This window comes from Gymnoscopelus braueri (assembly GCF_963280865.1).
Source record: "Gymnoscopelus braueri genome assembly, chromosome: 19".
Lineage (NCBI taxonomy): Eukaryota > Metazoa > Chordata > Actinopteri > Myctophiformes > Myctophidae > Gymnoscopelus > Gymnoscopelus braueri.
Window position 1 is genome coordinate 11,559,616 of NC_137621.1, and position 144,179 is coordinate 11,703,794.

The 144,179-nt window shown below is 40.2% G+C and overlaps 2 protein-coding genes and 1 long non-coding RNA gene across 4 annotated transcripts; 1 reads left to right on the forward strand and 2 right to left on the reverse strand.

Annotated features, from left to right (window-relative positions):
* Nucleotides 1-47,811: 47,811 nt before the first annotated feature.
* pax1a (paired box 1a) lies at nt 47,812-55,205 on the reverse strand. The gene is made up of 5 exons (XM_080413208.1): nt 54,844-55,205; nt 53,764-54,399; nt 51,897-52,036; nt 51,009-51,225; nt 47,812-49,201 (listed from the first exon to the last, which is right to left on the reverse strand). Exons 1-5 carry the CDS (start codon nt 54,845-54,847, stop codon nt 49,101-49,103), a joined length of 1,098 nt encoding a protein of 365 aa, XP_080269334.1. The 5' UTR covers nt 54,848-55,205; the 3' UTR covers nt 47,812-49,100.
* On the reverse strand, nt 47,812-115,937 carry LOC308073932. Its single transcript, XR_013932059.1, has 2 exons — nt 115,895-115,937; nt 47,812-48,434 (listed from the first exon to the last, which is right to left on the reverse strand). It is a non-coding gene; the product is annotated as an uncharacterized lncRNA (long non-coding RNA).
* A 14,685-nt stretch (nt 115,938-130,622) lies between these two features.
* On the forward strand, nt 130,623-132,428 carry nkx2.2a (NK2 homeobox 2a; the record flags this gene model as incomplete). Of its 2 annotated transcripts, none has more annotated exons than XM_080413661.1 (2): nt 130,623-130,899; nt 131,839-132,428. In XM_080413661.1, the coding sequence occupies 2 exons, from the start codon at nt 130,623-130,625 to the stop codon at nt 132,426-132,428; spliced, it is 867 nt and encodes a 288-aa protein (XP_080269787.1). The 2 variants fall into 2 exon arrangements, with proteins under 2 accessions (XP_080269787.1, XP_080269788.1); XM_080413662.1 differs by having other exon boundaries at nt 131,857-132,428.
* Nucleotides 132,429-144,179: the final 11,751 nt, after the last annotated feature.

Below are 144,179 nucleotides of genomic sequence, written 5' to 3' on the forward strand. Positions count from 1 at the left end.
GAACCGAGGCGATGTTCTCCAAACAAACAGCATTAAAAACCTGCTACAGGAGTCCAGTGAAGTGAAGTGAAGTCCATGGGCCCCGGCCGGCCGGCCGGTCGGGGCCTAAAAGACCTGCCTGCATGGGCCAGACAGAAGGATTGCCTCCGACAGCTGTTTCCTGTTATGTAACTACACACAGCTGCTATTTCCAAAGAGAGGGCATCGTGGTGTTGTAGACATCTCCGAGGGTCAAGGACTAAGGAAAATAATGCATCTTTAATAGTGACCAACAATGGACCACCAACGTTTCCGCCTGTTAGCATGCGATCTGTGGACGCATGCTGGTGATGTGAGCAGCGGGGTCTGAAGTTCACCTTGTCACTCATTTAGGCCTGTCACTAATTAGTACATAATCGCTTAATAATTTTGCATTATAGTCATAATCGTTACCATGCTGAAAAATGTTCATATATTTAAAAAATAAAAAAAATAAAAATAGCAGATCTACAAGCTCACAATGCATCGTGCGTTGTGAGCTTGTAGATCTGCTATTTCCACTACTAATGTTTTTTTGAAAGTATGAAGTTACTAAATATTTCAGTCATTTATTTGTGTATTTAGGTTATTTGTCAAATCTGCCCTGTGCAACTTCAAAGCCTATTCATGTGTTCCAGTGTTCCACGAAAAGATACACAATTAAATCGTTAATCACAATTATTTGTCATGTAAAATGTCATAATCGTGACAGCCCCTAATTTTCCTCATTCAATCAATTCAGCTCACACTGTTACTTTGACTTATGTACAGAGATACCTACATGTACTTGATGTGTTTTGATTGATTGATTGAATACTTTAACATGATTATTAACAGTTCAGGTAGTACAGTCCAAAGGTTAAGCTTAAAGGATAACACAAAAAAGCCCTGGGGGCTTGTTTACATTGTGGTCCATTGTACTCAATTCATCAGTAATACTGAGACACAATAGTAATCGACTGTATACCTTACCTTAGCACATTGCAGTTTTTTTTAGGTTTGGTTAGATTGTGAATCTTACATGTTACACGTTGTGAGCTTGTAGATCTGTTATTTTCAAAAGATTTTAATACATTTTATACACATGATACCTTGTGAAACGGGACATTCTGCATAATAACTACTCTTACTTTTGGTACTTTAAGTATATTTTGATGCCAATACTTTTGTACTTTTACTCAAGCACATTTTATACACTTCTACTTGTAACAGAGTATTTTTACATTGCAGTATCGATACTTTCACTAAGTACAAAATGTGGGTACTTTTTCCACCACTGTCTGTATGAGTGAGTGACGAATCAAACTTCTTGATTCAGTACAGTAAAGCTAATGGCAACGTTTAGCACTCATCGTGGATTAGTGCTCAATTCAATCAAATGACAAATACAGGGTTTTTATGATATTAGTGAATGATGATTTGCATGTTCTTCCCGTGTCTCCTAGGGTAGGTACCCTCACAAAAACATGCAGTAGTCCTGGTCACTATACTGCCTCCCCCTGGCCAGCCGGGGCGCCTGATGGAGGGGAAAGGAACTGGTTGGAATAACGTGTTCCTTCCACGCGCTACGTCCAACCAGGGAAACTTTCCCCTGTCAGAAGGTCAGTTGGCTTTCATGCATTGAAGGAGGCATGAGCTCGGCCCTGGCCTCCCTAGGTTGGCAGAGGGAAGGTAGTGCCCAGGATTAAATAGACAATTGGCACTGGGTGTAAAAAATAGGGTTACAAAATCGTGGGATAAAAATTTAGAAAAAGAAAAAAAAAAGATATTAGTGAATGAGTTCGATTACTATTTTGTCGCTGTTGGGGCGATACAAACCTTGTATGTTAACTTACTATTTTTGTTTTCCAAAGGATCCAATGTAGTCACAAGCTAATTGTTAATACTTTTCATTGGTTAAATATTTATAAAAAACCCGCAGACAGACTTAACCACTTTCATCCTGCTGTCCCTATATTTTGGGCATTTAATTACAGGCCATGTGTTTCAAACTGGTTAAAAAAATTCTAAAATAGTCGACCTGCAAGTTTGTTGTGTTGCATCGCGACAAGTGAGCTTGTAGAGCTGCTATTTTCGCTACTTTCAGGCATTTTAATGATTGGAATAGTTAAACGGTCATTCGTCAATATCATTATCAATGTCATGTTTAGCCTTCAGATCGAAGCATTTTGCTTTCCTTCTCGTCTCCTGTTTTGCTCAAAGACAATACAAGATAAATGAGCTGAACTGTAAAGGCTGGGAACAGAGCAGAATATGTTGGCTGCAGTTTCTTTGTAAATATTGGTTCAGTTTGTTTGAAGTTCCTTCCGCAAAATAAACATTTTACATATTGAGTAGATTAAAATACTTCCACTGCTCTGGATACTATCTTGTAGCATGTGAACATGTCTTTAGACCCTTCTCACATGACTGATCGAAGGAGACCACCCTTTACTAAGTCACTGAAGTCACAATGCTGTCACTTATAAAGGTCCTACTGTCATTCTACTGTGGTCATCTGCCAGTTCTTTTTTCCTTCTTTTTATTTTTTAAAACATTTTATCCCACGATTTTGTAACCCATTTTTTCACCATGTGCCAATTGTCTAAGTGATCCTGGGCGCTACACTCCCTCTGCCAGCCTAGGGAGAGCCTAGAGCCGAGCTCATGCCTCCTTCAGTGCATGAGAGCTAGCAAGCCACTTCTTATCACCTGACAGGGGGGAGTTTCCCTGGTTAGACGTAGCGCGTGGAAGGAACACGTTATTCCAACCAGTTCCTTTCCCCTCCATCAGGTGCCCCGGCTGGCCAGGGGGAGGCAGTATAGAGACCAGGATTACTGCATGTTTTTTGTGAGGGTACCAGTTCTGTAGCTGCAGTTATTGTTATTCAGATAAAATAGAGTAAAATATGTGATTTTTTTTGTCAAACCGATTCAAGATTTACCACTGTAACCCTAGTGGCCCTATTCTATTCGCATTGTGAGCTTGTAGATCGGCTATTTTCAAATGGCCGAAATATATATAGGGCTGAATTGGGTGGGTGGGTATTGTATGTTTTGTAATAATAATCAAAATCTACAAAGTAACTAGTAACTAAAGAAAAGGTTTCAAATAATTGTAGTGTAGTAAAAGTACAATATTTGCCTCTGAGATGTAGTGGAGTAGAAGTAAAAGTACTGACAATTGGAAATACTCCAGTAAAGCAAAATTGGACTTAAGTATAGTACTTGAGTAAATGTACTTAGTTACTTTACACCACTGACTGCAGGTATTTGCCTTTGGCTTTGCTGTACTGAATCAAGAGGTGTTATTCGTCTCTCACTCATACAGGCACAAGCAGTGAAATTGTGGCGTGACATGTTCCACAAGAACAACAGTACAAATATGCACAAGACTTTCCACCACTGATACACAGATATTGATGTAAAGAATGACCATACTAATATCACACGAACAATCATCATCACACAACTTTTTGTGTGTAAATGGATCATGGCTCCATTGACAGTGGCATTGTGGCGATCACTAAGTCAACAGAGTGATCCAGGATATGAATACTTGTGTCAATCAGGTGCCGCCTTGCCTGATTGATTGATTTACTTTATTTAGTAAGACATGAGAACAACAGTACGTGGAAGTACAAATTCACAATACAAGGTCTACTAAACTGGAAGGCTCATAAAGCACTAAGCTTGTTTAAAATGAGATACCCACGCACACAAATCATGATGACAAAGAGACAGACATAAATACACACTACTATACAGAACGTCATACAATCAGCTTTAGGGCAGTTTTGAAAGTGAGTAGAGTTTTACACTCCTTTACTCTTTTGGTAGGGCATTCCACATTTTTGTTGAATAGCATGAGAACGAGTTCATTCCCTTTGTTGAGCCAAATCTGTGTTGAACATGATCCGTATTTTGACAAATACAAGGGGATCCCTGTATTTGTCAAATCTTGTTGTGTCGAATCTTGTAGACCAGGCCCATAGCAAGTTGCTGTACTCTGATAATATTATACTATAATGATAATATTATATAGGCAAAAAAATGTTAGCCTAGGCCAGTGGTTCTCAACCTGTGGGTCGGGACCCACATGATTGTTTTTTTTGGGAGGGGGTCCCCAGATGACAGTGAAGTGCCAATTTAAGGACTTTTAAGACCATTCTAATACCAAAATAAAAGAGGCAAAAAGCAGATCGTCTATTTTCACAATATTTATCTGTGGAACCGAGTCAAAGTGATCAAAACAACCAAACAACACGCTATTTGTGGAGGATTGATCGTCTAGTCAGTAAGAATACTCTGAAGATTCTTGCAGGGGCCCTCATTCAAGGTCATTATGATTATGCATGCACTTCATGGTATCACAACACCTCCAAGGCCTTAAAAACAAGGCTCCAAACATCCCAAAACAAACTTGTAAGACTACTTCTTGGCCTCAATCACAAAACCCATCTAACCCCTGCTCATTTTGCTAGGATTGGATGGCTTAGGGTTGAGGACAGAGTACAGCAACTTGCTATGGGCCTGGTCTTCAAGATACACCACAACATTGGGATCCCCCTGTATTTGTCAAAATACTTCCAAAATGTTAATGCAGTCCATGATCATAACACCAGAGGCAGCTCCACAAATCATGTTCAACCCAGATTTGGCTCAACTAAGGGAATGAACTCGTTCTCATGCTATTCATCAAAAATGTGGAATGCCCTACCAAAAGGAGTAAAGGAGAGTAAAACCCTACTCACTTTCAAAACTGCCCTAAAGATACACCTTCAGGAGGCTGCAATTCGAAAATGGCCCCTGTCTAAGTCTTAACCTACCCCCCCCACCCCCCCCCCCCCCCTCCTTCTTTTTCCTCTTTTGTATATATATATATATATTTTTCTCTCTTCATACCAGTAACCTGAAAGCTGATTGTATGACATTCTGTATAGTAGTGTGTATATCTGTCTGCCTCTTATATGACATCATGATTTGTGTGCATGGGGTTCTCATCTTAAACAAGCTTAGTGCTTAATGAGAGTTCCAGTTTAGTAGACCTTGTATTGTGAATTTGCACTTCCATGTACTGTTATGTACTGTCATGTACTATTCTCATGTCTTTCTAAATGAACTACATCAATCAATCAATCAATCAAACTAAATGTAATGCCTCAACTCCTACTTTCCAAGTGCTTATAAGGGATTGGGGGTCCCCAGTTCAAATATGATTCTATCGGGGGGCCCCCAGTTCAAATATGAATATTTTTGGGGGTCCTCAGTTCAAATATAATTATATTGGGGGGTCCCCAGTTCAAATATAATTATATTGGGGGGTCCCCAGTTCAAATATGATTATATTGGGGGTCCCCAGTTCAAATATGATTATATTGGGGGGTCCCCAGTTCAAATATGATTATTTTGGGGGGTCCCCAGTTCAAATATGATTATATTGGGGGGTCCCCAGTTCAAATATGAATATTTTTGGGGGTCGCGGGCTGAAAAGGTTGAGAACCACTGGCCTAATAGGCTGACATGGAGAAATGCCACAGGCATCAGTCCCAGCTTTTCAAAGCTTAAAATGGAAAAACCAAAGAGATGGCGGTCGTAAATCACAAGTAGGACGATGTAACGATCTCTCCTTACAGATGTCTGTGGAAAGATCATAATGGCAAGTTGATAGGTCATAACTTAGTAGCAAAAACCTTGTAACAGAAGGCAGACTGTAACAGCTCATTCCCACGGGAGCCCACTGTGTGTGTGCGTGCGTGCGCGTGTGTGTGTGTGTGTGTGTGTGTGTGTGTGTGTGTGTGTGTGTGTGTGCGTGCGTGCGTGTGGAAGCCGAGCTGTTACCGTGTCCAATTAGAACTTTAACGTACGACTGTTTCTCCAAAACGCCGTCGTCGCCCCGACGACATTACACGAAAAAGAAGCTTTACACGTCTGTATTGTAAACCTCACAGTTTGGTCAGGTGTTGACCAGCCTGAAATCCTGCAAAGCCAAGTCCCTGAACACTACACCACACACACACACACACACACACACACACACACACACCCACACCCACACCCACACACACACACACACACACACACACACACACCGCCCTAAGATCGCACGCTGGAAATGCCTCTATGGGTCAGAGGTATTTATTGATGACATCTGTTGTAGGTTAAAGTCCACAGAAGGTACAAGTACATATGGAAGTCTCTTTTCACAGTAGAGGGGGCTCTTCCTCCATGACTGCGGATGTCCAGGGCCGGCGATGTCTCACGTCGTGCCCCCCCCCCCCCCCCTCCCCCTATACCTTTAACCACATGCCCGCCCGATGCCTGCCATTCACTCCCCGAGTCGCCACGCCACGCCATGTCCAGGGTGACAGCCGTCCATCGAGATTTATCCGGGGGCGAGATTTATGTTCTTAGCAGTCGGGTCCCTGGTCCTTAGTAGCCGCCGCTCTCTGCAGGCAGTGTTTTTCTTCCTGCACATTCTTATTAGTTTAGTTTATTACAGCAGCACGGCTGGTGAGGTCATTTATCCCATTAAGACCGGGAACGCATCAGTGTCATTTTAAGATTTCTTCAAAAATAGCAGATCTACAAGCTCATAGGAGCTTGTAGATCTGCTATTTTTTTTTAAATCTTGAATATTATTATTTTTATTAAAGGGAACATTTGTAACTAAAATCTTTGCTTCATGGGCGGTCCCTGGCCAAATACATATCATTTTGGGGGTCCTCGACATGTAAACGTTTGAGCACCACTGATATTATAGCAACGTAAGTTTGTCAGAAAACTGTTTTACTGATTTACTGATTTAGAAGACATTTGTAGAATCCCCCAGAAGCAAAGATTTGAGTAAAAAATGTTTGCTTTAAAAATATACATATCAAAGATTTGGACACATTTTCACGATTTTTTAAAAATAGCAGATCTACAAGCTCGTAGCTTGTATATCTGCTATTTTTTTAATTGGCAAAGAAATCTAAAAATGACAGATTCTTTCCCGGTCTAAATGGGTTATGGCCGACCGTGGTGGTATGACAAACTCATTTATAACAGTGAGACTTCAGCACGTCGAGGATGAGGTCACTTGTGCCTTCCTCCCCTCGACCGCCCTGCCCGAGAAACACCCAGCCTCCATAGGTAATGAAATCATCTGTTTGTCTGTGTATTTGCGCGTAGGAATACGATGGACCGCCGGGGACCCACTATTGTCGGTGTCGGATAGCCGGCCAGGGGGCCGTTTCACGTGCCGCTGAGTTCCCTCTCCGTGCAGTCGATAAACACCGTTGAGATAATATGGGAGAGACTGAGGAACGACAGGTCGAGAACACATGTTGTCCACGAGAGATCAACAAGATGCCGGTCAGCATCTGAAGACAGACGGCAGAAATGAAAAAAATATGTGTTCTTTAAACCTTCGCGTCAAAAAGGAGAATTTAGTTTGATTCAGTTTGTCCAGGGCTGGTGTCAAATTCCACTCCAAGTTCATCTATGCATCTCTCTCTATATTTCTTTCTCATTTGTCAATACACACAAAAAAAACAACGTCCACATCATTGACAGTGGCCTAATAGAAGCTGCAGAGACGTTGACAGGTAATTAGCAGCACTAAACGGCCGTGTGTTTCGCCGTGGCAGGGGCAGGTTCCCCGCTGGTGTTGAACTTGTGACCCCGCTCCCAGAGGGAGATGTTCAGACTAAGATAGAGGGCAGCAGAGAGATTTAGACGTGCTTGTGGAAACCTGTGTGGTCTCCCAGAAATGCACTGTGGAGTCCAACACACACATTGAGGGCCTTTGGCTGAGACTTAGCCCTGATTCATACCGAGAAAAAAAAAGCAGGTCCATCTGGTAGAATACCCAGCAGTGTTGTACCCTGGGTCTCTGTAGAGAGAATCCACAGTGAAGGAGGGGGCTCCACAGTAATGGCCGCCGAGACCTCAAGGAGGTCGAGGGAGTGAATAAGCTGTCCAAAATGTCCAACTCCCCCGCATGACGAAGATGCTGCATAATTTGCTTACTTTGAAACGGGAAGTGTTCGCTTTGATAGATGTGTATATTTAACACTTTCAAGATGAAAAATGATAGCGCAACCAGGCAAAGCCCGGACGACTGGCCCTTCTCCAAGCGAAACATAAAGAACTACATCTCTCTACCACAAAGGTTTTCACATTAATATTGGAAATGAAAATCTGAATTTACGCTCTCAACCTCAACACTTATGTCCATTCAACTGTAATGTATATATATATACTACAGTAGTACTATTCAATATGTTTCACTGTACTATATATCCTCACTGTCAGACAGAAACCTTGTATCTCCATATTACATTTTATTTGTATTAACAAATGTATAATTCATCGTATGACAGTGTCTCGCAAGAGTAGCAAACATATAGCCCATCTACAAGCTCACATCGAGCGTTGTGAGCTTGTAGATCTTTTTTTTTTAATCTTTGAAAGTTTTTGAGAAAGTGCCACCTACTGTATGACAAAATAGGGACCCCAGGTTGAAAGTGGATAAGTCTATCTCTGGTTTTTACAAATATTTAACCAATCAAAAGTATTAACAATAGCTTGTTACATTGGAGACATTAGGCAGTGGTGGAAAGTAACTAAGTACATTTACTCAAGTACACTTTTGAGGTATTTTTACTTTATTTTGAGTATTTCCGATTTTCAATACTTTTACTTCTACTCCACTACATCTCAGAGGCACAATTATTTGAAAACTCTAGTTACTTTGCAGATATACATTTTATTATATTATAAAACATACATTAACCACTTTAGCCCCATTTTATACATCGGCTATTTGAAAATAGCCGATCTACAGAGCTCACAATGCGACGCGTTGTGAGCTTGTAGATCTGCTATTTCCAAACATTTTAGCACTTTTACTTTTGGTACTTTTAAGTATATTTTGATGCCAATACTTTTGTACTTTTACTCAAGTAACATTTTGAACACAGGCCTTTTACTTGTAGCAGAGTATTTTTTATATTGTGGTGTTGCTACTTTTACTTAAGTAAAACATTTGAGTACTTTTTCCACCACTGTACATTAGGATACTTTTTCTTTTTTCTTCAATTTCCTGAAAAGTACCAGTTCTGGACATACAAGGTTTCCGCCACGACGACGACAATGTTGTCATATTCTTCTAGCTACTTGTGAAGAAATAATTCAAATATTTGTTCTAGTGAAGAGAGACCTTGTGTTGCACTGCATGGTTTGTGTTCCTGAAGGGCGCTTTGGAAAACGTGTTCGTGTGAAAGTGAGACGCCACAGTTAAGCTTTCCTCCTCCAGGACTTAAATATATACGTTTGCTATTTTCCCCCGATGCGAGAAACGTAATGAGAGTTGTATCTGTGGGCAACAACTTCTCACAGCAGGGTCATGGAGCGAGAGCACAATAAGGAAATGTTACTCATCATTTCATAAACATGGATCATACCCAAACTCTTAACCCTTTAAGACCGGGTGGAACGCAGCATTGTCATTTTTAGATTTCTTTGGCTATTAAAGAAATAGCAGATATACAAGCTCATGAGATTGTATATCTGCTATCTCCGAACAATTTTGAACATTTTTGGAAATCTTTGAATATATATATATATTTTTAAAGAATATTGTAACTCAAATCTTTGCTTCTGGGGGTCCCTGGAACAACATATTTGAGATGGGGTCCGCGGACAAATACATATAATTTTGGGGGTCCTTGACATGAAAAAAGTTTGAGAACCACTGATATATCGCAACATACAGTACGTGAAACATTTTTTTTTTACAAATTACTTAGAAGACATTTGTAGAGAATCCCCACATTTGAGTTTAAAAATGTCGCTTTAAAAAATATATACACTAATTTTCACAATAAAAAAGCAGATCTACAAGCTCATAGCACGGCACTCGGTGCCACGCTATGATCTTGTATCTGTTATTTTTGAATAGCCCAAAGAAATAAAATAAAAATGACACGGATGCGTTCCCGGGCCTAATGGGTTAACAGATATTTATGTTTTATGAAAACCAGTCTCCCCGACAGAGTCGGTGCTATGGGTTTCTTTTTACCAGCTCTGAATGAAGGCAGCTGAACTGGATTAGACTAAATGTCCTTGGGAAGAAAAAAAAAAGAGAGAGAGCCCACCGCAAGAGTAAAGGGAAAAATTTACAGCACAATACTGACCGCTTGGGGTTCCAACAGATATGAGCTGAGAGCTCCGTTTGCATGCAACGTTACTGTCCAAGTAACATCTCACAGGCTCTTTTTAGTTGGAATTTGCTATCTTATTAAATAAGTGCTGACACAATTATATGAGCCGGGGTATAGTACATGATTATGAGATCTAATGTTTGGAGATTAATTCAATAGTTGGTGCATTGCAAAACTCCCATGAACCAACATTTGGGTCAATAATCTTTTTCCATTTTGCCCCCACAGTATTTTCCGAATTCTTGACAACAGCAGAGATATTTTTATTATTATTATTTTAAACTGGGATTTCCTGGTTGAGTAAAGCAGTGGTTCTCAAAGTAGAGTCCAGGGATTGGGGGGGGGGGGGGGGGTGCGGGGGTTTCCAGGAGTTCCCCAGCAATATTACCACCTTAACCACTTTAACCCCATATACATTGGCTATTAGAAAATAGTCAATCTACAAGCTCACGTTGCGTCGCGATGAGGAGTGTTGTGACCTTGTACTATTTTCTAAATATCTTGGGACATTCTTTCTAAAAAATTTGAATATTTTCTGAAACATTGTAACAATGTTTTATATATAGGGGGGGTCCTTGACACAAAATATTTCCATAATTTGGGGGTCCTCCTTGACATGGGGGTCCTCCTTGACATGAAAACGTTGGAGAATCACTGAGGTATAAAGTCCTCAGCTGAAGTAGAGAAGCAGGGGTCATCAATATGTCCCTACAGGGACAAGACCCGTTTTTGCATAACATATAATGTTCTTTTGATCATAAGACCCAATTACTGAATGTCAGTCTCCAGGTTTTCTTCAGAACATTTATGACACTGATTGACTAAGACACTATGGTACATTAGGAGTCCACTAGGACAGTGGTTCTAAAACGTTTTGTTTTCAAGGACCCCCATAACTCTGAGTGTATAGTGTATACATGTTACAGACCAATAATGGTCCATTTGGACCACCCTCAAGGAACCCAGATGGTCCCTCAACCCAATTGAGGACCACAGCACTAGTACTTTAGGGCTATAGCTCTGTTTCTGGTAATATTTGTATGTCCATGGCAAAAATAGAATTTTGACAAAAATGTCCACCACAAGCCGACATGGCAATGAACCCTGTAGAGAAGATGATGTCAGGTAAAGAGATAAGTATGAACTAGCCTCCTCCGTGTGTGTGTATACCTCTGGAGGACAGACAGCTGCTGGAAGTTGCAGCAGCAGCAGCATAGCGGGGGTCAGTGCCTGGGAATAAAGACGTCCATTGTGCTGCTTCTCTGCAGACACACATGTCAAGGTCAACACCAACCTGGAGCTGCATTGTCAGTATAGGGTTAAGGGGATCCTTTAACGATTCTGGTTCCTTAACGATTCCATCTTAACGGTCCGATTCCTGGCTTAACAGGTCCCTTTAACGATTCCTCTATATCGTTGTTGTCGGGCAACCATATTCTACGTTTTTGTGTTTTTTCGTAAGTTATAATACCCTACTTGATCATACTGCAGCGTCACACAAAAAGCATCAAAAGTAGCAGATCCACAAACTCGAAATGCGCTTTTGAGCGTGTGGATCTGCTATTTTTGATATTTTGGAATTTGAACATGTTTTGGACAAAAATATATATATATATATATATAATTTTGGCCTTCATTATAATTTTTTATAAACACATTCAATCATACATACAGTATTGCATGTATTATTGTAGTAGTGTACTCAAGTACTGTACTTAAGTGCAATTTTGAGTACTTTTACTTCTACTCCACTACATCTCAGGGGCAAATATTGTACTTTTACTCCACAACAATTATTTGAAAACTTGAATTACTAGTTACTTTGTAGATTTTGATTATTTTTACAAAACATACATTGACCACTTCAGCCCTGTATATATTTCAGCCATTTGAAAATAGCCGATCTACAAGTTCACAATGCGTCGCATTGTAGATCTGCTATTTTCAAAAGATTTGTATACATTTGAAAACTTGAAATGGGACATTTTGCATAATGAGTACTTTTACTTTTGGTACTTTAAGTACATTTTGATGCCAATACTTTTGTACATTTTGAATTCTGGACTTTTACTTGTAACAGAGTATTTCTACATTGCAGTATTGATACTTTTACTTAAGTAAAATATTTGAGTACCTTTTCCACCACTGAAGATGTGAAGTCCACGTATACCAGCTCTAACAGTGGGATTAAAAACGGTTCCGGAAAACTAAATTTTTATTACCTGGCGTCCGTACAGTAGCTATTTTGTGCATGTGACTGATTACAGGCACAACTCAACAACATTTTCAAAACATTTTCAAAACAATATTTTTTATTATTTTTGCTAAAATATAGCAGATGTGTATGAGCGTGTAGTTCAGCTATTTTCGCTATTTATTGTACAACAAATTACACAGGGCTTAAGTGGTCAAGTACTTTTCCTCAGAGGATCTGTGCTTTGCTTGAGTATGTTTATTTGTGTCTTCTTTGTCTGCAGCCAGATCGTAGACCACGATATCCATAAGTGGTAAATACTTTTAAAGTAAAACTACCTTTTACTTAATTACTTTCACCAGAGAGATATATCTCTACTTTTGTGTGGCTTTCCAGGTACTTTTTCCCTCCACTGACAATATCACAATAACACTACAGTTGTGTTTTTATGGTGGTGAGATCTGCAAGATGCACTTTGCACCTAAGAATGTTGATTGCAAGATATGAATAGATGCTTAAAATTAAAGGGATATTTTTATGCCAAAGACAAATAAGATTGAGTTCGGGGGAAAAAAACACACATTTCTCTTCATCTTATAAAAATAGCTTTTTTCCCCAGTGAGCTCATTTGCCTTTAACCCATTAAGAGCGGGGACGCATCTGTGTCACTTTTAAGATTTCTTTGGGCTATTCAAAAATATATAAATAATAGCGCGGCAATGAGCTTGTATATCTGCTATCTTTGAAAAACAATCATGAAAATGTGTCAAATCTTTGAATATATATATATTTTTTAAAGCGAACATTTTTAACTCAAATCTTTTTCATCTGTGGGGTCCCTGGAACAAAACATTTTGAGATGGGGGTCCACGGCCAAATACATATAACTTTCCGGGTCCTTGAGAACCACTGATATAGAAACGTATACGTTTTTCAAAAAACTGTTAGGTTTTTAGAAGAGAATCAATCCCCAGAAGCAAAGATTTGAGTTACAAATGTTTTCTTAAAAAATATTTATATTCAAAGATTTGCACAACATTTTGTCAATATTTTTCAAAAATAGCAGATCTACAAGCTTGTAGTGCGGCACACTGAGCTTGTAGATCTGCTATTTTTCAATAACCAAAGAAATCTAAAAAATGACACACAGACGCGTTCCCGGTCTTAGTGGGTTAAAGACATTTTGACTGAAATGAGTGTGGCACCGCCTCACTCAGTCAGTGCCTCAGGATTCCATTTCCACTTGGCCTGTACTGTAGCTTAACATTGTTAACGTTGCCACCCATGTGGATGTGTCTCCACAGCGAGATGCAGATAGCTCCCTCCACTGCACACAGTCAATGTGCCCTCATTTGGGAGAACCGCTTCAGCCAAGAACCATTCAGATGAGCCCAGATCTGCTCCAAGATCTCTGCGAGATCTCTGTAAGCACGTTTTCCCCGTTGATTTATAAAAGATTGTGTGCTCACATAAAAATCCCCCTAAGCTAAGCTCTGGGAGTATATAAATGTAACCAAATGGACCCGTAAGGCAAGGGTCCATTTGGTTACATTTGTAGACTCTCAGTTACAAATGGATAAATTACAGTGGTGTAAAGTAACTGAGTACATGTACTCAAGTACTGTACTTAAGGACAATGTTGAGGTATTTGTACTTTACTTGAGTATTTCCAATTTTCAGTACTTTTACTTCTATTCCACTACATCTCAGAGGCAAATATTGTACTTTTACTCCACTACAATTATTTGAGAACTTTAGTTACTAGTTACTTTGTAGATTTTGATTATTATTACAAAACATACATTAACCACTTCAGCCCTATATACATTTCGGCCATTTGAAAACAGCCGATCTACAAGCTCACAATGTGTCTCGATGCGACACATTGTGTGCTTGTAGATCTGCTATTTTCAAAAGATTTGTTTACATTTGAAAACTTGTGAAATGGGACATTTTGCATAATGAGTACTTTCTACTTTTTGTACTTTAAGTGCATTTTGAATTAGAGTATTTCTATATTGCAGTATTGATACTTTTACTTAAGTAAAAACTATGAGTACTTTTTCCACCACTGATAAATTACAACTGAGGATTTAACTGTACTGTGCATATGGAGAACTGTAAACAAAGAATGTCGCTGAATCATGCTCAGCATTTTTCCTGCCATTGCTTGGCATTGCCGTGCAAAACGCTACCGTTTGTTTATAGAGGAACACCTTTAGAAAAAAAATGTAAGAAATACGTGCAGAATTGGTGCAGAATTTCACCGGCGTATAACTTTTACACTCAGTCGCTCACACAGCTGTTCCAAAAACACAACACGAAGCACCACAGCGGGGCTCATGTTATAATACGCTGTGGTGGGTGGGAGTGTGGGGGAGGGGAAGAGGAAGGGGAGAAGGGGGAAGGCAAGGAGGACTTTTGCTAAAATCATCAGCAATCACCATAGCCACATCCATCCAAAAACCCAGTGGAAAATGACTGATATGAGCATGTGCTGACATGTTAAACTGTAGTCTAATTCTCGTCTTGGCTGTTCTCAGCCACAGAAGGAGGATATGTCTCTCTCCCCATCTGGCTCCGTGCAGCATGCGTGGCGACACAGGGCCAACTTAGTTGGGTCATTACACAACTAAATCCAAGTCACAACAGTAATCGCTGTAACGTTTGGGTATAAAAAAGCACTTAAATTGGATTCAGGAGGCTGGCTCAGTTACGGATTGAGATTTAATTGGCGTGTTGATTGTCGAATGATTACGTATTCATAAAGGATGACTTTTGCGAGACACATTTTGCATTATTTTATATATTTTTTTATGATTATAGGCCTATTTGCCATTAATCACAAGATAAAAGGATTTGATTTGTTGCTGTTAGAATTATTACTTATGATTATTATTACTATATAACTTTCTTTCTTTCTTTTACAAAATCCGAGGTGGCCAAAAAAAAACAAATGAAATAATATGAATCTTGTAATTAGATCACATTTGTCGTCACTGGCCGACAAATGGTGGATTATTTTTAGCTCATCTTTATTTAACCACATGAACCCTAGTGTCCATATTCTGGGGGCAAACATTACAAGCTCACACAACACCACACGTTGTGAATGTGATCTTGTAGATCGGCAATTTCCGAATATATTTATTGTAGAGCGACAGGAACAGGAGAGGGCCTTGTACTCTGTATAGAGCCCTGTGGGACTAAATAGGGATTACGCGTTCTTAATTTATCATCTTTAAAGTATCTCATTTATGCTGGATGATGTTGCGTTTAAGAAATTTGGAATGTCTGCTTGAATTCATATATTATTTTTGACTGCTCTTGGTCTGCCTAACCCATTAAAATCTGGAAAAAATCTGTTTCATTTTAGATTTTTCAAAATAGCAGATGTACAAGCACACGGCGAGCTTGTACATCTGTACAATCATGTATTTTTTTTTTACCTTTTTTGAAACATTTTGAAAGCGTGAGAACTACTGATTTAGAGGCCATTTTTTTTATCGGCCTCAGGTGGCAAAAAAGTTGTGGTGGAAAGTGACTTAAGTAGATTTACTTAAGTACTGTACTTAAGTACAATTCTGAGGTATCTGTACTCTACTTGAGTATTTCCAACTTCCAATACTTTTACTTCTTCTCCACTATAATTATTTGAACACTTTAGTTACTCGTTACTTTGTAGATTTAGATTATTATTACAAAACATACATTAACCACTTCTATATACATTTCGGCCATTTGAAAATAGGCGATCTGCTATTTTGAAAACTTGAAATGGGACATTCTGCATAATGAGTACTTTATACTTTTGGTGCTTTAAGTACATTTTGATGCCAATACTTTTGTACTTGTACTCAAGTACATTTTTGATTTCCGGACTTTTACTTGTAACAGAGTATTTCTATATTGCAGTATTGACACTTTTACTTAAGTAAAGAATGTGAGTACTTTTTTCACCACTGTAAAAAAAGAAGGTTTGCTCAAAACTCTGTGGAAAGAAAAAAAAAACCTATAGCATTTCAAGCCCGTATATCCACCTGAGAAGTCCCACCACTTGTCTCCAGTGTTGATCTCCTAATCCCAAGAATCTGAGGGTAAACATCCAGGCTCGGGCGTATAAAGGGGGACACTCACAATATTTAGTTAAGGGATTCTGACTTGGAGAGGAATGCCTCACCTGAGGATTGGCGAAGGGCTTTTGTTTGGCCGGACGGGTCAACAACAGATCCGTTTTCACTGGAGGAGGAGGAGGAGGAGGAGGAGGAGGAGGAGGAGGGTAATGGGAAGTAAAGTGTCTTTGCAATGTGATCGGTATAGCCACGCTGTTGACACACAGGGCTGTCTAGGACTTATAGGGAGAAAAACCCAAGTGTTTCATCTGGCCTGGATCATCTATCATTATAGTCAACATCCTCCATCACCTTCCCCTCTCAAATAATGTACCCAGAATCTCACTCTTGAGAAAAGGCAAGCTATATTGAAAGGAGACTATATTTTGTTTTCATGATATTTGGTGTAGTCCAACAACGTGGTTCATGATGAGACGAGTCCAGGTGTGCCAGGTGTGTGACAACCACTTATCAGGCAATATAGGCTACACAACAATACAAAATGTTATGATTTTTTATTTACTATATCAATATGTTGATGTGAACTCATTTACCAATACAGAAGCAAATTCTATACATGAGAAATATATTAATATTATTTAAGCTCACAGCACAACGCGATCAAACGCGATTTGAGCTTGTAGATTGGCTATTTTCGCTATGAATACAGATGTGTCTTTGAGATTCTGACTTATCCATTGGTGTGTCTTAGTGCAAAAATCTTGATAACCACTGGTGTAGTCAGTGAAGTTCATATTGTCTTAGTCAGGTGGAAAACTCAAATGTTCAAAACTGTTACTTTTATTTAAAAATAAATCGAAAGTAGCAGATCTACAAGCTTGAAACGCGTCGCTTTGTGCCACGTTTCGAACCACGTTTCGAGCTTGCAGATCTGCTATACTTTTGATGCTTTTGTGCGACGCTGTATTATACGAAACAAACACAAAAAGTAAAGACATGGAGATAGGAGGTTTCCCGGCAGGTTGACAGCAACGATATAATATCTGTGTTGAACTCAGTGACTGGAGAGTCCGTCCTCTCCTCACCTGCTAAACGTACCCTTATGAGTTCTGAAAGCCTGTCTGCTGCTCAGGGCAGGTTAGCACCTGTTAAACCCCATGTGTCCAGCGTTGCCATCTCTGCTTATTATAAGCGACTTAGGGCTTGTTTTTCTGTAGAGTCGCTTGTAAATATTGATACAGTAGGCCTAGTTGCGGGTCTTGGGTTTTTGGGCTAAAGTGTAGTTGCTTATTTGGGCTTGTTTCCTAATGTTGTTTAAACCAGTTGTTATCAAATATTTTCATGTCAAATTTTTGTTGTTAATTTTTTTCCACCACTTTTTTCAAGGTTTTCTTTTGAAAATATATGATCTACAAGCTCACAACGAGCATTGTGAACTTGTAGAATGTATGTTTAAAGCGCTCATGATGTCGACTATAGTCACTTCTTATGGGGCTTGTTTTCATAGACCTGGTTGCTTATTTCTCTCGCAAACTCTGGCAACAGTGGATTTGTCCCATCACCTGCCTTATCTTCTGCTCAGATAGACCCAGACTATCAGATATCCAGGAAACTCAATATTGACCTATTGGTCGTTGGAGAGATCTGACTTTTGAATACCATACTAAACACATTCTGTACACCTGTAAAAGCCCTATTGTGGTTTATGTATTGGACAAATGTTTAATTAAAATGTTCTATGCATCAAATGAGACTGAGATATTGCCTGTCATAATATTGTGATATGGAAAAACTGTTGTCTTTTCCTGGTTTTAATCACTGTCTTAAGCCTTATTTTATACTTATTTATTATTTATATATTTACTTTATATATATATATTTACTTATTTTATTTTATTTTATAGCAGAAATTGCTATTTTTGCTATTTATGACAACCTGTCAAATTAAAAAGAAAATGTAATATTATTATCAGAATACAATATTATTGATATTGTCACAATATCGATAGCGAGGTATTTGATCAAGACATATATATAGTTATTTATTTTGTTCATACCACCCAGCCCTACTACGCAATGAAAATGACAAACTATCACTTTTTATATATAGTCTAATCCAGATTTGTTTTACATGCCAGATATCTTGTTTGCGGTTCAAATGAGAATGATTCAGGTCTTGCTGACAAGACTGATCGTAGTTTTGGCCGTGACAACCATGATTAGTGTAATTATGTAATAAGTCAATTTGTCTCGACACATTATGCTCCCTTTTGACATACAAATTATTAGCCAACACAGTAACTCGGTTGTGTGTTACCAAACATTTATTTCCGAGTACATAAATCAAAAAGATTGGCAGCTTGTCAAAGTGAGACATTGGTATAATTATACAGTACTGCTCTGCCCCGAGGGCATAAGGAGACAGAAATACTGGCGTTTCCTTTTGTTCAACATGGCTAATTACTTTTGACGAGACACGATGATGAGCTGTCCCACAAACGGCAGCTCCAGTAGGTATGAAACGCCTACGTTTCAGCCTCTGATTGATAGCTTTTTACCTCGCAGCATTCTTTTTTTATTTGTTCAACATCTCTAGCTACTGTTTATCAGAGAGCACACAAACACACACATTATGAAGCTTAACAGGGCCTCCACAGCCATTAAACTTCATTTGCAGTATCAAGCATCAGCGTTTTGCAAATTATACACAAAGTTTCTGGACCCTGCTGCCAGTCAGACGATAAGGCCGGGTCCCTGGGGTTCGGCCGGGAAATGGCCTCAATTTAGGCCTTTCAGACGCACTCACAGGGAGCTGGGGCCTTTTGCCTTCAGTCACCGCGGCGTCACCATCCCGCCTTTTATATAAGGCAATCCCCCCCCCCCCCCCCCCCGGTTCCTATCTCCACCTGAGATCAGAAACGAGGCAACAAAGAGAGACGCTGAGAAGACTTTCACAGTCAGCACACACACCATCATCCAGAGACTTGGAGCTTTTTAGCTGTATTTTTTTTTTCCTCGTCTCTTTAGTTGGGCAAAGAATGCATCATCGGTGCCAAGTTTTATTTTGGTGTAAGGTCCATTGCAAAGAGAGCAATCACAGAGCTGTGTGGCATTATGGACCACGTCCAACATGGTTAAGATGGAATTCCCTGATTTGTTTCTGAGAGACCTGAACCCCACCGTTTTCTTGACATGATCTGTATCAGTCAGCGCTGCTTAAGGCACACAACTATTCATTAAAGATGATTATCAGCCCAGGGACTGTGAGGCGGCGAGAGCCGGTGGGGTTTTTCAGGAGCAGCCAGCGAGACTAGATCAATGGGGCAAAGCGTCTAGGCCGCCGCGCCGCTCTGCCCTGTTGTGTGGCTCCACACATTGTTTCTGAACAATTAGGAGAACAAACGCTTTTAGATACTGTGATGTCACTGAATGAAATAAGGTACAAGTTATCAGGCACGCCACACAGACAAAAATATCCAACGTTCCATAACAAGCACACAGCAAATACCTCACAGATGCAACAAAGCATCAAAGCTGGAATCATACCTCGTGGTACGACGGTGTCTCGCGCCCGAAAATAGCCGATCTATAAGCTCACAACGCGTCGCGTCCGGGCCGCGTTGTGAGTTTATAAACTGGCTATTTTTCAGCGTGCAAGACCATCGTACGGACGGAGCATAAGCCAGGCATTTACTAGATATACTTGAGTGCCTTTGGACTCAGCGTTGCATGAAGCTGCTATTATCTCTTGTGAATATGTCATATCGTGCACACTGTTCTTTCCATTACTGAGTCGTCTGCCCATCTTTTGCATCTGGAAATCTTGCAAAGATTTGTTCATAAAACAGTTCATGATTATCCAGGTGGCTTTGGCTGAGTCTGTTTTTCACGGCAAGTTGATTGCATGTTTAGTTGTTTGGGTTTAGTTTTTTCTTAACAGAAATTATTTTATTTTAAATGTTTAATTGGCTGAATCAGTCCTTAATTATATACATGCTTGTATTTTGACAAATAAAATCAAAATGTCTCCCATCTTTTCTGCTGTCTGTCCTGATGAAGCAGGAAGGACAGACTTCCTGATTCATTATTACTGCAGGCAGTGAGCTGAGTGGAGAGGGAGGACGTGTGGACCCGCCAGTAGAGGGCGCCCATTTCTCTCTGAGCTCCAGCTTCTTATTTTACTGCAAACTATACTTTAGTTTCAGTGAAGTGAAAAGACACCTCAGTCTCAGTGGGAGAAAGACACATTCATCATTCAAGCCCTTAATATTAAACCCCTTAAACATAAAGTCAAACTTCCATTAAACGATTCATATTTAGTTTAATTTGGTAGTTTTGAGCGGAAAGTACAATAATAATAATAATAGTAGATGCTATTTTCAAAACAACCACATGTTTTATGTATGCATGATGTGCACAGATGTATTATTGAACATGTGTGTGTGTAGGCCTATGTATACTTCATTCATTTACAGCTGTTTGAAGTCCTTTTCTTTAAATGGCTTTAAAAAGCGTTCATAGTGTTTACATTTCTATTGAGCTCTTTGCTTTGCTGACATATCTCAATACTGTAGATCACTGTTTCCCAAACACAGGGTCGGGACCCATTTGTGGGTCACGGACCGATGTTTATGGGTCGTGACGTGAGTAAACATCAAACGTTTTGAAAAAATGCACAAATAGATTCCATGAATTAGAAAGTGTTTTGAGAAGTAGTGAAAATATCAGATGCAAGCTTGTAGATCTGATATTTTCACAAGTTTGGGTCTCCGGGGAGACATCGAATTTCTATTTGGAGTCTCAAGCTAAAAGGTTTGGGAACCACTGCTGTAGATAGATAGAAATTAACCCATTAAAATCTGTGTCATTTTAAGATTTCTGTGGCTATTAAAAAATAGCAGATATACAAGCTCATAGCGCGGCACAGAGTTCCGCACTATGAGCTTGTATATCTGCCATTTTTTTCTTTTAAATCGTGAACATTTGTGCAAATCTTTGAATATATTTATTTTTTAAAGCGAACATTTTTAACTCAAAATTCACTTCTGGGGGTCCCTGGAACAAAATATTTTGAGATGGGGGTCCGTGGCCAAATACATATTTTGGGGGTCCTTGACATGAAAACATTTGAGAACCACTGATACCTGGCAACATACGTTTTTCAGAAAACTGTTAGGATTTAGAAGACATTTGTAGAATCCCCCAGAAGCAAAGATTTTTGTTACAAATGTTAGCTTTAAAAAACACATACTGTATATTCAAAGATTTGCATATATTCACGATTAAAAAATAAAAAAGCAGATATACGGCACTCTGTGCCGCACGGCTGAGCTTGTAGATCTGCTATTTTTGAATAGCCCAAAGAAATCTAAAAAAAATGACACAGATGCGTTCCCGGTCTTAAAGGGTTAAAGTAACGCACTATAGGCCTACTATGTTTTCATTCCATATTTCAGTCCGTTCACAAGCTGTTTTGCTTGAACAAGGTGTTCTCCAGACAAGGACTTCCCCTGCCATTAATCTCCTCCTAGCCAAGTGGGTGTCAGAGGCAGAGAGCATCAAGCAGTCACCTGAGCCCTTAGCTACTGATATGTGCCTTCAAAGAAGATTAAAGAATAGGAACCAATTGATCTGGGGGGCATCATTCAGAACCTCCAGGAGCCCCTTTTATCTGGACAAACTAATATTTACTTCCAGGAAGAGCAAACAGCACTCCTCATTTAAGCCCAGCCGCCTTCAGTCAATGCTGTGGCACTATATTGATCGATCGTTGGAACCTATACCTATACGCCGTCTGTATCTGATTCTGATCTCTGATCTGTTGACAGTTTCACTTCTGGGGTTCATCAATCACGGGTGGTGGGAAAAAGTGCTCAATTTTTTTTACTTAAGTAAAAGTATCAATACTGCAATATAGAAATACTCTGTTGCAAGTAAATATCCGGAATTCAAGATGTACTTGAGTACAAGTACAAAAGTATTGGAATCAAGATGTACTTTAAGTACCAAAAGTAGAATGTCCCAGAATGTCCCATTTCAAGTTTTCATATGTATAGAAATCTTTTGAAAATAGCAGATCTACAAGCTCACAATCGCGACGCATTGTGAGCTTGTAGATTGGCTATTTTCAAATGGCCGAAATGTACATAGGGCTGAAGTGGTTGATGTATGTTTTGTAATAATGATCAAAATCTACAAAGTAACGAGTAACTAAAGTGTTGTCAAATAATTGTAGTGGAGTAAAAGTATAATATTTGGATCCGAGATGCAGTGGAGTAGAAGTAAAAGTATTGGAAGTTGGAAATACTCAAGTAAAGTAAAAACACCTCAGAATTGTACAGTACTTAGGTAAATCTACTTAGTTATTTTCCACCACTGTCAATCACTGACATGGGACACGTTTATATGCAGGTGAAATATAACCAATACTAAATCAATACAAGTAGATGAGGAATTAAAATGAGTTTTAATTGTCAAACAGTCGTGTAGTTGTTTGTTAATCAGGGTTGGATTTGCCTCTGCATTTGGTATCCTACAGCCATTCATTGTTAAGACCGGTGAGGATATGTTTTTATCCCTACGAAGCTTTCAACGTGTTGTGAGCTTGTAGATCTACTATATTCACTTATTGTGTGACATGCTGCCCAGAGTATAGGGACTCCAAAGGTTTCGTGTGGTTAATAGACCATAATGCATCACAGATTTAAGATAATGTTTGGAACCAGTAATGATTTTTTGGAAGCATTAGTCAGGTAAGGTAATTCCCTTGATGGTGCTTCATGGTAAATGCATCGAAAGACCATTAACAACCGTCCACCACCGACCGGCACGTTGTCTCTCTGCTGCTCTGCACATGGAAAACAAAAGGTGTGCGTGTGTGTGTGTGTGTGCGTGCGTGTGTGCGCGTGAGACAGGATGATATAGGAAATACCTGTCATTGCTTCCTGCTCTCAAGAACGAGGGGGATGTCTCTGTGTACACGGGGGGCTATCCATTACTAGCTAACAATGTCTGCTGCGCTATATACTCTATAAGCCAGATCCAAAGTTGTCCGTCAGAGTGCACGAAAAAACAAATAAATACACGCTGGGATACGTTTTTGGAGGTTCAACTCAAAGGCCTAGTACGACGTGCCAAAAAGAGCTCTCCCGTCTTTGTCCATTAAAAACCCCAACACAACACTGACTGACTGACTGTACAGGACGGGACGGGTCCATTTATGACATCTTGGTTCCACCTGCGAAAAAAAACAGAAAAGAAAGAAAAGGAAAACAACCCCCGTCTGGATTCAGGGAGCAGGAACGTCTTACGTTACCGACTGTCCCATGCTGCCAGACTTAGACTGGACGCTGAACGATGAAAACACACACGCCGGCCAAAGCAGGTGAAGAAGCACTCTCTATTATAGTTACACCATAAATTCATGGAGCACATGGGCACGTTGAGAACTGAAACAGCAGATGTACACCACTTGTTTAAGAGTTTGGATGTTGTGGTGGACCGGAGGATCTGAACGACTGAACTTCCCAGTGACAATGACTTGTCAACATTTGCGGGGCCATGGAATACACTTGAATTATGACGTGTCCTCGTGTGAATACTGCAAGGCATACCACCATGTGAAGTAGAAAACATAGTGGTTTGAAAGTAAATGACTTTAAATTTGCGAGTATAAACTTGATATACTGTCACATGATCCGCGTGGTTTCATGTTGTTGTAGCTCTTTAGGGTCAACCAGTCAAGTTTTGTGTCGGTTGAGGTTCTACTTTAAGCGTAAACAGACATGGGGTGGGTATACAAGTGGTGTAAAATCAAACAAAATCAAAATCTCCTAAAACACGAGTGGCATTTTGTCCACTTTCTTTTTTTTTTGGTACTCAAGGCTGGACGAGTTTCCCCTGTCTGGTCTCAAGCAGCAGTACACACCATGGTTGTCTCCTCTTTCATCGCGTTGGAAATAATAGAGAGGTCAGAAGCATATAGTCTGTCTAGCGGCTGTTGAAAGCTGGATAAAGGAAGATTGATACAGCCAGCCTCATCATCACAGGTGTTAGCTTTTATGAGCAAGCGTCCTCCGCAAGCAGTTTCTCATTACACACTGCTTGCTCTGAGCATATAGGAGGACCTTCTAGTCTCCTGCATTCCGACAATGCTCTGAAGAGTGTGTAATTTCGGAGACTAAATTTAGGGGGGAGGCAAATCAGTTTTTATTCGAAGCAGACCTGAGTCAAACGGAGATTCACCACAGTGTGGTCAGACTTCAAACCAAACTCGTTACTTGCCTTTTTTCATGTTCAGACTGCTGCAAATCTACAATCCTTCAGAACACAGCTGAAAAAAAAAGAGAGAGAGAGAGAAAGAAAAAAAAAAACCAAGACAGACTGTTGTTGATTTGGTTTCCAGCGTGGTGGGAGAGGAGACTGTCTCCTTAACCAGCTCCACATTGATGCTCGACAAGCAATCCGATCAATAATTTGTTAAAGCGAAGATCTTGTCAATGCCTCAACAACTGGTCTGAAAAAGGTTTGGACATCAGCAGGTAAATCCAGGAGGAACGCTACTACTTAATCACAACTATTAACCACTTAAACCCTATATGGTTGACCGGAATCCCTCAGGGCTCTGTACTAGTGTCTTTCCTGTTGTCTGTTATTGTGGTTGCGACGCGTTGTGAGCTTGTCGATCTGCTATTTTCAGCTAGAAGCTGTCCCCACAATATGGATGCTGGGGTTTAAGTAAGGGTTTAAGGTTTAAAGCCCTATGTACTTCTTCAGGCGACAAATAGCGGAAATACCTGGTCACCAATGAGCTGTAAATGCAACGGTTTGTGACACATTGTGAGTTACTATTTTTAATAAAAATGTTTAAAAGTTTTGCCCAAAATAGGGAAGCCAGGGTTAATGAGCTTAACATACATTTTAAATGAAATTGTTAAATTGTTTTTTTTATCAATCATAAATATCAAAACGTATCAGATGGTCTACATTTCCCAAAAATGAATGCATGAATTTAATCAGATGTATAGGGATAAAGCACATCCTCACAGCGGTCTTAAAAATGAATGGCCAGAGGATATCAAATGCAGAGGCAACTCCAACCCTGATTAACTGTAACAACTACACGACTTTTTGACAATTCAAACTCATTTTAATTCCTGATCTACTTGTATTGATTGAATCTGCTAATATTCACTACTTGATGACGTACAACAAAGTATATACTGTATGGTTTAAGTCAGCTAAGTAATGAGATCAGCTACAGTGATATACCCGCTCCGATTAATTGCTATAGATGTATAGGACAAGGCCATGTTACAAAAAATGCATGCAGATCTGTGTCAACCTTCAGTGTTTTAAAAAGTAATTAAAAAGGCTACTTCATTTTTTCCGTTAGAAGATGACAAAAAGAATCACCCTACTAGTAGTGAATACTAATATGAGAGGAGGACCCCTTTCCATTTTCATTTAGTGTTTATTATTATAGGCAGTGGGACAGCACACTATTAAAAGTAATTGCACCAGAGTATAGCTAGCTGATAATTGGCATCTGTTGTCCATGAGCAGGTAGACAAAGAAAACAGCCACATGAGATCAAATACATGAAAACAAAACAATACGGTACATCAGTGTGAGATAAAAGAATCAATATGACAAAAAAACAAAAACAAGGCAATCATTGACTTTAGCCAAAACTTGACGCTGGTTTTAAACCTTTATATACTAGTTGACTGGAGTCCCCCATGGCTCTATACTAGGCCCCCCTCCTGCTTTCGCTCTACGGTACATATTTTGCTGAAAATAGCCTATCTACAAGCTCACAACGCGCCACGTCGTGGCATGTGTGAACTTGTACAATAGCCTACATGTGCTATTTTTCGCTGAATGTTCAGCCCCAGAATAGGGGCGCTATGTGGGTTCATGTGGTTAAAACACTGCAAAGCTTCCTGGGTTTCCACGGATTCCACTTCCCCACTACTTTAATCCATTAAGACCGGGAACGTATCTGTGTCATTTTAAGATTTCTTTGGCTATTCAAAAAATAGCAGATCTACAAGCTCATAGCGCTGCACCGAGTTTTTTGAATCGTGAAAATGTGTGCAAATCTTTGAATATATATATATTTTTTAAAGCGAACATTTGTAATTCAAACCTTTGCTTCTGAGGGTCCCTGTAAAAAGATATTTTTGAGATGGGGGTCCAAATGTCATTTTGGGGGTCCTTGACATGAAAAAGTTTGAGAACCACTGTAGCAAAAGACCTTTTTGTAGAATCGGAACCTCAGGCCTTAATGGGTTAACCAAGGAGAAAGCAGACTGACCAAAGACTCTCTTTCCCCCTACCAGATGACCCATACAGTGCTATAGTATAGCAGTACTTTTTCATGTCAAGGACCCCCAAATTGATAATTGATTTGAAGTTGAACAAATTCAAAATTGTTCAACCTTTTTCAAACACTCATTCAAAATAGTAGATATACAAGCTTGCAGCGCCACCAGCGCGGCACGAAGTGAGACGCTGTGAGCTTGCATATCTGCTATTTTTTGAATAGCCAACGTATATAAAATGCACATATAAGTGGTTGAAGTGATTGCGGTGCTGTCTTGACACATTTAGCTGGGGACCCCCCTAGAACCTGGCAACACAAGGACCCCACTTTGAGTTTGATTGATTGAATATTTTATTAGACAGAAATATTAAAAACAGCACGAGTACAGTCAAACACTTTATCTAAAAGAATAACACCAAAAAGGTCCTTGCGGTCTTGTTTGCATTGGGGTCCTAGGTATTCAATTCATCAACATATAAAAAATGGCACCACACATTCAATTTCAACACAAATAAAACTCTATATGTACACAGTAGGGGGGAAAGGGGGGGGGGGGGGGGGGTAAAGAAAAAAGGGGTGGTTTTCACCTGTCTAAGGGAGAAGTGATAACTACCTCCCCAAGGTGCATTTTCAGGGCTGTGAACCACATGTAAGCTTCTTTTAAAATTACAGTGTGCAGACTTTATTATTTCTTATGTATTCCCACTGTTGGTCCTGCACCTGCCGTCCAGTGGATGATGTGCCAGTTTTATTGTTTCTACTGTGAACCACATGTACCACAAGTACATGTTATAATACAAGATATAGGTGAGAGAGTGCATGACGTGCGTGGTCCTCTCTTCAGTGTCCAGGTGTTGAACAAACGTCAGATTAACAATAAAGATGATAAAGTCTGAGCACTGAGTCTCAGCATCACTTGTTTATTTGCAGTGGTAGAAGAAGACCTCAGATATTTTACTTAAAGGTATAGGGTAAGTGATATTTTTTTGTATATATATTTTTTTGTTAAAAAGGTTAAAGTACTATATTTTGATAGTAATCATTGCTACAGAGTGTTTGTTCGGTCACAGGGGTCTCTACAGCTCTTTAGTAAACAGAATATAGTACATTTTCAGGTAGGTGCCAACATTTGAGCCAATCAGGAGAGAGCACTCAAAATGCATTTTCTGTTTAATAAAGGGCTGGAGAGACATGGGAGACTCCTTATATGGACGGGACACTCTATAGTAACGAGTACTATCAGAACATAGACCCATTTTGCAATTATTTGAATAATGGCAAATCACTTACCTTTTAAGTAAAAGTAGCAATACCACAACATAGGAAAAGGCCTGTGTTCAAAATGTTGAGTAAAAGTACAAAAGTATTGGCATCAAAATATACTTAAAGTACCAAAAGCAAAAGTACAAAATGTTTGAAAATAGCTGATCTACAAGCTCACAACGCGTCGCATCGCGACGCGTTGTGAGCTTGTAGATCGGCTATTTTCAAATAGCCTAGGTATAAAATGGGGCTAAAGTGGTTCATTCATGTTTTATAGTATACTCATGTATATCTGCAAAGTAACTAGTAACTAAAGTTTTCAAATAATTGTAGTGGAGTAAAAGTACAATATTTGCCTCTGAGATGTAATGGAGTAGAAGTAAAAGTGCTGAAAATTGGAAATACTCCAGTAAAGTTAAAATACCTCAAAATTGTACTTAAGTACTTATAGTTACTTTACACCACTGGTCCTCTCTTCAGTGTCCAGGTGTTGGACGAACGTCAGATTAACAATATAAGATAATAAAGTCTGAGCACTGAGTCTCAGCATCGCTTGTTTATTTGCTGTTCGACGTTTTGATCACGCCACTGATCTACTTCAGGAATAGTGTGATCAAAACACTGAACAGCAAATATACAGTAAACAAGTTGAGTTGAGAACCAGTGTGTGGACTTTATAATACCAGATAGGCCCGCATGGTCGCTGTCGGGTGGAAACCTTGTATGTCCAAAACCGTTTAAGACCTGGAACGCTTTGGCTATTCTATTTTTTGAAAAATCAAGAAAATGTGTGCAAATCTTTGAATGTACTTTTTTTTAAGCGAACATTTGTAACTCAAATCTTTGCTTCTGGCGGGGGGGGGGGGGGTCCCTGGAACAACATATTTTGAGATGGGGGTCCGTGGCCATACATACAATACATTTTGCTGTCCTTGACGTGAAAAAAGTTTGAGAACCACTGACATAGAAACATACGTTCTTTCAAAAAACTGTTAGGATCGGAACCTCAGGCCTTAATGGGTTAAATCATTTTAAAAAGCGTAGTGACAAATAGGCGATCTAACGGGTCACAACTCGTCTCATCGTGATGTTGTGAGGTTGTAGATCTGCTATATTTTCACTACTTTTCTGTCAAACTCTTGTATGATGAAGTAGGGCATTAATTTACAAAACAAAAACATGAAGTTGAAATATGGAGATACAAGGTTCCTGCCCGACAGCGACAATATATATATATATTTAGCGTTCTGTGGTTTTTCACCACGGAAAAGACACATTAAGATTTTCATCTCCTTTTCAAGTGGGTGTTGCATATAAAAACATTAAAACATACATGTATGTGTACACTTGAACATGATGATGACCCCACCAGTGTACAGTACATATTATAGAACGACACAGCTGTTAGTAGATGTTAAATATCGTCTCTGCCGGGTGGAAACCTCATTATGTCCAAAAATCTTACTTTTCAGGAATTAAAATTCAATAATAGAAAAAGTAGCAGATCTGCAAGCTCAAAAGTTTCAAGCTTGTGGATCTGCTACTTTTGATACTTTTGCGTGACGCTGTAGGATGATAAATTACGCCGAAATATTATTTTCGAAAAGAATACAAAAAGTTGTGATGAAGAAGATGGAGATAAGAGGTTTCTGCCCACGACAGCAACGATATTTCTTTTCGCTTCACAACCACATATGAACACAGTGGACATTAACATTCATACAGCGTGACAGAGGCATGGCGTCAGGTGTGACAGACAGACAGACAGATGGCTCACCAAGGCACGGCCGAGGCATGTTTATTTGTGTAGCAGCACATTTCAACAACAGGGACATTACACAAAACATTAAGCATTAAGGCAGACAATTGAAGGCAGTTTAAGTATTTCTGCAGAGGTTCAGCCTTTTGTGCTATTGTAACTCAGGGAATATGACTGGGTGGTTGAGTCAGTCGGTCTTATCACTGTGAGTGGTGACTGACATCCTCACATCACAACAAGGAGAGAACTCTCCACCCCAACTAGCTTAGAATCTTATCCTTACTGCTTTATGAGGAAAATGTGTACACGGCAAAACACTTGACTGTGTACACAAATAGTTAAGGAGGGGAGAGATTGTCTCTCTTTTTGTGTGTCTGTGTGTTTGTTATAATTGTATAATTCATTACGCTTTACGAGGAAAATACGTTAACAGCAAAACACTTGACTGTGTACACAAATAGTTGAGATTTTCTTTCTTTTCGTGTGTGTGTTTGTGTACTTGTGATAATTGTAATTCAGTACGTCTCAACTGGTATGTGCTAAGGTATTAAATCATATGTGTGCACTTGTGAATTAATCCTATTAGTAAAAGACTAAATGAAGATATTTACCCCATGCTTGTACCTAAGAAAACACAGGGAATATTTTAAGTAAACTTTCAAAGTCATTTTAATTCTCTTGTTTGAAAACGTTGGCAGACAGAACGCTACTTGTCGTTTTAAGGGTTCCTTGCGGAGGAAGATGGGTTTGGTCAAAGGCAAGCGTCACTAATAAAACGTGAGAGCTTGGGTTCTAGTCTGAGGATATTTATTTCATTTCATAATAAAGTAATTTAGTATGGTTAAAAAGTAATGTGTTCATTGAATCATTTCATAATGGAATAGATGCAAATATATCACAGGGAATATTTAAAGTAAACTTTCAAAGTCATTTAATTCTCTGTCTGAAAACGTTGGCCGACAGAACGCTACTTGTCGTTTTAAGGGTTCCTGCGGAGGAAGATGGGTTTGGTCAAAGGCAAGCGTCACTAATAAACCGCGAGAGCGTGGGTTCTACTAGTCTGAGGATATTTAGTTCATTTCATAATAAAACAAGTCATTTAGTATGGTTAAAAAGTGATGTGTTCATTGAATCATTTCATAATGGAATAGATGCAAATATATCAGAATTTATATACAGAAACAAAACATTTGCCTGTTACAAACATTTTAATGGTAATGCATGTATTGACATTCTATCTGATTTTAGTATCTTAATTACACTGAACAACGCCCTACACAGCACATATAGCGCTCTATGGATGTCATGTTTTAATAACTATTTTGCCGTTATTTCTGTATACAAATGAGTGGTTGTGGACAAACTCTCTTTCTGTCAAAACCTAAACACAAAGACCACATTAGCCGGTCTGGGCAGCCATAGTTTATTTCTGCATTCCGTAAATGAAAATAGCTCATCTGCAAAGCTATACAAAGACGGGCTGTATTCTCCCTGACTGTGTGAGCACAAAATGTAGTTGTCATGGACATAATGCTTTTATATACTGATTGTTCTTTGTTACGTGTGATACTGGATAAACATAACGTTGTTTATCCAGTAGCTGACCAGATTGAGCGTAGACCACATAATTGCAAGGTCCCGGGTTCGAGTCCGGCTCGGAGGATTGTTGCACATCGTTCTTCTTCCCCTCCACCCTAGCTTCCTCCTTCTCTACATGACTACAGTAAAAAATGATTATTTTGAGACACAAGGATTTCTTTTTTAATACATTTTTATCCCATGATTTTGCAACCAATTTTTCACCCAGTGCCAATTGCCTAAGCTTTAATCCTAGGCGCTACTCTCCCCCTGCCAACCTGGGGAGAGCCCCGAACTGAGCTCATGCTTCCTTCCACGCATGAGGAGTGAGCAGGCCGCTTCTTATCACCTGACAGGGGGGAGTTTCCCTGGTAGGACGTAGCATGGAAGGAACACGTTATTCCAACCAGTTCCTTTCCCCTCCATCAGGCGCCCCGGCTGACCAGGGGGAGGCAGTATAGAGACCAGGATTACTGCATGTTTTTGTGAGGGTACCTACCCTAGGGGACACAGGGAGAATATGCAAACTCCACACAGAAAGGCCCTTTCGCCAAAACCCCACCTAGGGTATGGGCACTGATGACACGGAGTAGAGAACACGGTCCCAGCGCCCACAGCGTCCCCGGCAGTAATCGAACCCAGGACCTTCTAGCTGTGAGGCGCCTGAAGCATTTTAATATCATCATTGATGTGTCCTATCCCAAGGGTTTTCAAACATCTGTCACTCACTTTCAGGACCCTCCCATGCAACAGCTACAACCAGTTGCTCTATCGCAAGCACCATGTCGCTTCCTGAGTCTTGGGACGGTACACCTTCGACTCACCCGATTGGACAGAGGGGGAAAAGCAGCGTAGAGCGCGTAAACGCAAGGTGTGTGCGACACGCGGAAAGATGCGCAATAGCGTGAATCCACACGATTCTCATTGAAAAAGCATTGGCAGATTCCGCCCCATATAGGTAAAACAAAATTGCGGTGTGACCGCGCCCTTATAAGTGAAAGTCCGGAATTCAAAATTGACCTGAGTAAAAGTACAAACGTGTTGGTATCAAAATGTACTTAAAGTACCAAAAGTAGAAAGTACTAATTATTCAGAATGTCCCATTTCACAATTTTTCAAATGTATACAAATCTTTTGACAATAGCAGATATACAAGCTCACAATGTGTCGCATCGTGACGCATTATGAGCTTGTAGATCGACTATTTTCAAATGGCCGAAATGTATATAGGGCTGAAGTGGTTAATGTATGTTTTGTAATAATAATCAAAATCTACAAAGTAGTAACTAAAGTTTTCAAATAACTGTAGTGGAGTATTGGCTCTGAGGTGTAGTGGAGTAGAAGTAAAAGTACTGAAAATTGGAAGTACTCCAGTAAAGTAAAAAATACCTCAAAAGTACAGTACTTGAGTAAATGTACTCAGTTACTTTACACCACTGCACACAGGTTGTTCTCCGATGCACCCTCTTCCTCCCTGTGTGTTGGTGTTGACTGTACAACACAGCACCTCACACACCAACTGTCAGCCAGGACAGACAACTTAAGTTGAACCTTAGCGCTTTGGGAACAGACAGTGCGTGCACTGCACAGTGCACGTGTATAAACAACACTGGCTGTTTCAGTAACACTGTCAATAGGGGAAAGTGCCCACAGTTTATTTTCCCCGTGTTTCCTCTCCACAACATAGCAGACAGGCAGTCCGTGGTGGAAAGTAACTAAGTACATTTACTTAAGTACTCTACTTAAGTGCAATCAATGTTGAGGTACTTTTTACTTTACTAAAGTACGTCAAATTTTCAATACTTTATGCTTCTACTCCACTACATCCCGAGGCAAATATTGTACTTTTACTCCACTGCAATTATTTGAAAACTTTAGTTACTAGTTACTTTGTAGATTTGTGATCATTATTACGAACATCGCAACACGTTGTGAGCTTGTAGATCTTCTATTTTCAAAGGATAAAAAAAAAGCATTTTATATATTTGAAAACTTGTGAAATGGGACATTCTGCATAATTGCATAATTTACTTTTGGTACTTTAAGTATATTTTGATGCCAATACTTTTGTACTTTTACTGAAGTACATTTTGAAATACAGGACTTGTACTTGCAACAGAACATTTCTATATCGCGTGAGAGTATTTCTATATTGCGTCATTGATACTTTTACTTAAAGTAAAAAACTTGAGTATACTTCTTCCACCACTGCAGACAGTAAGACGTATAGACAGTTATAGCAATAAGACGAGTTATGTGTGTTTTTATTTAGACCCAGACGGTGACAATGTCAATAGGTCATGTATGTACAGTATGCAATGTGTCTGTTGCTATGGCTACAAACGATTGTGTCTTGATAATCAGCCAAAAAACTAAACAATAGGGGACGGACGGTACGGCTGCTCCGACTGGTCCCAGGGAGACACATGACATATGGGTGTGGCCCCGCCGGTGTGAGAGTGTGCAGGGGCCACTGTCAAAGACGCTGATTAATGACGATCACCCTTTTGTTTATCTTTCATCTCGTCTTGTCGTTATCTCTGTTAAATCGACTGTATGGCGGTGACAGCCTTCATTGTAACTGAGACCCGAACGCCGTGCGATGGCGTCCACATTCCTCCTCAGCCCGGATATCAGCGCTCTTCCTCGTTTTTGTTTTTGTGCTGACGTGCATGTAGTATACGTGTCCTCAGAATGACAGTAGTTACCTACTCACTCACTTCACACGCTGAGTTTACCTGACGTTTTCCCAGATATTTTACTTAAGTAAAAGTATCAATACCACAATGTAAAAATACTCTGTTACAAGTAAAAGGCCTGTGTTCAAAATGTTACTTGAGTAAGAGTACAAAAGTACTGGCATCAAAATATACTTAAACTACCAAAAGTAAAAGTGCTAAAATGATTGAAAATAGCAGATCTACAAGCTCACAACGCGTTGCGATGCAACAAGTTGTGAGCTTGTAGATCGACTATTTTCAAATAGCCATAAAATAGGGCTGAAGTGGTTAATGTATGTTTTATAATATCATAATTTATAACTGCAAAGTAACTAGTAACTGAAGTTTTCAAATAATTGTAGTGGAGTAAAAAGATTTGACTCTGATGTAGTGTACCTAAAAGATGTAGTGGAGAAGAAGTAAAAGTACAGAAAATTGGAAATACTCCGAATTGTACTTAAGTACAGTACTTGAGTACATCTACTTAGTTACTTTACACCATTGTCGTTTTCTTTTATTATTCACTCTATCCTCTAGTTTTTGTACAACCTTGGAATGGTGTGCTATTTTGGCTAGGTCTCCCTCGAAAACAATTAGCCCCATAGTGTTCCTATTCTATAGGGCGAACAGTCGCAGAAAACAGAAAGCTTCGTCAAAGTTATTTGGTGTTGTGTAGGGGGAAAGGGGGGGGCTAGTGTAGACATAGTGGGGGACTCCGGTCTTCAAAGTATATCGTGTTTTAAGTGGTTAATATTGAGAGAATAATTGCACTATTCTAAACCTGGATCTCTAGTGTCATGGTGTTCGTGTCTCTTTGACATGTCAAAAAGTCAAACATACGCGGTACGAACTTTGAAAAATGGAAGTGCCAGTTTTGCATGATGATTTGCTTACTTCACAGTAATTTATTTCCATCCACATGCAAATGCATTCTGAAAGCCCCTGGAACTTTGGTGTAGATTTGTGTTCAACAGAACAATGGAGAAACCGTGAAACACTAAATTGCTCTCTTTTCACTCCATGCCTAAATTGTTAGATTGTAATCTAATTGTCGTTCAGATTGGACAGAAACTCTAAACTCATTGCACTGAATCATATATATTCTATAATAGGGAAAATACACATTGCTCTGGTGAGGGGATATATCATGTTATAATATAACATTATATCAACTCACCATGCGTAGGGGTCTTCAACAGGGGGTCCTCAGAGTTACTACAGGGGGGCCGACAAATCTCTGTATGATATGATTCTTTTTTTTTTTACATTAACCACTTGAACCATAGCAATCCCTTTTCTGAGGAGAACTTTAGTCAAAAAATAGCAGATCTACAAGCTCACAACGCCTCGCAGCGCGAGGCGTTGTGAGCTTGTAGATCGGCTATTTTTTGGGGGAAAAAGAGCAGACCAAGTAAAAGTTTAATCTGAAACACAATTTTATACAACATAGAGGGGGTCCCTGCTTCATCTCTCTCTCAGCTAGGGGGTCCTTGGCCTGAAAAACATTGAAGACCCCTGATTTATAGGATATTGTGTGAGCAGTTATTTATTTACTATAGACAACACAAAAGCACACGGTATGGAAGTAAACGAGATAAATAAAAGTACAGTAGGACCAGTCTTCTCTGCAGCTCCAGTCCAGGAGGAGTATTTTCCTTCACAAACACCAAAATGCACGACTGTGGTCAAACCACACTTACATTTTTGTAAGCAAGAGTCATCGTCCTATTATCACCTCATAAGAATTTGAGCCAGAAATTAAGTAGACAGTACGACCAACCCTTAAATCTAATGCCCACACAAGCCTGATGGTAACATTTTGGCATGTATGTGGCAACATTAAGCACAGTATATATTTCAGCACAATTTAAATAAGTCACAGATGGGCAGTCGGGCAAGAACATTAATTCTATAGTCTCCACAAATTAGAGAGGATCTCCTCCTTCTAGCCTGGACTGAGCTCACTCACTCTGCCCAGATCTTCCCCTGGAATAGACTTGAAAACAAACACACACACAAAAACAAAATGCTGACAAATTATCATAATGAAGGTCTGCAGTAAAGGATGCCATCCCACTCCATTGCATCATCGTGCTTAAGTCAGTCAGTTGATGTTTCCGTTAGAGCAAGACCGATCATTTCGGGTCGGGCCGATATATCTGCCATTACTACATTTTTATCCCACGATTTTGTAACCCATTTGTTTAGTGCCAATTGCCTATGTGATCCTGGGCGCTACTCTCCCTCTACCAGCCTAGGGAGAGCCCAGAACTGAGCTCATGCCTCCTTCAATGCATGAGGAGCTTAGCCTGATTATCAGACTGAAGCTGCATGGAGCTTCAGTCTGACATGAACGCTCTCAGGAATACATCCCATTATTAGTCCCCAAGGCCAACACCGAGCTAGGCAAATCAGCTTTCAGGTTTAGCGCTCCCTTCACTTGGAACGAATTACAACGCACTTTAAAAATGGATTCCATGGTCTCACTGGGTCAATTTAAAAACTTGGTAGCTAATCTTGTTGTTTTAGATTGTCACTGTTTTAATTAAGCCTTTATTACTGTTTTATTCTGTTGTTTTGTTGTTTTGTTGTTTTCACATTTATAACTTGTTTATCCTGTTGTTTTTATTCATCATTATTATTTACACTGTTGTACTATGCTTTTGTAATCTCGGCATCATTGAAAATGAGGGCTCTGCCCTCAATGTATCCCCGAGAAAATAAATAAAGGTTGAATGAATGGCTCCAGTGTAGGCGATTACAAGGGGGAGGGGATTAGAATTTCCCTAAACCAATTAGAATTGGTTTTCACAAGGGATCCCCACCCACTCTCATTGGACAATATAGTTTTGTACCGAATAAATCCTAGGTTCACATTACAACACCAGACCAAGAGAGGCAGTCCATTCAGAGAGTGGGCGCGGTCTATGGTCTGGAACCAGGCTATGAGGAGCTAGCAAGCCGCTTCTTATCACCTGACAGGGGGGAGTTTCCCCGGTTGGACGTAGCAGCGCGCGGGAGGAACACGTTATTCCCACCAGTTCCTTTCCCCTCCATCAGGCGCCCCGGCTGACCAGGGGGAGGCAGTATAGAGACCAGGATTTACTTTATGTTTTTTTGTGAGGGTACCTACCCTAGGGGACACGGGGAGAACATGCAAACTCCACACAGAAAGGCCCTTTCTCCAACCCCACCTAGGGCTGATGACGCGGAGGAGAGAGTTATTTGACCTTTTTGATGACGTCGGTATCTGCAATTATGCAGCTGAGGTGTGGCGATTGTTTTTTGCAATCTCAACCTGGCATCTCTATTTTGGGCATGTGATTTATAGGCGAAACGTTTCAATGGCTTTTTTGAAAGTTTCACAATGTGATCTGTTGTTGTGAGCTTCATGATGATCAGCTATTTTTGAACAGTTTCAAATTAGATCCTTTTTTCAAATATAATATCAGTCAAAATGTCGGGAATCGGTTGGCTTGGACTCTCCAAAATCGGGATCGGCAATCGGACCCAAAACCGTTAATTAAAGATGCACAACAGCATTATTTCAGCTGAGAAAACATTCTTTGCTTTCATGGCATTCGTTTTTGTTTTAAAGAGCACAATTTTAATTGTGTATGCAACATAATTTCATGCTTCTTTTACTCATCTGTATGTAATAATCAAGCCTTGGGGCTCAGTCTTGTGGTTATTGTCTTTATTGCCTGTACGGCCGGAGCAAAAAAACTGCCGCCGGAATCCTCCTGAGAGCAAAACATTTGAAATGATACGTTTTCATTTGGAAAAGCCGAATGTCATCATCGTGTCTCTGTCCCTTTGCTTTCGCAGCGGACGGTTGATGTGGTGAGCTGGCAGAACAAGTAAGAACATGGGAGGGAGACATTTATCATCCTCTAGACTAGAAGAGCTGTAACTCTGTCTGCCTGGAAATCCTGTGGACAGGCCTCTCTAAAGGAGAAAAAAAAAGTCATTGGTGATTGTGTTACAGCACTGACTCAGACTCGATGGGTCTTAAGTTGTGGAACGGTTAAATAGAAGAATGTTTCACCTACATTGGAACAAATCTCTCACGGTACCTCCGTTAATGCGATTACTCTGTTTAACTATAACCTCATTATGCATGCCTTCTGACCAGACATGTTTTCCAAAACATTTCATCATTTGCATTGGTACGGTTACCATATACAAAATGCCTTCTCACATCACGTGACCAAACCACGTGACACAATGTGAACAGCATTGCGTGACCACACGACTATACCACTCGCACGTTAATTTAAGAGCCGACAGCAAACAATGCCACATCCTGCTTCTCCAACAACAACGCATTGCACCCTCATGCACAGTTTGTGTGTGCGTGCATCCATGGCGAGAGGCCGTTCATTATGAAACTGAAGACATAGGAGTCACTGACGCTGCATGTGCTTCTTTCTCTTCAGAGAGTTCTGAACGGTTGCCAACTTGCCACTCTGTTTTGAAAAAGGTTTCTCTGGTATCGTTCTTTGCTTTTTTTCCTCGCAAGACCTGTCGCCTTGTCCTGAGTTGCTCTCCTGTTGTTCTTGAGTCACTCTCGGAGGGCATGAGTGACTTTTCTGGCGAGGCTGTGCGGGTAGTTTCCCCGGTTCTTGAGGCAATTGGAGATAATGTAAAATGTCTTAAATCATATCCAGCAAAGTGTCAAAAGCATAAACTGAACTTTGGTCTGTGAAGAACGCTCAATCCCTCCGCCTTCCCCCCGTACACATTGTAAGACATTGATGAATCGTTGAGCTGTTGAAGGTGGAAGCGCCTGTTCTTGCTTTTTATGGAATCTCTGTCACCGGGCTCTCTGGTGCATGGATTATTAATAGTGCTTGATTTCAGATCCATTAGAGGCCAAGGAGTCGTCTTCTCGTCTGTCCGAGTGTCTGTTATAGCTTGTGGCACTTGAGAACCCTTTCAAGTTTAACCCATTAAGACCGGGAACGCATCTGTGTCATTTTTAAATTCTTTGGCTATTCAAAACGAATATATATACTTAAAGCGAACATTTTTAACTCAAATCTTTGCTTCTTGGGGTCCCTGGGAAAAAAATAAAAATAATTTGAGATGGGGGTCCGCGGCCAAATACATTATACAATACAATACAATTATGGGTGCCCTTGACATGAAAAAAGTTTGAGAACCACTGATACCATAGTGACATAGAAAACTATAAGAGTTTTTACATTTGTAGAACCCCCAGAGGCAAAGATTTGAGTTACAAATGTTCGCTTTAAAAAATATATATATATTCAAAGATTTGCACACATTTTCACGATTTTTCAAAAAATAGCAGATCATAGTGCGGCTCCTTGCCGTGCTATGAACTTGTATATCTACTATGTTTTAATAGCCAAAGTATAAAATAATGGTTGAATTGGTTACACAGAATGCGTTCCTCGGTCTAAATGGGTTAAGATGCAAGGGTTACAACACTTCTGGGTTTTGGGAAGATCAAAGCGTTGTCCGGTGCACAAAATTGGGCTCCTGTACAAGATTCTATACTGTGAAGTCACTGGCTTTGCTGTTACAACTATAGGTCTGTACAATATGCCACGGTCCTGGAGGAATAAACTGCAGTAGAAATACTAACACTTCACTAGACTCACCGAGATTCTAACACTCATTTAAACAGCTATGAATTGTTGTTTTGACAGACGTGTTTAGGCAGATATTCAAGGATTACATTATAGTTCATGTTCAATTTGACATTTGTGGCTTCAGTAAGTTACGAAAGGTTACTTTAAGGTTCTATGGGGATTACATTATCTCATTAAAGGTCACAAAACATCCTCTTAGGACCCGGCCGTGCAGGCATGGGGTCAAACATGTACCAGTTCAAAACAATATTGGTGTTTCCAGGAAAACAAAAAAAACTATAGTGAGGATATTTTGTTGCCACGTGATTGCAGTGGTGGAAAGTAACTAAGTACATGTACTCAAGTACTGTACTTAAGTACAATTTTGAGGTATTTGTACTTTACTTGAGTATTTCCCATTTCCAATACTTTTACTTCTACTCCACTACATCTCAGAGGCAAATATTGTACTTTTAACTCCACCTCAACTGTTTTAAAACTTTAATTACTAGTTACTTTGCAGATCTATTAATTATTATATTATAAAACATACTTTAACCACTTTATTAGGCCTATTGTATACATAGGCTATTTGAAATATAGCAGATCTACAAGCGCACAACGTGTCGCATCGCGACGCGTTGTGAGCTTGTAGATCTGCTATTTTCAAACATTTTAGTACTTTTACTTTTGGTACTTTAAGTATATTTTGATGCCAATACTTTTGTACTTTTACTGCAGGTAACATTTTGAACACAGGCCTTTTACTTGTAACAGAGTATTTTTATATATATTTTAGTATTGTTACTTTTACTTAAGTAAAATATCTGAGTACTTTTTTCCACCACTGCGTGATTGTCTTGTCGTACTTTTTGTGATATATGCAAGGTTTTTCTTTCTTTCTTTTTTCTCCAATGTAAGCTGTTACAGGTGTGCAGTGCACCTCATATTGATATAGGAAATATCCCTCTGTTAGAAGAGAGGGAAGCCCCACCTGTTCCCCTCGCTACACAGAGGGTCCCACTAAGGGACGAGGTGGGGGGTAACACTTACTGCCCTGATTGATGACCGCGGGTCCCGCAGGAAGTAACCCCACCACCATGAAGGAGTGTTTTTTGAACCCCAAGTGGGTATCCGGGAAAACAAGACATGAGTCCCCAGTCAGGGGGGAGAGCAATTCTTAATGTTTGGAAGTGTTGTTTTGCTGGGATAGAGAAAAAGGCCCTTTTTGAGGTACTTTTACTTTACTGGAGTGTTTCCGATTTTCAGTACTTTTACTTCTACTCCGTTACATTTCAGAGGCAAATATTGTACTTTTACTCCACTACAATTATTTGAAAACTTTGGTTAGTTACTTTGCAGGTATAAATGATTATATTTTAAAACGTACATTAACCACTTCAGCCCTATTTTATACATAGGCTATTTGAAAATAGCCGATCTACAACCTCACAACGAGCTTGTAGATTTGCTATTTTCAAAGGATTCATTTTTTTTACATTTTATACAGCTTGAGCTTGCAGATCTGCTATTTTCAAACATATTAGTACTTTTACTTTTGGCGCTTTAACTACAATTTGATATCAATACTTTTGTACTTTTACTCAAGTAAATTTTGAATTCCGGACTTTTACTTGTAACAGAGTATTTCTACAATGCAGTATTGATACTTTTACTTTTACTTAAGTAAGAAATGTGAGTACTTTTTCCACCTCTGCCTGTAAAACAGAACGTACTGTATAGCTATCACACAGAAACCTGCTGCTGTATGCATGCAGACAGACAGACAGACAGACAGACAGACAGACAGACAGGAAACTGAAAGTCGGAGGTTTTGCATTAATGCTTTGTAGAGACAGACTGATATATCAGTTTGCCTGCTATATCGGCCATTATTTGACTTTTTTGATGACAGATGTATCACTGTTTTTAACCACTTTTAACCTGGTATCTCTATTTTGGGCATGTCATCATCATATTTGAACAATTTCAATTTTTCAAAAATAGCAGATTCAAGCTCACAGGGCATTATGTTGCGAGCATCAGACCCACAAATCTGGCTTATTTTTTTTCCTCCAAGATCCATTTTTATGTCTGTAGGCTGTGTGTATTCCATATTATTTATCAGTCAATATAAACCCCAACAGAAGAACGTGCTGTAGATTCCAGACCCTCCAAAACCGTAATCAGTAAGGAAAATATGTATTATTAAAAAAAGCCTTTATCGTCAAGTAGCTACGTGATTAAAAAGATCATGGAGCCAGCATGCACTCCACAATAAAGGTTTTATAATAATATATCTTTCCCTTCCTGATTACCGTTTCCATGTGCCTGAAAACTACTCTCCTCTGTTCAGACCTTCGTTCTCATTGTTTCAAGAACATTAGACATTATTATATTTTGTACAAACACTTTTAACTCACTTGAGCACCTGTGTGTGTGTGTGTGTGTGTGTGTGTGTGTGTGTGTGTGTGTGTGTGTGTGTGTGTGTGTGTGTGTGTGTGTGTGTGTGTGTGTGTGTGTGTGTGTGTGTGTGTGTGTGTGTGTGTGTGTGTGTGTGTGTGTGTGTGTGTGAATATGAATTCATACAATTGCATCAGTGAAAAGATGACAATACGAGACCTTAAGTGGGATGAACCTGATATGCGGGGTAAATTTAAATAAAGATGCTTACATCCAAGACAGTTCAGTCTCTAGAGTTTGTCTCAGTAAATCCTGCTAATGTGTGATATAACAGATGCAAAATAATAATACATTTAATTAATGACAATGCCATGTAAATGATGGACTGTGTGACACTGTATGGAGACATAACAGTGGTTCTCAACATGGGGCCCAGGGGATCCTCAGGGGTCCTTGAGGCGTTAAAGGGTCTGTAACTCTGAGACTCTACAAATTTAACCAAATTGTATACAGTCTCAGAGGATTGAGGATTTTACAGTGATTTGGTTCTCAAAGATATACAACATCTCATCAAACTGGGGGTCCTTGGAACAAAAACTGAGTCTGAGTATCGCTGTACTAGAGCAGTGGTTCTCAAACTGCTCACAGCTTGTCACAAAGTACATGGAAATGGTCCTGACAGACGGTGACAGTTGGTTCTGGTTTCCTGTTTGTGTTCAGAAGAGTAATTCCCTTTGAAAATTAACTCTATAGTGAAGTTAATGGTGCTCATGAAAACGTTCCACCCTACACACCCTTACAAACCACAGTCTCACTCTGACACGTACAGTAGGACACAACAGCAATATACTCAATATACTGTGTGTGTGTGTGTGTGTGTGTGTGTGTGTGTGTGTGTGTGTGTGTGTGTGTGTGTGTGTGTGTGTGTGTGTGTGTGTGTGTGTGTGTGTGTGTGTGTGTGTGTGTGTGTGTGTGTGTGTGTGTATACATACATACACACCCACCCAGTGTATATCACCCATTCTTGAGAATTGGGACAAAACCTTAAATATATATATTTTTAAATATTCTTCAATTATTCCGGGAAAATATATTTTAAAAGATCAAAGTGTTGACTATTAAACCATGTAATTCTATTTTTTTTATGTCAACTCTATAAGATGGCATATCTGACGGAGTTGATATCTGACGGAGTGTGACGGAGTTGACATCTGACGGAGTTGACAAAATGTTAGTTTTTTTTCCATTCCACAGCACAGTCGTAGTGAGTAGACAATTTATTTTTCAAAGTTGCTTTGAGTTCTGTTAATATTAATAGAATTACACATTTTAAAAACATTAGTTTGGATTTAGAAGGACTGACGGAGTTGACATGTTATGGTTGGGACACACCAGATAGTAATATTTAGTGCATTTATCAAAATATAGAAAGCTTAGCAGATCTTCTGCAGCTTTCCCGCCTTTTTTAAAACGAGGAAAGGAGACAGGGGACCTTGGTATATGTAGCTAAACCTGTGTATGCCTGATTAAATTATGTTTTTGTAGAAATCTGATGGAGTTGACGACGATCTTGGACACAACTTTAAAGGGTAAAAACTATAAATAATATTATCAATACACATGGTTAGTTTGTGAATCCTTTTCTGAGACAAGCGTGTTTTCTGGCAGTGTGCAAGTTTAAAGTTTATAAGGAAACCAGACCAAAACATTGCATAAATTGTATGTAATTAATATATATATAAATCCTTTAAGAATATATATTCACCCAACTTTTTTAAAATGTGTGTTAATAAAAAATAATTTGAAATGTTTTGGTAGGACATGATTTGTCCCAATTCTCAAGACACATATTCTCTCTCTGACACATCTATCAGCCCAACATGTCTACCAGAATATAATTAAATCCGATCAGACAGTAGGTAGCCTATTTTGAAGGGCCTTAAGCAGGTCAAACCTGACCACTTGTTCCACCAACAACAGTGCTATATACTTATAACAGCCTCCCTTTTTGGTCACTATAGTCAAAAGACCGCTTATTGTCATATAAGTTGGATACGTTAATTTTAAAAAGAAATAAATAGAGCACTGCATGGCTCTTTTCTTGTCAGTAGATCCTGATAATTTGAATTACCTGCTAGATAGATCTGTATGCCAATAGGACTGACAGTGGTGTAAAGTAACTAAGTACGTGTACTTATACTGTACAATTTTGAGGTATGTTTTACTTTACGTATTTCCAATTTTCAGTACTTTTACATCTACTTCATCTCAGAGGCAAATATTGTACTTTTACTCCACTACCATTATTTAAAAACTTTAGTGACAAGTTACTTTTCAATAACCTGACACCGTCAAATGGAAGAAGCTTGCGACACACATTTGTTTCACAGCCTACTTCCTTCCTGAAATCAAATGCAAATGAGATTTCCGGAGGGAGGGGGTTTACCAGGCTAACTTTTCAATGATCAATTATAATATATTTTCAAACATTTTACTACTTTTACTTTTGGTACTTTTACTCAAGTAAATTTTGAATTCCGGACTTTCACTTGTTGTAATGGAGTATTTCTACATTGCAGTATTACTAAAGAGTGCTTTTTCCACCACTGAGGACTGATATAGACCTGCTGGTTAAACTGGATCAGTGTCTGTCTGTCTGTCTGTCACATATTGTCTGTAGATCTGAGCCACTGTGTAAAGTGTATAGTAAAGTGATGCCACTATTTCAAGCTTGATTCATTTTATTGTATGGAATTTAGGGAGGAAATCACAACTCAAGCCAATAAATGAACCAGCTGGAGTTCTGGACGTGGATATATAGTTACTATATACTGGCCTCGTAATTGGACACATCCTGACAGATTAACAGCTTTTATTGGCATTAAAAGAAAAGTTTAAAAAATAGCAAAAATAGCCCAATTGTCCTCTCTTTGTATCATGGTATAAAGACTAATTTCCTTACACAAATAAATAGCAAAGAAATGTGCTTTGTCATCGACACATAGTCAAAATATATATATATTTTTGGATACATGGTAGCATATTTGACACTGATTAAAGAAAACAATCGAGTTGAGCCATTGGTCTATAGATGTTTTTTTTTACATGATAAATAAAATGGGCCTTTCATACTGTCTAGGCCTACTGTATCTCATTGGCAATGAGATACGGACCCCACTTTGAGAACCAACGATATAGCCTATGGCAATGAGTCATTGCCATAGGCTATATCGTTGGTTCTCAAAGTGGGGTCCGGGGACCCCCAGGGGTCCTTGGAGGGGTACCAGGGGGTCCCCAGCAAAATGTGTTAATATAGTGTCACAATCATTTTAACCACTTTAACCATATTTTATAGTTTGGCTTTTCAAAAATTGCAGATATACAAGCTCATATCGCGGCACCGGCACTGTGAGCTTGTAGATCTGCTATTTTTTTTTTATCTTGAAAATGTGTGCAAATCTTAGGCCTATTTACTTTTTTTTTCAAATATTTTCTTCTAGGGGTCCCTGGCACGAAATATTTTTGAGAAGGGGGTCTGCAGCCAAATAGCCTACATATCATTTTGGGGGTCCTTGACATGAAAAAGTTTGCTAAATGCTAAATAATTTCGGAGGGAGAGACACTAGCCTACTCATAATGGAGTCAATATAAAATGTGCTCATATCGCCCATAATGAACGATATCGCTTATATTGTCCGACTTTCTCTAAATGGCATGCATAATGTTGCTTTTATATGCTTTTTTATGAGTAGGCTACAAATGCCTTTGCGTTCACAATGTCAAAAGAATTCGGGCTAAATATTGAGGCTATGCTTTTGGGATTGTATTTTCACTCGCCGGAGGCTGCAGTGCGTGTGTCACAACATGCACGAAACACAACGAATTCCATGTGCCAGTCGCACAGAGAGTGTCCCTGCATCCCCAACAATCGTCCGTTCCGTTTATGAAATTATAATTATAGGCTAAATCAGTGGTGTCATTTCGTTAAAAACTAGAGGGTGGCAAAAAGTCACCACTTACGCCCTATTTAAAAAAAATGCAGATCTACAAGCTTGGGTGCATTGTGAGCTTGTAGATCTGCTATTTTTTTTTATAAATTATTTTTTGCCTGTAATGACATGCCCAAAATAGGTTTTACAGGGATTAATGGTTGCAGAAAGAAAACAAGTGTCTATTAGGTGCTGAAATCAGATACATCTGCCAAAAAGGAGGAAATAGGAATAAAATACCTTTTTTTTTTTTGGTTAAATATGAAAGCTAGGGGGTGGCAATTGCCATCCCCTGGAACTGCCCTGGGCTAAATATCTGCTAGTTTATTAGAACACGACATCGTCATCGTCAAATGAACTGATACAATTCTCATGCAGATCATCGGGTCTTTTTCGACATTTTGGCATTGCGTGATGAAGTAGACTAAATGAAGTGGCTAATTGGACGGGGGCAGCAGCAGTGTGCGCACGCACCATTGGCTATGCGTGCATGTTAACCACTGAGCACATCCAAAATGAATGTGCTTGATTAGTCATCAGATAGATTTCCCTCCTCATAGCAGGTAAAGCATGGTGATAGCATCGCTACAGGCGCCAGTCTGTGTCAAGGTTCACTGCGAGTTTAACTGGAAGTGTGGCATCATTAAACCCATGGTTGCACATCACATTAATCCCTCTAATTTCCCCGTCGATGAATGCCATCCCAACTGATCGCTTGATTTTAGCCTATATAGAGATCTAATAATAGGCTAATCCCACACTTAGCAAATACGCCTGTAGACCAGTGGTTCTCAACCTGTGGGTCGGGGGCCCCAGAGAGAGGGGGGGGGGGTTCCCCGGCCAGATGACAGTGAAGTGACAATTTAATGACTTTAAAAAGAAAGAAAGAAAGAAAGAAGATAGAATAACAATTACTGCATCAAAACTCAAAAGTATAGGCTAATCAACAAGCTATAGGCCTACTATGAAAACTGGTCAAACATTGGCCAAATTGTCAAATAATATTGAAAGGGACAACATTTGTGAAAATAGCCGATCAAGCTCGTATTTGTGTATTATATTTATATGTATCTGTGCGAACTGAGTCAAACTAAATGCCTCAACTACAAAAATTCCAAATGCTTGTCAGGATGGGGGGTCCCCGGTTCAAATATGATTATTTTGGGGGGTCCCCGGTTCAAAAATGATTATTTTGGGGGGTCCCCGGTTCAATTATTGGGGGGTCGTGTCGTGGCCTGAAAAGGTTGTGAACCACTGGCTTACGAGGTGCAGTATACCATTGATTAATGCTCCCGCAATGCCCGATCTATTAAACCATCTATAAGGAGACCACACGGGAGGTCAATGCTATTTCTCATAGAAAAGAGGTGTCATTCACTGCCGACGATTTCCATGTTTCTCCTTTGCACATAGTGTTTTTGTATGTGTTGATTACATGACATGTAGGCCTATTATTGTGTTATTTGTTATGCTATGTTGATGAATTGAATATAGGACCACAATGGAAATGACAAGTCTCCATAGGACTTTGTTGTGCTATCCTTTTAGCCTTATAATGTCTGACTACTATAGTGTTAATTACATTTCTGACTAACAAAGTATTCAATCAACCAAACAAATTGCGTTGGATCAATTTATATACAGGCCTATATATATATATATTAAAAAAATTATATTCATATCCATGCAGGCAGGGAAATGTTCGGATGTAAGAAAGCCTTTATTTTTGAATATTTACAATGAATTTATAAAAATATATAATTAAAGCTTTTGCAGATATTTTACATTTTACAATTTATCTCTTTGTTCACATCGTATAGTCGCTGTGGAATGGAATCAGATAATTGCATGACGTGGTCAGTCTATCTAAGAGGAAAGTCCCCATTAAATATGGAGGCGTTTTAGAATGAAACATCAGTGACAAACAGAAACAAAAGTGTACTTTGATCCTGTTACCAGAAATATAATAATAGGCTAAGAAAACATGAAGTATTTCTCTGGGAGAAAAAGGGATTAAAAACTACCAACCACCGCTGTCAAAAAGCACCAAAAATACAATCCATAAAAGCTTACATTCATATGGCCCAAAGGCCGATCATAGTTAAAGACCATTAAAAAAAAGCATCTGCATGGGTCTCTCTGACCAATCACAGCCCCAACTGTAACACCTGATTTATGGTCCGTCGTACAACGGTGTGGTGTGGACGAAAGTAGCAGTGGTGGAAAGTAACTAAGTACTTGCACTCATGAAATGAAGTACTGTACAATTTTGAGGTACTTTCACTTTACTGGAGTATTTCCAATTTGCAATACTTTTACTTCTACTCCGCAACATCTCAGAGGCAAATATTGTACTTTTACTCTACTATTATTTTAAAACTTTAGTTTGTTACTTTGTAGATTTCGATTATTATTACAAAACATACATTAACCACTTCAGCCCTATATACATTTAGGCCATTCGAAAATAGCCGATCTACAAAGCTCACAATGCATGGTGATTGTGAGTTTGTAGATCTGCTATTTTCAAAAGATTTTTTAACATTTTATACATTTGAAAACTTGTGAAGTGCGACATTCTGCATAATTAGTACATTCAACTGCAGGTACTTTAAGTACATTTTGAATTCCGGACTGTTACTTGTCTTGTAACACATTGCAGTATTGATACTTTTACTTAAATACATTTTGTACTTTTTCCACCACTGAAAAAAATAGCCATATCACGCCCCGTCGCGTCGTGATCTGGCTATTTTTCGTCTTACAACGAAGCACAAACCGGGACTTAAAGTCACAAACACCTTGGCAAAAAAAAAACAAAACATGAATAGTGCTCGCACTTACTGTTGGGGGAGAGTTCTTGAAATGCGTTCAAATAATATGGATTCTGCGCGTCTTTTTTTTTTGCGTAAGTGTATAAGTCCAGTTTTTGGGTTGTGGTCAGTGGAACCTTTGTCCAGTCCAGGTTGTTGTGTAACGTTGTGTTACTGTTATGAGGATGAGGTAGGAAGGTTGAGTCCATGGACGATGCTTAACGCTTCGTGTTGCTGCTGTTTGGTCAGACTCAGTGGACTGGGGGGTTTTCTGTCTCCTGCGTCAACAACAACACACACACACACACACACACACACACACACACACACACACACACACACACACACACACACACACACACATATATTTCTTGATGAATTGAATACACCGGACCACAATGGAAAAACAAGGCTTCAGGGATTTTTGTGTTATCCTTTTCGCATCATTGTATAATCGTACCACTGTTGCAAACTGTTAATAGGCAATAAATCAATCAATACACACACACGCACACGCACACGCGCACACACACACACACGTTTATTATATGGACTGGAGCTTGTCTCGAACAACCCGACATATTGTTTCTTCAACGAAACTCTTCAGAGTGCAGGGGGAAACGCATCGAGTCCAAACGTTGCATTATTTACCAGGATTATAGGCCTATATAAACTGGCAAGCATTAGGGTTATGATAAAATAATTTAAGCCAAGATTATACAAAATTTGTGTTCGCAATGTCATTTCTTTAGAAAAATAAATAATAATGATTAATGACTTTTTAATTTTCCGTGAGCCATGCATAACAATAATTTCTGGGACGACCGTTGTTCTGAGTTTGAAATGTCAATATGTGATAAGCCGACCTGTAATGAATCACTTCTGTTTTCACAAGAATGACAGAACGCAAAATGTATTTCCAAAAAGTAAGTGTGTGTGTGTGTGTGTGTGTGTGTGTGTGTGTGTGTGTGTGTGTGTGTGTGTGTGTGTGTGTGTGTGTGTGTGTGTGTGTGTGTGTGTGTGTGTGTGTGTGTGTGTGTGTGTGTGTGTGTGTGTGTGTGTGTGTGTGTGTGTGTGTGTGTGTGCGACGTGCGTGCGTGCGTGCGCACGTGCATGGGTATGTATGAGTGTGAGAAAGAATTCCATGAGCGACAGGATTGACATGCAATGTTTAAAAGGAAATTTAAAAAATAATATGATAAATGAATAAATGAAGAGAAAATAATGTTGTAGCAAACTGCATATGCTACACATTCTGCGCGAATGAACAAATAATCAATATATTAATAATACGTAAATAACATGAATTCTTATTATTCTTATTATTAATATAATTCCTGTGTGTGCAATTAACCTACATTTGGACAGAGGACGAAACACGTTGCGCCAGTATAGCAGCTGTCTCCAATTTTCAAATTACGCAAAAATATTAGGCCGCGTTATCGCTGCCCATATCAAGAATGGCAGTGATGGAAAAAGTACTCACATACGCTGCAATGCAGAAATACTCTGTTACAAGTAAAAGTCCAGAATTCAAAATGTACTTGAGTAAAAGTACAAAAGTATTGGTATCAAAATGTACTTAAAGTACCAAAAGTAAAAGTATTCATTGTGCAGAATGTCCCATTTCACAAAATGTTTTTTTTATTTATGTTTGAATATAGCAGATCTACAAGCTCATGTGTCACATCGCGACGCATTGTAGATCGGCTATTTTCAAATGGCCAAAATATATAGCTGGTTAAGTATACATAGCCTACACTTATATACTAAATAGGTTAGTGTATGTTTTGTAATAATAATCCAAATCTACAAAGTAACTAGTAACTAACGTTTTCAAATAATTGTAGTGGAGTAAAAGTACAATATTTGCCTCTGAGATGTAGTGGAGTAGAAGTAAAAGTACATAAAATTGGGAAATACTCCAGTACAGTAAAAGTTCCTCAAAATGGTACTTATATGTACAGTACTTGAGTAAATGTACTTAGTTACTTTACACCACTGAAGAATGGAACGATGTACAACCCTGCAAAGTCCAACCCAAACCCCCCAAAACAAGCCAGTATGTAGGCTAATATGCTGCACCTTCTCTCGCTGGGTGTTTGAAGCCCATGGCGGAGTGCAGCTCCCCGGCATGCATGGCCATGCCCCCGCCTCCCCCTGCATGGGACAGCGCGGTGCTCTGGCTCTGCGTCCAGTGGTGTCCGGGGGTCACGTAGCCCCCCGTCGGCCCGCTGTACACGCCGTATTGGTTGGACGGCGTGTACGCGCACGGCACGTAGCTGGACAGCGTGGACGACGGCTGCAAATAATATATAAAACAAACACAAATATAAAACCATATAAAACACACGTAGACATAATAAATAAACACGCATATTGTCTGGCCTTCCCTAAAATTATGTACTTTGTTTAGACCTATGCATTTGGAATGTATTGAATAAAAAGTGTGTGTGTGTGTGTGTGTGTGTGTGTGTGTGTGTGTGTGTGTGTGTGTGTGTGTGTGTGTGTGTGTGTGTGTGTGTGTGTGTGTGTGTGTGTGTGTGTGTGTGTGTGTGTGTGTGTGTGTGATTTCAGAGCGTAGGCTACAGGCTAATATCAATTATTTCTGTATCGGAAATGTAAACACTAGGCCTAGCCAGCCTCCTTCAAGGCCGTGTGTGTGTGTGTGTGTGTGTGTGTGTGTGTGTGTGTGTGTGTGTGTGTGTGTGTGTGTGTGTGTGTGTGTGTGTGTGTGTGTGTGTGTGTGTGTGTGTGTGTGTGTGTGTGTGTGTGTGTGTGTGTCACACACACGCGTGCGTGCGCACGAACCGTGTTTGTGGTTGTGCACTAGAGGAGAAAAGTAAATGGTGTAATTACACCGTCACACAAGTCTGCATAACTAGCATGGTGTGTCGTTTAGGGTGAAAAGCTGCGCTCCACAGAACCGCAGCGGGACGTCCCGTCCACGTCCAGTTTCTTTGCTTTTTTTACCTGCGCGTATTTTATATCCCCGTCAATGGATGATTTGTCCATGCCGTTGACAGCGTGATGAGCCGCGGGGAAGGACGCTCTGTTCACCGAACTCCAGTCCTCCATCTTACCGTAACCGGCGGCCTCAGCTTGGGCCATGGCTATTGGAGAGAGACACAAATAACGATTATCACTATATGAATTGAACGATTATCACTACATGAATTGAGTACAAAGGACCCCAATGGAAACAAGCCAATGGGTTTTTTATTCTTTAGCTGACCTTGTGTTGAACTGTACTTGCATGTGATTTTTGTCTGCAAACTTCTAATAAAGTATTCAATCAATCAATCAATAACATCATGTTCAATTGTTTGGAACAACAAAAAAAAGCGCACCACAAATTAGTTTATTGTTATTTTGTTTTGGTCAGATTGGTGTCAATTCAAATTAGCTTTATAAGCATGATAAAACATACGTTTACATTGCCAAAGCAAGTGTCAACATATAATTAAAACAGTTTAAGAAAATGTAAAATATAAAAGTGTACAGTTGGAGGGGTAGCATTGTGTTAAACAGAGCTATGTCATATTGCGTCGTTATATACATGTCTATATACAGGGTAAAGCTGTATAACAATAGAATTTAACTTTGGGAATATCTGTTATCAGTTTGTGTAGAATTATTCATTCCTTCACAATCTGTAAATTCAAGAATATGCTTTTTTTATATGGTTCATATTTTCATAATCATAACATTTTGGGAACAGGCCTCGCTCTCCAAAACAAAATGTCTGGTGCTAAGATTTAATTATAAGTAAAACAACTAAAACGTTGGAAAGTAATTCGAAATAAATAAATTGAAACTATGTAAATAAACATCATAAACTGTATTTAAGATGGTACAAAACGTGTGCATATTATTTAATTAAATCAACTCTTCAGCTAGTTTATTTTCCAGTCAATATATTTAGGGCCATTTTGTATAGCCTACTCATTGCAGAAAATCCACAAGATGCAGGACCGCTGATATTATTGGTGTTATTTCTGAGCATATACATATATATCATCCATCAGAGAGGACAGAACATGTCCCTCTAACTAAAGACGTTGAAAAGGATTAGAGAGGATCTATTACGTCAGCAAGATGTTTACAAAAGCATCATTCCGTGAAAAGGCCTATATTGACTTTTCCTTATTGCTTTCTTGTTGAATGAACGATGAACTCGAGAGGCCTAACTTAACGTGTCTAATAGCTGTGTTGTCCTTGCCTGATATAGACTGAGTATGACATAATAACACACATTATATTATAGGCTTATGGACTTGCACGACACGAGACTATTGAAATGTTGTCAGAAAAGCATGAATAACTGGATCCATGCAGGGCACGACCCCGAGGCCAGTAGTTCTCAAACTTTTTCATGTCAAAGACACCCAAATTAACATGTATTTAGCCGCGGACCCCCATCTAAAAAATAGTTTGCGAGGGGCCTCCAGAAGCAAAGATTTTAGTTAAAAATGTTCGCTTCAAAAATATATATTCAAAGATTTGCACACATTTCCACTATTAAAAAAAAAAAAAAAGCAGATCTACAAGCTCATAGCATGGCACTCGGTGCCGCGCTATGAACTTTTATATCTGCTATTTTTTAATAGCCAAAGTATAAAAGGTTAAAGTGGTTAAAAACACATTTTGCTGGGGAAACCCTCCTATGGACCCCTGGGGGTCCCCGGACCCCACTTTGAGAACCAATGCTATTGATTGCTGTGATATTAGCAGACAGATGTGCGTCTCCCACGGCTGCGTGAGCAAGATATCAAGATATCAAGATATCAAGATATCACATATACTATGGTACTCGTGCCCGCCAGGAAGAGTGACCCACCTGCCGGGTCCATGAAAGCCCTGATGCCGAGGATGTTCGTGACGGTGTGCGCCGAGGGCCAGGCCCTGGATATGCTGACATGGCTGGGCAGACCCCCGGTGGGGCTGCCCATCTTGCCGCCGGTGGGCGACATGCCGCCGGGGTACGAGTAAGGGTAGATGTGGTTGTAGGACAGGCCGCCCTGCCCACCGCCGCCCCCCTGCTTCATGCCGCCCCCCTCGTACTGGCCCGGCTGGGAAAGGTTCCCGATCTTGTTGCGTAAAATCCGGCTGATCGAGCTGACCGAGGGCACGTTGTACTTGTCGCACACGCCGTCCGCCAGCAGCCTGTCGCGGATCTCCCAGGCGAATATCCCCGGGTCGCCCTGTTTGTATTCCCTTATGTTCTTCACCACGTTCGGCGTGGTGACCCGCGGCTTGCTGCCGCCGATGGCGCCCGGCAGGATGGAGCCCGTCTCGTTGTACCGCGCGAGGATCTTGCTCACGCAGCCGTGGGAGACGCGCAGCTGTCTGCTAATATCACAGGGTCTGATGCCCAGCTGGGCCAGCTCCACTATCCTCAGCCGTATGGCGTTGGGCAGGGGTCGCCCGTTGACGAACACACCGCCGAGCTGGTTGACCTCTCCATAGGTTTGCTCTGCAGGGGGAATACAAAACACATACAGAAGTTACCCATTTATTAATAAACGTGTGAGGGCATGCACATAACAACAGAATGCGAGTGGAAAAATATCCAGCTTGGCTGTGCGGGGAATTAATTTCCCAGAATTCTTGACAAGGAATGCTTTCGATTATTTAATTGTGCCATTACGCAACGACCAAAAAAATAATAATACAATACAAAACAGACAATAATATATTTCTGGTCGCCCATTGTCTTGCTATTAGCCTCCGTTTCAAATTTGGTTCGGCATCACAACTAGAATTTGCACCACGTTATCTGGTTTAAGATTCCAGATAATAAAACCATACGGTTATTTTGTCGCGTTGCTGTGGCGGCAGCCAGGCGTGGTGGTGGTGGTGGGGAGGCTTGGTTCCTCCATGCCAATTGAAGCATGCAGATGGTTAACAGCAATCTTACCCATTTGCCTATGTTGCGAGATGCTGTGGAATAGTTGCCCCTCAATGGCTGAACGGTACGGTTCTCCCTTCTAGCAGCGAAGGAAGAGGCAATGGATCCAAAAACCCGGGGTGGAAGGAAAAACAAAACAGCACCTCTTCTTCACTTTCAACACAGCCCACCCTCTCCTCTCCTTTTGGATTTATTACGTTCCCCCCTTTTCTTTTTGTGGAAGAAGAGAGAGCTGTTGGGAGAACTGAGAGGAACCGCTCTTCGTCGTTCACAATGGCACCAAAGTGATCTTCATCCGATAAAGACAGAATTGAGTTATCCTCCCGGAGAGGGCTGCAGTTTGCTGGGATTCATTCTGACGCGTCCCTAGCGCGTCAACCCGGTGACGCTATGGACGTTGTTCTATCTTTGATTTCATTGGTCGTCCCGCCTCTGGATGTGCCGTAACGTAATACGCACGGTTCTCAACGTCGGGTCCGGTGATCACCAGAGGGTCCACATGGACCCCGTACTCTGAGGGTGTACAAATGGAACCAAATGGACCCTTACGGGTCCATTTGGTTCCATTTGTACACCCTCAGAGTTAAATTAACACTGAGAATTCAAAGCGTCGATTGAACTCAACTTTTTTACACTCTCAGAGTTACGGATCTGTAAAGGGTCCATCTTGGACCCCCCTGGTGGGCCCCGGACCAGACGTTGATAAACTATGGGGACGTAATGCATACGCCATCCGGTTTGAGAAACACAACCTCCCCCGAATATTTTAGCATATAGGAGGAAAGAGAGGGAAGTGACAGAGAGGTTTCATCCAGCATGCAGCCCTCTGGTAAGGAATGGTTTAGCACTGGATAGGATTTGGAAATAATAGTTGGAATTCAGTTTTTGTACATAAATACCTGAGATATTATAGAACCTCTGTTATGGACAACATAACAGCATATTAACACGTTGTTATACAGTAACCATTCACATGACGATGCATGCATGCGTTAGATTAAGTTATACGAAAGCCTATATAGCTATACTTTTTGTTTTCTTCCAGTGAATTAGTCTATAGAATATCTGTGGATCAGGTTTCGTCTTACAAAAAAATTATAAATAAATGTAAATAAATGTTTTCTAGCCTATTATGTCTGGAAGGCTGACAACTCACAAATCCCTATTCTTTTTTATTTAGGTTTTCACTACTTGGACAGTGTGGACAGACAGACAGACAGACAGACAGGTCCAGAGGGACAGACAGACAGACAGACAGCAGTCCAACAGGACTCACTTATAGGCTATACTGCATCGCATATGGAGATGTCGCTTGCCGAAGAAATATCATTATGTTCTTTCCCGGCAAGCGACACCGCCCTATACAACGGGAGTATAGCTATAAATTAGGATTTAGTCAATACACAGACTCATATAGCCGGTATTGCAAGCCATTTTCCGGTGTAAAAAAAAACCCAAAACCCATGCATGTAATCGATACCTCTGTAGATTGCAACGCTCCCAGACTATTGGATATCTATGGATTCCAGAGGCGTACATTATCACAGCATGTTCTCGGAGTTTCCTGTGGAAGTTTAGAGAACGAGCATCAGTTTATTGGTCGCTCGCAAAATGTCACTTGTTAAAAGTTTAACGGTCGACCCGATGGTAACAAGGTGCCGGTGTGTCCCTGCATGCATGCAGCTCCTCTCTGTCTCTCTCTCTCTCTCTCTCTCTCTCTCTCTCTCTCTCTCTCTCTCTCTCTCTCTCTCTCTCTCTCTCTCTCTCTCTCTCTCTCTCTCTCTCACACCAGTTCACCATGCAGAGCCTCGAACACATAGGAGGACAAGTCAACACATGGAACACATCAGGTTAGCCTCTGCTTGGAGAGTATAGAGTATAGCGCTGCAGAGTGTCGAGCAGAAACCTCATATCTCCATCTTTCAACGTTTTTTTGGTGCGTGTGTGTAAATGAACCACTTAAATCCCATATAGTCCCTCAGGGCTCTATGCTAGTGTATTTCTGTTTTCTGTTATTGTGGGGAAATCTTTCTGCAAGGCATTGTGTGAGCTTGTCGATCTGCTAATTTCTGCGAAAGCTTTCCCCACAATACGATGCTGCGGTTGAAGAAAAGTGGTTATTGATGCCCTATATATACTTTATCATAAGGGTGTCGCACAAAAGTAGTGAAAATAGCCAGATGTAATCATGTACAAGCTTGTAGAATAGATCGGCTATTTAAAAATAAATTAAAACAAAATATATTAAAAAATGAACTGTTTTGAACATTTTTAACCGACAGAATGAGGACTTCTATGCTCTATTGACGACATACATACGAAAGCAGGAACTAAGATTGAGTTTAAAGTAAGATAGATGCTGAACACATCTTTTTTGTTTGTTATAGCGCATATAGTGATATAAGCTATATGGATGAAATGATAACCTATACGTCTTCTGCTGTGTAACTGTAATATACTGGTCGATGACACTGAAATTATTTGTTAAATTAAAAGTCTCTCTCTCTCTCTCTCTCTCTCTCTCTCTCTCTCTCTCTCTCTCTCTCTCTCTCTCTCTCTCTCTCTCTCTCTCTCTCTCTCTCGCGGGGTCTCTAAACTCCCCTCATCTGGACAATATAGGAATTACATGGTCGTTCTGGCATATTATTTGTCTTCACTGTACAATTAATTATTCTTCTTTTTATGGGCCTGTTTGTTATGTTTGTCCCATGTCGTTTGAGGTCTATGTGTACCTACTCTGACAATAAATGTTCTATACATGTATATTAAAATGTTACGGGATATATTAATTATTATTTAGGCCTATACGGCTCCATAATAATTTAATTAATTAATTATCTCCTCCTTGATCATGCCTTAATTAATTGGCTATTAAACGACTCAAGCCCTTAATAAAATGTCACTTATCTTGCTTTTAAGGCCCATCCAAATTTTAAATAGGCTATTTACTTGGCACATCCTATTTAAACTAATTTTTGTATTGTTGTGACATAACGCAAACGAATAACCTGCTATTAGAACGATAGAATGAATATATGCTATAAGCTATTACGCATATTTATAATCTAAACGTTTTATTGTTGAATTACGTGTAAAATAATTTCTGGCCTATATATGAATAGTTTAAAGATAAGCGTCGATAGGAACGTATTGCTGTTTAATTTCGGATGGTCTTTCATGACACTTTAAAGACAACGTGACGTGATAAAAATACATCAGCACTAATTCGGAGGGAACTTTGCTTTTCTTTTTTTTTTCCGAAATGAGGAATATATAGCCTGTATTTTATTCTTTATTGTTTCCCCCCTTTTCTCCAACATGGTCCTGTATATTTATGTTTATTCCATGCATCGATTGCTTTTACCCGTATTTAATCATCCTAACCTTATAGGTCTCTTCGTATACAAACAATCTAATGTAACTACACTAACATTGTAGTAAATAAATATGTCTATATATATTGATATCTTGTGCGACCATGGAGTTGAGAGAAAATGGAAAACTGCATAAAGTCAAATAAATAAATAAAAAGGCAAAGAAAATATAAATCTCACCCACATATCGTTGGTGCAGACAGCATCCAGAACGCAGCACGGCTGCTAAAATGTCCCCAATCACTGAGACACCAAGACGTCTATTCACTCACATCCAGATCCATGATAATGATGATAACCCAATAAAGATGTGAGTGTGTCTCACAACAAGCAAGCCAAAGCCCTTACCACTACAGGCCAACGTACGCGATTGAAGCCGTAAGCTACTATGTCGCTTGCCGACAAGAACAGATAAAGCTAAAAAATAATAATAATAATTTAAGCTTTCTTATGGACACCTCCGTGCGATGGAGAAGGCCTAAAAATCAACCACTTAAAAACCCGCTGTAGGCCTACTTACTTGTAAACTGGGCCTGAGTTTTCTCTGTATTTGGAGCTTGGAGATCGGCTATTTTTGGCGAATATTTCCCCCAAAATATGGATGGATGCTGGGGTTCAATGGTTTTTAAGGTTTATTTATTTCTATATTGACTTGAAGTAATGCCACAGTGTGTCGGTGTGTGAAGCCCATGTGTGTGCATGGTGGGCGCGTGTGTGCGTGTTTGTGTGCGTGTGTGTGTGTGTGCGTGTGCGTGTGTGTGTGTGTGTGTGTGTGTGTGTGTGTGTGTGTGTGTGTGTGTGTGTGTGTGTGTGTGTGTGTGTGTGTGCGCGTGCGTGTGTTGACAGGTCACCTTTGCAGTTCCACATCATTACTTGTGAGGCTGAGCTTGTTGCGGCCTGATGCTCCAGTCCCTCACATTCAATAGAGACACTTGTCCTCCTCACAGACAGACAGACAGACAGACAGACAGACAGACAGACAGACAGACAGACAGACAGACAGACAGTTGGCCTCAACGCATCATTAACACGGGCCAATATTAGTTAGTTAGTGTAATTAGCAACAAGCCGCAGCATCATCATTATATAGCATCCTATAGCTGTCTGTCGGGTTGAAACCTTGTATGTCCAAAACCGTCCCTTATTAAAATAAAATGGTGAAAACAGCATTGCATATATAAGCTCACAACGCATTGCATGGCGGCGCATGAGCTTGTAGCTCTGCTATTTTCGCTACTCTGGTGCGACAACTGTTATGATGAAGCAGGGCATTAATTAACTAAAATAAATCATAATATTCGTCTCTGTCGGGGGAAACCTCACATGTCCAAAACTGTCACTTTTAAGGATTCATTTTTTTTTAAAGCAAAAATAACAGATCTACAAGCTCAAAACTGAACTTGTAGATCTGCTACTTTTAATGCCTTTCTTTTGTGTGACGCTGTATTATGATCAAGTAGGGCGTTAATTTACGAAAAAACACAAAAAGTTAGAAAAATAACTTAACATTGTTTTATTTGATCTCGGTAGTATTTTCGCATTATTCTAAAATGAATAAAGAAATCGGTCTATAGGCCTATATAGGCTTATATTTCTTTTAATTTAGGGCCTGTAGCTACATGGACTTGCAAAAGCGCACCGACACATACTCAGATTACACAGTCAAATCATAATTGATCCATATTGACACTGAGGGTTTTACTGTGTATGTGTATTCATTGTTGTCCTGATCTGTTTGAGCCTCCTGTGGACTCAATGGTCTCAGATGTAGTTGTGGTCTAACTAAACCCACCCGTTCTCCACGTCACGTGACCACCATGCTGCAAGGTGCAGCGACCCCAGTCGGTAAATATTGATCGTGGAGTTAAGTGTCATCAAAGGACTTTATCCGCTTAAAAGTGCATTGTTTCAGATTTTTTTTGCCTGGAGATCCTTTTAAACACAGTGGTTCTTCAAACTTTTTTCATGTCATGTTTTTTTTTGTTGGCTGCAGACCCCCTGTCTCAAAAAATATTTTTGTGCCAGGATTTTTCAAAAATAGCAGAAATACAAGTTCATATATATCTGTTATTTTTGAACAGCCCAAGTATAACATATGGTTAAAGGGGTTAAAATTATAGTGATGCCATTTTAACTCCCCCTGGTGTGAAGTGACGTGCTGTGAGCTTATTTTATATCTGCTATTTTTTGAATAGCCAATGTATAAAATGTGGATAAAGTGGTTAAAATGATGTGATGCTGTATTAACACATTTTGCTGCGGACCCCCCCTGGGGAGGGGGGGGGGGGTGGTCCCACTTTGAGAACCATGAACTGGACTACATGCACTGTAAAAATCCTGAGAGTTCATTTAACTCAGGGTGTGCAAATGTACCCACTGGACCATTTGGTTACATTTGTACACTCTCAAAGTTATAAATGGATACATTACTTGTGAAGGCTGTGTCAGATATCTTGAAACCCCCCAGATATACTTGGGACCCCCATTTCAAATTATCCTGCCATTTGAAATCAAATGTAATTAAATTGTCTAAATCAATGGTTCTCAAAGTGGGGTCCGGGGACCCCCTGGGGTCCTTGGAGGGGTGGTTCCAGGGGGTCCCCAGCAAAAGTAGTTAATATAGCATCACAATAATTTTAACCACTTTAACCTTTTATACTTTAGCTATTCACAAATAGCAGATCTACAAGCTCTAGCGGCACCGAGTGCCGCACTATGAGCTTGTAGATCTGCTATTTTTCAAAACTCTTGAACCATAGTGGACATTTTTAACACAAATCTTTGCTTCTGGGGGTCCCTGGCATGTTTTCAGATGGGGGTCCGCAGCCAAATATTTATCATTTTGGGGGTCCTTGACGTGGAAAAAGTTTGAGACTCACTGGTCTAAATGTCATAACACGTGATAATTAGATGCCTAATATACTTGTAATATTTCAATCAAAGCAAATTGGAATTATAATTTAATTAATAATTTGGGCTCATAATTGGCTGGGGGGGTTTGATTGGTTGATTGATTGATGAATACTTTATTAACACTTTGCAAAGAGTACAAAGGTACAGTTATGCAATAATCCTAAAGGATAACACAAAAAGCCCTGAGGGCTTGTTTCCATTGTGGTCCTGTGTATTCAATTCATCAATAATCTGTCTCTGGAAACCCCCTGAACGACCGTTGGCGTGCCCCAAGACCCCACTTGGAAAACCACTGTCATGATAGGCCACTGAAAATTGTGTGTGTGTGTGTGTGTGTGTGTGTGTGTGTGTGTGTGTGTGTGTGTGTGTGTGTGTGTGTGTGTGTGTGTGTGCGTGTGCGTGCGTGCGTGTGTGTGCGTAATGTAACTAAGTACATTTACTCAAGTACAGTGCTCAAGTACAGTTTTGAGGTACTTCTACTTTACTATTTCCAATGTTCAGTACTTTTTCTTCTACTCCACTACATCTCAGAGGCAAATATTACACATTTCCTCCACTACAATTATTTGAAAACTTTAGTAAGATATTTTGTAGATTTAGATTATTATTACAAAAATGCATTAACCACTTCAGCCCTATATCAATTTCGGCCATTTGAAAATGGCTCATGACAATGCGTCGTGAGCTTGTAGAGATCTGCTATTTTCAATAGAGTTTTATACATTTTGAAAACTTGAAATGGGACACTCTGCATAATGAGTACTTTCTACTTTTGGTGCTTTAAGTACATTTTGATACCAATACTTTTGTACTTGTACTTTCTAATTCCGGACTTTTACTCGTAACAGAGTACTTATACATTGCAGTATTGATACTTTTACTCAAGTAAAACGTTTGAGTACTTTTTCCACCACTGTCCATTACCCATAAGCATTCTATGTGTGTCCACGTTTATTTCCAGGCTGCAGTGTTGGTGAATATCAGTAGCTGACAGGAAGCAAACATGGACCCAAGTTGTTTTTCAAATAGCGCCACAATTCCATTGACAACGTCTGTAGTTACTGACTTCTTGGTGGTGAATAATCTTCTTAAACACCTAAATGTAACATCATTAATGTTCAGCTGACGGATGAAACAACGTTCCAACAGACAGTCCCATCCCGGGCTCATGTGAGCTATTATCTCTGATTGGGTTTTTTGCAAGGATCAATGTGGAATATCTTTCACATATGTCTCTCAACAGAAAGCAGCATCCTATATATACTAGGCTACTTTTTGATATGGTTTCAATTTGCTTTCCTCCTCCTCCCAAACTGGGATGGATGGACCATGGTGATTTATTGAAGGCTTGCTGTGTGCCCTACGGGTTTTGATTTAGTGTTTGTGAGTCTTGTGATCTCATTTCTTTGCATGGAAATTATTAGGCAGGGTCCAGATTGTGTGTATTTAGCACACATATAGGATCTAAACGTGGGGGCTAGGAGGAGTATGAAACGGAGCAATGCTTATGAAGGGTTGTTCCTGCTGTATTTCTGCAAGGACTTCAATAATCCTGGTGTAGCGTATTATAGGCTAAAATCACTGTTATGTGTTGTTGTTGTTGTTGACACCGACTGCATGGTGCCTTCTGGTCTCTGTTTCTTTTGGCAGGACCTGTATACCAGTGTTTCCCAAACACTGGGTCGGGACACATATGGGTCGCCGGTAAATATAAAAAAAAAAAAAAAAATCATACAATAAAAGGAATTCCATGAAAAAATACTATAAAATTAGGAAGTAGTGAAAATAGCCGATCTACGAGCTCACAACGTGTCGCGAAGCGACTCGTTGTGAGCTTGTAGATCTGCTTTTTTCACTAGTTTGGGTCCATGGGCAAATGTCAAATTTCTCTTTTGGGTCTCGAGCTAAAACAGTTTGGGGACTACTGCTGTAACAGTAAATGCAGCTAAACCAATATTTATAGCACCTATATATTAGTCTTCACTAATAATCCCACATGATATAAAAATCAATATGATAACCATCACATGGAAGTCAGTGTCTCAATGGAATTGTGTTTCTTTTTGCTAATTCCAACCTTCATTGTAATTCTTATTTTTTTCTTCATTTTGAAATCCAACAGCTTTGTGAGTAAAACTCCTTGTGGGTTCATCCGGTCAGGCAGGTTCCCTTCTCCTCTGCTAATATACAAAATAAAATGTTAGTCCAGTTCTATATCTGATCCACACACAGTGATGTGTACTTTCTTTGTACAGTCCCATTAAGAAGGAGAGATTTGGAAGGTGGCGAGCTCACTGCATGCTTTTATAGCCCAGAGAACCCACTCCGGGTTGCAGAACTACGCCTAATGAGAGCGTTTGCAGTGGTGCCATGCGAGACATGCCAGCTTTTACCAGGCTGGAGTAATTGCTTGTGACCTTTGCGAACACGTCTTGTGTGCACGAGGCGACTTCTAATTGTTACACTTAGTGGATGACTTGTCTAGCCAGAGTGTTTTGCTGCTGTATTTTTTTTTCCCCCTTAGCCTTATAGCCCCTTTTTTTTTAGCAGTGGTGGAAAAAGTACTCCGTTTTTTTAAAGTATCAATACTCTGTTACAAGTAAAAATCCAGAATAAAAAATGTACTTGAGTAAAAGTATTGGCATCAAAATATACTTAAAGTACCAAAAGTAAAAGTACTCGTTACGCGCGCATGCAGAATGTCCCGTTTCACAAGTTTTCAAATGTATACAATTTATTAAAAAAATATTTTGAAAATAGCCGATCTACAAGCTATTTTCAAATGGCCGAAATGTATATATGGGCTAAAGGAGTTAATGTATGTTTGTAATAATAATCTAAATCTACAAAGTAACTAGTAACTAAAGTTTTCAAATAATTGTTGTGGAGTAAAAGTATAGTACTTGCCTCTGAGATGTAGTGGAGTAAAAGTACTGAAAATTGGAAATGCTCCAGTAAAGTAAAAATAACCTCAAAACTGTACTTAAGTACAGTACTTGAGTAAATGTACTTAGTTACTTTACACCACTGCTTTTTACACACAGAGAGAGAGAGAGAGAGAGAGAGAAATAGGAAGTGAGAGAAAGAGAGGGAGTTTCAGAGAGAGTAAGAGAAACGTTTTCAGAAAGTATCGTTGATTACAAGCTGCAAGGGAGTCAACTCAACCACTTAAACCCCATTATGGTTGAGCGGAGTCTCTCAAGGCTCTATACTAGTGTCCTTTCTGTTTTCTGTTATTGTGGGGGGAAAGCATTCGCTGAAAATAGCAGATCGACAAGCTCACAACGCACGTTGTCTTGTGAGCTTGTCTGTCTGCTATTTTCTGAGAACGCTTTCCCCCACAATATGGATATGCTGGGGTTTAAGTGGTTAAACGCCCCAGGGGCAGTCCCTCAGAGGTCTATACTAGGCCCTCCCTCCTTTTCCCCCTCTTCACCCAAATGTCTTTGCTGAAAACAGCCGACGAACAAGCTCAGAATGTGTCACAACGCAAGCTTGTAGATTCGGTTATTTTCTTCTAAAGTTCACCCCCAGAATAGGGACGCTGCTATAGGGTTAATGTGGATAACCCCAGTTGTTTTTTTATTTACAGTTGGTACTGTATGTATCTCGAAAAAACGATTCACTTATAGCTACTAGCTGCTATATCGAGGTTATCAAACGTCTATTCTAGACTACATTACCAGACATCATCAAAATGCCAAGTATGCCCTTTCACTTAAAGACATAAACTTGTGGCATATACAAGCTCTTTCATCTGAAAGGGGAATTGGTATCAGTTTGTTTTGGGTTTCACTGCGTCGGGCTTGGCCTTGAAATCCATGACAACTTTGCTGCATATTTAGGGACACAAATCTGGCTTTCATTGCAGAGTGGAAACATATTAAGGAAAATATAAAAGGCATATTTTTTTTCTCTCTCCGCGTGCTGCTGCGATTCAAAAAACTGTCAACAGAAAATATGAACAGGCCAGACTGTTAGCGTTCACAGTTTGATGTCTCCCTGTTACAGAACCAGAGCTGCTCCTCTGGGCGGACCAATGAATGATAGAGACTCACTTTAAACCCAGATCTCTCTCTCTCTCTCTCTCTCTCTCTCTCTCTCTCTCTCTCTCTCTCTCTCTCTCTCTCTCTCTCTCTCTCTCTCTCTCTCACACGCAGTAGTGTAAAGTAACTAAGTACATTTTTTACTGACGTACTGTACTTACGTACAAGTTTGAGGTACTTTTACTTTATTGGAGTATTTCCAATTTTCAATACTTCTACTCCATTACATCTCAGAGGCAAATATTGTACTTTTACTCCACTACAATTATTTGAAAACTTGAGTTACTAGTTACTTTGTTGATTTTGATTATTATTGCAAACCATAGATTAACCACTTCAGCCTTATATAGTTCAGCTATTTGAAAGTAGCCGGTGCTACGTGTTGTGAGTACTTCTTCCATCACTACACACACACACACACACACACACACACACACACACACACATACACATACACACACACACACACACACACACACACACATACACATACACATACACATACACATACACATACACATACACATACACACACACACACACACGTTCGTCTTATTTGTGGGGAGTCTGGGGACATTACTTAACCTGCTGGCTCAACCTGTAACCCAGTGTGTTTACAATATACTGTATACTTTAAATACTCCAATAATACTGTACTTTGCTATAGTGCCAAGTAACTTTTCACAATCTCACATCATGTCTCCATAGAGATCAGTAGCAATCAAAGCCACACAAACATCTGCCCCGAGGACCCACTGTTACCACAGCGTGGAACATCTGTGCTGATGTTCCAACATCTGCCCTGGATGGATGTTACCACTGGCATTCAGACCTTTGTTCCTGGATTTCGATATTAATAATTACTAACAGGCAAAGGAACGTCTCGAAAAATCTGACCAAAAGGCACACCCTGAAACAATACTTCCCTCATCTGGGTCTGTGTTTGTTTATGTGTCGGAAGAATGGTTTTAAAAGTGCTTTTTTCTCTAAGCCAATAAGTGAGTGGTAATAACTATGGTTCAACACTATGTTATTGTATTGGTAGTATTGTTGATGTTAGCCCCTATAAATAGGGTTATTTGTGCATCAGTGTTAATGCTCAGAGTAAAAAAAGCCATGAAACTAAATGAGGAATATGTTTTTCTCTGTGGAAACCACAAATGTCCAAAACTGTTACTTTTCAGGATTCCAATTTTTTTTTTGCAGAAGTAGCAGATCTACAAGCTCGAAACGCGTCACTTTGCGCCGCGTTTCCAGCTTGCAGATCTGCTACTTTTGATACTTTTGTGGTAGAGCATTAATTCAAGAAAAAACACAGTTAAAATATGGATATAGGGGGTTTCTGCACGACAGCAGTGATATGAGGACTAAACTCTCGGACTAAAATATATTGCACCTGGTTCTTGGACTATCCATTCCAGCGAAGGAACCAATAGGAATGTGGAATCAAATGTGATCTAAATAGGTTTGGGTCTGATTCTGATTCCCCGTAAACGGTGCCGCCAGCTCAGCTACAGGTCGGTCACGGCAGGTGTTCCATCCAACCAGTAGATGGACGCAATCCCTTGCCGTCTTCCCATGTGCTCATGATGACACCGCCATATAGTTGTGTTTGTTGGAGCAGTGGTTCTCAAGCGGTTCTTCCCTTTCTCCCGTCAAGGATCCCCAAATTGATATGTATTTGGCCACGGACCCCCATCTGAAAATATTAGTTGCCAGAGACCCCTAAACAGGATTTGTATTTGTGTCGTTAAAATGTTTTTTTTTAAATAAATGAGCTTGTAGTTTTTTCTTTTTAATATATATATTTTTGGGCCTTTTTCTGCCTTAATTGATAGGAACAGTAGACTGACAGGAAATGGGGAGAGAGATGGGGGGGGTGACACGCAGCAAAGTTTGTCGGGAATGGGAGTCGAACCCGCGACACGCTGTCAGGCTGGTTATGCCAACCGTCCGGGCCATGAGCTTGTAGATTGGCTATATTTTCAAATAGTTCATGTACAGTGTGTATATATAGGGTTAAAGTGGTGAAACCGATTTTGATGCTATGTTAACTCATTTTGCTGGGGAACCCTTGGAACCCCCCCCCCCCCCTTTGAGAAACACTGCCTTGGAGCACCTGTTGGGGCGGGTGTGTGTGTGTGTGTGTGTGTGTGTGTGTGTGTGTGTGTGTGTGTGTGTGTGTGTGTGTGTGTGTGTGTGTGTGTGTGTGTGTGTGTGTGTGTGTGTGTGTGTGTGTGTGTGTGTGTGTGTGTGTGTGTGTGTGTGTGTGTGTGTGTGTGTGTGTGTGTGTGTGTGCGTGCGTGCGTGCGTGCGTGCGTGCGTGCGTGCGTGCGTGCGTGCGTGCGTGCGTGCGTGCGTGCGTGCGTGCGTGCGTGCGTGCGTGTTTGGTGGAATTTGGTTGGAGATACGGTGAACCTACTTTACCCAACGCTACACTTGTTTTCTCTTGTTAAGAAGCGGCCGGTGCCTCCATGCGTTCTCGAGGTCACATGGTGGTTGTCGACACCCTCCTCCCCCGGTTGGCAGCGGCTAAATTGGAAAAGAAGGAGAAAATACAGGGGAAAAAAGCGTAATTGACCATATTTATTGAGGGTATTACCTGAATGACATCATTCATTCATTCTTCTGAGCCCATTCCAGCCCATTTGAGCATCACAAACCATACAGCAGATTTATTAGCTGAGTCATGTTTGCAACTGTAAATCTAACCTGTAAATCTCCCCCTTTTTTTGTTGAAAAACACACAGCAGCAACAGGCCGGTTCCATCAGGACAAAGCAAAGAAAGATGCAGAGCAGCAATGATATAGCTTGAAAGTATAAGTCGTCGTAAGAAAGAGATCAAAAAATGAAAAGTTGCTTTATTCTGACAGCAGCGATTTAAACATCAGCTAGAAGTAGGCATTGATAGAAGTCATCAGACCAGACATATAATATAATAAGTAAGTCTTACCGAGCCATGTGGCCCATATACTGTATACTGTAGGGCAGGAGTCTATCTGTTTTTGTATAGCGTGAGGCGGCTTGATGTTCAAGTACACATCCTCCAGACCAGACATGGCATGCCTTATAATATTACTTCTTAAAAGGTTCTGTTGTGACGAGGACAATCGGACGTAAAACGCCCCTAATCTCCACCAGTTTACGTAAAATGCATAGAAACTGTAATTGCATTGCATTGTTTTATATAGCGTCTCTGTCGGGTGGAAACTTCATGTCTAAAACTATTACTTTTCATGGATTCAAATAAAAAATTGCAAAAGTAGAAGTACAAGCTCGAAACGCGTCGGGTTTCGCTTCGTGCCACGTTTCGATTCGCGCCCTGTTACGAGCTTGCGGATCTGCTACTTTTGATACTTTTCCGAGACACTGTAGTATGATCAAGTAGGGCGTTAATTTACGAAAAAACACCAAAAGTAAAAATATGGAGATAAGAGGTAGCTCTCGACACCAGTGGCGGAACAACTCAAAGCCGGGCCGGGAGGCACAGCACAGTGATCAGGCCCCCCCACGCGCGCGTGCGTGCACATCCCGTGCGCGCGCTAATTTTGAGGGGTTTTGGGCGGATTCGGTCACTTTTTGGGGGGCTTTTTGTCACTTTATTTCGGTTTTAGGGTTAGGGTAGGGTTAGCCTCGATCTCCAGGCTTTTATTGTTTAGTTTAGCTAAAAAATGTAAGCCTGGCCCAACCATAGCCTGTACTGGGTATGAGGAAGTGTTTCATTTCCCAACCAACCAGAGTGCAGTGGGCGTCGCTCGTAATGTTGTGTTAACGGGGCGGGGGTTGACGGACAGATCGGTGAACCAATGGGATCATGCGCAATCTCTCGCCAGACTAGGGTAGGGTTAGGTTAGGGTTATGTTGTTCAATTCTTATTTTTGCCTGATTTTACCGATTTATTATCTGACGGCCCGGGCCCTCCAGGGTTGCGGGCCGGGAGGCGGCCGCCTCCCTGGCCTCCCCGGACGCTCCGCCACTGCTCGACACACATTGGGGGAAGTGTGCAACGACAGATTTTCACATGTGTCGTGCCATAACAGAATGTTGGCATTCAAGCAAAAAAAAAAAACTGCCTTTAAAAACGGCCTTATGCAGTTTACCGATAAACAGGGGGATTTACCACAACAATTCTTTATTTCAAAACAAGCCCTGTTGCACCTTCTCCAGACTCCCCATCCCAAAACTTCACACGTATACCAACAACACACTACGGGAGCCCAGAGAGACAAACTTACTGTACTGACGCAATTCAATTCAAAGGAGCTTTATTGGCATGAGAAAACATACGTTTGCATTACCCAAAGCAAGTGTCAAAACATAATAAAAACAATTTAATAAAAAAAAATTGAGGAAAGTATGTACAGTTGGAGGTGGGGTATGGCATTATGTTAAACAGAGCTATACGTCAACGTTACACATGTTGGCAAGGGTATAAAGCTTTTTGAAACAAATAGCAGCAATTGTTTGCAGTCACTTTTTGGACAATTAGCAGGCTCAGAATGGTTGTATTCAGGCCATGCAGGCTCTTCCAGTTTGGTTATCATGTCAAGTGCATTGGTAGGTAGGCTACTATAAGTTCAGTGCTTCTCAAACCTTTTTCCTGTCAAGGACCCCCAAATTAATATGTATTTGGAGCAGCCTTAACCCATTCAATCTGGGAAAGCATCTGTGTCGTTTTAGATTTATGTTTAGCACATTGGTTCTCAAAGTGGGGTCTGGGGACCCCCAGGGGTCCTTGGGGGCAAAACTGTTACTTTTCAGTATTCAAATTCAAAAACATGAAGATCTGCTGCTTTTGATGCTTTTGTGTGACGCCGTAGTATGATCAAGTAGGGCATTAATCTACGAAAAAACACAAAATGGAGGTTTCTGCTTGACAGCAACGATATGGTTGCCTGGTTCTTAGACTATCCATTCCAGCCAAGGAACCAATAGGAATGTGGAATCGGATGTGATCTAGGTTTTGGTCTGATTTGAAAACGCTCACAGTGTTCAAGTCATAATGTATTTTGGGCCCCGTACTTATCATGGATCTGGAGTGATGTACTTAATTAATATAATATGACACACTTTGTAAAGGAGGCAGTAACCATATAGATTAAAGTCTGAAAGATTATATCAAACAAGTGTAAGAGATTATGAGCTTAAAGCACCTGAGTATACTGAGTCATCAAGATAAAGGCCTGAGGTTTTGATTACGATACCCATATCAAGACACGGCTCAACATGAACCATGCCTATCTAGTTTATGGTCAAATGGTCAGATGCACATGAGAAAAAAATGATATAGAAATGAGTTGATTCCTTCACAGATGATGAAACCAGATGTGACTACGTATATTCAGGACAAAAAAACACTGACTTGATTGTATTAACTATTTATGCTGATCAAGTCGTTCTATTTCTAATCTGAGACAAGTAAAGATTTTGTTGGGAAAGACTGGGAAAGCATCTGTCATTTTAGATTTGATAAAATAGCAGATATACAAGCTCATAGCGCGGCCATGAGCTTGTAGTTCTGCTAAAAAAAAAAGTGTCTCTTTGGGCGTGAACATTTTTGCAAATCCTCTGAATATATACATTTTTAAGCTCACATTTGTAACTCAAATCTTTTTTTCATATGGGGATTGTACAAATGTCTTCTAAATCTTAACAGTTTATTTTTTTAAATGTTGCTATACAACCTATACAGTTGACATACAGTAGTTTGACCCCCCCCCCCCCCAGAACCAAATATTTTAGTAAAAACATTTTCACGATTAAAAAAACAACAACAGATCTACAAGCTCATAGAGTGCCGCGCTATGCGCTTGTAGATCTGCTATTTTTGAATAGCCAAAGTATAAAATAATGGTTAAAGTCGTTACACAGATGCTTTCCTGGTTTTAATGGGTCAACAGTTGCTGGTCTGGGGCTCCCGGCATGAAAAGGATGGGGAAGGGCGCCCTCTATGGGCATGGGTAATATATGTTCCATGCATGGTATGTGATGTCAGAGTTCATCTCCTCTTCAACCTGCAGAGCAAGTTGTTTTTAAACACTCCCTAACTAACGCAGGGTTTCCCAAACACTCCCTAACTAACGCAGGGTTTCCCCAACTGTTCCATGTCAAAGAATCTCCAAATACAAATAGCCATAGCCTCTGGCTGCATGCGCCCCTCCCATTTTTGCAAAATGGCTTTTAAAATAATAAAGAAAAAAAATGCTGACGCAGTGTGAGCTTGCAGATCAGCTATTTTCTGTAGTTTTTGACATTTTTTAAATGTGTTGACATTAAAGACACGCCTATAGTAGGTATGCACACAATAATCCTATGAATGTACATTTACAGTAAATGTATGTAGATATTTTTTATGATTTGTTTTTATTTATTTAAAAAATATATTTGCATTTAAAAAAAGGCATGTTGAGCAAGGCAGTGGCCTTAGTTGGTCTCTGCACACTGCTCCTAATAGTCAATAATAATAATGACCTACTTGTAATACTCGCTCCCGTGGGGGAGATTCAGCACTTAAAGGTTAGGTGTCTTGCTCAAGGACACTTCGACCAGTCATATTTCGACACATTTCTGGCCAGGCCCTGGAATCGAATCTGGGACAACTGGGGATGCAGTTCCCCAGGCTGGCTCTCTCACCATTCAGCTATGTTGTTCAGCCCAGAGATAGGATGGGTCAAGTGCAAGAAGATGAATTTACCCCCAGGGATCAATAAAGCAAAACTTAAGTTAAAGGGATAGTTCACCCCTAAAATGACTTTTTTTCCTGTCGATTACACACCCCATGGAGAGTTGAATTCTTATGTTTTTGTCGCGTTCCTAAACCAATAATTTGATGACCGGCGGCGGCTCCCGTCAACTTTGAGTCTCCTACCGGAGACATTAGCATCTTTCCGACGGTCATCACATTTTTGGCTTAGGAATGCGACAAAAACTAAAAAAAATCTCCATGAATTCAAGGCTTCATGGGCTGTGTAATTGACAGAAAATAAGTCATTGTTTGGGTGAACTATCCCTTTAAAACGTAACTTATCATGACGTCTCTGTTAGGGTTTTCCTATGAAAATGTGTGAGAATCTGTCTGATGTTGATACTTTGTCGGTATATAGGAAGGTGGCAGCAAAAGTACGATTTAGAAATCGAATCACTTTCTCATCAATGTTCCATTTTCAGTGGTGTAAAGTAACTAAGTACATTTACTCAAGTACTGTACAATAAGTACAATTTTGAGGTACTTTTACTTTATTGGAGTATTTCCAGTTTTCAGTACTTTTACTTCAACTCCACTACATCTCAGAGGCAAATATTGTACTTTTACTCCACTACAATTATTTGAAAACTGAAGTTACTAGTTACTTTGTAGATTTTGATTATTACAAAACATACATTACCCACTTCAGCCCTATTTTGGCCATTTGAAAATAGCAGATCTACAAGCTCACAATGCGTCACGTTGCGACGCATTGTGAGCTTGTAGATCTGCTATTTTCAAAATATTTTTGTACATTTCAAAACTTGCGAAATGGGATATTCTGCATAATGAGTACTTTCTACTTTTGGTACTTTAAGTACATTTTGATACGAATACCTTTGTACTTGTATACTCAAGAACAATTTGAATTCCGGACTTTTACTTGTAATAGAGTACTTCTACATTGCAGTATTGATACTTTTACTTAAGTAAAAAATGTGAGTACTTTTTCCACCACTGTCCATTTTCAGGAACAATTCTTCAAACAACAGTAAGGTTGTAACTGTAATTGTATGGTTATATATTTATACTTGTATACGGCTAGGTGTTTTTGTATATTCATATACAGGTACTTAGTAATTTACAAAAAAGATTTGTTTTTTAGTAAGTTGTAGAAACCAAAGTTATAGTTAGAGGAATGACAGAAACCTTTAAAAATCCTTCAAGAAGATTAAATCCCCCCCAAAAAACACAATTTGTTTAAGCTTCAGTGTAAGTTTACAGACACACGGTATTGCATGTCTGTATAAATATAAGTATATGGGCTAATTGGTCCTTCTTGACATAAATCTTAGTCTAAGACATAATTTTATATATCCGGGAATGTTGTTGGAATTCATGGTTGGATGTCGCTTGGCAGTGGAACATAGCTGGTCCAAATCTGTTGTCAATTAAGAGGAGGGGGCCTTTAATTACTTTTGGAACACTCTGAGATCCTTCCATGGCTACTAGTGGTGACTCATGTTTGTCCTACTTGGATATCAGCCCAGGCCTCCAGAGAATAATATAACACATGACAGCATGACATACATCGTCCTTGTGTTTTAATGAAGCTTTGATAATTTAGATTAACTCAAGCGATTGCACTTCAGTTTTTTTTTTCAGCGGAGGGAAAGTTAACCACTAAAGTAGACACTACATTTCCTCGCTGTCAGGCAGAAGCCTCTTTTATCTCCATATTCTAACTTTTTGTGTTTTTTTTTCTTCGTAAATTAACGCCCTACTATCATTCTACAGCGTCACACAAAAGCATCAAAAGCATGTTTGACTTAAAACAGAGTATTTCTACACTGTGACATTTGCGCTTTTACTGAAGTTTATTTCTCCTTTTTACCTCAGACAAAGTAGAAATACCACAGTAAAAGCCTGCCATCTTACTCAATGCATGCATTCCTTATCGCATACAACCTTTTCGTCAGTCAGTCAGTCAATTAGTCAGTCAGTTAGTTACTGGGATAAAAGTCCACTTTGGTTCCATTTCTGCACACTTCTTTGAGTTTAAATGAACACGGAGGATTTGTCTGTAGTGTGTCGTCTTCCTGAGACGTTGCACCTGTGTTATCGACACGTTTGGGGTTCCTCACGTGACCTTACGTTGATAGGACCGTACCTCTGCCGGTCTGGTTCTTATTGTTGTGCATTTAAGTGGATAGTGTCTGTGTGTTGTGTGTGGTGTGGTGTGTGTGTGTATGCTGCTGGTACACACACACACACACACACACACATACACACACACACACACACACACACACACACACACACACACACACACACAGACACACACACACACACACACACACACACACACACACACACACACACACACACACACACATGAGACAACCAGATCCACCATGGAAAAAGTCCTGCGCCGGGGACATTCAAGGTCTTTCTATCGGGGAGGCAGTGTGATATCGTTTTCCGCCAAACCAGAAATCAAGGCCCTGGGACGGGCCTTTGCTATGTCAGGGATAGGGGTAGAGTATGTCTTCTGACAGTTGCTGCTTTTAAGATTAATGGGCTTATGAAAACCTTGTGTCTTCCCTCAGAAGCCAAGCTCAATATCAGTCAATGTTACCAGCATCGCAGCGCCGTCCTGACACAAGGAATCCTGGAGACAGATTGAGTATTGATGTCACAACACAACACACACACACGGCACAGCAGTGAGACACACACACACACACACACACACACATTGTGTGCGAGAGAGCAAGGGAGAACAGAGGCAGACAGAGAGGAAAAACAGAGGCAGATTTGGGAGAGAGTGAAAGACTGAAAGAGAGAGATAGAGAGAGAGAGAGGGAGGGAGAGAGAGAGAGAGAGTTATGGCGGGCTAGTTCAATAACTGTATTCAATTTATGCCAAGGCAAGAACAACACAAGGCAACTAAACCAAAAGTTTCATCATGTACTTGGTATACAGTAGGTCATGATTCATGATGATGATGATGATGATGTCCTGAATTGGATTTTATACCAGACATTACGCTGTTTTAGCTCGACCACAAATTCTTCTAAGAATGTTATTTAGACACCATGTTGTTGTTTAGACAGATGCCACACACTGGTTCCCAGACTTTTTAGCTTGAGACCCAAAAAGAGAATGACCCAAGCTAGTGGAAAATAGCCGATCTACGCGACGCGCCGCGTTGGGAGCTTTGTAGATCTGCTATTTTCACTACTTTTTAAGCATTTGTTTTTGAATTTATGGAATATTTTAGTATTTTGTTTTTCATTTTTATTCATGAAATTCTTTAGAAATTTTATTTAATTTGTTTTTAATTCATGATTATTATTCTTTAAATAAATAATAATAATTAAAAAAATGTAGGAGACAAAAAATAAAGGGATATTTACTTGTGACCCATAAAACTGTGTATGCGACACACAAATGGGTCCTGACCCACTGTTTGGGAAACAGTGTGCTATAGGTTTGATATTTGCCTGGTGTGTCCTGCTTCCTTCTCTGTTTTTCTTTGCACTCTCTACTTATTATTATTAGTGATGTACTGATACCCATTTTCTCCTTCCCGATATATAGATTTCCGATATGCCACAACTTGCATATCGGTCCATGCCGAGTACCGATCCGATACCAGTGTGTGATTAAAAAAAGAAATCTAGGACAGTGGTTCTCCAAGTGGGGTCCAGGGGACCCTTATAGGGTTCCTTCAGGGGGTTCCAAAGGGACCCTTACAAGTCTGTAACTCTGAGAGTGTACAAATGCAGCCAAATGGACCCATACGGGTCCATTTGGTTCCATTTGTACACTCTTTGAGTTATGGGGGTCCTTGAAATGTAAAAGTTTGAGAACCACTGGTCTATTAATAAAGTGCAGCTCCAAGTTGGTAAAATAATAATGTAAATGGTACAGTAAGAATATAAAACAGTAGTGCAACATCAATTCAAAATATTACTGTAAATTAAATTTCATCTTGTGATAAATTAACGTGGTATCGGAATGGCATAGACTGGCATACTCGCCGATACCGATACCAGCATTTGAGGCAGTATCGGCAGCTTTTCCGATACTGGTATCGGTATCGGAACAACTCTACGACTTATATGACTATTTAGCCTGTCCTTTGTTGACTATATAGGGTTCTTGTCACTCTTATGTTGCATCTCATCGTCAGGCAGAAAAAGCTCTATTATGTTTTTTCTTAAGTTAAAGCCCTGTTTTATTGTTTTACTTTCATCATATGACAGTGTCCAAGTACTGTACTTGAGTCCAATTTTCAACACTTTTACTTCTACTCCACTACATCTCAGAGGCAAATATTGTACTTTTACTCCATTACAATTATTTGAAAATGTTAGTTACTTTGTAGATTTTGCTTATTTAGTATAATATTATGACCTGAAATTTCCTGAAAAAGGAACGGCTTTGGACATGTAAGGCTTCCACCCGGCAGCGACGATCTGTTATTGTAAGCAGTGGTGGAAAGTAACTAAGTACATTTAGTTACTAAAGTAATTACTGTACTGTACTTAAGTAAAATGTTGAGGTATTTTTTACTTAACTGGAGTATTTGCAATTTTCAATACTTTTACTTCTAGTCCTCTACATCACAGGCAAATATTGTGCTTTTTACTCCACTACAATTATTAGAAAACTTTAGTTACTTTGTAGATTTTGATTATTATTACTAAACATATCAATTTCAGCCTTATATACATTTCGTCCATTTGAAAATAGCCGATCTACAAGCTCACAATGCGTTGCATCGCGACGCTTTTGAGCTTGTAGATCGGCTATTTTCAAAAGATTTTGAAAACTTGAAAACTTGTGAAACTGGATAATGAGTACTTTCTACTTTTGGTACTTTAAGTACATTTTTATACCAATACTTTTGTACTTTTACTCAAGTAAATTTTGAATTCCGGACTTTTACTTGTAACATAGTATTTCTACATTGCAGTATTGATACTTTTACTTAAGTAAAAAAAAATTGAGTACCTTTTCCACCACTGACTGTAAGTCTCTCTGATAGAGCGTCCGATAAATGCCTTAACTGTACCTCAGGAGGATAAGGACAACATGTCATTCCGTGATCGCAGATTGTGCTGCCATACAGGCTCCGCACTGTGATATTTTTGGTATATAAATTATAGACATAACTTGTTGCTACATTAACATCGATGCCTGTGCTGTATCAGTGGTTGCTGACCTCCATGAACCACTGCCAAGACGCTCATAAATACCTTCCCTTATTTCTCTGCCCTCGCTCTCGGGGTAATGCCAGTTGGGCCTGGAAGTGGGTTTGTTTTGGGTGTTCTCAAAAACTCTAGCGTTTTCTCGTAGGAGCGCCGCGGCCGACTTCCTGAAATGCATATGTATTCCTGCCCGTGGTCGTCTGTCATGGCCCTGATCTGTTGAAAGCTGCATAATTTAAGTCCACTGTCTGCATAAATGGGGGTCTTGTTGCTGCAGACGTGCATGGATTCATCAAACTCGGGACTACCTCTGCGTTATGGATTGTAATGCCCCTCTGCATAAGCAGATATTCAACAGCCCCCACAACCTCAAAGCTGAATCTGAGCTCTGGTTAAGTGAGCAGTTAAACCTCTTGTCAACCCATGTCAGAAAATTTAGCCGCATGATTATTTTTCGGTCACATCTGGGGGCACTCGGTTGGCATCTTTGGCTCCCGAAATAAAAAAATACGCACACATACTTTCACAGTTTGCGTTTCTGTTTCAGGAATATCCCTCTTTTCTCTCATCGGCTCTCCCGTATTCAGAACAAATAACCACATCCTCCTTAAAACACGGATTATAGGATTAGCAAATTAGCCGGTAGCCACAGCCGCGGCCTTTCCAGCGGCGGGGTTGAAAATGAACTCCCTTCAGGAGAAGGTGACATTCACTCAGTCATGGCAGCGCTGAAATGTCTGACATGTTTGCACTGAGCAGGGACCAGCGGTGGAAAAAGCACTACCATTTTCTTTTTTTTTACTTAAAGCTGCACTATGTAAGTTTCCTCTTCTACCCCGGATTTGAACCCGGTTTCCTGCGCAAGTTTTATTTTACCATTTGAGCCTGCTTGCTCAGGGGATAAATTGAATCTTGACATGATGGTCAAAATTCATGTCAGATACTGGGTGCGTTCGGAAATACAGCACTGAGCGCACTGGCCGATACAAACTAATAGGCGAGTGCGCTCCGGTACGCAATTTCCGAACGCACCCACTGTGTCTAGGTGAGCCATGACCTTTGACACGATCTAAATGTCACAATAGAAGAGCAGGGAGACCAAATACAACCACCCCAATTGTATAAGTTATATTGTATTAACATACTCGACTACCATACACTTTGGACAATTAGTAGCCACAATGTATACAAATGTATTAAACATTTGACTCGAGTAAAAGTACAAAAGCAATAGCATCAAAATATGCTTAAAGTGACAAAGTAAAAGTACTAAGGTTTAAAAAAAAATAGCTGTCAAATAATTGTAGTGGATTTAAAAAGTGCAATATATGCCCATATATATGAGAAGTAGTGAAGTAGCAGTATAAATAGAAAAATAGAAATACTCAAGTAAAGGAAAAGTACCTAAAAAGTACAGTACTCTGTCGGGTGGAAACCTCAAATGTCAAAAACTGTTACAGGATTCAAATTCAAAAGCATCAAAACTAGCAGATCTACAAGCTCGAAACGCGTCGCTTGTGGTTCTGCTACTTTTGATGCTTCAGTGTGACGCTGTAGTTATGATCAAGTAGGGCGTTAATTTACTTAAAAACACAAAAAGTTAGAATATGGAGTTGAGAGGTTTCTGCCTGACAGCGATGAAATGTACTTTCCACCTCTCTGGGAGGGACAGAACAACCATGCCTGGACTTGCTGCTGGCCAAGAAAAAGCCCCTCGTACTCGTAGCCCCCCATTTTCCCCCAGCATGCCTTTTTCCTGAATCAACGCGTTGCTTAACAACTCGTATACACTCTCACTTTGTCCACAATAATAATAAAGACCTGTGTGAATATAGCTACTGTACGTTGTGTTATGGACGCAGAAACCTGAGCTGTTTGCTAATGGGTTTGTTTTGACATAAGGTTAATATCCTGAAAGCAGCGACGGGTTCCAAATAAAACATCCTATTGTTTTTGCTACTACATCGTTGCTGTCGGCCAGAAATCTCCATTTTCGCCCCTACTTGATCATACTATAGCGTCCAGTGGTGGAAAAAGTACTCAAATATTTTACTTAAGAAAAAGTATTAATACTGCAATGGAAAAGTTCTCTGTTACAAGTAAAAGTCCGTAATAAAAAAGTACAAAAGTATTGGTATCAAAATGTACTTAAAGTACCAAAAGTAAAAGTATTAAAATGTTTGAAAATAGCAGATCTACAAGCTCACAACGCGTCGCGTCGCATCGCGACGCGGGCTTGTAGATCGGCTATTTTCAAATAGCCTATGTATAAAATAAGACTAAAGTGGTTAATGTATGTTTTTGATATAATCATTTACAAAGTGCAAAAGTGCAAAGTAACTAGTAACTAAAGTTTTCAAATAATTGTAGTGGAGTAAAAGTAAAGTATTTGCCTCTGAGATGTAGTGGAGTAGAATTAAAAGTACTGAAAATTGGAAATACTCCAGTAAAGTAAAAAAATACCTCAGAATTGTACTTAAGCACAGTACTTGAGTAAATGTACTTAGTTACTTTACACCACTGATAGCGTCACACAAAAGTATCAAAAGTAGCAGATCTACGAGCTCTAAACGCGGCGCGAAGCGACGCGTTTAGAGCTTGTAGATCTGCTGCTTTTGCCGTTTGTGAATTTTGAATCCTGGAAAGTGTCAGTTTTGGACATAATGAGGTTTTACACCCGACAGAGACGATATTCACAGTTGATATAACAAACAAAGGAAGCACACTGATATACAGCATGTCAATACCTGAGTGTTGATTTAACTCTGAGAGTGTACAAACGCTCCCTTTTGGGTCCGTTTGGTTTGTACACTCGAGTGAACCACTTAAACCCCAGACCCCAGAGGTCTATAGCCTACTAGGTCCGCATTTTTCCCCCTTATTCATACACCAAATATCTTTGCTAGAAATAGCCCATCTTTTCACCGAATGTTTGCACCAGAACATAGGGTTCATGTGGTTATGTTAACATTAAGGAGCTTAGTGTTAATATATAGAGTTTACTGTGTGAACAATGAGTGGAATATAGAAACTGTGTGTAAAACACGTATGGTTTATGTGTATATATATATATATATATATATATATATATATATATATATATATATATACACACACACACACACACACACACACACACACACACACACACACACACACACACACACACACACACACACTAGAGCACTGGTTCTCAACGTTAGGTCCAGGGACCACCAGGAGTCCAAATGGACACTTACGGGTCTGTACTCTCTGAGACAGGGCTGGACTGGGACATATATTCGGCCCTGACATTTTGGCCCAGACCGGTATTCAGGTGATAGACAAGCCAGTGGCCAATCATGTCATGTCTCTCAGCTCTGTGAGCCGGTGCTACTGAAGGATTGGCCCTCTCCACTTAGAGGCCACCCAGCCCAAATATTACCGTAACTATCATAAAACGGGGGCAAAAAGAATTGGGCCGTGCAACCCGGAAATGTATTTAAATTTTTTTTTTTTATCATTTGCGAATGGGGGTCCGAATGGGGGTCAGTGGCCTATATATGCATAAAATATTTGGGGGTCCTTGAAATTATGAAGGGTGAGAATCACTGTAGAAGTGACAGGAAGAAGGTACTGTATAAGTGAGCTTGGGTTAAACAGAGAGCATGCACGATAACCTGGGCACGGCGTAATGTTAACACTTTGGATTTGACTGTTTGAATAGACAGAGGTCTGGGTTTAGCTCATAACTCAGCCAGACTCTATAACAGTGCTATGGCGACAAGTGGCTATGAGCGGCCGGTTGGGAATCGGAAACGTTCGCGGTTCAATTCCTGACTTCGTCTTGGCTTACTTGGCCAACACCACAACAACTATAGGAGTATACTTATAGTAGTAGTTGTAGTAGTAGTTATAGTAGTAGTTATAGTAGTAGTTGTAGTAGTAGTAGTAGTGGTAGTAGTACTGTATTATATTATTTATTGAAAAAAAATTATCCCCAATTTAGTCGTTATGTCAATGAATTCCTCAACGCACACATTTCTTTGTGTGTCACTGCTGTCGTATCCTACTGACTCACCTGCCAGTGAGGAGCCCCCACCGGGAGGATGTAGACTAGCCTCTGTCCTACTCCTCCCAAGTCTCGCCCAACGCTCCCATGCTGACAGGCGCCACTGTGTCACTCGAGCGAGCCGTAATCGTTATTATGTCACTGTGACAAACATTGTGTCATGATTCATTTTGAATGTGTTGATCATTTATTTATACATCTCTGTTATACATTTTATTTCACTCGGAAAGAAAGTGGAAATGACCGAAATATTAAAGGGAAATTTTGGAAAATGAAAAAAATTAAATACAATGAATTTTTTTTATTTTAAATGAAAAAAGTTTTTGAAAAAACACGGCCCCCTCACGTATTAGGAGGGCAGGATGAGTCACCAGAACCAAGGACGGGTGTTTTTGATGAATCTAACATGTTAAAAATGTTTGAAGTTATAATGGGTTTGTATAGGAAGGGGGCGTGTCTGATAGAATGAATATCACATATCTAAATACTGAATCAAGCAACTTAAAAACTGTCTGGGGGGCTCACAAAAGCCTGAGTAGACGATAAAATGACCAAACGTTTTTTTGAAAGTGAAATACCCCTTTAACATTAATATTGACTTTATTATTAATCACCCTTCAGAAATGTAAAGAAAAATAAATCTTAATGTGTTTTTTCCTTCAAAGGACTTTATCCATATGGTCAAAACGTTCTCTATATAAACACACTGTGTGTCTCTCTCAAAAGAACCGAATCATTTTTGCGGTTTCTAAATAATTTCTTGGGAGGAGCATACTGTATACGTATAGTATATATATAATTGTTCCATATGCATTCGTTCAGCACTCGTACCATATGCTGTGGTCGTTTGATGCCCATTGAAGATGACAGCTCCACTCATTTTCATGTTGTGACAGTTTGCAACATTTAGATTGCACGCCACGAGCTGTTATTAGTGGAACAGCATTCCGCCGAGCATTGTCTGCCAGCCACGGTTTTGATAGCTTATTGTGAAAGGTAGCAAAAGAAAATGGAACTCAGGGATGAATAGATTGTGATGGCAGTGCCAGCCAAGATAATATGTCAACTAAAATCATGACTCAATCCTCCGTCTTTTAAAGATGTCTAGTGGAGCGTAGCGCTGCCTGAGACGCGGGGACTTTTGTTGGATTAACTTTGGAAAACAGTGATTGCTAAACGCCATTGTTGATGTAATCACGGTAAAACCTGTACTGCAGTAAATCGGGCTAATTACAGGTTTAATCAAAAGGTTTCATTGAGCATATGAGAAAGTGTGGTAGTGTTGTGAAAAGTCGAGGAGAGATCTACCTTTATTACCCTTTCGGTATAATTAGAGTTTGGGTTCACACCCTCGGCTTAAATTTGCCAACGCAGAGGAAATTATTCTGCCATCACCTCGCTAACGCCACCCTTTCATTAGCCGATTAAAGACAGTCTTTCTCACAATGATCAATTAAGTATAATTTCACGCTATTCGCCCCGTATGCTAACTACCTATAGTTTGGTACGGGGGGGACAGTTCAGTCAGTGGAAAGCCTCAAGGCTCGGAAACCCTCGACATGAACAATCTTTAACAGCAGTTGATAAATCAAAGCCTCTGGGGCTGATTCATAGGGGCAATTATCTCAAAAGGAGAGTTTTTTTTTTTTGGTGCCGGATCCAAAGTGTCCCCATATGCTGCCTGCCTGCCACTGGCCCAGTTCTCCAGAACAGAATACATATCGTTTGGGGGTCCTTGACACTAAAAAAGGTTTGAGAACCACTGCTTCAGAAACATCTTTTAGTACGGCAGTAAATAATAATTTATTAATATATTAATATTAAACAATTTATCAGTGGTGGAAAAATAACTCAAATTCTTTACTTAAGTAAAAGTATCAATACTGCAATATAAAAATACTCTGTTACAAGTAAAAGTCCAGAATAAAAAAATTACTTGAGTAAAAGTACAAAAGTATTGGCATCAAAATGTACTTAAAGTACTTAATATTTGAAAATAGCAGATCTACAAGCTCACAACGTGTCGCGATGCGACGCGTTGTGAGCTTGTAGATCGTCTATTTTCAAATAGCCTAGGTATAATATAGGGCTAAAGTGGTTAATGTATGTTTCATTATATCATAGTTTATATCTGAAAAGTAACTAGTAACTAAAGTTTTCAAGTAAATGTAGTGGAGTAAAAGTACAATATTTGCCTCTGAGATGTAGTGGAGTAGAAGTAAGAGTATTGGAAATTGGAAATACTCAAGTAAAGTACAAATACCTCAAAATTGTACTTAAGTACTGTACTTATGTAAATGTACTTAGTTACTTTCCACCACTGCAATTTATGTAACCTCAGGGGTTGTGGGTTCAAATCCGCCGTGCTGCATCCGGCTTTGTTGAGCGCCTATATATATATAAGAACACAATTGGGCCCTTCACGAAGGGCAGAAGCCGGGCGGGGAGGGTGATATATGTCACTGCACGTATTCTTAAGTGCTGGGGTTAGGGTACCTGTCACAGCAGGGAGTGTTGGGCGGGAGGAGTAGCTAGGACGAAGGCTCTACGTCCTCCAGGTGGGGGCACCACTGGCAAGTGAGTCAGTGACAACGCACCGAAATGTGTGTGGGGAGGAATCAAAAAGGGGTGAAAAGCACAATAAAATAAAATGAAAAAAACTAGATAAAGTTTTCATTGTGTTAATATACCGATAAATAGGACCTTAAAGTATATTAGTTCCATTGATACAACCCGTAACACAATCGAGAATGCAGCCGGGCCCACCCATCAGTCAGATATGGGTGGGCCGGTGAACCAGTGTAGAATTTGACGCCGTTTTAGTATTTAGTTTTTCATAGTCTTTTGAATAAAATTCTGTTTAGTTTTAGTCATATTTTAGTCATCTGAAATGTTTACCTTTAGTCTAGTTTTAGTCGACTAAATATCATAAGATTTTAGTCGACTAAATCTACAGTTGATTTAGTCGACTAAAATCTATTTTTGGCAAAAATATATCACTTAGCTGCATGCCGAAAATAGCCGATCTACAAGCTCACAACGCGTCGCGCTGCGACACGTTGTGAGCTTGTAGATCATCTATTTTCGGCAGCCGCGCGGCACGCGCAACCATGACGACTTGTCTTAATTCTACTGGATCTCTTCTCCACTAGTCCCTCACAAACATTTTAGTCTAGTTTTTATTTGTTCACGAAATTGTCAGTATATTTAGTCATAGTTTTAGTCATCATAGCTTAGTTTTTATTTTGTTTTTGTAAGTGAAAAAAGGTAGTCAACGGACATTTTTCGTCACAGTTTTAGTCGACGAAATCAACATTGCCGCGAACGCACTTCGAGATTCTCAAGCAGGGGCCCCCCCGATCCAGAAAAGGTTGGGGAGCTGCTGCTGCTGCTGATCTATACGGAGATGGAAGAAGCCCGTGTTCCTCCTCGCAGAGAAGAGGGAAAGCGTCCCAGACATCCTGTTTGAGGCGGAGAAACAATTACGACATCAAATGGAGAGACGGAGCCACGCGTCCCAGGATCACAGGCTCCGGTCTCTCCTTGGCAGCCGATGCAGGGCGACCGCTAGCCCAGAGCTCCCTTCACTCTGGAATGGCAAGGACTTCTTCTTACTATGACGTATAGCGCACCCAAGGCTACACACAGTAGGGGTGTGTGTGTGTGTGTGTGCGTGCGTGCGCACGTGTGTGTGTGTGTGTGTGTGTGTGTGTGTGTGTGTGTGTGTGTGTGTGTGTGTGTGTGTGTGTGTGTGTGTGTGTGTGTGTGTGTGTGTGTGTGTGTGTGTGTGTGTGTGTGTGCGTGCGTGCGCACGAGTGTGTGTGTGTGTGTGTGTGTGTGTGTGTGTGTGTGCGTGTGCGTGTATGTGTGTGTGTACATACAGTTAAGTGCACAGAATAACGTGCACGGAGCCACGTGCGCAACACTCCTCAAACTTCCTGCAGCATTCCTGTTCTTTATCATTGTAATGAAGATGATTGTTATAATGATAATTATGCGTGTTATTCCCTCTCTCCCTCGCTGTTCACAAATACATTACATCTGTACCGTGATTTAGAGAGGAGTGTGTGTGTGTGTGTGTGTGTGTGTGTGTGTGTGTGTGTGTGTGTGTGTGTGTGTGTGTGTGTGTGTGTGTGTGTGTGTGTGTGTGTGTGTGTGTGTGCACTTTATTATCAGACATGTCAGATTAATGACATCAGTTCTTCTAACCACATGAACCCTAGCGTCTCCCTATTCTGATCTAAAAGCTGGAGCGGTGTGAGAGCTTGTAGATCGGCTGAGAGATTTGGTGCATATGGGGAGGGGGCCTAGTATAAGCCCCTGGGGGACTCCGGTCCAATGAAATATTATAGGGTTTAAGTGGTTAACAAATATAATGCTTCTCTGCTGACGGAGGTATTGTGTTAATTTTTGTATGATGAATTGAATACATAGGACCACAATGGAAACAAGTCCCTGGGACTTTTTTGTGTTATCCTATTAGCTTTAATATCTTACTGTACCACATGCTGTTTACATTTCTGACTTAAAGTATTTAAATAAATAAATCAAAGCCTGATGGATATAATCAGGCTTTGCCAGATATATCGGCGCATTATGTTGTCTGAAATGTGTCGATTTTTACACAATTAGGGTCATTTAGCAATTTAGTTTTTTTGTTATTTCAAATAATCAAATTCCAGGTGAAGTTTACTGTTTGGTGCACTGATGTCCTTTAGCAGAATAAAGTTTATTGCTAAACTGCAACATATCCTGCCTCCGTTACATATTTTTTAATAATTGTTTCATAAGTGTTTGATCAGCACATTTGAACGGTCATTGAAAAAAAAGCTCCACTGATCCCCTGCAATGAGGCTTCCATTTGTGAAATTAAATAAAAACATTTTCTACTTCGTATGAAAAACAGAGAAAATAGCCAATCTACAAACTCACAAAGCCTTGTGACGTGTTGTAAGCTTGTAGATCTGTCGATTTTCAAAACTTTTGACATTTAAAAAATGTACAAAATGGGACACATCTGCCCAAAATAGAGACACAATAGGGTTAATGTTAAAATGCATTTTAAATTAAATTGGTACATTGTGAAATGATCAAACAGTAAATATGAAATACAAATATCAAACATATCAGACAGTCTACATTTCCAAAAAGGAAATGCATGTATTTAATTCAGTCTTATCAGAAGCAGGCATAAAACATATCCCCACACCGGACAGAAGAATGAATGACCAGATATCAAAAGCAGAGGCATGCCCCATCATGAAAATGTGTGGAAATCTTTGAATATATATATTTTAAAGCGAACATTTGTAACTCAAATCTTTGCTTCTGGGGGATTCTACAAATGTCTTCTAAATCCTAACAGTTTTTTGAAAAAACGTATGTTGCTATAATATCAGTGGTTCTCAAACTTTTTCATGTCAAGGACCCTCAATATTATATGTATTTGGCCGCGGACCCCCATCTCAAAATATGTTGTTCCAGGGACCCCGCAGAAGCAAAGATTTGAGTTAAAATTGTTCGCTTTAAAAAATATATATTCAAAGATTTGCACAAATTTTCACGATTTTTCCAAAAAGAGATTGTAGATCTGCTATTGTTGAATAACCAAAGTATAAAATAACGGTTAAAGTGGTTACACAGATGCGTTCCCGGTTTTAATAGGTTAATACAGCGCCCGGGGAGCAGTTATAGGGTTTAAGTGTCTTGCTCAAGGACACTTCCAATCCACACACAGACTTTGTGGACCCGGGGTGGCGAACACGAGGATATACACACCCTCACAGCGTGCACTGTAGCAGAGAGGAGCACTCAACTGTGTCTCGACTTCATCCAGGAAGCTGTTTAACCACTTAAACCCTAGTATGGTTGAGCGGAGTCCCTCAGGGCTCTATTCTAGTGTATTTTCTGTTATTGTGGGGAAAGCTTTCGCAGGAAATAGCCGATCGTCAAGCTCACACACAACGTGACGCGCAACTTCAGAAATTGGCCCCCCTCAGGAAGGAGATCTCTGGTCACCAAACACAGTGGACATTCAAAAATGCTGAATTGAGAGATACAAGAAATCACCAATCCCACAGTACGCCTATATGTGCAGACTCTTAAATTATTGTGGATTTTAGATTTGTGTTTTTGGGGGATTTTTTGATAGACAACTGCATATTTTAGGTTCTGAACTTTTGATTATTGAGATTGACATTTTATATTGTAATCAGCTAAATAATTCAGTGTTTTTTTTATGACACCTGTTTTAAAAAAAACCTGTGCTCATGCTGAAAGCTGAATAAACACAAACAACTGGCGACCTTCTGATTCCCAGACATACACATTCTCGGCTACGGCTGCCCATGTGTACAGAGCTCCCTTCCATTACACATTTATAATTATGTATTTATGCACTGTGTCACATGTAAATACCCTGTGTGACTGTAATGTCAACTGTGGCTGCACAACAATGTCCAGTTAAAGGTCGACAATAATTCAGTCAAATAACTTAGGATCTGCTACAGATCGTTTGTAAATGATTGATCTAGGTAGATACAGTATATGGACAAAATCATATTCACAATATTATAATATATTTTTGACCAAATATGGATTATGGTACTAGGATATTGTATGACCATTATTTATTTATATGCAAAAAACAGCAAGCTTCGCAATGTGTTATGAGCTCGGAGATCGGCTATTTTCGCTAGTTCACAATATCCAAAAAACCAAGACAATATCTAGTCCAATATAACAATATAGATTGTACATCGACACATTTTTTGCTATTACATGATATCCCAAACCATATCATATCTCGTCTCATCCCAATATAGATAATATCGATTTATTGTCCAGCCCTAGATTGACCGATGTGAGACAAGGAAGGATTGGGGGTTAAAAGAAATGGGTGACTTTATATGCAATGACTTTTGCCATATGCTATTTAATTGTCCCCAATAAAAAAAAGCATTAAAAAAAAAAAAAGGATCGGGGGTTATGTTAGGGTCCTCCAAATAAATCAACCATATTTAACATCAATAAAATAGAGGGTTACAGTCAAAGTCAGTAGGATACAGTCACTCATCACCACTCAGTCTGAGTCAGTCTTTTAATTTGATTATTATTTAATTTAATCATTTGATTATTTGTCTCTGACAAACGGACACGTTTTGGCTACTCAGACGTTGTGAGTGTGGACTGTTTCTATATAGACTGTTCACTGAGCAGTCTCAGTAGAGCACGCTCAGCTCAGGACCTCTGTCCCCTACTGCAGTGATTCTCAACCAGTGATCCGGGGACCACCAGTGGTCCTTGAGGGGGTTCCAGGGGGTCCCCAGCAAAAGGTGTTAATATATTTTCACCCCTTTATCCATATTGTATAAGTTTGCTATTCAAAAATAGCAGATATACAAGCTCACAGTGCGTCACTTCGTGCCGCGCTGCGAGCTTGTAGATCTGCTATTTTTGAATTATTGAATTCTTATTTTTTTAACACAAATCTTTGTGCAAATCTTTATAATATATACATTTTTAAAGCAAACATTTGTGACTCAAATCTTTGCTTCTGGGGGTCCCTGGCACAAAACATTTTCAGATGGGGGTCCGTGGGCAAATGTATATCAATGTAGGTGTCCTTGGCATGAAAAAGGTTGAGAACCATTGATTGCCCTAGTATTTGGACTCATCACGACTTACTCACACAAACCAGTGGGGTCACTCATCACCACTCACTCACACCTATATCAATGGGGGGAGAAAGCACAGGTAAAGGCAAAAACAGCACACTTATGAGAATACACTTATGACCCTATAGGGTCATAACAAGAGCGATGCATCATTTTCGCAGGGGAATTCTTTTGGGGGAGCCCCCCCGTGCCAGAGATGACTGAACGGATGCCAGACTCAAATAGACCAGTGGGTTTCCCCCAGTGGAGATGAGACCACAACCCCAGACCAGACCTTCTATAGTGAAGCTGCACTTCCATCTGCCTCTGTCTGTCCTTCAGACTGAAGCTACCGATGAATGACATTAGGTCATAATTAACACTCTGGGTCTCGTTGCTACATGTACAGTAGTACTCACTGTACCAGGAAGAATAGGGCGGTCACGATTATGTCATTTTACTTGAAGATTAATTGTCGCTCAAATAATTGATATCAGCGATTTCTGTTCGGCTTTTAGGCGTCGTAAACAAAAGGTACACAGGGCAGATATATGACAAATAACGCACATAATGTAATAAGCATTCTGCTTTCCAGTGGTGTAAAGTAACTAAGTACATGTACTCAAGTACTGTACTGAAGTATGATTTTGAGGTATTTTTTATTTTACTGGAGTATTTCCAAATGTCAATACTCTACTACATCTCAGAGGCAAATATTGTACTTTTTACTCCACTACAATTATTTGAAGACTTTTATTTTTGAGGGAAAAAAAGGGAGTACTTTTTTCCATCACTGCTGCATGTCTCACCGACTTTCTCTTCTCATGAACTTGAGTCCAGAGACTCAAGACGACATGTGGGAGCAGGTCCTGGCTGGAGGACATGTTGGATTGACTACTTGTAAATACTCTTCTTTCCCCATTTACACATTAGAGAATAAGGTGGGGGGGTGGGGGGGAGGTTACTTTTCAAGAATGTCTCGAGGCAACATGGACAAGAAAAAAATAATGTACACCATGATATTTCTACTCAAGCGAGGCTCCTCGAAAACCCAGTGGCTTGTGGCTTTTACTGGACTGTGCACCGTGAAGGCCTTTGAACTTGTTTCTCTAAAGGCGGTTGTAAGTGATATTTATTTGTTAAAATAAGCGTTAACCACATGAACCCCCAGCAATCCCTATTCTGGGCATGTCATAACGGGCCAACATTCATTCACTACAGTGTGACGTGATGATGTGAGCTTGTGGATCTGCTATTTGCGGCAACGAGATTTAGGTGTAAAAGGGGAAAAAAAGGCCAAGTATAGACCCTCCCCAAGGGACCCCCGTTCAACAAAGTACTGTATATAGGGTTTAAGTGGTTTAATAGTTCTGTATTACAATAGTAATCATTGCTTTAGAGCATTGGGGTCCGGGGACCCCCAGGGGTCATTGGGGGGTTACCAGGGGGTCCCCAGCAAAATTAGTTAGTGTCACAATCATTTTAATTTTATACTTTGGCAATTCAAAAATAGCAGATATACAAGCTCAAAGCGCGGCACTGCACTCCATCGTGTCCTTGCCGATGCGCGCGCCGAGTTTGAAGTTGGTCGGTCCCATACAGTATATGCACACGACCATACATGGGCATATGCAATTGTGCATATATGGTGTCGGATCTGTGGCTCTGGACAACCAGATATCTCATATATGCCTGTATTTTTACTTTGATAATATTTCAATTATATATAGGAATATCAGGTTTGTTTATGGTTATGTCTCAGTCATAGTGACATGCCTATATATTATACAAACCCGACACATCCATATTATGGGTGTGTCTGGTTTGTTTATGGTTATGTCTGAGTCATAGCGACGTGGCCGTGGTCCGCCCTCCCATTAGCCAATTTGAATATAGGATCAGGAGAGAGAACTCAAAGTTAAATTGGACGTGATGAAACAAAAACTAAACAAACACAAAATGGGAACTGGAACACTATAGAATTCAAGCTGATGAATTCACTCTTCTGATGGATAGAATGTAGGTACGTATATCCCAGCCTGAAAATGTATTTTCTGTTCAGAGACGGAGAGACTCCATTTATCAAACACTCTGTCAGAATATAGCTTTCACTTTTTTTTTCCTTTTTTTTAACTTACACCTTTTAGTCTCTGCACCTTGACAAACGTGCGGAACACCACCACCACCACCCCACCCTCACACCCACACCTCCACCCGCACCCCCAACACCAACACCACCCAACCCTGCTCCAGTTCATTGCACTCGGGGTCATAGTAAGTTCCCAGGCATGCTGTAGATAGCAGAGATGATGTGTGGATAAGATGGAGCTGTGAAGTGATGACACGATATGCAGACTCAGCCTGTCTAACGAGCCGTGGGCCGCAGGTGAGCGAGAACACTGTCTGTTGGGGAAGAAGGTCACCTGGCGTCAGCGCTGGAAAGTAACCAAGTACTGTACTCTGCACTGTTTCCCAAACTGTGGGTCGGGAATCATGTTTGGGTCGCGGACACATTTTTATGGGTCGCGAGTAAAGTAAAAAATATATGAATGTGTATTTCAAAATATTTAAAAAAGTTTAATCTAAAACAGTCAAAACTTTTAAAATAAATCTTAAAGGGATATTTCACTTTCAAAAAAAAATTTGGTCATGTTATCATCTACTCAGGCCTTTGTGAGCCCCCCAGACAGTTTTTAAGTTGCTTGATTCATTATTTAGATATTTGATATTCATTTTATCAGACACGCCCCCTTCCTATACAAACCCATTGTAACTTCAAACTCCATTTTAACCATGTTAGATTCATCACACCCGTCCTTGGTTCTGGTGACTCACCCTGCCCTCCTAATGCGTGAGGGGCCGTGTTTTTCCGATTACATTTTTCATTTATTTTATTTAAAATTTTTATTGTATTTTTTTTTTTTACATTTTCCAAAAAATATATTAAAAATAAATGAAAAAAGTAATTGAAAAAACACGGCTCCCTCACGCATTAGGAGGGCAGGGTGAGTCACCAGAACCAAGGACGGGTGTTTTTGATTAATCTAACATGGTTAAAATGAAGTTTGAAGTTACAATGGGTTTGTATAGGAAGGGGGCGTGTCTGATTAAATGAATATCAAATATCTAAATAATGAATCAAGCTACTTAAAAACGGTCTGGGGGGCTCACAAAGGCCTGAGTAGATGATAAAATGACCAAAAGTTTTTTTGAAAGTGAAATACACTTTAAGTATTTCATGAATAAAATAAAACAATCTAATTTCCATAAATAAATGAAAAAAACTTTAAGTGACAGTGCAGATCCACAAGCTCGCAATGCGTTGTGAGCTTGTAAATCTGCTATTTTCACTACTTTGGGTCCCAGGCATATATGTCTAATTTCACTTTTGGGTCTTGAGCTAAAAGGTTTTGGAACCACTGCTGTACTGTAACATATTCTAATGTTTTGAGTAAATTAATGCCCTACTTGATCACACTACAGCGTCACTGTTGGTAGGGCATTCCACATTTTTGATGAATAGCATTAGAACGAGTTTGTTCCCTTAGAACGAGTTTGTTCCCCACTTTGTAGATTTAGATTATTATTACACAACATCAATATGAAGTAGATCCAATATGAAATAGTAGTAGTAGGCCTAGACCATTTTCAATTAAAGTATACAGAGGACGTATATTATCAACTTGCAGAAATGCACGTTGTAGACAGTGTAGACAGTGTAGACGTGTTTTACGTTGTCTCACTGGAACAGTGGGACGCTGAACAATGTTTGTTTTCATTTTACGGAACATTCCTGCATGAGCTATCGTTTCACACGCCACACACGTATAGATGCTGTCTTAGAGAGAGGGCGTGATAAAGAGATTGAGAGAGAGAGGTTGTGTGTGTGTGTGTGAGTGTGAGTGAGTGAGTGAGTGAGAGACAGAGATAGGTGGATGGGGGGTAAAGAGGGGGGAAAGAGAGCATGACCGAGCTTTATTCCCAGATTGACAGAAGTAGACCTCAGAGTGAACTGCCCCCCCCCCCCCCCTCTGGGCTAGTTGACATGTAAACACCCTGCACCATGCAGGTGGAAATAAGGGCCGGTGGAAGCAAATAAATAGAGTCCAGTCCCAGTACACAAAACAATGGAACTTTTTCAGACGCACTTGGACTTGAGAGCTCCCTGAAGAATGGACTAGTGCAGGGGTCTTTTTTAAGGCCAAGGACCCCCTGGAGAGGAGATGAAGCAAGAACCCCTACTACATATTGTAAAACTGTGTTGCAGATTAAACTTTTTCATAGATTTCATAGATAGCTGGATTCATGTTAATGTGTATTTTCAGATAGTTAACCTTTAAACTCTCAATATTTAGTCAACTTGACCGTTGGCTCTGTACTTGGTCTGCTCTTTTTCCCTCTACACCGAAAATAGCCGATCTACAAGCTCACAACGCCTCGTGCTGCGAGGCTAATGTTCCCCACCGCACAAAGATTTGGCGGACCCCCTGTAGTAACTCTGAGGACCCCCAAGGGGTCCCGGACCCCCTGTTGAAGACCCCTGGACTAGTGTTCAAGCCAAGGGTGTCTCTGTCATCGGCAAATCGAAAATAGCAGATCTGCAAGCTTACATTCTGTCACGATGCAAAGTGATGAGCTTGTAGATTCGCTATTTTGTTGCTATTCGTAGTACAATGAAGAGCTCAATCTAAAGGTTAAAGCTGCACTATGTAACGTTCCTCTTCTACCCCGGATTTGAACCTGGTTTCTGTGCTGACATTTCTTTACCATTGAGCTAATAGAGCCTGCCTGCTTGATCAGGGGTTGCATTGAATCAGTTAAAAATTTGTGTCAGATCCTGTGTCTAGGTGAGACATGACCTTTGACATGATCTTTCTTTCTTTGGAACGGTTCCCGAGCCATGTGGCCCATAGTTCAGAAGTACAACCTCTCAAAGATGATGCTAGTACAGTGTTTTTCAACCTTTTTCATGCTAAGGACCCCTAAATGTATATACATTTGGCCGCGGACCCCCATTTAAAAATATTTTGTGCCAGGGACCCCCAGAAGCAAAGATATCAGTTAATTTTCGCTTTAAAAAATATGAATATTCAAAGATTTGCACACTTTTTCAAGGTTTTTCAAAAATAGCAGATCTGCAAGCTCATAGCGCGGCACTCGGTGCCGCGCTATGAGCTTGTAGATCTGCTATAATAGCCAAAGCTAAGTGGTTAAAATGATTTTGACGCCATGTTAGCTAATTTTGCTGGGGACCCCCTGGTACTCCCTCAAGGACCACTGGTGGTCCCCGGACCACTGGTTGAAAACCACTGCGCTAGTAGATAGATAGATAGATAGATATCTTTATTAAAGTGTCACTCCTTAACATACATATTAAAATACAAAGCACTTACCAGAATAAAAGTTGTGGACCACTCACAAGGCGTTGTGAGACACTGAGAAACAACTAAAACATACATTATAGTATTTGAGCCACGGATTCATCACCATTTGATGAGATTTAGACTCAGACCTAATAATTTAACTCTTGAGCGCGTAAAATGAACCCAAATGGACCTGTAAGGGTCCATTTGGTTTAATTTTACACTCTCAAGAGTAAAAGATCTAACAAGGGTCCATTTGGTTATACCAACTCTCCATCATTTAGCTGGGGACCACCTGGGACCCCCTCAATTAAGGACCACTGGTGGTCCCGGGACCACTGATTTAGAACCACTGTTATAGTGTTTGCTATGGATTATTGAACTCCCGACCTGAGACCTCCCAGTCTCAATGCTGACACTAACCACAAGGCCACTGAGTTGATCGTTATGGACCACACATTGTCTAAAATTAAAGCATTTAAAAGCAGATCTACAAGCTCACAACGCATTGCGATGTAATGCCTTGTGAGCTCGTAGGCGGGCTATTTTGGCTTTTTGTAGTATGATGAAGTATATAGGGTTTAACTGTGGCTTTATCAGCAAACATATACAAACATACATTATGTAAAATCTATATTGTGTCTATGCAAAAGCATTATACATTTCACATTGAGAAACATAGATTACCATCTCCCTGAGCAGCGGATCACACAGCAAGGAAGAGTTTATGTACAAATTAAATTTGCCATTTTATCACTTGGTAGTTCCTGGGTTTGGAATTAAATCATAGAGTAATTTTGCCTTCACCATTCCATATACTGCAGGAATTTGTTCCATGATTTATCATCAACATGAGTAGATCATAAACCAGATTTAAATCAAGGATGAGATGCTGTCGTTGCTGGGTTTCTGCAAAAAAATATGTTATTGCCTCTAAGTCTTTGTGGAAATGAACTGATGGCTGTCGAGACAAACCGATGTTTAGTTTATTTCGTAGAGGAGTTTACAAGCTGATCTTGGATGTCTAACTTTAGACAAATACACCACCGTCTGGTTTAGAATGGAAGTTTCTCATAATTTAATTCAGTGGTGGAAAGTAATTTAGTACATTTACTTAAGTACTGTACTTAAATAATTTTCTTAGGTACTTTTACTTTACTGGGGTATTTCCACATTTTTAAAAATACTTTTACTTCTACTCCACTGCATCTCAGAGACACATATTGTACTTTTTACACCACTACAATTATTTGAAAACTTTAGTTACTAGTTACTTTGTGGATTTCGATTATTATTACAAAACCAGCCCCATATCACTTAGGCTATTTGAAAATCTACAAGCTCACAGCGTGTCGCAAGCGACGCGTTGTGAGCTTGTAGATCTGCTATCTTCAAAGCATTATTATACATTTGGAAACTTGTGAAATGGGACATTGTGCAAAATTAGTACTTTTACTTTCAGTACTTAAGTATATTGCGAATACTCTTGTCCTTTTACTCAAGTAAATTTACCAGACTTTTATTTGTAACATAGTATTTGGACATTGTGGTATTGGTACTTTTACTTAAGTACAAAATGTGAGTACTTCTTCCACCACAGTCTAATTCAGTGGGTCCCGACCTTTTCTGGATCAGGGCCAATTTGAAAGATCTTGAAAGCATTCGCGGCTGCACCCATCTTAACACGGCAGCCAGTTTTTTTGTTTGTTGTTTTTTTACTTCTGTCGCTATAATATCAGTGGTTCTCAAACTGTTTTCATGTTAAGGACCCCCAAAATTATATGTATTTGTCCGTGGACCCCATCTCAAAATATTTTGTTCCAGGGACCCAATCTACAAGTTTCATCTCGCATTGTGAGCTTATCGATCTGCTATCTTTGCTGAATATTCACCACATATGGGATGCTGGGGTTAAATGAGATTGCTTGTTTGTCTTGCACAGGCCTCTGCATCAACCAACCAATATGGCTAATTGATTGTAACAGTGCTGATGATTCACAACATCATACTAATGCCTTTTCCTGATATTTTTAATACCAAAACTATTGATAATTATATCGTCGCTTTCGGGCAGAAACCTCTTATCTCCTTTTTTAGTTTTTTCGTACATTAATGCCCCATACTACCGCGTCACACAAAAGCATCAAAAATAACAGATCTACAAGCTCGAAATGCGGCACGAAGCGACGCGCTTTGAGCTTGTAGATCTGCTATTTTTGCTATTTTTGTGTATTATGAAAAAGTAACAGTTTTGGACATATGAGGTTTCCACCCAACAGAGACATTATGTTGTTGGTGGTGATATCAGGTTTGGTAAAACAACCCTTATTTTGTTTTTTACCATCTAATCACAGTGTGCCAAAGATGACATTCATCAAGGTATTTGCTCTGAATTGTGTCGTGTTTTCTTGTATTTGAATTGTACTGAGAATACATATAAACCCCTTGAACATTTGTTGCAGATGCTTATACTTTTTATTTGTATCATTTCACACAAGCAAACATTATTTGAGGGTCATTTATTTTTACAGCTTCATAATCATGACACATGCCCTGTTGTTTGACTTTGGAGCCAGTAGATGGCAGCACAGGCTCATAGAAAAGGAGTTTTGTTTTTCTGTGAAAGCAGGGGAACCAGTTTGGCCTCAATTCTGATATTTGACACATTTCAACTTACATTTTCTATGTGAGAATACTGTATGTTTCATTCAAATTACATCAATGAAGATGATAGAAAAATATACCAGATTTAGGACTCATTTGGAACTCTGTCATTCTAAATTAAACCCCCCACCCCATTTCTGAACATGCAAAATGAGTTAACATAGCGTCACAATCATTTTAACCACTTAGCTTTGGCTTTTAAAAAATTGCAGATATACAAGCTCATAGCGCTGCACTGAGTGCCGCGCTATGAGCTTGTAGATCTGCTATTTTTGAAAAATCTTGAAAACGTGTGCATATCTTTGAATATATATATTTATTTTTAAAGCGAACATTTTTAACTCAAATCTTTGCTTCTGGGGGTCCCTGGCACAAAACATTTTCAGATGGGGGTCCACGGCCAAATGGATATCAATTTAGGGGTCCTTGGCATGAAAAAGGTAGAAAACCATAATTTTGCTGCCTGAATAGTTGACCAGAGGGTGGCAGTGTTCACCCATCATTCTAATGCTGTGGTTTGGCTGACACAGAAACAGCTCCTCTTTCCTCAAAACCCTTTCCCTCATGAGCCTGCAGGTTGTATGAGGCAAAATATAGTAGTGCATTACTTCAAATGTTCTTGTAATTGTTCTTACCTCTATTTCAGTGGTTTTCAACCCTTTTCATATCAAGGTCCATTATTTATTCGGCATTTGAGCCATGGACCATGCACCGTTTGATGAGATTTAGACTCTCAGAACCCCAAAACTTAGAATATTTTGTTGTCGTTGGATAAGATTTTGTCCACACTTCCATGCTGTATTCATGTTAGTACCAATAGGAGAGATAACAGGCAAACGCTGATCAAAATAACAATCCTTCTACATTCTCTAATTGTGTAGACTTCTTGTAAATTAAGTAATGCAGATGTTTAACACTAATTTAACTCTAAAATGCTCTCAAGAGTGTAAAATGAGAGTGTAAAATGAAACCAAATGGACCCTTACAGGTCCATTTGGTTTCATTTTACACTCTTAAGAGTTAAAGATCTATAAGGGTCCATTTGGTTTCCAACTCTCCATCATTTAGCTGGGGACCACCTGAAACCCCCTCAAGGACCAGCGGTGGTCCCCGGACCACTGGTTGAGAACCACATTCATGTTTTGCTTGTTGTTGTTTTTTACAGCAGAATACTACACATTGTGATCTAAACATGAATGTTTTTAGTCATCATGAGCTGCTATATGGCTACGTTTTTCTTCAACCATACATCGTGAAACTGTGATCTCATACCTGCTGCTCTGTTTTAAATTTCTTTAGCAATGTCACTTTAATTATATGCAGTGGAACCATATAGCTTCTTGATGAATTGAATACACAGGACCACAATGGAAACTTTTTGTGTTATCCTTTTAGCGTTATTGTATAACTGTATAACTCTGTACTTTTTGCAAAAATGTTAATAAAGTATTCAATCAATCAGTCAATCAGTTGATACTGTGATTTTATACACCATGCTCAGGGCCGGATCTAGACTTCTTTGATTGCGGGAGGGGGCAGTAAGAAATGTTGATGGGTCACTCTTGTCCAACCCGGACATTAGTGTGGCTGTGGTTCTACTTAAATAGTTTGTGATGCGTGTTCCTTTCTTCTCTATTCTCTCTTCCCCTATTCTAACTATTCTTGTAACTGTAATGTTGAGACCTTGCACACACAAAAGAATACCATCCACTCTTTTACACCTGTAATCAATCGTGTGATGAGACAATAACGTTGATTCTGATTCTGGTGAGTGACTTAGATGCAGCTGCACTTACTGGCATCCTGATGGTAGGCTGCCTGCTATTGCATTCCGCTTAAAAAAATAAAGTATATTTGGGCTTGCATTTCACTATTGATCAAGTTCTTTCTCATGCCGTCTCCGCTGGGAGCAGAATGGATTTAATAGGCTGGAATGTTTTCCAATCACAGAATACGTTTCATCTGAGTTCATCTCTGGTTACTGATTAGAATACAAAATGCTGAAGGTATGCAAAAAAAAAAAAAAATGAAAGCCTTGACCCTCGTGATCGTATTGCTTAACGGAGCAACTTTTGATTACCAGTCAAACATTATTTCTTCTGGACGTCTTAAGCTGCAGTTCATGGCGGAGTCATATCTCTGTAATGAATATCGGTGCAAGAGCTATCATCGTAGGAGGGGTGAAAGGACGGCACAGATTGATGCGCCGCTGTACGGGGAAAATATTGACAGTTAAGCCCACATTCCTCATGGGGTTCAGCGGGTGTCACACTTTCTTTTCTGTCCATCCCTCATGCTACTGAACCCCCCGTACCCTCCGCCAACGAAAGTCGAACAAATGTACTGACATTGATCCTTCCTCCTCCTTGGTGGAAGGCCTGGTTTCATTTCAGCCTGGGAGAGAGACACAGAGAGACAGAGAGAGACAGAGAGAGAGAGAGAGTCACTATCTCTGAGGATCTTGACAGACAATTGTATTTACTATTTTCCTTTTCACAAGCCAATAAAGAGGGAGCGGTTATTGCATCAGATTATATGAAAAACCATTTAATGATTCCAATTTATAACTCTAGACTGAATAATGATACAGTTAAGGGCTGACAGGCCGTGATAAATGGCGCCTCATATAAAACATATTCAGCGTGAAGAATGGCCCGAGATGAATTGCACGCTGATACAAACTCATGATAAAGAACACTAAGAGCCCCACTAGAGGACTTAATAATGTGCTATTCATTTTGAAGTGATTTTGCTGGTTAATAATCCATTAGAACCGGGGGACGCATGCTGTGTAACCACTTTAACCATTATTTTATACTTTGGCTATTCAAAAATTGCTTGTAGATCTGCTTTTTTTGAAAAATCGTGAAAATGTGTGCAAAACTTACAATATATATATATATTTTTTTCTTTTTTTAAAGCAAACTTTTTTTTGGGGGGTCCTTGACATGAAAAAGTTTCAGAACCACTGATATAGCAACATATTTTTTTTCTAAAAACTGTTCTAAAAATCCCCAGATTTGAGTTAAAAATGTTCGCTTTAAAAAATATATATTCAAAGATTTGCACACATTCTGATGATTTTTTTCTAAAAAATAGCAGATCTACAAGCTCATAGCGCGGCACTCTGAGCTCTGTTATTTTTGAATAGCCAAATAAATCTGAAATGACAGAGATGACGTTCCCGGATTGAACGGGATAAAAGAGCACAAATTAAAAATATATTTATTGTGGAAAGACGTCTGGGGGGATATTACCCCCCCCCCCTGCACCCCCAGCCTCAACCCGATCTAATCTCTCCTCATCTCTTTAGTTTGAAGCCTGAACCCATCAAGCTCTCACAGCCCTCCTTCCCTCTCCATCATTGACAAGCCTCAATACGAAGCTGGTTGTTTGTAGTCAGGTTCATTTAAGTTATTTGTGATTTCTGACACAACATCCATTAGCCTCGCGTGCGTGTGTTGCTCTGAGGGAATTCTAGAAGCATCAGCGTTTATGCCGTTGCTCACACACCTCACTGTAGATTTGTAGTTTCCAGTCAGTTGTATTGAGGCAAAGACACATTTTTCCAGCTGTGTAAAGCAGTGGTTCTCAAACCTTTTCATGTCAAGGACCCCCAAAATGATATACAGACCCCCCCCATCTACATTTTTGTGCCAGGGATTTTTCTAAAATAGCAGATCTACAAGCTCATAGCGCGGCACTCGGTGCCGCGCTATGAGCTTGTATATCTGCTATTTTTTAATAGCCAAAGTATAAAATATGGTTAAAGTGGTTAAAATGATTGTGACGCTATATTAACACATTTTGCTGGGGACCCCCCGGTACCCCCCCCCCCCCAGGGACCCCTGGGGGTCCCCGGACCCCACTTTGAGAACCAATGGTGTAAAGCCCCTGAGCAGTGTACACAGACAAGTGAAATCTATAAATCGTTGCTGTCGGGCAGAAACCTCTATATTATATTATCTCCATATTTAAAAAACGTGTGTGTTTCTTCATACATTAATGACTTGATCATACTACGCCGGCATCCGGGTAGCTCAGTCAGTCGGTAGAGCTCTCGTCCGCCTTGACCACAAGACCTATAGTCGGTTGAGTGTCTAAAACAGAGGTACCGGAATTTGGCGGTAGTACCGTCCAAGGAAATGACGTTGACGCTTTACAAAATCTATTTACATTATCCGTCAATGAAACAAGTGTTGTAATTGGTCGAAAAAGATTGTATCCGGGGTAAAATGCATACGACGGAAGTTCCGCCCCTATAGGCTCTCTCTGCTTTAGGTCGTGACCAGGCTTTTCTCTTTGCAGATGAGTAAAGGCTGGGAACGAGGCTATACCTCCCAGGGGTCTAGCGCACTGCGAAACGGGGTTAGACCCCCGCCGCTCTGGCTGATACCGACAGTAAGCCTCTGCGACCTACTTACTTACTTACTTACAGCTTCACACAAAAGTATCAATAGTAGCAGGTACATTATGAGCTTGTAGATCTGCTACTTTTGAATTTGAATCCTGAAAAGTAACAGTTTTGGACATATGAGGTTTCTACCCGACAGAGATGATATAGCAAAGTAGCTCATCCTGTCATCCCTCGTGATAAGCGGTATAGATGTTTGCCTTCACCCTATAGCCCCCAAGGGAACTTCAGGTGTTATATATCAATTACTGTATGTCCATTATTTATTTGGCATTTGAGCCACGGACCACCATTTGATGAGACTTTGCTCAGAACCCCCAAACAAAGAATATTTTGTTATCGTTGGATAAAGATTTTGGCCACAATTCCATGCTGGTTTGATGTTGGTACCAATAGGAGAGATAATTGACTTGACTTGGTTCCAGGGGGTCCCCAGTAAAAGTAGGTAATATAGCATCACAATCATTTCAACCGCTTTACCCATTTACTGTATATGTCTGCTATTCAAAAATAGCAGATCTACAAGCTCTGACATCTGCTATTTTTGAACATTTCTGAAAAATATCAAAAGATATTTGAAAAAAAATCTAATATCTTGATTTTTTAAACATAAATCTTCTCTTCTGGGGGTCCCTGGCACAAAACATTTTCGGATGGGGGTCCGCGGCCAAATACATATCAATTTGGGGGTCCTTGACTTGAAAAAGCATCATTGAGAACCAATGATGTATACGGAATGTTGTGAGCGTGTCACACTGTCACACGATGCCACATAAAGACATAACGTTCAACCATTTCACATCTTACTCTATGTGCCAGTGTGGTAAATATACAGTATCTGCAAGGAGCAGGAGATTTGCATCTTTGTGCGTTGGCTTTTAATGTTGTGGTATCCTTGACGACTATCAAAGCCACAGAGGAAAAAATACTCTGATTCAAGGACCAAAACGTGTCACATTCGAGTCTTATGTGGCGTCGCTGAATGTGTGGAAGGCACCAGGGTCAAGTGCTGGGCCATTTAAAACCATGGCCAAGGCCTCGTAGACACTATGAGAAAAGAAAATCCGTCAGTCCCTAAGGTTGAAACGTTTTATTTCACGAATGTAAGGCCCCGGCTTGATCAATTCACATGGCTTTCGAACTAGTTCTTAGAATAAGAACTATTCTTTATTCTTGTCATATATAAACGGAAGGGGGAAAAAAAAGCTTGAGTTGACGCAAACCTATCGCCAGAGGAAACGTTGTCATTGAACGTTTGAACTCCAGAAACGTTCAATGATAACGTTTCTGGACCACAAAAACTCATTTCAATGTTAAGGTTTATGGTTAGGTTTAGGGTTAAGGTTAGGGTTAAGGTTAGGTTTAGGGTTAAGGTTAGGTTTAGTGGTTAGGTTTAGGGTTTGTTAGTATGCAACCTACAAGTGACCATCGACTCTACATGGTTCTCACCAGCGGACGTTCACATGCAACATGCAATGTTTTTGGGATACAAAAACTGCACGTTTCTGCAAAACGTGCTGTGACAACGTTTTATCTGGCGACCAAGCTGGTTGACGTGACTGTGTCCTCAGCCCCATGTTGAAGGTAAAACACAGCAAGGAGTGGACAGTGAGAGTTCTCCACTCTTCATCCTGAGTGTTCTGAACACACACACACACACACACACACACACACACACACACACACACACACACACACACACACACACACACACACACACACACACACACACACACACACACACACACACACACACACACACAGTGTCTCACTCCTTTGTTGTCCGGGGGGGGGTGGAAGGGTGGGCGAGATACACGTGGAGGGCAGGAGCGCCCTCGATGTTAAAATTTGAATGATAAAAGTGTGAGGCTAATGAGAAAATGTAAATGAGGGACGAGCACACAGGACAAGCAGACGTTGGCCTCTTATTTGATGAACACGAAATCGAGGAGCGGAAATTGATCACGTTGACACCTGAGAGACGGATAGGAGGGGGGGGGGGGTCGCATCACCACAGTGACCCCCCACCTGGAGTGTGTGTATTTGTATGTGTTCAAGGGGGAGGAGGTGTGTTTGTAGTCAGGAGATGAGGCGGATCAAACACAAGGGGGGTCAGGAGTTCGATCTGTCCCACTGTCCGTATGAGTGCTCCCCTTAACACTGTGACACAGACCCCTGGTACTGCTAGACGGTACAACACAGAGACAGTACACTCGTTCCGGGAACCGTTTAGGGACCATGTACCTGTCTGACTACTTCAAAGAGTGACGGGCACGACAGGAGCTCCACTGATCTCATTCCCCCCAGATTCGGTACAAACACGGGGATGAATTCATTCTGCTATTATGCCACCAAAATGTGGAATGCCCTACCAAACAGCCATCAAAATGTACCCTACCCTCCCTCAAAACCGCCATAAAAGAGCGCCTGTCTGCAATTTGCAACTGTCTTCTAGCTTGCCAAAATAAATGACCCAACACTGTTTTTCTGTAAATATACTTGCTCCTATATTGATGATTTCTTGTATTAATTGTATGTTTTTATATGTCTTCTTTTCTTGATGAATTGAATACACAGGACCACAATGGAAACAAGCCCACAGGGCTTTTTGTGTTATAATCCCAGCATTATTTGTATAACCGTAGTGTACATCTGAGCGAGCGTTTCCCCCGACTTTAGTCAACCCACAGAATAAGGACAAAACACCTACTGAGCCCCGTCGGTAGGTCGGCATCTCACCTACTCAGCCCAATCGATAGTCTGATTAAACGTGATAATGTCCCATTCAGTGCGTTGACAGCATCAGAAGCCAATGAGGAGGCAGACATTTGAGTATTGAGTATTATTTAGCTATAGACAGTAACACTTGTTGTGGTTCCAGTACCACAGGTACAGTAAACAGTACACTGGTTACCAGTATGGTGACATGTGGCTTCTGTTAATCATTACAGTTCAGCGCTGACCTGTTTCTCATTAACAAAGCACAGCAAGGTATTTGTGGACAATAAAAGGTGCCAAAACCTGTTCACTGGAAGGTGTTCACTGGAAGGTGTTCACAAGATACTAAAGAACAAGATGAGCATCATATAAGTTTAGTTTTGTTTTGTTTGCACATTTTTAAAGCATGTGATGAAAAAAAATGGAAAAAAAATGTTTTTATATGGAAAGAAACAAAAATCGAAACATGATGTGCCGTAAAGGCCAAAAAAACATCATCACTTTTCAAAAGTCTTCACTTGGTAGAAGAGCTGAATAGTACGTTTGTGATGATAAATCTGACAGTTGTTATCGATGTACAGTAGGGTGTCATTTTGCCACCATTGTGCAAGGCAAGGCGAAACAAGGCACTTTTATTTGCATAGCACATTTTAACAACAAGGTAATTCAATGTGCTTTACACTGAACATCAAGCAAAGGAAACACAATTATACAATGACATTAGGATGCATAAAACAAAATAAGTAAAAATAACAGATATACAAATACAGTGCAGAAGAGAGAGGAAAAAAAAAAAGAAAAAGTCTTTTGAGGTACAGGAGTGCTTCCAATTTTCAGTACTTTTACTTCTACTCAACTGTATGGGGGCGTGTCCTATCCTCCACGTCATCAGCGCCCATACCCTAGGTGGGGTTGGCGAAAGGGCCTTTCTGTGTGGAGTTTGCATGTTCTCCCAGTGGTGGGTACCCTCACAAAAACGTGCAGTAATCCTGGTCTCTATACTGCCCTGGTCAGCCGGGGCGCCTGATGGAGGGGAAAGGAACTGGTTGGAAAAACGTGTTCCTTCCACGCGCTACCGGGGAAACTCCCCCCTGTCAGGTGATAAGAAGGTCAGTTGGCTCTCATGCATTGAAGGAGGCATGAGCTCGGCTCTGGGCTCCCCAGGCTGGCGGGGGGAGTGTAGCGCCCAGGATCACTTAGACAATTGGCACTGGGTGAAAAAGGGTTGCAAAATCGTACGATTAAAAAAAGAAGTACATGTGCGAGGTTTCACTCAGAAGCAGGAACAAGGTCAGAGTCAAGCAAATGGTGTTATTTACCTAAATATGATATTGTCCCCAAGTAAAATATCCTTATGCAAATTTCCCATCAGGCAAAAATATGTCTTATTTGTTGACACTGTATAATAGTTTATTATCATGAAAACAAATTGGTAATCGATATTTGTTGCCAAGAGGGTTTTTAGCTCAGTCGTATGGTTTTGCTACACAAAACTCACGAGGCCAGCTGCCTGTGCAAGGTTGGGTTTTTAGCTAAAGTGGTAATAATAGGAAGAAGTATCCACATTCAACCACTCACACAGTTAGTAGATGAGCGTGGATTCGATCCAATTGTGAAGTGTTCATTGTGCTGATAGAATTCACTTACACTCTTCTCTTTCTAAAAGAAAGGGACAAAAAAAATGGAAAAGTCACAATGTAAGTGGATAACGAGCAGAAAAGACGGAATAGGCAGAGAGGTATGTCGGAGATAGATCCTCCTTCAGATAGATACTGTAGGTGTTCATCATCATCCGTTATCACCTGAGAACCGCAAATCCTCACAGGTTCCATTTTATTCTTTACACCCTCAGAGTTAAACGAACACTCGTGTTTGTACTTTGTTTTGCGAGGCAGTGGTGGAAAAAGTACTCAAATGTTTTTACCTAAGTAAAAGTATCAATACTGCAATGTAGAAATACTCTGTTTAAAAGTGAAAGTCCGGAATTCAAAATGTACTTGAGTAAAAGTATTGGCATCAAAATGTATTTAAAGTACCAAAAGTTAAAGTACTCATTATGCAGAATGTCCCATTACAAGTTTTAAAATGTGTAAAAATCTCGCATTGTGAGCTTGTAGATCGGCTATTTTCAAATGGCAGAAATGTAGGCTATATTGGGCTTAAGTGTTATGTTATGTAATAATAATCCAAATCTACAAAGTAACTAGTAACTAAAGTTTTCAAATAATTGCAGTGAAGTAGAATTACAATATTTGCCTCTGAGATGTAGTGGAGTAGAAGTAAAAGTACTGAAAATTGGAAATACTCCACTAAAGTAAAAATACCTCAAAATTACACTCAAGTACAGTACTTGAGTAAATGTATTTAGTCACTTCACACCACTGGTTGCGAGGCAGCACTCTTCAATATCTGCAGAGACAACATCCAGTGGCCTGTTTTCTCTGGACACCCAACCTCCACACGTGCACACACACACACACACACACACACACACACACACACACACACACACACACACACACACACACACACACACACACACACACACACACACACACACACAAACTTCTTCTGTCCCACCTCCCCCTCCCCAAAGCTTCCCACCCAGACCCTCAGAGAGCCTGTAGAAGACCCAGGGCCAACAACAACGGTTGAAAAAGGAGTCTCCTGAATGGGCCCCGGGCGGACCCTTTTGTCTGGCCCCCCGGTTGCAGAGTCCCTTTATTTACACAGTCTTTAACGCCGCATGTTTTCTTGTCCCTTAATTGCATTGGCCTTTGCTACCCCTGGCCTGGTCAATCAATACCAACCTCCCGATGACATCAGCACCTCTATTCACCAGGTGATAGTGTGTCTCGTGGGAGAGTTGTGGGAAAAAAAGGGCCTCGTCGTCGTTGCCCTGACTCCTGAACCCAGAGTGGACATTGTTAGGAGGAAATCATCCACCACAGCTGTCCTCTCTGCTGATGACCCCACCAACACCTGCCCTGTCTGTCTGTCTGTCTGTCTGTCTGTCTGTCTGTCTGTCTGTCTGTCTGTCTGTCTGTCTGTCTGGAAAAAGTACTTTTACTCCACTACAATTATTTGAAAACTTTAGTTGCTAGTTACTTTGCAATTATCAATTATTATGTTATAATACATACATTAACCACTTTAACTTTAGGTGGAAATGAGTGGGTGAAATGCTTTACAAGCGCCAACATTCGCAGTTTCAGGAAAAGGGTAAATAACAGTGAATGAAAGAAACGAGGAAAACAAGTTACATATGCGAACTATTTCTAGTATAATACGAGCAATGTCAAATATACCATATACATCAGTCGCATGGTTAAAAATAGCAATACAATTTGACAATTAAAATAGCAGCATACATAGAATCACAGCATCTTCTGTGTAGATAGAATAGCAATTTAATAAGGCAGAAATGCGTCTAGTGCAAGTGGAGAAACATTGCAGCAGGTTTAATAGCAGCAGAATAGAATCATATAGTCTCTTGTGCTGGCGAGGCATCACTTAGTAGCAGATAGCAAACATATCCTGGGACTGTATACATAAGTGCCCGTGCAACAGCAGTCATATATACACAAATAATTACCCTGTGAGGTAGCATGTGTCGTCAGGACAGCCTGACGGCAGGAATCGACGTTTGTTCAGATGGTTGCCAGGTGGAAACAACTGCTCCATAGTCTATTGAATGGCATTTGATACTGTGTACATGGCTATCGCTTGCCTTGCCGTGGTCGCAGTAGCGGCGTGAACAGACTATGGCTGGGGTGGTGAATGACGGTGATAATCCGCTCCGCCGTGGCTACACACCGCTTCTCGTATAGGTAGTGTGCACATGCGTCACTTTTCCACCTCATCTAGACTGAGGGGCAAAACATTGAGCAGCATGGAGCATTTGGAGTTTGGAAGCGCTCGTTGGAAAATCACTCAAAGGTCCTGCGTACGCGTACCACATGTTTCTAAATTGCACATAATGCAGGAGGCAGCAGGACGTTGCGTTATTGAAAACGAGCGCTTCAAAACTCTGACACTTAGAAAATGAATCACCTGCACAGAATTTATTTATATTAATTTTATTGACCGTCCGCACTAGCCTGGCATGGCCAGACTAATATCACTACGTAGATATTAGTCTGGAATCTCTGTGTGGAACCTGCATTTCCAAGGGGCGGATAAAAAAAATACCTCTGGTTTATCACCACTCCACAATACGCTCGTATGCTCTGGATCCAGCTAGGGAAAACATTTAACAACTGTCAATGGCGTGTAGATTTCCTTTTTGGCTTGTGAATTACAGAGCCAACTTCCTGAAATGTATTTTTTCTTGTATTTTCATACAAGAAATAGCTTCTGTTGTCTGTTTATGATTCTTCCTAAAGTACAACTTTTTTAAAGCAATGCAGCCGGTTATCTGTGACATGTGCGTGTGTGTGTGTGTGTGTGTGCATGCATGTGTGTCCGTTCGTAGCATTAGATACGTGTTACGCTTACAGGACCAATCAAACGGTAAAGTCAAGCAATCCCACCGGGAGAGTGTCCATAAGAGTGCATCCTGAAACAAACAGTCATCAAGTGTACGAAATCATGTAATTGTAAATGAAGAAGCATTTTCATTGGAAATAGAGCGAGATGTGGTAGCGTCGTAAGCTAGGGGAAGTCACGCCCCATGCAAAAAAAAAAAACAGATCTACAAGTTAACAACGGCTTCACAATGCAAAGTGCTGTTAGGGGCCGTGTAGTCTCACGAGCCAGACTGATGCCTCCCACTATTGTCAAATGCTTTCTTCATACAGTCTGGAGCAACAGAAGCTCAGATAACGATCAGAGGATAAAGCGGATGTGACACCTCCTCCCCTCTTACGTTTTGCCTTTAAAGTCGTGCAAATTTGTCCCAATATAAATAATATTAAATAATCGAAGCATATATAGCTTGGCTTCTTATCAGAAATGGAAATTCTAAAATAAAATGTAAATATATTATATTTTAAAAATATAGATATTTTAAAATATATTTTCATGAACAGAAATGACAAACAGATGACAGCTTCCGTCCTCAGCTTTCGGAATGTGTAGTTCTAGACTATAAAGCATTCGGAGATTGTGGAAGAGTTGTCTGGCTACGTGAGACTATAGGGCTGTGTCCACAGAAAGATAATTTTTTGGGCTGCCAGTGTTCTTTCTGCCGTGTATTTCTAGGGTGTAGCGCTACGGTGCCTCCCGTGGCTCAAGTCACCTTGAGACGGCGTGCCTCTGTCGTTTTAACAGTTTTTTGGCGAACCGTCTTGGATCTGAGAACTGCACTTCCGCATTCCTGGAGTGCGGAAGTGCCCGGGAAGGCACCGGTTGACTGGAAGGGTACCCCCTTCAAGTCACCGTTTGACGTTTGGTCAAGAAGTCACAATATGCTTTTTGGGGAGTGAGACAGTGTTGCTCCACTTCCCAGTGTATTTCTAGGGTGTAGCGCTCCACTTCCCAGTGTATTTATAAGGTGTAGCGCTCCACTTCCCAGTGCAGAGCATGGCGTTGCATCGCTCTGGGTGTCCTGTGTTTATTGGGTGCCTCAAGTAGAGGCCATTCAAACAATGTCACTTTTTTTCGACTGACCTATCAAAATCGAGGAGAGGCGGTACTACGTGGAAACTGCTTGCTGTGGACGTGGCCCCTTAGCTTGTAGATCAGTTATTTTTGGCACTACAGAGGGAGCACTCTTAACTGACAACATTGTTTACACAGGGGCTGATTTCACACACACACACACACACACACACACACACACACACGCGCGTATGTGCGTGCATGCGCACACACACGCACACACCGTTACATCTAGGCATTTTCATATTTATTTACTACAGAGCAGTTAGTTCTGAAAAACTTTAGTTGAGGTGTGTGTAAGTAGACTTGCAGTTTTGCTATGTCACTAAATGATTACTGTTTTACTCTGATAGGCTGCTATACATTTGCCAGGGTAGATTATCGAGCCATCAGGGCTTTGATTTTGGAACTTTTGGAAGCAATCATGAGTTTGTAGGTCTGCCTAAAGTCTACTCAATAGCATGCTATAATATTCCTTATGTTGTTTATGATATTCATGGTATATTGTTTTATTAGAGTATTATATGGTAATATTAACACATGGCAATATACTAAAAGGCTATTTATCATATTAATCTGCCTGGCTGGTAGTTTATTTTATTATGCTTTTATTTATTGTTTTAGCTACCAGCCGCTATGGCTGGTGAGCCAAAGGTTTAAGTTTGTTCGGTCGATCGTTCTGTCTGTCTGCCTGCCTGTCTGTCTGTCTTTATTATTTATAATTTTTTTGTTTACCACCAGTGAAAGCCAATATCCTGCATAATGTTAACAAACCAGAGACATCCAATGGGTGTGTCAGTCAAGTGTGTTGTTGAGGTTGAAGTGGTGTTTACACCCGGTTTGTTTCAACTTTAAAGCGGCACTATGAAACTACTTTTTTTTATGAAAAAAATGTAAGATTACATTTATAGGGCTCGCAACTCACTTTTATGCTCCAAGGTTTTATTCAAACAAACAGCAGATACGACGTTTCGACCCTTTCGGTCTTTTTTAAGTATACTTGAAACAAAGTGAGTTGCGAGGCCTATTTTTGTTTCAGTATCACTGTTCATACAGTTAAAGCTCAGCACCAAAGAACGGAGGATGTGCGTTATTTGTTTTTCTCAAGATTACATTTATCCCCTGAGCAAGCAGGCTCAATGGTATAAAAAATAATCAGCACTTGCGCAGGAAACCGGGTTCAAATCCGGGGTAGAAGAGGAAAGTTACGTAGTGCAGCTTTAAGTACATTGGCTTTGAGTGGTTAAGTGACTCTATATTTGTGTTCAGTCCGCAGACTGAACAGAGTGAGCACACGTACGGCGGGCGGGTGCATGGTGTCTGCTTGGAGGGTACAATCAAAGCCATCAAAACAATTTTGCCGACCCTTGACCCCCGGAGCAGCGGGAGAGAGAGAGTTGACACGCTCTTTAACACTGTAGTGCGGGTGACAGATCACACGGCTCATAAAGAGACGACCCCTCTCCTGTGTCCAATTCAGCGACGAGTCTCTAGTGTCTCGCCGTGATAATGTTTAGACAGACGAGAACATAATTATCTTTTTGTGTACTTTAATAAGGAGACATCCGAGTGTTTGGGTGACACTGCAAAAACCTCGCCCGCAACGATATTATCTCCTCCATTCCGCGCAATTAAAGCATAAACAATTAAATGACCCCTAACTAACATAACTGATATGCAAATGTGGTGATTTTGGAGAGTTGAAGAACACAAGGATTTATTTTTTTCCCCTCCCTGCAAATGGGGGACTATTTAAAGTTGACCTTTGGAAATGTTATTTTGAACGTAATGTGATGGGCGCTGTTTAATTTGAAGAGGTACTTATCTCAAAGTCAACATCTTACTTTTCCTGTTTTCCCGACGCACACTCGGCGACCAATATATTAGCCGGTAGCCTGGCAACCACAAGAGCGGGTAGCCTAGCACCAAATGGATTATGTTTGCAATATGACGGGCCCGCCGCGCTCCTTATTCCTGACCCCGGCCTGCCATTTTGTTTCTGTCCTGTGTGTGAAGGTGTCAGTGATAAACGTTACCTTGTCTCGGCAGGTGTGCCGGGGATGGAGGGCCCCGCCGCACCGAGGGGGTCGCCAACCCCAAACTGTTACCCCCTCCATTTATTTGAATAATGGGCCATTAGGACGGCTGGATATCCAATGTTAAAGTAGCTTTATGCGGCTCCCCGGATAAAAGACATAATTACCTGAGAGAGAGAGAGAAAGAGAGAGAGAGAGAGAGAGGGAAAGAGGGACGATGTGTTGTTGCACACTTTTTTCCTCAGCTGGGCTCCACAGCTCAGATTTATTCAACACTCCGACCATTAGATGGCGACAGAGAGACAACTGAATGCTGGAGACCCTCCAGAGCTGCAGACCACTATAACAGTCTAGTAGTAAACATTCTATGATTTTACATTATACGGGCAAATAGATAGAAGCTCCAGATCGTTATTTTTAGTTGGGACTCATCCCACGGAAGCACAGCTAATTCCATACATGTAGATCTTAGACATCTTATTCTCCTTAATATTCATAATTTATTTATAATATTGTTGATTATATTTATTCCCATGGCTGACCAGAATATATTGTATTTCAGGAATAAAGATGACTAACTTTTTTTTACCTTTTGCAAAAATCTAAATTGATTCATTTGAACTGCCTTCCTTGTATCATGTTAAAAACCAAGAGTGGGCTATTTGAGAACCTTTGGCTCGCCAAGAGATGCAGAAATTGTCCTTTTCGCTCGACATTGTGACTGCTTTTGCATTTCGTACTCCCGGTTCAAGAGAGCCTCGCCACGCAGTCAATGGAAATCTGGATGGGACCCACATTAGTTGTGGAGTGGTATTCATATGAATCAAAAAGATTGCCAATTAAAGATGAGTTCTTCATCATTTTATTTGCCCTTGGGGTTTTAGTCCTCAATTGCGATCACCTTATAAAAGCATCCTTTCAGCGTAAAGAATGGGAGACCATTTTCCCTGACCTCGTCTAATGTGTTCCCATCCATCCTCGCATCCTCCAAAAAAGTTTGAACCCGTCCACAAAACATGTTAATTGCCATCACGGGCGCCGGGTATAAAGAGAATATCTACAAGTTAATTAAACAAATATGTTGGCAACCCATCTGTGCGGAAAGCCACATTGAAATGACTGAAATTGTGTTTCTTTTATTTTGGACACATTGTTTAATCAAAAGGCTTCAGAAATGTGCAGATGGGTAATCGTCGTGTCTTCAAGGAGCAATCTGGTTCAAGGTGACTGTTTCATGTCCCCCAGACCTTCTGTTTCTCTCCATTGTGCTGTATAGGTTACATATCGTTGCTGTCGGGCCGAAACCTTGTATCTCAATATTCTAACTTTTTGTGTTTTTTAGTATATTAACGCCCTACTTGATCATACTACAACGTCACACAAAAGCATCAAAAGTAGCAGATCCACTGTTGATCTGCCACCTTTGATGCTTTTTTTATTTGAATCCTGAAAAGTAACAGTTTTGGACATATGAGGTTTCCACGATATCGTCGCTGTTGGGTGGAAACCTTGTATCTCCATAATTCCATTTTTTTCTCACTTCATGCCCTACTTAGTCCTACAAGTGTCCAGCAAAAGTATTGAAAATAGCCGATCTACAAGCTTTATTTTCTATTTTCACAATTTTTTTAATTTTTGTTCCATTTCCTGAGAGAACATGTCCGTTGGATGTCCATTTTGGACATCCACCCAGCAACGATATCCTGAAGAGATGTTCACTCTACCCAAAATCCAGACTTTGTGTGTGAAACACACACACACACACAGGACGACAGTTTTCTAAATGCAATTCTTTTTAATGTTTTGCCCTCTTTTAAACCTTACCCTAGTTATACTTCTAGTTGCATGCGGTGTCGTGCATCGAAAATAGCTGATCTATAAGCTCACTACATGTCTCTGTTGTTTTCGATGTGCGACACTGGTGCACTAACCTCTAAATGCCTAAACCCCTAAAGCCAACCAGAATAGTTTCTTAATTGTGATTAAACATTATTTATATATAATATTTTTTAATATTTTTTTTCTTTCTTATCATAAAACAACAATTTCTACAACCAAGTATTCTATAGTAATACACACACACACACACACACACACACATACACACACACACACACACACACACACACACACACACACACACACACACACACTCACACTCACACTCACACACACACAGGCACACCGGCAGCAGAACTTGGCCTTGAGTATCTGAGCACATCGGTCATTAACTGTAATAATGACTGATTTCAGACAGACTTACTGTAAACCAAAGATGCAATGAATGGAGCGGAAATATTCATGTTCACCTCAACACTATGAAACAAATTGTAAGGTTGAGACGTCAGTCCCAAACTTCTTGGTGATCTTGATTGAATATAGTTAGAAACCTTGCAAAAAGAACACCTTTTATATGTTTTTTTAATGTTAGATTAAAGTGAGAAAGATGACATTAATTTGATCGGAAGAATGAAAATTCATTTCCAATGTGATCTCACCCCTCTAAAAGGGAAACTAGTGTAAGAGCACATGAATGGATGGTGCCTTATAGTAGTACTGTATCAAGGCTATTCCATGACTTGTCATCGTAGGAGAAATTGTTAATTATGAGGATGGGCTTTGTCATAAATGTCCTTAGAACTTGATGCTGTTTAATCTTCCCCTGAGTGAAATATTTCAGAAGATATACCTCTTTGTATGAATGAACAAAGCCCACAAGTATTCTCCTACCTTCAAAGGGAGCTAGATACAGCTCTCCAAAACACTATTCACATACTTCTCGAGGGAAAGTGGCTATGAAGGATGTGTTTTGTATACCAGGCTAAAGACTTTGATGTGTACTACATGCAGGAGAAGGTATTTCTGTTGTAGTTTCAAGGCTTGTTGTTATATCGGCTATCGGTTCTCGGGCTTCTTGACTGATGAAGCTTCGATTCATCCAAAGCGAACGCTCAAGTCGCAGTGAAACGATGGTGAAGGTCTTACGAAGGCAAGAAATCGATTCAGACCCAGCAGTGAACCCTGAATCCAATCTATGCTGGTCAACAATGGCCCATCGCCATTGCAGGAGGTAGCTAATCACATTTTGAAATAATTTACTTGAGTATTTTAATCGGGCTTTCATAGGCGATGCATGTGTTTTGTTGTGTTGTGTTGTGTCATGTTGTGTTGTGTTGTGTCGCGTTAGTAGCCTGCAAGGCACTGCACAAGGTGGGAGGCGAGGGGAGACAAAAGAAAAGATATCGGGGGGAAGATGACATCGGAGAATGGACTCGCTTGAAAGAAACTCTCACTGAGGCAATGAGAGCTGCCGAGGACAGAGAGGGACGGAGAGAGAGCTGGTCAACAGATCGTCTGTGGTGCCCCAACGACCGTCTGTGGGACCGGGTTATGGGATAGGTACAGGTCACAGGTGTTAGTAGTTTGAAATATCAGATGTGTAGTCTGTAGAAATTCGCTATGATGGTGGAAAAGTGGCTTCAGACCACTGTTGATTTCGTCGACTAAAACTATGACGAAAAATGTTCGTCGACTACCTTTTTTTTCACTGACGAAAGCTAAATAAAAACTACGCTACGATGACTAAAACTAAATATATAGAACATTTTGTCAACAAATAAAAACTAGACTAAAATGTTAGTGAGGGACTAGTGGAGAAGAGATCCAGTAGAACTAAAAGTCATTTTATGTTTGGTTGCGCTCTGGTGTTTGGTGCGCTCTGAAAATAGCAGATCTACAAGCTTGTAGATCGGCTATTTTCAGCATGCAACCAAGTGTAAAATCAGCCATTGCCATCACGGCCCGCCAAAATACATTTCAGTCGACTAAATCAACTGTAGATTTAGTCGACTATAACCTTATGATATTTAGTCGACTAAAACTAGACAAAAACTAAAAGATTTCAGATGATTAAATATGACTAAAACTAAAAGGAATTTGATTCAAAAGACTATGACTAAATCAGAATTTGCTGTCAACACTGCTCCAGACTAGCCACCAATACTCTGATCGGAAATACATGGCCTCCACCCCCGGCCGCACAGACATGCGTCGTTCATAAACTGCACACCAACACTAGTAACTTGCGATCCATAGCTACAGATTGCTCCCGGAAGCCACACAGTTTTTTAGTAGAGCTGTACCAATACCATTTCTCAGTGGTGTCAAGTAACTAAGTACATTTACTCAAGTACTGTACTTAAGTACAGTTTTGAGGTATTTTTACTTTACTGGAATATTTCCAATTTGCAGTACTTTTACCTCTACTCCACTACTACTCTCAAATATTATACTTTTACTCCACTACAATTATTTGACAACTTTAGTTACTAGTTACTTTGTAGATTTTGATTATTATTACAAAGCATACATTAACCACTTCAGCTCTGTATACTTTTCGGCCATTTGAAAATAGCAGATCTGCTATTTTTGAAAGATTGTTATACATTTGAAAACTTGAAATGGGGCATTCTGCATAATGAGTACTTTTACTTTTGGTACTTTAAGTACATTTTGATAGCAATACTTTTGTACTTTTACTCAAGTACATTTTGAATTCCGGACTTTTAGCAGAGTATTTCTACATTGCTGTATTGATACTTTTACTTAAGTAACAAATGTGAGTACTTTTTTCCACCACTGCCATTTCTTCCTCCCCGATACCAATTCCGATAACCATAATTTGCGTATCAGTCGATACAGAGTACCAATCTGATACCAGTACGTAAGGACAGTGGTTCTCAAAGTGTGGTCCATGGACTCTCAAGGTTCCTTGACAGTGTTCCGAATCGGTGACCCTTACATGTCAGTAACTCTGAGAGTGTGGCTGCACATTAAACCAAATGGACCCTACGAGTTTCCTTGAAATTAAATAGTTTGAAAACCAGGAATATCTAGGAATAAATAAAAATTCCATTCATAATTGTTAAAGTGCAGCTACAACTTAGTAAAATTATAATGTAAATAGTACAGTAAGAGTATAAAACAGGCAACATCAACTGAAGCAAAATATTACTGTAAAGGAAATATCATCATGTGATAGTTGACGTGGTATTGGAATGGCATAGACTAGCATACTCGCCAATACCGATACCAGTGTTTTAGGCAGTTAAGGTAGCTTTTCCGATACTGGTATCGGTACAAGTCTAGTTTTTAGAGTCTGTCTTGTTAGGTGTATTTTATTATATCGGCAGTGGCTCAGGGGTAGAGTGGCCGGTAGAGCGGCCGGAGGGGAACCACGAGGTTCCCAGTTCGATCCCGGGCTCCCCCTGAGTTAGTGTTCTAAGTGTCCTTGAGCAAGAAGACGCTGAACCCCCAATTGCTCCCGATGAGCAGGTTGGTGCCTTGCATGGTTTCCTCCGCCGTGTGTGTGTGTGTGTGTGTGTGTGTGTGTGTGTGTGTGTGTGTGTGAATGTACAATCTATGTAAAGTGCTTTTGATAAAAGTGCTATATAAATTTACCGTTTAAGTATTTTTGCCATCCTAAGCCCATCCATCTTTACCCTCTACTGCTTAATCCCCAGGGTTTACTTGCCTGACATTAGCCTTTGTTCTAATTAATTTTTTCAGACGCTGCAATAAGGCTTTTGAAATGTGTTATGCTTTACAAACATCAAGAAGGAGAGGCATTTTCTAAGGAGAATTTACAAATGATAGTGCAAGTACAAACCACATCGTGTGACATCTGAATAATTATTACATTGTTTACATCAAAGTTTGAAGTCTGATCATTTTTTAAGCTGTTGAAGTAATACCTCCCTAATGGTTATACTAGTCCGTTTCAATGGGACGGGGAAAGCAATATAATACAAGCTAATGTGAAGTCTACATTCATTAACAGTGAGTGAATCTATCATGCAGGTTTCTAAGCTGAAGTGGTTGTTAAAGCTCACTGAACATTCAAGTCTCTCAATACCTTTATTGTGATAATTGCTATTTCCAATTTCTGTTAACATGGAGTGTGTTATTGAATTACTTGACAGCACTATCCATGGATGACTATAAGTAGTTAAAGAGCTTCATGGTTGGACTACAGTTTTGTCTGCATATAAAAAGGCAAGGCTCCTTGAATAGGATCTGTCAGATAGACACTACGCTTACAGTACCTATCCATCGGGAAGAGGCAACAGAAAAGGTTTGTCCTTGAGACATACCTCTTCTGTCTCCAGGATGCACCTCAGGTAAATAAAAGAAGTTTTGTCCATGCCTACCACACAAGAACGTGAGGGTTATATATCCTTTCTTCCGTACTTCACTATGAACCCATTGCTGAAGGTAACAGTCAATATCTAATCCTCGCAAAGCTTTTGAATGCCAGCTCCAAAGCTGTCGTAGGGTTCTGGACTAAGTGAAGGCAAGGCCAAGCTCTCCTACCCATAGTAGGAATGATACGGCCTTGACTGATGCAGTTCATTGTTCCCCGAAGAAAAATGGAAGAGGTCTTAAAGGACTAAAGCGGCGTATCTGCTCCATCTGCCACATAGCTTCACAGTGGAATCAAAAGGCGTCCGTGGGTTGCCACATCCCACCTACCTCAAGGAGACCATCTCCACGCTTCCATTTCACCGTGACAATCTTCGCCGCTCTTCAGTGCGTTCTTATTCATCGCATGATTTTCATCTTCACCCGTTTCAAAGACCTCTCCAATGGAGAGCGCCTCATTGTTGAGATGGTCATAACTGCGCTTTGATACGGCTGCGCTGCTTTCACCTTGGGAGATGTTATTGTCCATCTTGATGGAACACACTCTCTCAGGTGACCTTCTTGGGTATTACAATGAATCACATCTGCACAATGCTCCGTTCCACACGACACGTACATCAGCTATTGGACACAGCTATGAAAGACATAGATCTGATCCCTGCCTAACAATTTGTGCACACTTATTGACAGCTTGCTGTGTGTGTGTGTGTGTGTGTGTGTGTGTGTGTGTGTGTGTGTGTGTGTGTGTGTGTGTGTGTGTGTGTGTGTGTGTGTGTGTGTGTGTGTGTGTGTGTGTGTGTGTGTGTGTGTGTGTGTGTGTGTGTGTGTGTGTGTGTGTGTGTGTGTGTGTGTGTGTGTGTGTGTGTGTGTACACTACAGTATATAAATATATATATATGAATTAACTTATATGTATGATTGAATGTATCCTGGCTGTTTAGAGGCCATAAAAGCATTCTGCACATTCCGCAGTGGTGTTGAAAGCATTCATTTGTCAATTCAAAATGTGCCCTATTTATCTTTCCATTGATTGACGTATAGTACAAAATGTTTCATTCAATTCAGTGAGCTGAGCACTGGTTTTCTTTGCAGCCAATCTTTCTGTTTATTTATGTTTGCCTGTGTCAGTGTCAAAATGCCCTCCACAGTTGATGCCCTGTCTAAATAGTATCTAAACCAACGTTAATAAAAGACCCTCCTCGTGATTTGAAGTTATAACATTTGACGTTTGTAGTATTTCTTCTTCATCCACTGGTATTCTTAGCGTGTGTAGTATATAGAGTTTGCAAACAGCCATTCGGTATATGGCACTTCAAGGCCTTATACTGGACAAGAGGCATTTTTCAAGTTATTCATGTCAAGTAATGCACAAACCTCCCCGTGTAATCCTTAATTCCAACATTTTGATGGAAATTCCACACATTTTCACGAGTACTCTAATGGAACTTTCACTTCCCAGACAGCTTACGAGGTGCAATTCCCTCTTCTTACAACCCTCACCTCTTCTTTTGCTTTCCTTTGGAGGTTAGAGAAGTGTTAAGACCAACCACCCTGCACTCTACAGATCCTCTAATCCACAAAGAACCTCCATCGCACCAGAAGATGAGAATATTCACCAGACTGCAGAAACACGCAGGTTGTTGGGGAAACAACGCTTCACTTTTACTTTGCTTCGACATCTCTTGAAGGGCCAAAGAAACCCATTCATTCATGTTGACACCCAAGGTCTCCGTTCTCCAACGCTAAACCCTCTCTAAGTGCATGTGTTTGTGACGGGAAATTGCAGAGGCTTTCAGGTGGACACCAGCACACCATCACGGTATATGAACTACATCTCCATCATGAGTCTCCGCCATACAAGTGTGCCCTCAGCTTTAATTAAACTTTTTTTTTTTCTTCCAAAAAAGTGTATCTTCCATGAAAACGAGCCCACTTTCCCTGGCATTTTGTGTGTCGAGAAGCTCTCCCTCTCTTTGGCTTCCGTTGGAGTGGTCGATGCATTAAAACTTGAACTGATTGATTTGAGAATGCCGTGCCATCAGCGTACTTATGCAGCCGTTCGCTACCTCTGAAGTATCTCAGTCATCAAGCTTTAGGCCAGGGATTGATAATAGCTTGACCGGCTGGGCCTTTCGTACCCATCCCTATTCAGGAGGTCTTGTATTTAGCCCCCGGACCACTTGTGACAGATCTGAAACGGCAGAAGCGTACTCTCAGAGCGGTGGAGTGGAAGGGATTTTTTTCTTTCTTTTCTCCCCTCGTCAGAACCTCATGAATACATTCTAACCCTAACTAACTACTTCGGCTTAATGTGGAATTTCAAACGAGGTATGAGGCCCAATTTATTTATTTGTATTCCCTGCGTCTTGGCAATACTCTTGAACGCAGTGATAGCAGGGGGATAATCTCTGTCTTTCATCAGCAAAGTGGCGTCGTACAAAACCCATCAGTAATGTATTCTCTATTGATTGATGCTCGCTCCTGCAGTACTAGGCAACACCATTATTATCATGCAAAGATTCCAGTCTGCCCACAATAAAATCATTGTGTCTTGATTCAAGCTGTCCTAACCAAGGTGTTATAATAGCTCAACTGGTGTTTGCTTCGTATCGCCTTTCACTCAACAATTGCTGTCGTTCTCCATCACCATCTTTACACCAACTAAATGGACTTAGCCCCTGTTGACACAACGTGTACTACTGAAGAATGCGGCCGTTGCATGCAACAGGTGATATACACAAGTGATGCATTTACTGACGCACACTGACATGACAACATACATAATCATGAGATCACGTACAGTAAGGTGAATGTTGTCTTTTAGAAATATATATTAGATTGCTACGTTAACTCTAACAAATAGACAACCCCCCCTCACTGCAACCGCCCCACACACATGCACGGACAGACAGACACACACACACACGCACACACACGCATGCACATACACACACACACACACACCGCATACACACACACGCACGCACATACACACACACGTACACGTACACATACACACAAACACACACATGCACGAACGCACATACACACACGCACCGGCACCGCATACACACGCGCACGCACGCACACGCACACACACACACACACACACACACACACACACACTTGAATGCATGCATATACATGCATACTGTAGACCGATGCATACACCACAACTATTAATTTTCATTCATTTCTACACGTTTGTCTCAATTGTCTGCATGTTGTTTGTATTATCTAAAACAGTAACTGGATGTGGATGGTGAGGATATACAGTGTTAGCTATACCTCCACGAATAGCTGCAATGTGTGTGTGTGTGTGTGTGTGTGTGTGTGTGTGTGTGTGTGTGTGTGTGTGTGTGTGTGTGTGTGTGTGTGTGTGTGTGTGTGTGTGTGTGTGTGTGTGTGTGTGTGTGTGTGTGTGTGTGTGTGTGTGTGTGTGTGTGTGTTAGCATCATTCAGTATAATTGTTAAAAGATTAGTTACTCCTGTGAAGAGGGTGATTCTTTACTTTTCAGGAAAAGCTCATTACAACATGTATTTATTTATTTAAATAGTTTTGAAAATCCAGGAATTCAAAACATGTATACAATATTGTACAATATTATGAATGAAGAGGTTTACTTACTATAAATGCGCATTTGTATTCAATGTAACTTAATTATTTTAATAAATATAATATAATATAAAATATTGCAGAATTATAATTTAATTAAGATTATTAGAATTAGTAATAAAAACTAATTACAAAAATAATAATAACAGTAAGAATGGATGCTATTTTATTTTATTTTTTAATATTCATAATTCTGTGTGCATTCATTGGTTTTTGTTTGTGGCAGATAATCAATTAATCATGTAAATAGTTGTGATTTTCTAAATATTATTTCCTTAGGCGTTGCTCATAGGCAGAGGGCTTATACCAGCAATGTGTTTTAATTAGTGCTATAATAACTAGTCTAGATCATAGTGGGGGCTAACTTGGCTTGAATCACTGTGAACGATCGTGCAGAGGGCTTGGTTATCAATCGTTGCATCGGGGATATCTTGCAATGTAAACGCAACTGTGGCGTGGACAACATGGGACATCTGCTCTTTAGACGCGACGTTGCTTCTTGGTTACCAAACCATTTATTAGAGAGAGAGAGAGAGAGAGAGGGAGAGGGAGAGGGAGAGAGAGAGACACAGACATGTATGAGGGAATAATAGGTCACACAACAGCATAAAGAACAGTCCTTTCTACGGGGCATAGATTAGAATTATACTTCTCAATACGCAAGTGATAATCATTTTAATCTGTCCGTTTATACATCAAAATATTACATACATCCCCCCCCCACAAAAACAGCCAAAAATAATAATAAAGCTATAGTGCAGTGGTTCTCAACCAGTGGTCCGGGGACCACCAGTGGTCCTTGAGGGGGTTCCAGGTGGTCCCCAGCTAAATGATGGAGAGTTTGAAACCAAATGGACCCTTATAGATCTTTAACTCTTGAGAGTGTAAAATGAAACCAAATGGACCCTCGCGGGTCCATTTGGTTTCATTTTACACTCTCAAGACTTATATTATTGTTAAACATCTGCATTACTTGATTTACAAGAAGTTTACACAATTAGAGAATGTAGAAGAATTGTTATTTTGATCAACGTTTGCCTGTTATCTCTCATATTGGTCCCAACATCAATACAGAATGGAATTGTGCACAAACTCATATCAAAATATTCTTAAGTCTTGGGGTCTGAGAGGCTAAATCTCATCAAATGGTGGTCCAGTGGCTCAAATGCCGAATAAATAATGGACCTTGATATGAAAAGGTTTGAAAACTGGTTTTGAGTTCAAAGCGCCATCCGTCCACACACACACACACACACACACACACACACACACACACACACACACACACACACACACACACACACACACACACACACACAGAGAGAGAGCTGTGTTTGGTGCGTGTTTGCTCTCCCCGACCAATTTATTGCCGGTGAACATATGGCCAATATTTTGTTTCAACGTCACGGCGCTTGGAAAACAAACAGGCAGTAATGTGAGCCTCAGTCATTGGGACACCGCAGACACTTGGACAGCTATGCACACGACGACCTGGGACAATATGAGAGAGAGGATAGCACTTGCTTTCTCGGGTATATAAAGCACATCAGGCTTATCTTCTCACGCACTCCTGACTCCTGCACTCCCCCTTTGGAGATATTTCATTAACTCTCTCCTCCTCCTCCGCGCTGTGTTGTTAACGCCTTGGCTTCCACCGACACATAGGTAAGCCAATTATCATTATAGCAGACTATGGCTACTATTTACCCTTTTTAATGTTTTTTTTCCTTCATATTTTGTATAGCCTACTAGTGGTGCAGTGGTTCTCAAACTTTTTCATGTCAAGGACCACCCAAAATATGTATTTGCCCGCGGACCCCCCCATCTCAAGATATATTGTTCCAGGGACCCCCAGAAGCAATTAAATATTTGAGTTACAAATGTTCGCTATATTCAAAGATTTGCACATGTTGTCACGTTTTTTTCTTCTAAAAAATAGCAGATCTACAAGCTCATGGGGCACTCGGTGCCGCGCTATGAGCTTGTATATCTGCTATTCTTGAATAGCCAAATAAATCTAAAAAGACAGAGATGCGTCCCCAGATTGAATGGCTTAATTATACAATTATTATCAGTGATGTGTGTCCTGTGTTATGGCATTGTTTCTCTGCTGATTTACACACTCGTGTGTGGTCATATAGTAGGCTATAGCACACCATGACATTTATACCTGAATGACAAGAATTAATATCGAATGATACTCAGAATTAAGTGAAAGCATTCTCAGACACTTGCTTTTGTAACCTGTACCTATTTGAGAGAGGAATGCTGGTCTCTTTATAAAATATATCACATTTTTCTACACCATGGCATGCTTGGTATGAACAGGGATATAGGCCATGCAATTAAATAACTATATTAGCTGCTAAAATATTAGCTAAAATACACACCTGTAATAGCCTAAAATGGATGACTCTTAAGAGCTAAAACGCATATGATGTAAACTTTTTTTTAAATCCAGCAATTAAACACTCACATACCACAAATATCTGAGATATTTAACTATATCTTAATGATATTACACACAGCTAAAAACGTGGTGTGGAGGGGGAAAAAAAGTATGTTCTTTAATTGTCGACACCCCCTGCTGTTTCGCAGCGTCGCCGGTAGAGTCCGCTAGCACACTGCAGATGTCAACAGCTGTTAGCGATACGACTGCACTCCAACTCACTGCGCTCTCCTCAGCAGAAGGGCAGGTTGTCTATACTGGTGCCATCATCATCTCTATAGTCTTATAGTGCTGTGTGTGTGCACCCAAGATCTGCACCGTGGTGGAGGGTGCAGGGAAGTCCTATATAATTGCGTTTCCAAGGGTGTGTGTGTCCACATGCAGCAGTAGCGCGCGCGCGCGAGCACACACACACACACACACACACACACACACACACACACACACACACACACACACGCACGTACACGTACACGTACACGTACACGTACACGTACACGTACACACATACACACACACACACACACACACACGCACACGCACAATAAATAATAAAAGAGTTGTTTCTCCTGTGATTAATCCACGTCTCTCACAAAGACTCCAGTGATAATGCCCTCACATGGTGTCATTGTGATATTGAAATAGGAAGTGATTAAAAATAATAAACCCCCCTTTTTAAGTAATTCGTCTCGCGCACTAAACGATAAATGGGTGCTGCTGCGGGTGGCGTGTGGTGGCTCGCACGCGCGTGGCACGAAAATGCACCGTTACAAATAAACGTGGTGGTGTAACGAATGGAGGGGCGTTCTCCTCGGGCGCGGACAAGACTGCTAATCTCGCCGTGACATATTTAATCATTAGAGGGAAGGAGGAGAACGAATAAAGAGACCCTGCGTTTTTTGTTTTTTTTTTGCCTGGAAGCTGAAAGGTGCCTCTGGATTTTCTTTCTGGGAGACCGAACCGTTTCCAAAATGATTTGTGGCCCTCGGGGCCACGCGGCGCCCGGGGCCACGGCTTAGCCCCATAAATAAAACCGTGGACTTCGGCTTACCTGCATATTATATATTAGCCTATATACAGCTCTTTTAATCATGAAATGTGTCTTGTCACCCTCCATTCATCACGGGACGGCCCCGGCCCCGGCGGCGGAACGGGGAGTTACCTTTATCAAACGCTAACGCCCGGGGCCCGGGGCGGCCAAAAACATGGCTGAAAATCGGCGATTAAAGGAAGGGAACGATCAACGCTATTATTGACTTTCCCGCGGCGTTTCTAATGCATTCAATCGAATATATATTTATCTAATCAAGCATATAAAGGCCCTTTTCTTCGCTTATTTGGGAACAATTGTACACCATGGAAATTTGGAAGAATGTAGCAGGGAATTATAATTCATCCGAGGGGCATTTTTTTCCTTCCTTTCTTTTTTTTTTTTAGTTCATTTGAAAAATTAATTATTTTTTGGATGAATCCATTATGCTCTGCTGTGGAATCGTGATAGAAAATCCGTGATTGGGACGTCCTAAGCTTCAACATCCTAAAAAGCTTTAACAAACACCCCATAACCAGCTTTAAAATGATAACCAGCTTTATAAGAGAATGATATTATGCTCTGTTTCCTATTATCATTTCAACTAGAAGTAATACAACTAGTATAGCCTAATAATTGTATTATCAAGAAGAAATTGGCAAACAATAAAATATCTGTGAGAAATTATATAGCCTCAAAACTCAACTCAAATACTTTTTATTGGAGGATCTTATAGTGACAACTGCTCTCAAATCACAGCTGGTTCTGTTGAATCCTGATGAATCTGTAGCACTTAAACACACACACACACAGACACACACACACACACACACACACACACACACACACACACACACACACACACACACACACACACACACACACACACACACACACACACACACACACACACACACACACACACACACACACACACACACTCTGGTCACTCCGAGTCAGTGCGAGAATGATAAGGTCCAGCTTGAGAAAGGCAGCTGTGTGTGTGTGTGTGTGTGTGTGTGTGTGTGTGTGTGTGTGTGTGTGTGTGTGTGTGTGTGTGTGTGTGTGTGTGTGTGTGTGTGTGTGTGTGTGTGTGTGTGTGTGTGTGTGTGTGTGTGTGTGTGTGCTGTGCAGCTGCATCAGACTCGACACCTTTTCTTAAGCAGAAGAATGCTCAACATTTCTTTGTTTATTATCAGTCAATCCATTCATTGGATCTTCTTGAAAAACATTCTACTAGATCCGTTTACTGATAGTAATATAATCATAATCATAATATTAATAATAATACCTCTACTTGGCCCAGCTAGGCTATACTACTACAACTATAATATTGCTACTACTACTACTACTACTACTACTACTACTACTACTACTACTACTACTACTACTACTACTATACTGCTGCTGCTATATACGAGTAGTTGTAGCCTTGTAGTAATAGTAGTAATAATAATAATGATGATAATAATAATTATCATTATAATAATTATTACCCTTATCGTTAATATAATAATAATTATTATTATCATTATTATTATTATTATTATTATTATTATTATTATTACGCTGATGTGGGTATAATTCTGAATCAGTGTATATAACTTCATTATTATCCATTCACGAGTAGGCCTGGCTACTTAGTGAGTAACATTATATATTACCTTATAAGAATGATGTATTCTTAGTAAGAATATATCATTCTTATAAGGTAATATATAATGTAAAAGAGAAAGAGTGAGTGTGATTATAGTCATAAACTTTAGGATATATTTAACTTATTGTAAGAATTTCTTACAATAAGTTACATATCCTAAAGTTTATGACTATAATCACACTCACTCTTTCTGTTAGTCAGCAACTGATTCCGTTAAGTGATCAAATCTTCATTGTTAATTGAACTCCTAAGGGTTAGGGTGTTTTAAAAAAAGATGGTCGTTCATTTATTTTTTTACCCTCTCAGAGTTCAATGAAGGCTGAGGATTTGAGTGTGTGGTCCTGTTTGAACTACCTGTGTGTGTAAACAGGTAAACACAGACAGCAGACACCATGCTCTCCAAAGTGAAGGAGGAACCACTTCAGGCTCTGTGGAACATTTACCTCCTTCTTCCAGAACCTCCTCCGGTTCAACTGATCAAATACATCCCCAACAACACGCTCCCATGCGCCGTGTCACCAACACTAGCAACCCGCTAAACCCCCCCGTGTCCCCCCCCCCCCCCCCCAACCCTCCGTGTCCCTGGAACCCTTAATGCCACAAATAAGCATGGATAAGCTGAATGACACGCGTGGTAAAGTAAAGCTAAGATCTCCACGGTTTTGGCTGCAAACACTGCAGAGCGAGGCTAAATCAACGTCTGGGCTCTCTCTCTCTCTCTCTCTCTCTCTCTCTCTCTCTCTCTCTCTCTCTCTCTCGCTCTCTTATAAAATAGATGTCCTGAAATCAGGATATTCGGTTGATTTCAGGACATTCTTTATTCCAAAAAAAAACAACAACCTTTATTTACCTTTTATTTAACGATTTACAATTTAAAACGAGTAAATATACGTTGAGACAAAGTCTCTTTTACAAGTGCACTGCGGCCAAGAGGCTGGAATATTTCACAAGTTCAATGGTCAAAACAAGACAAAACTAAATAAACATACATACATACATACATACAAACAAACTGACTACCAGTCACCACTCAAGTTGGAGTCTCCCTCAAGATTAAAATCCTAATTAAAAAAAACATATTTTAAAAAAAAAACATAACTGCATATACGACCAAATATTGTTGAAAGATTCCTCCATGGTCGGTGTGAACCTCGGTGGGTCTGGCCTGGCCTGGCTTGGCCTGACCTGGCCGGCGTGGTGGTTGGTTGGTTGGTTGGTTGGTTGGTTGCCCCCCGAGGAGGTGGTCGCTGACACCGGGAGTTTTAAGCCACGCAGCGTCGCTTCTTTGGTGGATCAGGTCAATAACCTCTCTCTCTCTCTCTCTCTCTCTCTCTCTCTCTCTCTCTCTCTCTCTCTCTCTCTCTCTCTCTCTCTCTCTCTCTCTCTCGTCTCCCCCCGTTCACCTCAATGGAGCCATTGTGGGACGCAGAGACCTGTGATTAATTCTGACCAAGTCCCAAGAAATATTTACTTTAGGCCTAATGGGTCAGGTGGTGATGACGTTGTGTCAGTACAGACAGACAGAGAAGCTGCTATATACAGCCTTATAATCTATAGATATTTATTTTGTATTGTATAAATATCATCGCGTGTATTAATAGGGTAGAAACACCAATTTAACAATAATAATAACTATTTTGTTATTATTATTATATTTATATTATTGATCAATCTAGCCTATTAAATCGAGCATTCTTAAACATGCCTTCAATACGAGTTATTTTGGACCTGCAGTCTATGGGCCTGGTCATAAAAATGGAACCACCCAAAAGCAATTAAATACAAAGGCATAAGATAGATGCTATATTTTCTGAGTTGTCTGCATGTGTGTGTGTGTGTGTGTGTGTGTGTGTGTGTGTGTGTGTGTGTGTGTGAGAGACTGTGTGTGACTGTGTGTGTGACTGTGACCGTGTGTGTGTGCGGAGATGAAGGAGTTTTCCTTAATATTGTGGAAAAGGATTGGTGGATTGAATGAAGAGATATAGTCCATTGAAAGCGGTTGAATGCCATGACAACTCGGAACAAGCTCAGATTTATTCCCCACAGTTAGAAAGCATTGTGCCGCGGGGCGTCAATCATCCATTATTTCACCGCAGAAATAAATGCAAAAAAGGAGGAGAGTGAAAAAAAACTGCTGCGGGACAAAAGCATCCAACAGGAGCCGGACATTTGTCTACATTTCCCCCCATTGTCTGCAGCTTAGCAATCGGTTTGTATTTGTGTTTGGCCCGGTACCCGACGACCACCCAGGATGAGCAGGCAGCAGAGAGAGAGAGAGAGAGAGAGGGGACTTGGTTTTTAAAAAAAAACATTGTCACCCACATCACATACTGGAGAGGAGGTGACATGGGAGCGACTGAAGGGGACACACAAGTGAAGGAAAAGTCTGGAAGAGGGAGGAAAATAAGAGCGTAGTTTATTTACTCCATGACGGTGTCGCTTGTCGAAAACTAGAACAGATCTACAAGCTATAGTCTGTTATTTTTCCCCAAGCAACGCTTGGGCGAGCTAACAACTTCCAAGTGACAATACAAACAATGATGGGCTGGTGTCAGCTCTCAAGAAAAACACGAGGTTGTGCACTTTTTTTTAACACAATGTTAGAGACGTCTGTTATATGGGAAAAAAACGTGGCCTACACTAAATAGCCTACACTAAAAATACAAATAAAAAAATGAAATATGACAAAAGGGATATAAAATCGTGGTGCTGATGGCGTGGCTTAAGTGATGTGAAAATATGCACAGGAACGAATTAAAAATGTGCAAAGCAATTTGGCCTATAATCAATGGTGTGCGACCTGCTGGTATATATATTGACTTATTTTTTTATTATTATTATTATTATTATTATTATTATTATTGGTATTATTATTATTATTATTGTTGCATTGTTTATTCTATTCATTTGAACTTTATTTTTGACACGTGGATCCTCAACTAAAGCAATTTAATTTAATATAATACATCACTACTATTATTATTGTTATTGTTATTATTCTCATTATTATTATTTTCATATTATTTTCATTCCTATATCATCTTCATATAATTGTCAATGGCTCATTTGGCTGCATGGGCCTTTACTCTTGTGAATGCTTGCATAGTGTTTTCAAACAAACAGAGCCTCTCGTCCCTAAGCCCTGGCAAAAATATTGACAGAAAAGGTTTACATAAATTAGCCCCCGAAATGTTGAACAATAGCTCCTCTTTCCTGTGGATCCCATCGAGAAAAAACACAAAACAAAGAACCTAACACTTTTCTGGCTCCATCCCTAGAATGCAGATTCCGTCGAGTTTTTTGGTTCATTAATATTATTATTATAATATATTTGCGGAGAGCATAACGCCAAAAAAAAAAAACGTTTTCCGGAGCAATTTGTTAAAACGGGGGCTTTTGAGTATTCCGAGTATAAAGCTACTTGGAGGCCCTTTGTATGTAAATAGGGTGTAAAAAAAGGCCCTCCCCATCTTTGTAATTAATTGACACGTTACACCACTCATCATGTTCTGAAGCACCAATGGTAGAGGCTCGGATCTCCCCAAAACCCACAATTTCACATCTGCAAACACTGTCTTCATCCACTTGACTCCCAAGACCCGCCCACACGTGGCCAACCTTTTGCTTTTTAATGCTTTTTCACTGCAGGTTCATGTGTTGAGACCAACCTTATATGGACCGAGCGGGGCCGGTAACGCTTTATTTCCCCTGTAAGCATCACAGCAGTAGCACAGCATAGCGTCCACATGAGCCACATATAGCACTTCATCAGCCACTTTGGGTCCTTTGGCAATCCTTTTCTCCTATTGGACTTATACACAGAACCAGCCCCCGAACCGAGACCAAGCTTCCTCTTCTTTTTCCCGCAGGCGATGAACGCTTAATAATATGGACAGTTACAGTGGCTCATGATTTGTTTTGACTGTATAGTTACAGCGTTATAGCGAAGGAGCGGCTCATATAAGTACAGTCAGTGATCCTCTATTTCCTTGTCTTTTTCCTGTGTTTTTTTTATTATTAAAAAACAGCGGATTGCCCAAACGGACCGCAGTTTAACTTTGCTCCTGCATTAACGCCGCCCCGTCCGTCCAGAACATGTCGCTTGGCAGCACGAAGACGGGCTTTTCTGTGAAGGACATTCTGGACCTGCCCGACACGAACGACGAAGACGGATCTATCACTGGAGCCGAGGAGGACAACGAGGGGTCCGAGACCACGTCCACGACGAAGACCAGCATCACCACTGGAGTTTTGGTGCAAAGTCCGCTAGAAAACGTTCCCAGCAATCTGCCTTTAAAGAACCCGTTTTATGACAGTAGTGACAATCCTTACACGCGGTGGCTCGCTACGACGGATAGTATTCAGTATTCATGTAAGTATTTGTCTCGAGGGAAACAATGATCTTTTTGTTTGTAGCTACAGAATATAGTGACTTTTCCTGAACATTTAATATTTGATATATAGAATGCAGACGGCTTAATGGCTCATCTTCATGCACAGTGCACCCTCATCTTGAGGCGTTAAAGCTCAACAATTGTTTAGTGCATGTTATGTAGATTCATATTTTTGATCCATATAGAGCGCGTATACATGGTGGAAAACCATTGATTTGATAGTTAATCCATAGAGCATGCATGCATGCATGTTTGGTGGAAAAAACGCTGGTTTTATCTGGGCTGGGGGAACTATTATGAACCTTTAGACTCTGCATTCTATGAGGATTTGCGGGCAGACAATACGAGCTTTGATGCTCCAGTGAAGAGACTTTGACTAATGGTTCAGCTCTCTCCACATTACACAAATACTCGCTCAAAGCCTAATTTAGCCTATATGTGGTGTCGCTTGCCGAATATATATGATTTTTCATGATTTCGACAAGCGCACAGTCGTGCGATGAAGTATGTTAATTAAGCTTGAGAATTTATTTTTTATTTTTATGTGTTTTAATATTATGCAGTTTGTGTTGCAACAATACACTTGTAATCACTTGAACCATGCATATTCTGGACAAATAGCAGATCTACAAGTTCATAGTGCATCAAAATGCAAAGCATTTTGAGCTTAGATCGGCTATTTTTGGCAAAGAGATTTGGTGTGTAGAGTATAGACGGACAAAAGAGGTCCAAGTATACAGTTGCAACTCATGCCCGTTTTTTCTCGAATAGAGCTGCATGGGTTTAAGTGGTTTAAACGCTTATGTCAACTTTGCCAGCGGCGGATATAGGATCATGGTTATGTGCATTTTGTCTTGGTGAAAAACAATGTCCACGGTCTTGCAATCGTTTTTTATAAAATATCATCATTTTCACAGTGTTTGTGTTTTGCGCAGTGCACGGTCTGTCCGCCGGCTCCCTGCAGGACTCGGCCAAGTCGCCGGAACCCTCCGCGGACGACGAGTCCCCGGACCAGGACAAGGAGACCAGCAGCAACGGCGGCGGCAGCGACTCCGGCGGCAAGAAGCGCAAGCGGCGGGTGTTGTTCTCCAAGGCGCAGACCTACGAGCTGGAGCGGCGGTTCAGGCAGCAGCGGTACCTCTCCGCGCCGGAGCGGGAGCACCTCGCCAGCCTGATCCGTCTGACACCGACTCAAGTGAAAATCTGGTTCCAGAACCACCGGTACAAAATGAAGCGAGCCCGCGCCGAAAAAGGTATGGAAGTGAGCCACCTCCCGTCGCCTAGGCGGGTGGCCGTGCCGGTCTTAGTCAGGGACGGAAAGCCTTGTCACTCTCTTAAAGCGCAGGACTTGGCGGCCACGTTTCACCAGGCCGGGATACCCTTCTCGGCGTATAGCGCCCAGTCGCTTCAGCACATGCAATATAACGCGCAATACGGCGCCGCCGCCGCGGCGTCGCAGTTCCCCTCAGCGCATCACTTGGTGCAAACGCAACAGTGGACTTGGTGAACAGAACACACAAAACAAAAAATTATAAAAAAAACAACAACAACAACACAAACACAAACAAAAGACTTGGGCCTTTTGAGAGCACAATAGGGAGTTCACGACAAAGTAAAAAAAAAAAAAAAGACTTTTCCATTCTTGCAGCTTTGACCCTTATATCGTTTTATTTGGGGGGCTCAATGTGTTGCGCCGTGTTTACATGTTTTCGTAAAAGAGAACTGATGGTTCGAGACCCCTGGGGCTCCTGCCTCCTCCCTATAGCAATGGCTCTCAAACTTTTACATTTCAAGGTCTCCCCCTTAACTCTGACAGTGTACAAATGGAACCAAATGGACCCTAGCGGGTCCATTTGGTTCCATTTGTATACTGTCAGAGTTACAGACTTGTAAGGGTCCATTTTGAGCCCCTAAACGGCCTAAAAAGAACCCAGAGAGAGACCCTGGAATCAACTTCTTTGAGAACCACTAGCCCTATAGATTTAAAGAATGTCAAAAATGCTCTTGTGAATCTTTTTTTTTAATTTTTTTTGTAAAAGTATGTTGTGTGTTGTAGAAATGTTTTTCCTTTTGTCCTTTCGTGTTATCAGCACGTACAAAACCACTTTATAATTATAGAAGGAATTTTTAATTTCATTGCTTCTTTTATGGACCGAAAATATTTATGGCCACGAAATAAACATTGGCAACTTTTAGCTCTTTTCTCTTTCATTTTTTTTTATTTTTTATTTTTTTTCTGTAAATACTTTGTGGCAATTTGTTTTTGCAACCTATAGAAAAAGTTTGAGGAGGCGCTTAATAGCTGGAGATATACATATTTCCAACTTTAAAACAAACAAAAAAATAATAACGGAGTAACTTTTTACTGCCGTGGTCAGTTTCCATTATGTGAACACCAGTTTAAGTCCGATGCGCGTTGATGGTGGGAAATATCCCCGTTTTTTATAAGGATTTTAATAAAAATGATGTGTTTCAGAAATTTACGCTTTTTTTTGGGTTTACGTGTCCTATTGGATTTTTGATCAGCTTTGAATAGAGTGCGTAAACTGCGTAAATGGTGATGTATTTAGACGCTATAGAGCCAGTTGCTTTAAGTGGCACAGAATGGATTATTTTGGGGCTGGCATGTGTGAATAAATCTCCCACTTCGCGCTACTTGAATTTTCTTTTCTTTTGAGCCCAAATTTAATCCGTAGAATTCATTTTCCTCCGAAATGGATCCACTCTCCTTAATAAAGAGGCCAGCGTTCACTTTTGTGTGAAATGGGACTAAAATCCACTCACTTAATAGAAGAGGTGCTTCTTCAAGGCTAAAGAAGCTGTTGAGTGAAAAGCTCTCCTTATTTTAGCAAACCCCACAAGAGCGTGTGTGTACGTACCATGGTGTGGTGGTAGGATTTATTTATTTACGATTTAATGCAATAAATGTTTTATAATGTTGTTATAAGGAACGTTTAAGGCTACATCGTTATTTGAGCAGGAATAATCAATAAGTCTCATATTATTTTCACGACAAGTCGGCAGCCCGACTGCAGTGCACACGGGCTTAATTTGAATATTTTGATATCAATATATTGTTGATATCATTATTAAAGTTAATAAGGGGGGATTGTAGCTCATTTGTGTCAAAAGATAGCCTATACAACTCAAACCAGAACCATGAACAAACTGGTCCCCAGTGAATCACTCATTGCGGATTATCAGACTCGATTCAATATCTTGGGTAAATATGATAACCAGTCGAAAAATCCATGCGTGTTTGTCCCGAGTACCTAAAATCTCACGACAGATGTTTGAGTCGCCCCTATTATCACTAAACAAACAGGCTAAATTGACAAGATTTGCTAATTATTTACAGAATTGTGTCTCGGGGGAGGCTTGGTAGCCTTTTGTGGGACATTGGAGACTCAATTTGTCACAAAAAGGGGTCTGTGTGTGTCGACCACCGGGGGAACACGGAGGCTAAATAAGATGTCAATATCCTGACACGTTTTCATTCAGTTATTTTTGTTTCTTCGCCACGTAGAATATAAATATCAGATTCCATTCAATATGGGCTGGTTCGCTATACATTGCCAGAGGAAGCCTTTGTGTTGAATTAAATTAGCTAATTCATTTTAGTTGCACAAAAACGCTGAATCTATGAACAACTGTAGCCTATACTGTGCACGTATACGTCAGTGGATTATAGAGTGAATTAGCACTACATGGGAGGCTGGCCGACGAATTTGAATTATTAGCCTGCCTGTTGTCGGATCCAGAACGGACATTCCATTTAGTCAAATAAGACATGATCACTGAATGGAATCACTGCCATTTCCCCTCAGATTTAGGCTATAACCCCTCTGCTATAATGAAGCTAGTGAAAATAGCAGGCATTGTGAGCTTGTAGGTCGGCTATTTTCACGACTTCTTAAACATGTGTTTTCTATAATTTATGGAATTTCTTTAATTTTTTTTGTTTAATGTTTTTGAAATAATACTTAAAAACAAAATGTATAGGAAACAAAAAACAAAGGGGGATTTACTCCCGACCCATACAAAAAAATTGGTCCGAGACCCACATGTGTGGGAAACAGTGGGATATAGAATATACACACCACACAGACGGAACACACACACACACAAAGGCCCGGCGGGGCCATGGTTTCCCTGCATGGTTAAAGAGGACAAGGGTGCGACCGGTGGTTCTGGAAGCAGACTTTCACTTGAGTCGGTGTCAGACGAGGATGAGGAGGATGATCATGGAGTCCGAGGAGTTTCTTGTGCTTGTGGTTGTTGTTCTAACAAGTGACAGGCCAGCGTAGAATATTCAGCGGTTCTCAACATGTGGGTCGGGGCCCATGTTTGGGCCGCAGACCACTTTTTATGGGTCGCGAGTAAATGTTTAAAATTCCAACATTTTTCGAAAGTATTTCATAAATAAAATTTAAAAAAAATCGAGTAATTTTCATAAATGAATACAACACAAGTTTAAGAAGTAGTGAAGATAGCAGATCTACAAGCTCACAGCGCCGTGATGTGCTGTGAGCTTGTAGATCTGCTATTTTTTCCCGCGGCAAACGTCTAATTTCAGTTTTGGGGTCTCCTTTCTTAGCTCGAGACCCAAAGCAAAAATAAGACGTTTGCCCCGGGTTCTGTCCGGTTTCTTTAAGTCCACCAATGTGACCCTGGATGTCTGGACCAGGGAGATGAATCCTTTGGGTCTTTTTTTATTTATTGTAGAGAGCATGTCAGTCGATGCCCTTGTGATGCCCGGCGTTCACTGCAAAAAAAAATCCTCAGTGTCAATTCAGACTCTCAGAGTTTGAATTGACACTGAGGATTCTCACTGTGTTATTTCCATATGGGCAGCTGTGGACCCGAACAGGGGGACAGAAAGGGATCTCTCTCTCCCTCTCTCTCTCTCTCTCTCTCTCTCTCTCTCTCTCTCTCTCTCTCTCTCTCTCTCTCTCTCTTATAATACAAACCCCCAAATTGTGGTCCGGGCTGCGTGGCTTTCAAATAAAGCATTGTTGTCTCTCAAAGAAAAACGAATTAAAAATTCTTGCTATATCTATTCTAGAAGGCCCTCCATTCAACAGATAAACAGGGAGTCGTTCATCCTTGATAGAGCTATGCTAACACACATAACAACAGCACCCTTATTTAAGACTCAAAGAGTGATTATTGTCTGATGGACGGTCGGTCACTGCATGCTGCAAAAAAAAAGAAAGAAAAAAACTATTTCCAAACTCCTTTAATTCCAGACACTGTTCCTCCTTGTTTGCTTTGAGTCCAAGTGGTGCGTTGGCCTTTTTTCTAAAGTGGCTTCATGGAAACCATTTTTTTTTACGACCCGGTTTTATGAATAGACGCGCATATCCAGGGCAAAGGGGTGATATTTTCCTGAATTTTAACACTTTTCTAAATTGTCACTCATCAAATCATGTCACGCTCTGAATTAGCCTACCGGGGGGGATCTCTTAAATTATTGGCAAAGGTATATGTTGGCATTTTAAGCATGCAAGTAGACTAATTGATCGTTCAATTGGGTACACGGCTGCACAGCACTTTTTCTATTCTAAATGTGATCTGTGGTTAATTGGAATTCGGGTTCTTTGGATGCATGTGTTTTTCCCCCCTTGGGAAGATGTTGATATACAGTATACTATTATAGGACGTACAACCTACATCGTTTTGCAAAACAATGACCGATTCAAATGATTCAACGCGCGTGACGCACGATAAACTATCATACCAATGTCATCCAATATCATATCATATCATATCATATCATATCATATCATATCATATCATATCATAGGCTACATAATGGCACAGCAGGCAACGATGTGGCCTGTAGCCCATTGGTTCTCAAAGTGGGGTCCGGGGACCCCCAGGGGTCCCCAACGAAAGTAGTTAATATAGCATCACAATCATTTTAACCACCTTTTATACGTTGGCTATTCAAAAATAGCAGATCTACAAGCCCTATGAGCTTGTAGATCTGCTATTTTTCAAAAATCTTGAACATTAGTGAACATTTTTAACACAAATCTTTGCTTCTGCTTATTACATATTCGTGTAATACAATAATTCCAATATTTCTAAATATTGGAATTATTATCACACACACACACACACACACACACACACACACACACACACACACACACACACACACACACACACACACACACACACACACACACACACACACACACACACACACACACACACACACACACACTATTATTATTTATTATTAAGTGACAGTGACTTCTAAAAAGGCACAGATACACATTCATTCACGGAGGACAATAGTCGCTTCTTGTACCATTTTTATCATCATGATTCCAAAGTGATGTGACCAAAGCAGCGGTTATGTATCTTAAATAAACGCATCTTAAAGCGTGGCATGCACCACCACCACACCATTAAACAATAGTCTGCAGGAAACCTGCTCTTTGGGACACCATAGATCTTCATCTGTCCTCCTGCCATTTGAACCTCGACATGAATCATATTCTATCATGTACATCTCCGAATAAACGAGCATTTCAAAGCTATAATAAGCGGCGCTTTCATTTAAAGGAAGCAATCTGGTTTTATTGCCTTAAAGAAGATCCAGATTAGATCCGCACTGACACCGTGCAGATATTAAAGAGAGAGAGAGAGAGAGAGAGAGAGAGAGAGAGAGAGAGAGAGAGAGAGAGAGAGAGAGAGAGAGAGAGAGAGAGAGAGAGAGAGAGAGAGAGAGAGAGAGAGAGAGAGAGAGAGAGAGAGAGAGAGAGAGAGAGAGAGAGAATAGAAACTGCACCTCTCCAAATAAATGAGGGACATGTCATACGCCTGGCTGCCACTAGATGGAAGCAGAGGTCTATAGTTGGCGTTGCAAACCCGGCAAATTTTCTAACAATCAAACGTAATGTTTTGACAGAAGATTCAACACAGATGCACATTTTACCGTATCGTGTTGTTCAGATAATTGCACACCACATAAAATACCGCAAAACAACTAATTAATCCTGCTGTTCTTTCATAATGAACTTTGATGAGGGTGAGACTATCCTTGTTCATTATTCTAGATGGTCATTGCAATAGAGAACACTACTCGTGTCGTGTGTGTCAAGGTACATCCGCGGTGTGGCGCAACAGGATAAGACACAACCAATTGCTTCTCTACATGGGAACGTACAATGGATCTAAATACTGGAAAGGAAAATATTCCAACAATAAGCTATAAACAGCAGTAAAACACACGGATTTGCACAATTACAATCAATTTCATATTACGGTTCTGGTCCAAGCTCACGAATGGCAGTTTAATAATAATAATAATAATGATAATGATAATGATAATAATACAATTCATAATAATAATAACAATAACAATAACAATAACAATAACAATAACAATGATAATAATAACAACAACAATAATCATAATCATATATTGTTGGCTCAATTAGGCCTATTTTCAAAACATTTTCAAAAGATGTGTGAGAGACACGCCCTTATGTACAGGGCCCAGAATATTGTGGTGCACTGCACACCCCTGGTCACATTTGATGAATATAGTCATTTGATTTAACTTAACCCGTAGACCTGTTCATCTACACTACAGTCATTCTGGCCACAGTTTAGCACTATCAATGACTTGGGCCTATTGTAGTCTTGATACAAGGCTGTCAGATGACCGTCTTGTGATCCAAAGCTAGGCCTATTGGCAATGGTGGAAAGTCACTAAGTACATTTACTCAAGTACTGTAAGTACACTTTTCAGGATTTATTTTTTTTACTGTACTGGAGTGTTTCCAATTTTCAATACTTTTTCTTTTACTCCACTGCAATTATATGAAAATTTTAGTTACTTGTTGTTTTGTAGATTTAGATTATCATTACAAAACATAGGCTACATTATACATTAACCACTTCAGCTCTGTATATATTTCGGCCATTTGAAAATAGCAGATCTAGTAGCTCACAATGCATCACCATGCAATGCATTGTGAGCTTGTAGATCTGCTATTTTCAAAGCATTTTTTGTACATTTGGAAACTTGTGAAATGGGACATTCTGCATAATGGGTAGGCCTAGCCTAATTTACTTTTGGTACATTAATTACATTTTGATGCCAATACTTTTGTACTTTTACTCAGGTAAATTTAGAATTCCGGCTTTTACTTAAGTAAAAAAAATAGTACTTTTTTCACCACTGCCTATTGATGACCTTCTATAATCAACATTAGACTGGGTTGGTCTGAACATATTAGCCTAGAAGAGACAAACAAGAATATGGTCCCTTTTCTTTTATGTAAAGCGAGTTTAGGTACTTAGAAAAGCGCTATATAAACCTGAGCTATTATTAGTGAAATATGCATATAGAGTGAAAATATTAACGTGGACTCGTGCCCATATAATGAATAAAGCTTCATTTATACTCATCACAAGGGGGCGTAGCTTGCCCAAAAAGAGCAGGTTCTTTCAAGCTGTTGACTAGCTTGTAGGTCACTTCTTGTAATGAGCAGTGGTGTAAAGTAACTGATTACATTTACTCAAGACTGTACTTAAGTACAATTTTGAGGTATTTTTTTTACTTTACTGAAGTATTTCCAATTTTCAGCACTTTTACTTTTACTCCACTACATCTCAAAGGCAAATGTTGTACTTTTACTCCACTACAATTATTTGAAAACTTCAGTTACTTTGTAGATGTTGATTATTATTACAAAACATATTAACCACTTCTTCAGCCCTATATACATTTCAGCCATTTGATCTTCAAGCATCTAAGCATCCAATGCCTTGCAATGCAACGCATTGTGAGCTTGTAGATCTACTATTTTCAAAAGATTTGTATACATTTGAAAACTTGTGAAATGGGAAATGCATAATGAGTACTTTCTACTTTTGGTTCTTTAAGTACATTTTGATGCCAATACTTTTGTACTTTTACTCAAGTACATTTTGAATTCCTGACTCTTACTTGTAACATAGTATTATCTACATTGCAGTATTGATACTTTTACTTAAGTAAAAAAAAAGAGTACTTTTTCCACCACTGGTAAGGAGAGCATCCACGTTCACCAGAGTGGAAGGACATCACTTAAAATCCTTAAAGGAGTAGTTCACCCAACAAAATGACTTATTTTCTATCAATTACACACCCCATGAAGCCTTGAATTCATATGGATTTGTTTTGTCTTTATCGCATTCCTAAGCCAATAACTCGATGACCAGGTCATCGATCGGTCAATAGGAGACTCAATGGAGACTCTTTGAGTCTCCTGTCATCAAACTATTGGCTCAGGAATGCAATAAAAACAAAACAAATCCACATGAATTCAAGGCTTCATGGGGTGTGTAATTGATAGAAAATTAGTAATTTTGTTGGGTGAACTAGTCCTTTAACGATTTTTTTGGAAGTAGAAGCCTAATTTATGCCTAATTTATGCGATAATAGCAGACCCCCCTTGATGTTTGCTTATTTTTCGACGAGCGACACGGTCCTGCGACGAAGTATGAACCTGATTCAGACGACCCATGATGTGGGAGGAGTCTGGAAGACCAAAATTACGTCACAGAGGGGACCATCGTGGAGGGGACACCGTGACCGTCGCCCACCTGTAGGGGGCATCGTTGTGTCACGCTCACACACTGGCTGCACATGGGGGGGCCTTCAACTCTTTTGTAGAGTTGTGTTTACTGATGATGAAGATGACAAATATATGTATAATTTAGAGATGCACACATGAATGCATGAAAAATGGAACCGACACAAAACACAGTGGGTGTTCAGATTAGTGGGACTGAATTATAGCTACTGGGATTATAGTGGATTGTTTTATGCCATATAATATGAAAGAGGGCACAATTGTCACGTGGACTAAACCATTGGTTCTCAAAGTGGGGTCCGGGGACCCCTAGGGGTCCTTGAGGGAGTTTCAGGAGGTCCCCAGCTAAATGATGGATGGTAGGCACCAAATTGTCCCTTATGGGTCTGTAACTCTGAGAGCGTACAAATGGAACCAAATGGACCCTAACGGGTCCATTTGGTTCCATTTGTACGCTCTCAGAGTTAAATTAACATTGATTTTGTAATATAAATTGGAGTCCCAGAGATAGAAATGCCATTAGATGGGGGTCCGTAGCCTAATGCATGTCAAACTGGGGGTCCTTGAAATTAAAACGATTGAGAATCACTGCTAGAGCCGTAAAAATCTTCTCTTATGGGGGTCCCTGGCATATCTTTTCAAATGGGGGTCCGCGGGCTAATAAGTGTCAAGTTGGGGGTCCTTGACATGAAAAAGTTTGAGAACCAATGGAACTAAACTGCTGCAGTAGTTGTTTTACTGTACAAAGATGGAGTTACAGTCAGTCAGAGGTGGGTATTTATATGCGTTTACAGTATGTCATACGACAACATTTCAATAAAATCATTGTTTGCTACACGAGTGTAATTTAAAAACTATTGTTTTATTCATTGGTTTTGTATTGTTGTGATGGTGAGTTAAAAAAATATATAGACCAAGCAAAATTACTACCCATTTTACAGTTAAATTAACAACCAGGATTCTACTGTATATCTTTAATGTCAGGCAGAAACCTCATGTCTCCATGTTTTCACTTTTTACGTTGTTTTTTATATGTAAATTAATTTCTTACTTTGTCATAGTGTCACATGAGAGTAGCAAAAATAGCAGATCTAGAAGCTCAAAACGCGTCGCAGATTTGAGCTTGTAGATCTGTTATTTTTGCTATTTTTGAATTTGAATCCAGAAAAGTAACAGTTTTGGACAAATATGAGGTTTCCACCCGATAGAGACGATATGCATTATTTGAATAAGAGAGAAACTCTGGAACCTCTTTAACATTGTTGCTGTTGGTATAGAAACCTTTATCTCCAAATTTCAACCTTTTTATGTTTTTTTTGTGTGGTTACATTAATGCCCTGCTGCTGCGTTGTACTAGAGTGTCACAAAAAATATGCAAAAATAGCCAATCTGCTAGTTTTGCCAGTTTTTAAAACATTTTGAAAGTAAAAGTCAAAGTAGTTAAGTGTGTCTGTGGGTTTTACAAATATTGTTCAAAAGTGTTGTTTTTACTGTAAAACACATGTGGTACATGTGGAATTATAAATATTGAACCAGTTTTCCACTGGTTCACCAACAAGATCTTGTGACTGAATAATAACTACACGGAACACAGGTTATTTTTTTCCCCCATTTCGTGAAAAGTAACAGTTCTGGACACCCGAACAGGTTCACCTGACAACGACGATATACAGATGTTTATATCAGTGGTTCTCAACCAGTGGTCCGGGGACCACAAGTGGTCCTTGGGAGGGTACCAGGGGGTCCCCAGCGAAATTAGTTAACACTAGCGTCACAATCATTTTAACCACTTAGCTTTGGCTATTAGAAAATAGCAGATCTACAAGCTCATAGCGTGGCACTCGGTGCCACGCTATGAGCTTGTAGATCTGCTATTTTTGAAAAATCTTGAAAATGTGTGCATATCTTTGAATATATATATATTTTTAAGCGAACATTTTTAACTCAAATCTTTGCTTCTGGGGGTCCCTGGCAAAAACATTTTCAGATGGGGGTCCGCGGCCAAATTTATGTCAATTTAGGGGTCCTTGGCATGAAAAAGGTTGAAAACCACTGGTTTATATCAAAAAGAATGAATGACCTCACCAACCTCTATATCATGTGTTTTGTGCACTGTGAAAAACCTGAATGTGGATCTAACTCTGAGAGTTAGAAACTGATAAATGAACACTGAGCATTTTAACTGTGTGTGTTTTGTGAGCTTGTGTTATGCAGTGGTGGGAAAAGTACTCAAATGTTTTACTTATGTAAAAGTATGAATACTGCAATGTAGAAATACTCTGTTCCAAGTAAAAGTCCCGAATTCAAAATGTACTTGAGTAAAAGTATAAAAGTATTGGCATCAAAATGTACTTAAATTACCAAATGTAAAAGTACTCATCATGCAGAATGTCCTATTACAGCCAGGTTTTCAAATGTACAAAAATCTTTTGAAAATGGCAGATCTACAAGCTCACTGTGAGCTTGTAGATTGGCTATTTTCAAATGGTCGAAATGTATATAGGGCTGAAGTGGTTAATGTATGTTTTGTAATAATAATAAAAATCTACAAAGTAACTAGTGACTAAAGTTTTCAAATAATTGTAGCGGAGTAAAAGTACCATATTTGCCTCCGAGATGTAGTGGTGTAGAAGTAAAAGTATTGAAAATGGGAAATACTCCATTAAAGTAAAAAATACCTCAAAATTGCACTTAAGTGCAGTACTTGAGTACATCTACTTAGTTACTTTCCACCACTGGTATTATATTATAACACTAATACTGATGTATAAGATCATAATTAAATCGGCACACGTAATGTCTTTGCTTTTAGTATTCATCTTTCTTGACAGCAGTGAGTTTTTCACAAGTCACGTTCAGTCGTTTGAATGGTTCAATTTGTGTCAATGCCAGACAAGTGTATTATTGTCTATTGATTCATAAAACAAAGAGGCAGTGAAGTGTGGCATTAATGCAACGTGTGCGTCCAATTCTTTCACAAACCGTAAATGGATTATTTGTGATGTTGGCATCGTTTATAAGGATTGATGCTCATTGATGAATGGCATCCATTGTCATTATCATTTCCATTTTATATTCCAATTGTTTTGATGTGTTTTCTCTCTTTGTAAATTAGTGAATAGTAGGAATGCAAACAAACCCAGGATTTTGTGTCCCAATATTACACAAATGATTGATGTAAAGAGGATTTTGGTGGTTGTTATACTTTTCCACTTAGTTTTTCAGCTGGAGAGCAGTTTAGTTTCCCTGCACAATATTGAGGACTGGTAGTGCTAAAGCTGGCTTTAAAACATCAACCACACAAACCCTAGCGTCCCTATTCTGGGCCGAACGTTCTGGGAAAATTTCAGATCTACAAGCTAACACTATACGTCTAATCTCTCAAGAACAGATTCTGCACTGGCGTTGGAATCTGTCGGGGAGGTTCGTCATAACGTGTGCGCATGGGCGTGCCTTCAGATCAGGAAGCAGGCCGCGCTTTACCCAATCAAATGTAGTGGGCGGGATTCACGTGTCCGTCGATCCTTCCCCCCTCGAAACAAACCGAAACTAATTTAACAATAGTGTCCGCGGAGCAGACAAAACCACGGAAAGATATTCACATTTTAACTTACTCTTTCATCATAGAAACAAGTGGGCTTATAACCAATACGATCCAT

Excerpts from the sequence above, each read along its gene's own strand:
- pax1a (XM_080413208.1), bottom strand. Across the intron at positions 52,037-53,763 it reads GGCTTTCATGGACCCGGCAG|CCATGGCCCAAGCTGAGGCC; the intron begins GTGGGTCACTCT and ends TCTCTCCAATAG. Across the intron at positions 49,202-51,008 it reads CAAACACCCAGCGAGAGAAG|GAGACAGAAAACCCCCCAGT; the intron begins GTGCAGCATATT and ends TTGTTGACGCAG.